The sequence below is a fragment of the Myripristis murdjan genome, chromosome 21 (genome assembly GCF_902150065.1).
Source record: "Myripristis murdjan chromosome 21, fMyrMur1.1, whole genome shotgun sequence".
Lineage (NCBI taxonomy): Eukaryota > Metazoa > Chordata > Actinopteri > Holocentriformes > Holocentridae > Myripristis > Myripristis murdjan.
In genome coordinates, this window is record NC_044000.1 from 19097104 (window position 1) to 19230715 (window position 133612).

Here is a 133612-nt window from a genome sequence, read left to right on the forward strand (position 1 = left end):
AGACCGGCCAAGTTACCACGCTTACTGGATTTCCTGTGCAACCCCTCTGTGGGACAGCCCCCCCTCCAGAAAAAATGCACACACACACATATGCACGGACACACATAGACACCAAAGAGATGGATCCATTTCATGTGCCTGACGTCAGAAGGCAGACAGCTGACAGGGAGTGGGGGTGTGAGTGTGATAAACGGGGTTACCGTTCATCTAGAGATGCCACAGATTTATAGAATTGTCTCTCAAAAAATTCATAGCCTGTGTGTTATTTATAATTGTTGCACTTGACATGAATAGCATTCTTTGCAAAAGTATGTGCATCATCTGTAGAGATGTGATGTTCATGGGAAAGAAGCCAATAAAGGGTACAGCGTGTTTTATTTAATAATAAGAATAAGAATAAGAATAAGAATAATGATAATAATAAAAAAATTTGACAGTTTGACAACTTGTTGTAATTTAGAAATAGAAAGCATGTCCATAGTTTTTTTCAGTGGTGGTATTTTTCTATAATTCAGTTATATGAAAAAGCTGAAAAATGATCCTAAGATGAAAGTGGAAGCTGAAATCCAAGACCATTCTTTTAAGTGAGCGCCGTGAGGTTCCCTATGTAACCTCAGAGCTCTATAGAAAACTTCCTTGTTTTGATGTTGGCATGCTGCCGCTAGCATGTGACCGCTGGCCTTGCAGGCTTTGTTTCCTTTCCTGGGCTATTATTGGACTCTGTATCAGTTGGTATGTATCAGCGTCAGGGTCAATGTCTGGGCTAGCCAGAACTTGCTTCTGCTGCATGTGTGTGCACGTGCAAGTATGTGTGCACGAGCATGCCTGTATGTGCTCTTTCTTTTCACCTGTTTGTATCCACAGGATATGAACTGGAGTGGAAGAGGTGGGATGAGCCTGTGTGGAGAGATGAGATTTAAATCTAAGGTATTGTGGAACAGGCGGCACTAGATTTTGTGTGTGCTGAGTAGGTGAGAGGAGTCACTGAATACCTGAATGTTGTGACGGTGGTTTCATGTGTAGGACAAGCTTGTGAAAAAGCTCAAGTGTGTGATGTGGTGAGTATGGTGATAGGAGTGGCAGAAGTGTTTGTTGGGAAAATAAAAGGCAGAAGGAGGGAAGGCGAGAGAGAGAGATAGTGCTCAGGGAGCAGCTGGTTCTCTTCCCCTTTGTGGAATGCTTGTGAGGGCAGGTGCATCATATGTAACTGCTTCACTGCTCTTGTCACTAGCACGACTCTTACACACACACACTCATACACACACACACACACACACACTGCTGCTTACACACAAACACTTGTCCACCCACCAGGTTCTTAATATGGGCTCTGGCCTGCATCTAAACAGTGAGTATTAGAGTGCTGAGTACAAGCTGGGCTGCAGAGCCCTGCTAATCATTTGAACAGGAGCAGTTAAGCATTCCCTTTAAAAACGCTGCTTTGATCTATCCAAGAAGCCGTGGGGGGAATTTATGCTGAGATGAAAGATAACGTCTGGCTGTGATGTTTTTGCGCATGATTTCAAACATGTCATCCCTCAAATTCGACCCTAATCAAATTAGGTCGATGCTTAATGGGGCATGATCCCCCCCCCACTCGACAATGTTATGATACGCTCCCACGTACTATCACGATGAACTCCCTGGTTCCCTGTAACACTGTTGTCTACAGCAGAGAGAATGAGAGAGAATGAGGGAGATGGAGAGGAGTGGGAGGCGGAAAAAGAGAGGGCGTGGGAGTTCGTGATGAGGATGTTTTTAAGAGAAGACTAATAGAAAGAGCAGATCGGTAATGGTAGAACATTGTGATGTGAGGGACGACGAGTGGGATGGTAGCGCGGGGGAAAAAAGAGGATGTGGATGAAGGGGTGATAAAGGGGCTGTCTATCATCTATTCTCCGCTCGCTTCTGTAAGAGCAGATAAGAGTTCTGAGGGGAGAGAAATTTCTAGGTGAAGCAACACCTCAGACTGTGGCGGGAATTGCTGCTGTTAGTTTTGGATAAGAGGTGCCCTGCTCTGTGTGCGATTTGAGCCACGTCCAGTAATTTCATGCCTCTAATGGACTCCTCTTTCAAGGTTAAATACCCATTCAGCCTTGAACTTCACTCACCTCTTCCCCTTCTCTCCTCTCTACTTTGTCTCCTCCCCCCGACTCCGTCCATCCCTCTTACGTTTGCCAACTGGCTTCCGACCGCCGCAGCGTGAATTAGCCTCTATTGCGGCTTAGATCGACTTCTACTCCCCGTGCTTAGATCATTGTAACACAGGCTGATATATTTTTGGAGCAGATAAGTGTGATAAGTGCAAGATTAGTGACCAGCCTGTGTGGACTCTTGGCATTACCAGAGTCTTAGTGAGTCTTCATGCGAAGGCACGGTCGGGGTGAAAGGAAGCTGTAAACCAGACTGCAATACTTGGAAAGTGAGCGATCACACATAATCTCTCACAGCCACATTGATTAATAGTGGCCAAGGGAAGATGGAAGGCTAGACAAGAGAGATCGCATGAAGAGACCAAGAGACAGAGAGAGATGTGGGGGAGTGTAGAGACGGATACAGACAGATGGAGGGATTTTCACGATAGAAGCACAGCAAGGGAGGCTAATTAAAAAGAAGACAGTGCAATGAGATGTGACAGACTGAGAGGAGATTCCTTTCTTTTCAGAGACCCCCCCACTCTTCCTCCAGTGTTTCTTTATTTAGCTGGTGGTGTCTTCCTTACCTCTCCCTACTCCCGCCCTCTCTTTTTCTCTGTCTGCTTATGCTTTGTCCCACTCCAGGCTATATCCTCCTCCTCCTCTATAATTGTCTGGCAAGTGTTTTGTTAGTACTCTCCTATCTTTGTCTCTCAGTCCATGTTTTCTATCTCTGCTCCTCATTTGATTGAGTACCCCTCATTGGAACCACTCAGGCCTAGAAGTGAAGGGCAGATTGAGGAAGGAGGGGAGATGAGCAAAAGGGGGAGGGAAGAGCATTGAAGAGTTGGCGTGTCATTTAAAATATGAAGACAGCAGGGTGGTGTGTGTGTGATAGGTGTGTGCAAAGGTAATGATGAACGTAGTAGAGCAGTTGAGGGTGGGGAAGGAGGCTGTGGGAGGTGGATGGGGGAAGGGGAGTGCAGCTCATAATTGAATGAAAGGGGAGGGTTCAGACAGGGTTGTGGTGTGTGCATGTATGTGTCTGAGTGTGTGTCTTTGTTTGATTTGTCTCTCAATAAGCTGTTTTCCCTCCCCTTTTTCCCAAGGTCAACATGGGGATTGTTAACTGGGAAGCGGAGTAGTAATGGTAGTGGTGCGCATTAACTATTCATTACCTTGACTGGACTGACCTGCTGTTACGCTGCAGGGGCCTCTGTATATACATGTGTGGGTGTTTTTGCTGGTTTAAGTACTTTGCTGGACTTGCTTGCATGTATTCTTTCAAGTGTTTGTGCTGCTGACATCTGTTGTGTCTGGCTCGTCTGCCTGTTCTCTTTGTTTGCCATCCTGTCTTGATGAACTGTCTCAATTAAAGTATGCCTGTTTGACCACAAACTTTCCAGTGTTTGTGTGTTACTTTAGATGAACTGAAGCGCTTTCCCTTTCTTCATTCCTTGCCCTCATTCTTGGTTTTACACCAGCTCCAGGACAGGACAGAAGTGTCAGGAAGAGGAAAGTGGGGGTGTAACTGTACCCCTCAAATAGAGTAAGTGGGCTGGGATATCTGGGGTCAGGAGAGGGGGGAGGGACGTAGAGAGAGAGAGAGAGACGGAGACAGAGAGAGAGGGATGCAAAGAACGACCCGCTCCAAGCGGCAGAGTTGCCATGGCTACGGGGAAACGGATGAATGAATGACATCACAGTGGCGGGGAGGTGAGAGAGTGTGAAATTGATTTGGTGGAAGAGCAGGGGGAGGCGGCGCTGGTTGGCTTTCGTCGCACAGACACGTTTCTCTCCCTGCTCTGTCCCCTGTTCCCCCCGTGGATGGGCTCGCACTGGTAAGGCTCTGCATTTTCAATCTTTCTACCTTCTTTTTTTTTAAGGTAAAGACTGCTTTGTAGCTTGGGGCAGGTATGGAGATGGTGATAGGTGTGAATTTCTCTGTCTCGAGTCTTTCCAGGTCTTTGACAACATGCGAGGTGAGCGAGAGCGCATAGGAGACAGGGCATTTGTGTTAAGTGTGTTAATGTGCATGGAAGTCGTGCTGCGCTCCCAGCCTGCCACAGGGAACGAAAGGGAAAGGCAGATGTGATGTGCAGTTGTCACGGGTCTAAATATACCATGAAATGCTTAGAGTAGAACGATACACGTCTGTGTGTGGCAGGGAACGTATAGTACAGCTGATTGTGCAAGAATTAATTCTAGTGCAAGGAATATTCACGCCTTGTAACATGAATTGTAAGTGTGTACTCAGTCACTCTTCACAGCTTCACTTTAACATGAGTGCACTCTGATTGCTTGGGTACGAGACAGAGGCACAGAGACTGGCAATCTAGTTGGCATGTTGTCTATTAGCAACTTGCTGTCGTGGTACTTTCAGTAACAATGTGATACTTTATTGATCCCCGCAGGGAAATTCTCTTTTTGTGAGATCTGAGCACAGAGTTAGCCTCTGAACTGGCAGACTTTAAAGTGCTGGTAAAGGCACTGTGTCTTGCTCAAGGACACTTCAGCTTCAGGGCGGATTCTTGCCAACACGAGAGCTTGAACCTTGGCTCTTCGATTGCAGGGTGGTCTTCACGCTCAGTGTGCCACCCTGCTGAGTTCACTGGCCGAGACTTTGCCATTCATTTGGTCATGTGATTAATGATAGGAGTGACCTGCATTGACCCCCGATGGCCAGACAGTCAGAGCTGGAGGGCAGGGGCTAGAGGTCATGGCAAAGCCAATCAAAACCCTTGGCTCAGTCTCTGCCCTCTGACCAGAATCTTGAATGGGGAAACGATTACGATAGGGATCAGCTGGATAAACATTTAGGCTAGATATGGAAAACATTACTAGTTACTATAATTTTCCATTCGTCTGCATACCTGTTTTGTCTGTTGGAATACATCATGATATCTTTGACAGTATATCTCAATGTTAACATTGTGACAATATAATCTAGGAGATCAATAACTCCTTTCATGAAATCTTTACACACATTTGAGACATATTTAGAGACATTTCTGATAAACAGTCATGATATGATGACCAAGCAGGTATTGAGCAGGTATAATGCAGCCTTTTTAAACCAGGAAATGGTAACACCTCAGCTAGATCCTTGATGATCCAGTCTGGTATTGTGATGCTGATAAAGCCATACCATGTTTCATTTGTGTGAAGCATTTTGGATGGTGCCACATTTCACTGGTGGCCAGCATTATCACCAACGTGGCTTTAAACAAGGCATTGAGGTCCTATCTGCTCCAAGGAAGCTGCACTGCAGGCAACCATGTGTTTTTTTTACCTCCAAAAACAGGCATACTGCATGTGAAGAGTGCTGCTTATTTGTGCCTAGGGAGGATATGCAGAGACACACATTTGCATTTAGCCATTTAGCTGATGTTCTTATCCAGAGTGAGCGTGCAACACAATTCTAACATTAAATGCCCAGATTGCAACCAAGTAAGGATCAGGGTCAGTGCCACTGTGCCTTGACAATACTTGTAAGACTTCTATTCCTGTGCACTTGGAATTGTTATGTGTGTTAAAGTGATAGAGCTGAGGAGAAGTGGCATAGGCCTATTCTTTTCATGTTCATAAGGCAAGAGCATGTTCATTTAATCTAAACAAGGGAGATATGTCTTCAGTTACCTTGTGCAAAATGGCCAGCATGGTACACTTAATATGCCTCTGCACTACTGTATGCTTTAGACTCCTTTATTCCCCAAGGTCGAACTGTGGTGTTATTGTGAGGTAGAGTGGTTAAAAGCAGCCTTGATGCTGTGAAGGTGTCTTTGGGAAGGAGCACGATGGCAGAGTCCAATCTGTCCAGCCTCAGCCCGGTCCCAAGGCTCAGGGCATCAATTATGAATAGGGAGAGCGATGTATATATATCTATTTCAAATGCTTTAATTTTTCTGTGTTTAATGTTTCTGTGCTCATACATCTGTGTGCATGAACTCACACAAGCAAACCTGTTTGTGCACTGCATGTGTTGTTAAAAACAATGAGGGTGAACTTTAAAGGGATCCAGTACCGGTGCAGAATTTGAACATTATAAAGCCATGCTCATGTGTCTTTAAGTCGGCTAGGAAATCTCAGCTGAGTGAATAACTGTAAGTCTGCCAGCTTATTACGTGGCATGGTTTGGGGCACAAATGGGTCAGTAGTGCTGTACTATGCCAGGTCCAATCTCTCTCTCTCTCTCTCTCTCTCTCTCTCTCTCTCTCTCTCTCTCTCTCGCTCTCTCTCTCGCGCGCGCGTTCTCTCTGCAGTCTCAGCTCTGCTCACTCTGAGAGCAGAACTGCCCTGTAGCTAGACACACAACTCGACCCAGTGGATTTTCAGTGGAGTCGCAAAGTTGTAAGTAAATTATTTGAAATTGAATCACAGCCATTTCACTCATGGGCCTCTCATCTCCTTGTAGCTTTTCACTCTTTTGACACCTACTTTCAGTTGTGTATTCTTGCTCATTTGCTCGCTATACAACATAATTAGGCTTCTTCTTCATCTCTTTTGGCTCTGTTCACTCTCTCCCTCTCTTGTCCTCCCTTCCAAGTCTGCTGGACAGGATGAGGCGTTTCAAAGGAGTTGCTTAGCAACATGATGAGTTGTGTTTACAACATGCTGAAGTCAGCTGGGAAGGGCTTTTGTATGTGTGTGAGTGTGTATGGTGATTTGTGTGTGTATGTGTGCAGCCTGTCTTCCTTCCTGGTGAAGTCAGCTGGCTGGTGAGGCTGTGGTCAGATGGGCAAACAACACACACACAGTTACAGACACATACCCACACGCGCATGCTGTGTGGACGGTCTACCTCAAAGGAGAAGTGGCATTGTATGATAATGGGAAAAAATAGGTCAGGTTTGATCTGTCACAAGCCCTTCTACTGTGACTTTACTGCCAGCCCTTTTATTGTGGCTTCATGTGTCTGTCTTTGTGTGCAGGGAGATGTGTTGAATTGAAGTGCAAAGCAGAGTAAAACTGTGTTTTGTAATGCTGTAAACCAACATGGTAGCTGTGGATCAACTGTGGCTGAGACAATCCTCTACTGATCTACAGGATCAACAGACTAGCGCTCTCACTCTGTCGCTTTTTCTCTGTTGTCTCGTAATCACTTTCACATACCTTTTCTGTTACTCTTGTTACTCTCTTAAACTCTCCATTCTTCCTTCATTCTTTGTTTCTTTTTCACTGTCCTAACTGCACCCTCTATCTCTCCCTCTATCCTCCCCCTGTTTCCTTAATTTTCATGCTGTTTAACTGGTTTTGCTGTTTTTAAGTTCAAGCTTGAGTTTATTTAGAGCCCAAAATCACTGTTTACATTCTTAGAGGGCTTTGCAGGCCCACAGGTTTACAGAAAACAAAACAGGATGTCACCCCCTGACTTAATCCACTTTACCTCTACAATCAATAATCATTCAGATAATGGCATTTCATTTCATTTCATGTGGAGTGCCTTCTGTATTTGAGCACAGGAATGTTTAGATAAGATTCAAACAATGCAGAAAACCTGTTTTCATCTGCGCACTCAGTCAACTCAAACATTTGTTTAATTTCACAATAGTCGAGTCTTTCTCCTCCTGCTCTCGTTCACACTCTTTTCTCTCCTCTTCCTCTTCACATCCCTCTCTACATCTGCCCTTTGCACCACTCCCTCCCTGTGCCTTGATGAGTTCAGTTTTCCAGGCCTTGCCCAGGGCATAACAGCTGAGAGTGTGTATATCTATGTGTTCATTGGTGTGTGTGTGTGTCTGCATACATCCTCACATAGACCAGGGTCAGGAGGCAGCGTAGGGAATTTCGGAACTTGAATGGGAGCAGCTGTCAGTGTGGCTTGATAGCATAAGCAGCGTGGTCTGCCTGCTTGTCTGTGTGTGCAAATATGAGACTTGAGCTAGTAGTTAGCTCCACCTGTGCACCAGTATTTTAGCATGCTTGAGTCACTGAGTGTGTGTGTACTTTCTGGCGTGTTTGTGTGTATGTGTCAGGCGGCAGTCATGGTTTTCAGTGCCAGCCTGTTGGGAACAGAGCAAGGTAAGAAGAAGTGGCTTCCTCTGTACTGAGTACTGCTTCACTGAGGGGGCTGTGTTGTGCTGGGGCTTTCGGGACTGCGCTGTTCTATTGTGTGTCTGGTTATTGATTGTCTGTGGCTGAAGCTTGCCAGCGTCCTTTATTTCCATTGTGCCAGCTGCTTGGAGCTGGGAGCTGAGCGAGAGTAGGAAAGTGAAGACAAAGCCGGCAAGAGATAGACTTGTTGATGGTCTGGGGATAGTGGACATGAGTGGAGACTGGAGAATGAAGACGGAGAGATTTTAGTAGGGAAAAAAAAAGCAGTAATTACTGGCAGAAAGTGCAGCAGAGGCAGACAGAGAGGGAACGTGTGAGAAGAGAGAGGCTGACTGGCTCATAAGTTATTAATTCTTATAGCACTCCTCTCTGCCTTTGTCACTTCCCAGTTTTCTCCATTTGTCTCTAAAATCCTCCTGACTCTGACTGAATGCTCACTTTACTCCCCCTGTCTCATCACTCCTGTCTCGCCCATGTCTCTCCCCCAACCTGTCTCTTTGTTTCCCCCCCCTGGCCAAAAGTGATAATGAGCTGAATCAGTCCCCCACCCTTCCATTTGCTGCAGTCTCCCCACTGGAAGATGCTACAGATGGTCTCTCCCACTCCCCCTCTCTCCCTTTCTCCATATCTTTCCTTCCTGCCGTAGACTGTTAAAAGGGCGACTGTGAAATTACAGGAATTTAAGTTTGACAGGCGCTATTGTATCCCAGCCACAATCTGGGAGAGATACAGTGCTGTACCTCAGGCTTACTGTCAGAGGATGCTTCTCCGTTATTACTAAAGATGTACCAATACTAGTAAATAATTTACACACATGCTGCATATCTTCCTTGAATCAGGCTGCCAAATAATGACTGACTCTCAGCTATTACTGTACTCACCTCCCCTCCTCCACTATCCTCTCTGGTAAACTGTCATCTACTTTTCTGTTTCTCCTACTCCTTCTATTTCTTTGAGGCTTGAAACATTCAGTGGCAGGCCAGCCTGTCTGTCTCCACTGGACCACTCATGCCCTGTCTTCCCTAACATGCACATCACGTCTAATTAGTTCCTCTGACATTCCTGTGAGGTGTGGGCATTCAGGGGAGAGGTGCAGTCCCTCCTGCAGCTCAGATTGAAAGTGTGTACGCGTTTGTTTTTGCCAAGCAGCGGACTTATTTGCCTCATACCAAGTGTTTGATGTTGCTGAGATTGCAATGCAAGTGCAACATAGCTGAATTTGAACCTCAAACTGAAAGAGATATGCTTCTTTCTGCAGCCATGCCTATTGAAGCCAACGCCTACAAGCTGTCAGAAGCACCACTTGTTTGTTAATATTGTGGGTTAAGTTTATGATTGAGTTAGACTGACAAGAGTAAAATATTTCCTCTGGGAGGACAGTATTGCTGCTTTTGCTGTGCCATTCTTGTTTTGATATCTGACCAATTGTTGTTTGTCATCTTTTTCTATTAGTGTGATATTGAGGCATTGGGCACTGATTAATCACTGCACACTTAAGTGCATACTGAAATTGTGCTGAAATGTCCTTCAAAACCCATGACAATCACATTGTACAGTGTTACAATTTGGGGATGGCATTACACTAGAGGTCAGTGAAGAGGTGGCCCAGCTGATTGATTGATTTGAACCTTGAACCAGATGGAAATACCTGTGCACGGACAGTGAATGAGAACCACTCTGCCTTTGCTTTAAGCAAAGTAAATTTATGCCACATTCACATCATATGGGAAAGTGGGTAGAGGAAGGAAAAATTCCCATCGCTATGTCTTGCAAGTGTTCACTTCAGTCGGAAAGTAAAGTAAGCTAACATTATAATTCTTCAAGACTATATAAAAAGAACAAAACTTTTAACAAAACATGCTAGGTTTTATGATAGGCCAAGTTGGTTTGTGGTTACAAAAGCATGCATAATAAAAGTACCATTAAAATTGTGAGTTATATACCTTTAATTGAAGGGTGCAAAGATTCCTAGTTGCAGTTACTAGCTGGATGTCAATGTGAATGTTACTTTAAAGTCAGAAGATGGTACTAACAGTAAATACCATATGAAGTGAACACAGGTCTTGGGGAATAGATCAGTGGCCATCAGAAGATGTCCTGCAATTGTTCAGGGCAGCTTCCAGGTGTGAATATCCGGATAAATTATGGCTGAAAAACTTTGGAACAAAAAGAAAACCTTCATATTAAGTTAAGTAGCAGCAGCCATGTTTCTTACCACTGCAGCATCATGAAGAGAAACATTTAATTCCTCTGCCTGCTGGCAAAGATCCTCCCTGATAATGTACCAGTACTCCAACATCGTCAGTAGACTATTAAATAGTATTATGAACATTATCTATTAATGCCCGCTGTTTGGTCTAGCTCCATACTGAGCTGGTGTTTTGCAGGAGAAGATGGTGGGATCACGGTATAATCCAGCCTACAGGGTGATACTCTGATTAAAACAGATTTCACACATAAACGGAGATCTGTGGACTTAAAGGAAAACCCTGTTTCATTTAGTGGTAAATTATTTCCCCATTTCTTAGACTCACCTTGACTGTTACATCAGAACAGCCACATAGCATTCCATTCGGATTACAGTCAATGATTTTTTTGTATTTGACAAACATCCTGGTTAATTCAAGTCCATCGTAGCTGTGTCCATTACCACGGTGCATCATTTTCATAGGTGGTGCTTATTTCTGTCACTTTTCTGCTGACCTATAATAAATGGGATCTGTTCCAGTTCATAACAGCAAAGCCATGCCATTGAGAAAAGCCTGTGAATACAGTTAAAAAAGGTGTGCAATGATGGAAATGAGCCAAAAAGTCAAGATCACTTTCAAGTGTGTGTGTGTGTATTTGTGTGAATGTCTGTGTCTGTGCCTGTGCCTGTGTGCATGCGTGGTTGTACATATGGAAGCTTGTGTTTGTGCATGTTGCCTTTGATTATCTTAATTCCTTCCTTAGTTGGTAGTGTTGCTGGTTTGTCCTCTGCTAGATTGCTGTCTGAGAGTGCAGCAAATGGAGGAGGCTGATGTGTGGATATATTTATTTTTTTATTTGATTTTATTTCATTTTTCTGCTGTGCTCTGGAGCGTTTCACTCTTTGATGGGAAAACTCACTCTCCCTCATCTCAGCCCAGGAGAAAATATCAATCCTTTAGTCGAGCCCCTATCCTCATACCCCAAGCAAAATACACAGCTAAGAGTGCCTAAACAGTGTTTTGTTTTTACAACAAACACATATGCACGTACGAACATGCACATAAACACACAAGTGCACGCATAATGCCATCTAGGAAGAGGCAGGGAAGCAACACTCAATCAAACTTCTAATCCTGTGCAACAAACAGGCGGGGAACAGCAGGGTGCCAGTGCAGAGTGACATCAGCACATCACTCCATATCCATGGCAGCTAAAGAAAATACACAGCATGCTTAGGCAGATTGGGGCGCACACCACCACTGAGACATACAGAGCCAGGATGCAGCAGAATCTAATACACCTTGAAAAATTTAACTGGACACACCTTTAGATAAACCAGCTTCTAAATCTTGTTGATCGTTGCATTGCCAAAGGATATTTGTTCTGTTTCATACATTTCACTCTGCCATTTCAGCTACATTTGATCATGAATATTTCATGTTCATCCTGTTGCATATTTTTTTCATTTGACACACACTCGCTAACCAGTCAGCAAATACTCATCAGAGTAAGTAGTGGTAGTGGTGAGGTTTAGGCTGTCTGTGTCTCAAAGCTCTTATTATCAGATGACTGCTCACAGTGAAACCTTGTAATTTACCATTGCTGACATCTGCCATAACTAATCACTTCAAGAATGATTGATGTCAAGAAGCAGAAAAACAAATGCTGACATTGCCTCCATATTTATATGTAAAGAACCTCAGTATTTGTAAGGCTGACAGTACTGACAGCCTGATGTTACAGATCAGCAGACAAATACATGCTGCTGGAAAATGGCTGTAGCAAGTTCAATTGACCTTCACCTTGGAGTTGCAGATAACATGTAATCCAGTGAATGAAACGGCACTGGATTAACGTGGGTACTGTGTGTGTGACCATGTGACTGTGTGTGTGTGTGTGAGTGTGTGTGTGTGTGCCCGCGTGCACTTAGAGTTTCTCATTAACAGGAGATCGCAATCAGACAGTCCACTGCTCCTTTGGGACATATGTGGGATTTTACTTGCTGGCATTTGTGGCCTAGGATTGCTTGCATACGAAACGTGCGTGGATGTGTGTGTGTGTGCTTGTGTGCATTTGCACGTGGATGTGTGTGTTTGTATCCAACGCACAAAGCTATGCAAAGCAGACTCTTCCACCATCATTTCCTGTGAAAACATAACTCTATGGGTTTACCAGCATATTGGAGGATCTTAAAGCCATCCAGTCCTCAGGGTCTTGATTTGCTCATCAACATGAAGTCATTCATAATATATGCTAATATTATACAAAATTTAAAATTTGGCTAGTAAAATAAATAAATATTTATTAGTGTAAATATATCACATAAGATGAATAATTAATCCATAGAGATCTCATCTCATATTTAATGCATTGGCCTCAAACTTTCCTACAGCCTTTGGCTTTGCAGTAATTGGGAACATTTCCTGCCTGAGACATCTTGCTGTATTCGGCATCAGTTAAACACATCACACTCAAGCATACACATGAACTCAATGGTGGTAACAGTGTCGCCTAATCGATTGACACCTAAGGGTGTCGATGGCAGAATGACAATTGTGTTGAGTAACATTTGTGACATCCTGTGGGACGTAAGCTGTTACAATGTCAGTTTGGCACTGCTGTGTAGAAGCAGGGAAGCTCACACTGCAAACACTCCAATATGCGCTGTGAGCCAAAATCCATTACATCTGTGCCCATACTATGCCCAAACATACACAAGCATACTCTTGCACATAACTGGATTTTGGAGCAAGTACTTACTATACAAAGTGAAATATGTTTCATTGGCATTTAAAATCCTTTGGTGCTTCTTTGCAAAATTGAAACTTTTTCCCTTCCTAGTATTTCATTAATACACTTATTTCATCAGTAATGCCGACATAGAGAGAGGAATGAGTACAGTAATTGTAGTATAACAGGCAACGGTTGATAATGATTAGAATTACAAGAACATCTTATATTAGCTGAGAATAATTCAGCCATGTTACTGTCTCTGTCCCTCAGGCGATGGCACACTGACACAAACTAAGCAGCTGGGCCAGCAGTGTTTCTTTCCCTGCGGAGGATTTGGATTTTCTCCTCCTCTCTTAAAAAGGAGAACAGATCTTTTTTGGTCACACTGAATATATGCATGCCTGTCGTTTTGGGCTGGGTGTTGGCACTTCGAATTCGATTTTATTCCAACTCACAAGGTCCCAGTGCAGTTCAGCATCAGTTTCTGTTTGATTCAATTCCATTTTGATTCAGTCAGGGCTATTTCAATTACAGTACCAGTTTTGAAGCTTAGGTATCAGTTTGCTTCTGTCCAGCTCTTCTTTGCCATCATGAGTTAAAATCCAGAATGCATCAAGACATCTGCCTTTGGGCTTGATGGTGTTGGCTTCGGGGGGCTCCAGGCTTTTGTTCAAAACATGTGAATTTCTGATGGCTAGTAGTTCAGCAGATGACATCAGCATGACAGGGGATGTCCTACAAATAATATTTAGCAAAAATCTTTAAAATAAATAAATAAAGAAAGAAAGAAAGAAAAAAAGATATGGCCTAATATGAAAAGATCAATTTTGGAATAAGAATCGCTATTGAATTTTTCAATGGGAGATCACAGTTAATTGGAAAATCAATATTTTTACACCGTCCTACTGTCACAGATCATGAAGTCTATCTCTGCTCTGCATCTGTTTCCTTCACTCTGTCTGCATCTCTCTTTGAACCTCACTGTTTGAGAGCTTGACCTAATTGCAGCGGTAGAGAGCTAGACGTTATTAGCATGTGACTCAAAGTCATTATCCTGCAGCTATATCTGCGCAGCACCACAGATGAGTTGCAATGCTTGACCTGCCTTCTAGCAAGGTGCTTTAAATTGACACCTCATGCCACCATTCGTCCCAGTGCTCCACTGTGGTGCTTGTTGCCTGACATGGCTTGTTTTTTTTTGGCGATCGCTGCTGGGCACAGCGAGCAAGATTTTGCGGGAGCCGTTAATGTTTTGCGATGTTCCGATGGAAAAGCATGACATTTTTTTGTCAGATCTACTGCTCTGAGGTCTGTATGTGACTGGTAAACTGTTAATGTGGTAGTCGGCGTGTTATCCTTGACCTAAAAACAGTATTCAAACCGGCAGTGTGAGGGCAGCAGAAGTGTGTGTGTGTGTGTGTGTGTGTGTGTAACCACTTTGACAAATTTAAGCATTGTCAGGTGAGCTGGAGCAGGTATTAAGCCATGTGACTTCATTGGTATTGATTGGATCACCTTTGCAGGCACTATGCACATACACACACCTACACACACCAGATGACCCCTCCTGCACAGTGTTGATAAGCAAAAGCAAAGAGCATCCTGAGGAGTCTCTCTCACACACATACACACACACACATGCCTCAGATTATCCAGGTGGATGTTGGAAAAGACATTTCTGGCTGCGTTTTGAAGCAGAGGCAGAGGCTGTTTTTGTGACCTGATTTCCTATGACAGGATTTACTCAAGCATCCATCTCACACACGCATGCACATATCCATCACCCGCCCTCCGTCTCCTCGCTCTCTCGTTTTCTTTCAGGCTCTACTCTCCTACTCTTCTCCTTTCAGTGTCATCACAAAGTCATCTTCACTTGTCTGTTGCGTTCTTTTAACCCCCACACCCCTCCCCGCCACCAACCATCCAACCATCCGATCATCCCCCATGCCCATCCAGTGCTGCAGATATAGGTGAGTAGAAGTAAAACCACTGACAGTGAAAGATAGATATAAAAGCCCCAGTCCCCCATAGGAAAGGCATGCTGTGATTTTAACCTGCAGATGTGCGAGCACCATGGCACAGATTTGAATGTGTGTCAAACCCCTGCTTTAGTCACACACAGCACACCCTGTTAAACTGTTTCACACTCATCCACGATGTGTGTGTGTTTCTCTCTCTCTCTCTCTCTCTACCTCCCTCTCTCTCTCTCCTGTATATGCCGTTCTGTCTTTCTTTTTAGTCTTTTTAGTTTCCCTCTTTTTTGCCTCTCCCTCTCTCTCTCATGCACACACACACACACACACACCCTCTTACCCCCCTTCTGCAAAATGTCTTTTTAATTCCAGGCTGAGGTTTTCGTATATGCAAATCAGCCTTAAAGCACGAAGTCATAGGCAAGGCAGCGAGTGCCCTGCAGACATACTGACGCTACAAGCATATATACACACCACTGTAGGTGTCACTGTAGGAGCACATGTGTGTATATATGTGTGTGTCTAGCCTACCATTCCTGTGAATTTGAGGCCAGTTTAATTCTGTCGGTGAGCACTTAACCTGTCACTGCACAAGAGCCGCAGTGCAGCAGCTTAACTCTAACACTCTCTCTCTCTCTCTCTCTCTTTCTCTCTCTCTCTCTCTCTCTCTCTCTCTCTCTCTCTCTCTCTCTCTCTCTCTCTCTCTCTCTCTCTCTCTGACCGCCCTCCCTCTATCCAATTTTATGCTCCCCCCTCCCTCTCTGGTGCCATTGCCATTTCTTGCTTATTTTTCTTTCTCTTGCTCCCCCTGCTGTATCTGTGTTTCTTCCCATCCATTCTCTCTCTCTCTCTTTCTCTCTCTCTCTCCCCTCCCTTTCTCTCTTTCTCTTTCTCTCTCTCTCACTCTTTCTCTCCCCCTCCCTTTCTCTCTTTCTCTTTCTCTGTCTCTCCCTCTCTCTCTCTCTCTCTCTCTCTTTCATTTGGCGTATCTCCAGCATGAGGAGGCAGAATTAATTCCACCGCCTTTTTCTTCTTTCAGCTCTGGAGGAAGAGGGTGGCAGAAAGAAGTGTGAATCTGTGTTAGTGTATCTGTGTGTGTGACTGTAGAGAGAAGCAGAGAGGGAGGGAGGGAAGGGGGTGTGTAAGGAGGTGAGGAGCATTGCGTCAGTGGGGGTGTGTTGGGCAGGCGGGCGGGCCGGCCGGCTGTCAGTCAGTGACGTGTGCGGAGCACGTGCGTTGGTCATGGCTAGGAAGACGACGTGTGGTGGTTATCTGGCTGTGGGCGAGGAGAGCTAGAAAACAGCCACAGCTCTTCTTGCCGGCACCGTGTGTCTGTGTGCGTGTGTGTGTGTGTGTGTGTCTCTGTGCGTCTTGGTCCGTGTGTGTGTATGCGTGTTCAGATGCTGCATGGGCTGCAACCGGAGCTGCTGCCGCCGCTGCTGCTGCTGGTGAATAATGCAGACAGGGGAGCAGAGCGTGGATAGCGTGTGGGGAGCCAGATGAATAATGCATCTTGCCGGGTTTCTAGCTCCAGCACTGTGTTAGTTAGTTTTAACTGGAACCTGTAGCTGCTGCGTACTGTCTGCCTGCCTGACTTACTGACTCCCTGCCTGCCTACCTGTCTATCTGCCTGACTGGCTGACTGACTTACTCACACAGCCAGAAGATGTCTCACTACCATTTCATTAAATGCTGTAAGTAACCAATCACCACCTCTTTCTCTGTCTTTTCTGTAATGGCAGGTGTGAGTGTGCATGTGTGTGTGCATCATGTATTGGTGCATGCCTCAGCCATGGGTGTGTGCCTGTTGTATTAGCTCATGCATCTGCAGGATGTCATCTTCTGTGTGAGTTTTCATGCTCTCTCTAAACGTGTTTCACCAAATTCTGGACTAAGAATGCAAGGGAATGATAAACTTCCTCCTGACTGCAATCTGAACTTTACTGTAAATGCTGATCCTGATGGTAGCGCCTTTTGGTTTGAAATGGGAGGGTTTGTGTGTGGGTATAAGTGTTGCGTGTGTGTGTGTGGGTGTGTGTTTGAGTGTGTGTGTGTGTGTATGTCAGTGTGTGTGTGCAGGGAGTGGGTGTGTGAGCTTGCTGCAGAGAGCTGCTGCAGATGTGTGAAGTTGACCGGTGAATGCGGCAAGTAAAGGCAGAGAGAGCAAAGAGAAAGAGAAAGATGCAGCTCCTGTGAGAGTCTGGCATATTCATGACATGCTGACAGACTGATGCAGAGTCCTGTTAATTCAGAGAGAGAGAGAGAGAGAGGGACAGAGGGAGAGAGAGGAATTGAGGGGGATTTAGAGGAGAAAAGAGGGAAGGAATAAGTACGATTTGGGAATGGGAAAGAGATGAAGATCGGATGAGCATCGGCATCTGAAGAGAGAGAGAGGAGCGAGGAGTGATGGAAAGACGAGCCATCACAGGAGATGACTTGGAGTGACAGATGTTGCATGTCTTTGAAGTCAGGGAAAAGGAGGTAGAGAAAGATAGAAGGCAAATGGGAGATAGCTGTGATAAAGGTAGTAACACAAAAGATGTCTCTTTCTCTCTCTCTCTCCCTGCCTGTCTCTCTCTTTCTCTAGTTCCCTCTCCCTCTCTCTCTCTCTCTCTGTTTCTCTGCCTGTCTCCCAGGGTCTTTGTCTCACTCACTCACTCCCTCACTCACTCACTCACTCACTCACTCACTCACTCACTCACTCACCCATTCTCACCATCTCACTTGTTCTTGCACTCTCAAGCAGTAACTACAGTATAAGCATGTTGCAGCAAGTGTGTGTTTGTGCATGTGTGTACATGAGTGCTTGTTTGCTATCCTCTAATTTATAAGCTGCTGCGGTGCTGCCAGTGTTATTAGCTGGATCCTGAATATTCCACATTCAATCAATACCTGACAGCCTGGAGATGGGAGGGCAGGATAAGACAGCTACTTCTGCCCATCCCTGTGTGTGTGTGTGTGTGTGTGTGTGTGTGTGTGTGTGTGTGTGCGTGCGTGCGTGTGTGTCTTCATCTCTCTCTCTCTGTCTGCTCCCCCCATCTCTCCTCAGACTCATTCAGCCCTGCTGCCCGTCACTCTCATTCTTACTATGCTTTCCCTCTGACATTCATTTTACATGAATCCATATATACAGCAAGTGATTACACTCCTCTAGCATCATCTGTTTAAATACCTTTTTAAGATAAATGAGCAAACATTTGGTTATTACATAAGTTTCCATCCATCAGCTAGTGTTGGGAAAATTGGCCATAAAATCATAATGGGCCAGTTATACAGATAAAAACAGCCACTTGTTGTGCAGCGAAACTGAACAGTTCATTGGGTTGTTTTTGTTGTTTTATGTATATATTCATATACAGTATACAGCATAATTCTCAAAATAATTCATAAATATGCAGCAGCCACCATGATAGACACCTTTACCGTCAGTCTACCTCATGGATGACACATGTCAGCATCAACATGCCACCATGTGTGTCGTCTGTCTGCTGCTGTAACACTCTGGGAGTTTATGGGTCTGAAGATGTGGCCATGGCCCTGACTGCTTGTTTAAGTGCTGATTTATTAGGCTCACAGAGTGTGTGTATGTGTGTGTGTGTGTGTGTGTGTGTGTGTGGGTAGGGTAATGAATGAGAAATCCGTTTTGTGCATCTTCCCCCTCATAAATCCGGTTATGAACATTTCCTGTATTGTTCATGAAGCAACTATAAAAACTGGTAAGAAGGAGAGGAGAGGAGAGGAGAGGAGAGGGGAGGAGAGGGGAGGAGAAGAGAAGATGAGGTATGCAGCTCAATGTGGGGCTGCAGTCTTGGACTGAAGAATCAAAGGCACACAGAGAGGGATGAATCCAGGGTGAAGTGATGGAGAGAGAGAGGGTTCTGGGTTCTGTGCGAGTTCACCACTGGTTCACCCATCCTTATTCTGTGTCGTGCTGTATAGACTCTAACACACATTGTATTCCCACAGTGTACGATATTTAATTCTTACCCAGCCGTCTGCCACTGCTTTCTTGTGTCTACGCTCTGAACACTGTCTGCCTTTACTGCCTGAAACAAATTCCTATACAGACACATACACTCTCAGCCACACTTGCCTGGAGGTGAAACTGACAGTGCTGGTGTGCTTTATCATCTGAGCCTTGTAGTACTACTCAAGAATCAAACAGCATTTGAATAAGAAACTATGGTCTGAACTGATTTTACGTGTTCACCCAAACCTGTCTCTCTTCCTCACTTTTGCAAGCACACTCTTACAACTTGTCATCATACTGTCAGTGGAGACAGATATGGCAAAAACAGAAGTTTGTGACATTACCTCATCTCTCTGCAGTCAGTCCCGCCTGTGCCAGTGGCAGCAGGCTCCTTGCAGCAAGGACTGTATTCTGGCAAAGGTGCTGTGGAGCTTTAAAGGTGCACTATGCAAAACGGAGGGTCGACAGAAGTGAGGACCCTTCAGGCTCAACTGACATCAAATGTGGAATAAACACATGAGTTATCTGTGAGTCAGGTCAGTGATTAAAACAATTTAGACTCAACCATCAAATGCCATGCCTATTCCACAGTTTTGTTGCTTGTTGAGTCTATGAGGGAGAGCCATGTAGATTCAGCCATCTAATTTTGTGCTTATTCCATGTGTGTCTAAATGATCACTTCAGTTGCCAGCGGGCAGTTTTACATAGTTTACCTTTAAAACACCTACCATGTAGGGCTGGGATATATGTACATAATTAAATATCACAATATCTTTGGCCGAATACAGTGGTCCCTCGTTAATCGCAGGAGTTACATTCTAAAAATAACCCGCAATAGGTGAAATCTGCGAAGTAGTCAGCTTTATTTTTTACAGTTATTATAGATGTTTTAAGGCTGTAAAACCCCTCACTACACACTTTAGGCAAGCTGAACGCATTCTGTACTATACAGGAGACACGGCACGGAGAAGACTGATTGACAATGGTCTACAGTCCCTTAGCCAATCAGGACGCAGAACACAATGTGCTGTAAAAAAAAAAAAAAAAAAAAGGATGCAAAATTGCACTAAAAAAAATCCGCGAAACTGTGAGGCCGCGAAAGGTGAACCACGTTATAGCGAGGGACAAATGTACCTAAATATCAGTATTGTGCCGATACGGACTGATAACATGAGATTTTAAATTAAGAAAAATCATGAGTCAAGAGGATATGATGACCAAGCAGGTAGAGTTGAATACATTCAGAAAATTGCATCCTCTTACTGTAATGCAGTCATCATAATGTTATGATATCCAAAATCCCAGACAATATCTGGCCTCATATCACAAAATATTAATATATCAGCCAGCCCCGATTGTACACATATATGTAGGGCTGGTTGAATCAGTATTACATTGATAATGCAATATAAGACTAGATATCATCTGGGTGTTATCTTGAAATGGCAAAGGTGTTGTCTTTTCCTGATCTTAAGGGCTGCATTACAGTAAAAAGGATGCAGTTTTCTCAACTTACTAGACTGTTGCAGTTGTGTGTTTTTTACCTCTACGTGATTGGTTATCAAATCCATATTACCAATTATTGTTTATCAAAAATATCTTTTAAAATATTTTATAGACATATTTCATGAAAGCACCAATGATCATCCCTACAGTATTGTCACTCTGTCGATATAGAGTTACTCTGTCCAAAAAAATTTTGTCCATATTGTTCAACCCTACATACATGTGATACTTGAGGAGTGATGAAACGATCTGTTTCTTGATGGAGTGTGTTATAGCCCTGCAGTGAGCAGCAGTCAGGCTGGGGGTCGGCACATTCACAGATCAGGGTGAGCCGCTGCACAATTTGGCCTCAGACTAATGGATTTCTTTGACTGGAGAGCAGAGCAGCTTAGTTCACTGCTCTTGCTCTGAAAGGTGTCTAATCCGGACTCAGACTTAGCACATATCTCAGCCACTGAGTCATACAGCAGAGAGGAGAGGGCCGAGGACGAGAAATATGCAACAGGAGCAAAAACGGGAATTGAAAAGGCAAGGGTGCTGAAGTACAGGGAGATGGAGTAGTTTAAGATTGGAAAAGGCAATGGGTTGAGGGTGTTTGTGTATGTGTGTATGTGTGTGTATGTGTTTGTTCAGCCCTGAAGCCAAGTTCCCAAACTGAAATACAGTTGAAGCAAACACCTGGCGTGAACAGTATAATAATGACCTGCCTTGTCTGGAAGCTGGGCACAAAAGAGCTGTTTTACATGTGCAACCCAAGCAGATGGCACTGAGGTATTGTTGTAGGAGGGGTGCGTGTGTGTGTGCGTAAGAAAGGGAGGTGTAGAGATGTGTGTGTCAGGGTGTGGGGAGGGGTTGAGTGACTGCATAGATGTCTATCTAACGTAAAATGCACGTAGAGACACCGCAGCTTCATTCATGCCTGCATGGCTTTGTTACTATCTGATAATCTAGTCAAAACAAACGCTGGCCTGTGCAAATGGGAAACGGCAATATTTAAAGTGGACACGCAACGCAGCACTGCCATGTCGGTTGGAAGGCATATGTGTGTTTTTGTGGTGCTGTTTTTTTCGTTTGTTTTTCTCCAGTTGTTGTGAGCACTGTTCAAAGAGTTTTGCATTTTACTCTCTGGATGTGCAGAGAGACTAAAAGGTGACACAGGGACACCACTGCTGGCATTTCTGTGTCTTCGTGACAAAAACAGAGCAAGTTACTCCTGGCCTTTTTGAGAAATTATTACAGGGAGGGAGGGAGAGAAAAAGAAGGGTGAGGGCGAAGCATGGGAAGAAGCTGTGGGACTTCAAAGGCATCCCACTGACAGCGATTTAAAGCAGACTAGCAGACTGATGTAACATGGTGCTGAGTCACCCGCAACACGCAGAGGGAGACAAGATAGGACACGTACATAGGGAGCCACTTGTAAGACAGAGACCGAGAAAGATGGAGAGCGTCCTTACGGAGAGATCAGTGGAGACACGGGGATGCTGAGGGGAGTGGAGACATAAAAGACAGGATGGTCAAAAGAGGACGCAAGGACATGGAAACAAGTGGAGAGCAGAGCTGAGTTTGATAGAAGAATGCGTGTGCGAAGGAGGCAGGCGGGGCAAGGAGGGGGAGGAGGGAATGAGTCAGAAAGAGAATCTTAAAAAAGAAAAACAGAAAAAAAAGACATTGTCACTAATTTATCTGCTAAAGTGTCCTCTCCTGCCCTCCTTTTCCCTCTCCTGTGGGCTAGCTGTGACCTGAATTAGTCAAACAATCAGCGCTGTCTTACGCTGCTCACTCATTGTTGAACATGCTCACGCACACACATTCTGGTTCTGATGAAAGACCATCCAAAGCTTTTATTGTGTTATAAATCAGAGGCTTTCAAAGTGGCATTCTTGAATGGCTTCCAGGGGATCTTCGGCAAAATAAGAAAGATTTTAATTTCACTGTAATTTAAGCTACTAGATGTTGTGAGTTAAATTGTGGATACAAAAATATATGCATGAATGCTACGTTTCTTAACACTTTGAATCAGTTTGTTAGTGTTCAGCTTTGACATCTACACAAATTAATGCCAACACAAACCAAAATATGTGTTCATTTTAGAGTTCATAGGACAAAATCACTTGAAAGGGGCTGTGTGATTTAATGAAAGACAGCGACTAGAACTATTTGTCACATCTTGTCAAGTTCAAGTCATTTCATTTAGATGTAGAGTAGCTACTGTTAAATTGACTAAAACTCTGATTGCACTAGTCCGCTTAATATCATTAATTTAGTCATTATTCAGTCATTCTATGTATGGGCCTTTTACTTTATTGCTTGCTTGTATTACATGATACTTACAGAACTCTACCCTTTAACATCCATAAATTTGCAAACAGGTGAGCCCATATATGGCACAAGAATTTAAGGAAATATCCCAATGTAGCATACAAAATTCATCCACTGCAAGTGCAGTTGGCCAGTAAAAGGGTTACATTTTATGCTGCATAGCAATTTATTGATTGTGTGTGAACACATGACTATGAATGGACTGAGATACCAGAGAAAGAGCGAGAAAAATATGCTGGATTCAGAGACTTACTGTATGTTTTTGTTTTGTTACAAAAACATGCAGTAACCTTCACTACAAGAAATTAGGCTGATTTTTGTTTCAAGGTTTTTGAGTCAGACTTATTCATTATTATTTGCTTGGAAAAAAGGGGTGACTAAATTAACACTGGTGTTAATTTATGTTTATTGCTGGTGTGTCTCCCCTGCTTTTTACTGCTTTTTACTCAGTGAGTTTCAGCCTGGGCTCACCACTGCAGAAATAGTCGCTAACCAGCCCAGTAGACCATAATAATGTTGGAAGCTGCCTGGCGATGAAATCTGTTTGGCTGAGTTCCACTGAGAGGCAGGGAGATTATGCAGAGTCAGGAGAATCAGTGCACACTGTTGGGACGGGGAGGCAACACACTAAACACACCGGCGCTTCTCTGAACCTGCCTCAGGGTTAAACAGACACAGCAAATATATTGTACTGCAAATATGCCGAATGCTAAATGTTTAAACACACACATGCAATTGCATAAATATGCACGGACACACAAACATACAAGCACATTAAAAGAAGCACATACACACCTACATACCCATGCAGTCCTACCTGGAGTTAAAGCTGACAGCAATAGTGTGCTTTCTGTGATCCTTGTCTTGCCAGCTGAGTATCAAACAGGACTTGAACAAACACTGCAGTGGTCCACAGTGGTTGGAATCTGTCTCTTTCTTAGTCATAGCCCTACATCATCATTTAGACACCAGACTTTAATAGAAACAAATATATGACAAAAAGTATAACAAAACAAAAGTATACAGTATTTGTACAAATATCTGTGAACATACAGAATGTCAGTTTTACATCCTAAATGTTTAAATCCTCTCTCTGTTTCTCTCTGTCTCCAGGTTGTTTCCAGCTATGTAACGTCTTTCGTCAGAACATGGAGATAGACCAGTGTCTGCTGGAGTCTCTCCCCATCGGCCAGCGCCAGCGGCTGGTCAGGAGGATGCGCTGTGACCAAATCAGGGCGTACTATGAGAGAGAGAAGAGCCTGCAGCGCCAGCAGGGTGGTGTCAAGGCCCGATCTCTGCCCAGCCACCGCAAGAAGCATCGCATTCGCTTCAGCCTTTCTGATGTCATACAGGATGCCATTATTCGCCATGACGACAAAGAAGGTGAGTGTGGGTTTGCTAAGGGTGTGAGTCTTTGGCTTTGTTCATGACTCACTCAGTTTTTAAACCATGATTCAAGTCAATGATTTGATTCAATGTATTTCAACAAAATTTTATATCCATTGATAAATAGATTTAATAATATAAGACTATCACTTTTCCTCTGAAATGTGAAAAAATAGACAGTGGCATTACATTATTTACTCTGCCTGCATTTTTCATTGCCAAAAAAGTTGCAGTTTACATTATTCTTTTAGATCACCATTATGTTAGGTCTAGATACATGTCTAGATGCAATAGGACGTGTGTGTATGCACAGTAAAAGAGATGTTAAAGAAGAGAGGGATCAGATGAGGATGAGGACTAATGGCTAGGTCTGCAATATTGAAATATTGGCTCATTCTTGACCCTGATTGCAGATCAGTCAGGATGAATGCACATGCATACACACAGAAGTCAATGCTTCTATCTGTGGGAGTCAGGGTCCTGCTGCCAGCCCTCTGCTGTGTGGCTGCGGCTGAGGTGCCGAGTTGACTCAGATAAGGGCTGTTTGTGGTGTTGATGAGATGACAACGGCTGCGTCTCCCATCACAGTTGAGAAATCTGTGTGTGTGTGTGTGACTGTGTGCATGTGTCCATTCTGCCAGTCTATGTGTGAACATGTTTGTTCTCTTGTCTGCTGTCAGACTCCATTCCAAAAAGTGACTCTTTATTAGGGAATCTGCCTTCCAGGAGGAATAAGGCAGCTTTTCTCAGGCAGACAGTAAATCATATCCAGGCCTGGATTTAAGCAGTGCTACGGCCAGGCTCCAAATAAACACTTAGATTCAAACTGTGTTTTTATGAGATAAGATAGTCAGTGAGTTTGCAGCACATACAGGATTTCAAGCTTTACTCTGAAGGGGCATTGATTGATCCCAACCTTTTCTTTTCCCCTCTCACCTGTGCACTTGCCAGTTGTTTGCCCAGCTGTCCATGTGTATCTATTTCAGCCCTACCAGAAACCATTTCAGGTTACTGTGCTAATCTGTGCTCCCTGGTTGCCAGTGTGGTTCAGCTGGGGCCTTTGGGAGCATCTGGTGCCATTGCAACTGCCCAATTGAAACTGGGGTCTCTTGGCTGGGCATGAATCAGCTCTGCTGCCTCTACCTAATGCCCAGTTACCTCCCAGGCTCCACCATGGCTCCACACTGGCACCAGGCTACCACTGGCTTTTGCCATGTAGGAAGATGTCCTGAGCATTCAGCTGGAGAACAGCAGGAGATTAACTAAAGACAAATTCCCAGCTCACAGTCTCGTTGAATCAAGGTACTGTTCAGTCATCTATTAACCTTATGTTGCCTGTCTTTTTATTCTGACTGGTACGCAGTGCCTGCTCCTCATTGAGGGCTTGTGGGTCCATCTAAGGCACTTTGAAGCAATGCTATGTTGGATATATCACCATGGTTACTTGTTGGCAGTGCTTGTTTGAGCATCCCTTAGTCGTACTCGAGTGCTGAGTGATTACTAGGACTGCCCCCTGAAAGTATGTCAGAAACCCCTCAGTCAACTTGAGATTCCTCAAGTTTTTTTTTTTTTTTTTTCTTTTTTTTCAGTAGTTACTGGGCATTACAATGACACTCACACAAGACACACTGGGTACAGCCCTAGATATTACGGTACAGTCCCCACTTATATGGAGTGAAAATATTTGACACAGGCTTCTATCCTCCCAAGAGTACTGTGGGGACATTTCTCGATTTTTTTTCCCACACCACAGAATCATTATAAGCACTGAGGAAATGTGTAAACGTGCTTGATGGAGTGAAGGCCTGGGGATTAATCTGGTGGAGAGGGTTAATGGAGTAATTGGGGGGAAGGGATTTGGATTTGTGGTTGCCTTGTTGGCTTTGACAAGCTAACCAAATCTCTTGCTTGGAAAACTGGCCTCAACGGAAATCCTGAAAACAGTGGAGGATGTTTGAGTGCTCATTCATCTCCCCGGGGATCCCTGCTGTGTAATGAATAATGCAATCAGCCTCTCTATATCAGATATGATGAGCAGAAAAACTCAGCTTGATGAATTGTTGATTATTTTCTGCTCTCAGTTGTCTCGTTAAGCCTTTACCTCGTGGATCTCCCTTGAAGTGTGAAGCCATGAAATGAGAGTGATAGACTGTGTCCAAACAGCATATGGGACCAACAACGGTGAACGCCTAGCTGATAGGACACTGATATGTTTAAAATTGCCCTTATCTTGAATTAGCTGTATGCCCTCTTCTCATCTTGATCTTCAATTAATTAGTTTTCTTTTCAATTTTCAGCACCATGTCCCTCAGATTGAGATGATAACTGAAAAAAAAGATTGGAAAGACATTTTGTTCTGGTAATTCATTCTGGTTTTTATGTGCCTGTGTGTGATATGAGAGGGACAGAAACAGAAAAAGAGACAGATGGTGGGAGAGAAAGAATGCAATGGCAAGAGAGAGGAAAACTTTGTGTGTTTATGCGTGTGTGAAAGACAGAGAAGAGAGAGATGGGGTGAGCCTTTTTCAGTATGTCCTAATTAAACTCTTTTTTTTTTTTTTTTTGGAGGGGAGCTAGCTCAGGGATCCGATTAAGAGATAAAGTAGAAATTCAGTCTGCTGGTAAGGTAAAGGTAAGCCAAGGTAAGCCAGGTAATAAGATATCACACACACACACACACACACACAAACACGCAAGCACTTTCTCTCTTATCGGTTGTCGTGGGCAGGAAATCAGATGAATGAGAAGGAAATAAAGAGGAACAGGGTGGAGATAGAGGGGGGTGAGAGGTGGGAAAGATGAAATACCTGAAAGCTAAAGAAATTGGGAGGCATTGGGAAAGAAGCAGCAGGTCAGAAAGTACAATAACGGGTGAAGGTGGGGTAGCACCAACCCTGTAGAAAGAGAGAAGCGCACCATGCCTTATCCCACTTCTCCCTTCCTATCTGTCATATGCAAACATGTGGCTCAGTTGCCTTGTGACATTTGGTGAAATTGCTTCCTAAACTCATCTCTTAACTTCATCAAACTGAGACACACGTGGAACAGCAGCAGCTGTTGCCCTTGAGAGACAAAGAGCAATCAATTTCCATCTTGTCTTCCCTTACAAATGAATAATGATTGGAAATCTAGCATGTAGGGACCTGTGAAAATAATACATGTTGGTGGTTTGTGCAAACACTGAGTAGTAGTTCCATTCTGTCTATTTGAATTTCTATCATCTTGACTCAAATCATTGTCTCATGATAGCAACACGTATCTGCTTATCAATTGTTCAATTTTACTTAATGCTCTGAGGTGAAGTGTTATCATCACATCACCATGGGTGACATACCGCCTGAATGGTTTGAGAGTCCTCTTGTAACTCAAATGTTATTGGTCAGAAACCCATTCAGCAACTAATGTATCCAACCCTGCCCAAGCACCATTTAGCAAGACACTGAACCACTTGCTCCCGTGTTACCACTGGGTTGACGCTAAACTATGATCCAGCTTCGGCAATGCATGCATATTGATGCATTTCATATGCCTGATGTGTTTATTGCTGTTACGTTTGATAAACAATTTGAATCTGCAATAATCAAAATTGCTGAGGGTTGATTTAAGTGAGGACTGTTTAGACTGAACTGACAAATGTGTGAATAAGCACATTATTTACAGTAACGGTCGGGTCTACGTGGCTCTCAGCCTGAGTCAATAATAAATTATGTGCTTATTCCGCCTTTTTTTGTAAAGGTGTTTTTTTTTTTCACAAACCACTTTAAATTTCAATGCTAGTCTAGCTTTAGCAATGAGCATACATATTTATCCATCACACTAATCCTATCAGGAGATTAAGACTCCCTGACACCTTAGAAGTGTAGTTCCATGTGGGCCTGGTGGAAATGTCAGTCCCTATCTGTATAGGAGAGACAACACCTTTACCCACACACACACAGTCCCACATCCACCCACCCTTATTGATCAGCATGTATAGATCCAGCCTCAAGGCACACCACAAGGACTAAGAGACTCTAATCAGTTCTAATCAGTGGTGAAGGGAGATAAAGTCATACTAATAGCCTCCACTCTCATGCATTTTTCTGGAGCAGTGCCTTGGATATAATTGAGTGAAGAGATTGTGGAAAATTTAATCATATTGTGGTTCAGATACTACATGCTAAATTGTTGCTCCCTCATGAATTGTGTGACGTATGTTTTTCTGAGGTAGTGGTATCCCGAGCATGCATCGATATGGCTCATCAGAGGATACCTGTTGTGGTTGTAAAGGACCTGTGAGACAAAGACCTCCCTGAGCTGTGCATTCGGTGTTTGTTGGCCATTACTCTACGACTACAGAGCGGTAGTGATGTCTTGTGGTTGTGGACCCTCCAGACATTTAGCTGCCTTTCATTTATCAGTGAGGGCCAGAGCTGGCCATCTCTGCTCCACATCGATCCTGCCACTAGGGATGTTTTGCAGTGAGGAAAACATGTCACACTGTGACACCTGGCCAAATCCCCCAAAAATGATAAAACACAAACCACAGAGAGAAAGAACAGAGAAGGAGAAATAGGGTGATAGTGAGAAGAAGACACTGATCTTTCACTGCAGTAGAGCATGCTGGCATTAAGGCATGTCAAACACCTGTTGTGTTTTTGACAGAACAAGGCCTCGACCCAGGCAGGTGGTCCAGAAAAATGTCAAGAAAGCCTCCCACTGGACTCCCAACTTAAAACCTTACAACTATCATTCTGATAGTAGGAGTCTCTTTAATGTTGACTGCATCATCATGCAGATGTTGAAAATCATTTTCACTGGCAGTGTGGACTTTTATGGCTTATCTAGCTTTAATGTTTCTGCATTAAAACCTTCTTGGTTTGAAATAATTAATGATTCATTGTACTTCCTCAAGACTTTTGGCTTTATGGGTTAATATGAGCGGGAACAGAAGATATATGAGAGTAATAAAAGAATAAAAGTGCACTTGTGAACTCATTTTCTTTCAGAGGTCTACAGTGCACTTGTGAACTCATTTTCTTTCAGGGGTCTACAGTGCTCAATTTTAAGTTTAAATTCAATTTAGCTGTTTTCCTTGTATGTTTGAGTTTTCCAATTAAGATTAAGAGACACGGGGGAATTTTAAAGAGAAGTGTGTAATGATGCAGATTCCCAAAATCTGGGCAGCCCAGAAAGTGGATTAAAACACATCGACTTGTCCACGGTCCTTGGAGTCTTTTCCGACTACCGCTCACAAATGAGCAATTATGTCGTGTTACTTGGCCCTTGGGCTGTATTTCCCAGGGAGACTGCACAAGTGGCCATCAGCAAAATGTAACAATAAGGAGTGCAAGAGATTCATTCCCAAAATAAGACATCTATTTTCTTATGTAATTATTGCTGACATAAAAGTAAAACACAATCTGGGATACTAATTATGCTATGATTCATCATAATACCTTTTGCTTTAAAAAATAGTTCTGTTGTGGAGTGTAGAATCATCTTCAGTTTTAAAACATTTACAGCTTTTTCAAAACGCCTTCATTTTCTTTTTAATAAGTCATTGTCGTGACTAGAATGAAAAGTGTTGAGTGCACTTTTATGGTGGGAAATCAGTGGTTAGTGCTGGTTCTTTAAATAGCATGGTTAATTATGTCTGTGACATTATACAGTCCAAATGGCCAACCAGTGCATGACCACTAAAGTGTTTTACTGTGAATGCATGAGAGGCTGTTATATCTTAAATACACCAGATCCCTTTTTATTTATACAGTATCTTTCAAAACACAGTTACAAAGTGCTTTGCAATGAAAACATAACATATTAAAACACCTACAAATTTAAAAAGGTGAAAACAAACTAAAAAACAAACACTGAATACATTACGAAACACTAAGAGAGAAAAGGGAACTAAAATGCCATTGGATAAAATTAATTCACCGAAAAGCAGTTTTAAAGAAGTAGATTTTTGAAAGTGATTTAAAAGACGAGACAGAGTTTGCAGCCCTGATTTCCTCAGGCAGGTCGTTCCAAAGGGACACGAGAGGAGCCTGTTCCATCTTACTGAAGCACACAATCATCTGCATTCAGGGTTTAGTATTATTGGAGAACAGTGCGGGAGCTTTTGTTCTTCAAGGGTAGAGATGAAGGAGAAATTTCAAAGCTCATTTCAGAAACATGGGGCAGTGAGGTGAGACGATATCTCTTGTGACTATGAATGTGTGATAAGGACCCAAGAGACAGGCATTTACAAGGGTTAGGGATTTGAACAGAATCTGATATTGGGCTGCCAGGGAGTTATGGTTTACATGGCGGAAAATGTGGCTGGTAGCTGGATGAAGAAAATGACAATACTGTGGTAAGTGGCATGCAGTGGAAAATGCATTACAGGGATTTGATCAAATGTGAGGAATATCATGATATAAAAAGATGGAGAGGTAGACCTGTTGAAAAGGGAGACTAGCCACAGAATGTGCCCATTCAGCGTGTGCATTACAGTATATCTACTCTGTTCCAGTTGGAGTTCAACAACCTCAGTGTAACAGTGAATGCAAATGCAGTACTTTAGATGTAAAATGAAGCAGGAAAAAAGGGCAGACGATAATGAAAAAACAATGCCCTATGTGGTTTGCTGTGAAGGATAATTAGATCAGATTTCAGTGTAGTACAGATGTATTTCTGTTTCTTTGTTCGGTGCTGGAGTAGTGCTAATGTTTTAGGATTATCTGTCAAGAGCACTCCTTATGCAAGAGAACCTGAAGTGCCTTTTTCTTAACTCTCTTAACTCTTAACTCTCCATGTCTGAATCAAAGCCTCAGTTTGGAGGCCAACAGTTGAGTCATCAGGTGTCTGAGAGTTTGGTAATAGACTTTGTTTTCTAACAAGGTTTTAGGAGTTTCTCTCTGGCTTCAGTTTAGCTGTGGGTAATGATACATAGTCATTTTTTTGGCAAGCTGTAATGTGATTGGAAAGGAATGATGTCATCATTCACACAACAAGGAGACTGGAATCTTTTTGTGTAGTGTTGGGGAGGGGGGCATCCTGCAAAAATCTGGCCATGTGGTCCAAGTGGACATCTAGTTAGGAAGTCATTGATTCCTGATGAAGTCCATTCTATCAGTCTCCGCTTCTTTATCACTCTCTCTCCTACTCTCTCTCTCTTCCTCTCTCCTACTCTCTCTCTTCCTCTCTCCACTCTCTCTCCTCACTCACTCTCTCTCTACCATTTTACCAGCTCCTATCTGGTTGCCATAGAAACTCCACATATGTCTCTGACAGCTGTTTCACAATTTTCTGCAAAATGACAGCCGACTGTGCTTCTCGCCCACTCTCTGTTAACAGCAACCTCCTGATGAAGAACTAATGGAACGCACACACACACACACACACACACACACACACACACACACACACACAATTACAAGACCAAAGATTTAGATCAACATATAATTAAACACCATGACAGTGTACATTTGTGCCATAGTTAGAAAAAAAAAGATGTTAGTGCTGACACAAGCCTATAGCCATCCTACCTGAGTAAGTTCTTCTCTGAATGTAAATCACTAAGATGCTTCCTCAGCAATAAAATTCTGCTGTTAGTTACAAGGAGAGAAACAAATCTCTTTAAAATGAGACTTGCTCAAGTTAACTCAGAATATAATGCAAGTGTAGGATGCAATGACAAACCTTTCACTTTGGATTTTAGTCTAAATTATAACAAACTTTCAATTTTCAATCCTTCAGAAGTCTACTTTTGATCAGAAATCATAAAACTAGTTGCAAATCAAATACTTCGCCATCAGGTTCTCCTGTGTAAATGAGATCTAAAATTTTGCCAACTCTTTTCCAGAGAAAGCCACCTCACTCAAAAACTCCCTAGAAGTTAACAGATAATACAACGCTCTACTTTGCATATCAGTATACAGTGTTTATTACAGTCCATGTTCCTAGTGCAGTCAGAGGGACTACACTGTGTATAAGACGTGCTGTGAACATCAGATCAATTTGGATTCCATAAGTAAACAGCACAAATTGACATCAGACATACATGCACTGGGAGTCAACACATTTAATTTGTTCCCCATGGTTGGAAGTTGCTAGATTCATTATTAGCCACTTTGAGAAATAAGGTCGCCCAACAGGAGTGGTGTTTTATTTTAAGGAGTGTTAACAAGGCTGACATAACACTGTCATTACCATGTCATTACAGCTGTCATGAACATTAATGAGTATTTATGACTGCTGTCTTAAAGTGTCATTTGGTGAATTATGTCACTTTCTCTGCAAATTTCCAGGGATGCCTCCATGATGACAATGTGACACTAAGTTATCTTTGTCATGACAACTTGACATTAACCAAGGCACAATCTATTCCAAGACCAGCACTCAGGTACTACAGACATTACCAAATATCTGTAAATATGCCAGATGTGTCATGTTTATGACATATTTATAACAGGCTAATCTTAAGTTGTCATTACCATGATATGCCAAACATCAACCTTTCATTGAAAGTGACATAAGAGACAATTTATGACAATTCTCATGACAACTTGGCATTAGTTAAGTTGTCATGACAAAGACAAGTCTCACATTGTCTTGACAGAGATATCCCAGGAAATGTCAGCTTTGCAGGGAAAGTGACATAATTGACCAAATGACACTTTATGACAACCTTCATAAATATCCATTAATGTTCATGACATCTCTCATGACATGGTAATGACAGTGTTGTGTGAGTCTTGTGAATGCCCATTAAAATAAAGTGCTACCTCGAATGTACCCTTAATCTACCATAACATACTTAGCAGGGCCTCCTCCTCTAACTCTGTATTCTCCACAAAGGATTAATCCCACTTACAATGAGGGAGTCTGACAAACAAAATACAAAACCTGAATCAGTGTAATGTAAAATTACATGACTTTCTGTACATTATCAGGAAACCAGGGAACTTGAATTAAATCTTCTGCTAGCTAGCAAAATGCTTCTATAAGCAATTTCAGTTGTAGAGAAATGTGAAATGGAAAACATTCTTTATTGTAGCTGCACTGAAAAATAGCCACAGCAGGAGAAGTGACATACGGGCCATCAGATGGCCAATAAAGGTTATTACCACAGGCAATGCAGTTCAACAACCACTTAATAAAAATACTACTGTTCCTCAGCGATATCAGCACATGCTCTGCTCACCCTTCTGGCAAGCATAAAAAGAGAATACAAAGAACCAAGAGGAAACATGTTTAATAACATTCAGAGCTTCAGTTAGTTTCCTAAATTGTAGTTGTAAACACTACAACAGTTATTGAAAGCTTAACAGGAAACATAATTGAAAATATTTTTCCATAGAGTGTCAATTCCAGCAGCTATTTGAATTGGGTTGTACCTAAACACGATGGCTTGCATTTGGTTTCATTCTTTGGTTGAAATCCCTTTCAGTCACACACTAATTGGAATTAATGCTATGAATTAATGCTAATTTACAAGGAAGTAGTTGAGAGTAGTCTGTCTCCTCACTATTGGGTGCTAACAGATGGGAAGCATTACAGAACGGAGAGTGTCCTAAGTCGTGACTGCCTGTCGCCTGCAAGGATTTAAGACTCACCTAAACTGTAAATCCTGACTGTCGTTTATACAGTTTAGTGTTCACTGAAGTTTCACTTACCAGCAAATCATGATGGTATTTAATATGATTATACTTGCCTCCTTAAAAAGTGCTGATTCACATTTGCTAATTGAGTAGTATGATATACTGTGTGGTAGACAGGAAAATGAGTACATTATCTATTCCCTGGTAACTAGTTTAGCTCCAGATGAGCCCTAATTGCTGGTTTGCAGTCCTGAGTTTCTACTTATACATGAGGAGTAGGGAGATAATTGTGTTGATTGACTCCAAGGTTGGCCAGTTTGTTTCTACTCAACCATTTAAAGGCCATTAAGTCCTGAGGGCCATTAAAAGAATGGGAAAGTATTTGTATAGTGTTGTTTTGGTGTGTGTGCATTTATAGTATGTGTGTGCATTTGACATCATTATGCGAAATGTGTCCATTGTGAGTGCATACCTATATGTACATACATACACACTCTATGCTCAGGCTTATGTACTCATGAATGATTAAAGAGTTGTGGGATCCGGTAATAGGAGAGAGTTTGATATTTGACCTGTAGAGAAATGAATGACTCAGTCTAACAGCTGCTGTAGCTTGTTAAAGATGTTTAACCTGCAGCTTCACAGTGCTTATGCTTACGCTGCAGAACATGCTGGTGGATAGTACAACACTTCCTCGCTTAAGAAAAGTGATATTCAGCCAAATTGATTGTTAATATAAGTGTCAGTATGGACAGACAAGCGCAGCACTATTTAAGTATGCCTAGACTTGCAGCTGTAGTTTTAAATCAGACTGGTTTGCCTTAGAATGATGGATTTGCTGACTCCAGCTGCCCTGTTTTTTTTTTTTTTTTTCTTTTTTTCTTGTGTGTGTGTGTGTGTGTGTGTGTGTGTGTTAGGTGAGGTCATTAAACAAGACTATCTAGATAATGACCACTTAAGCCAAATGACCCCATGGGGGTCATCAACAAGGTTCATGAGATGGAATTATCACCATGGTAATTGTCATGCTTACTGCCTTTAGAGCTGTTGGCTTTACTGTAAGACTTCATTGTGTGTGTGTGTGTGTGTGTGTGTGTGTGTGTGTGTGTGTGTGTGTGTGTGTGTGTGTGTGTGTGTGTGTGTGTATCTTGGGATTGTGTGACAGCGGTGGCTGCTTTGCTGGCATAAGGTCTTCCAGGGTTTATTCACTATCTGTCGAGTGCTGTCAGTAGCAGGGAGATCACATGTATATCCAAACCGCTCGTCCTCCCTCGTCTGTCCATCTCGCTCTATTTATCTCTCTCCATCACCTTCTGTCACACACTCCAGTGCCCTCTCTCTCCTTCTCTCTCCCTCACTATCTCTTTCCTGGTATGCATTTTCAATTTTTTGTCAAATACATTACAGGTTTTAAAATAAATGATTTCACTGGTGTAATAAAATCCTTGTATATATCTGAAAAGAACAGTGACATTGTGTAGCCTGCAGCCATCGGTGCTCATCTGTATAAGACTGACGGCGTAAAACCCTCTCTCTCTCTAATGTTTTATGTTTTCTTCAGCAGATCTGTGTCAGTGTGTGAGTGGGCTGTGCGACTGACTGGGGCTGATGTGATGTGAACTGAGGGGAACATTTGTAACCCACAGGCTTTCAGACCTGCTGCTGCAACATGGAGCTATCAAACATGCATGCACTCACACTCACACACACACTCTTACACTGATCGACACTGACTCATCAAGGACACTCAGAGGACACACACCACACAGTGGGTGTAATATTGAGTGGCAGAGATCAAAGGTTGTGTGTGTGCCTTCTGTACATCCCCTGAGCACCCTGTCTGTCCTCACATACAGCAGGTGTTAACATATGGATACTGGTAAATTACAACCACGTGGACTTGTCTTGTGTTGCAGTGTTGCGCCTCCTGAAAGAGGGAGCGGACCCCAACACGCCCATTTCCTCTGGAGGGTCCTTGCTACACCTGGTAAGACTCTCTCTCTCACACATACACACACACACACACTCACATACATATGTACACATGCACAAGCGATGAAAATACCTCTATCCTACACTGACAACATAAGAGACTATAGAATTATTCTTCCCTAACAAAAAACAAAGAAAACGCCTGCTTTCTCTGCAGTGCAGTGTAGTGTGTTTAAGATGTATTATGAAAGGATTTTTCTCATACATTCATTTATTATGCCATGCTCACTGAACCACACATCAACACTGTTTGTAGTTAGCAGGGCCTGTGGGGGAAAAGGAAATTGTGTGAAAATAATAATAAAACAGTAATAAACAGCAATAAAATGACTAGCTCAGAAAAAACTACAGTGCTGTGTCTGCGTCCCACAGTGCGCTCGCCATGACAACGTGTTCGCGGCAGAGCTTCTGATTGAGCGAGGCCTGAATGTCAACCTGCAGGACGAGGACCTGTGGACAGCGCTGCACATAGCGTGCGTGTGTGACCATGCAGATGTGGTGCTTCTGCTGCTGCTGGTGAGAAACACAAGTGTCATTGTGCACACACACACATACAGTGCACAGACATGCTCTGACACACATATTGAGTGCAGTCGCTGGAATTTCCTTGTTTATCCCTGCAATTCCGAGCATGTCAGCTACAAATTAGATTAGCACCGCGTGTTTTGGAATGGGTTCCCATGCAAGCTTCATGTTTTGAATTAGCTTTTAACCGGGGACTGTATTCACTTTAGTCATCCAAAAATTTCACTAAGTGGAATGTCCTCCATTCACAGGGGTTTTGGATTACCAGGGGTCTGATGCACACTATTCATCCACATCACACGCCTCTACATACTCTAGCAAACCCAGTTGAATCATTGAAAATGAGAACATCCAGAAACTCGGCATTAGCATGATATCAAAGAGTGAGTCTGTTCTGGGGAGAGTGCTTCCAGCTCTTGTCAGGTCTGTTTGCAGTGCACTGAGTGACTCCTGTGGTTGTGCTGATTAGGTCCAGAATGAGAGCGGAGCCAGCTGCAGGGGAGGGCGCGCACATCCAGCCCTTTGACTCACTGGGCTGTGGGCTGGGCCGGCTGGAGGTCTGCTCTGGTTCTGTTGATTAGACCCACGGAGGCTTGACAGGAGTCTGGAGCTTGTGAGAGTCCTGTCTGGGCCGGTCCCGCTGATTGGGTCCTGAGTGATTGCTGGCTGCCTGTCTGTGGGGCGGGCAATAGATGTTCCAGAGAGAAATGGAGATACGTTTGAAGAGCTGCCAGGGAAAGAGCGTGCATGTTTGTGTGTCTTTTCGTCAGCTGGTGTGACTGTGTATGTATGAGTGTGTGAGTGTACGTGGGTTTGTGTATTTGTGTGCATTTAATTTCCCCCGAAGCAGAGATCCATGCAGGCTGCCTAGTCAGTACAGCAGACTGTGATATAGATATGCCAAACACAATTTATACAGCAAGTTCTGCCTGCATGGTAGGCAATATACTGCAGAGAGTGAGAGAGAGAGGGAGAGAGAGGGAGAGAGAGAGAGAGAAAGAGATTTAATACTACTCCCTGTGAGGCAGTAACTAAATGTCTCCCATTCACTGCCAAGACAGACCCAGTTTCTAGCTAATGAGGTCACATTTACACAGACAGACCTCAGCCCTGTTGGAAGGTGGAGGGTAGGAATTGAGAGGGTGAAGAGTATGATTCAACAGTGTGAAAAGTTCAAACATTTTTCCAGCTTACTCCAACAACATGAAAAAAACATATTTTTCAGTTTCCCTCTGGTAAAATGCAAAAGAGGACAGCTCGAATGTTTTTTGATGCTAAGAGCTTATCTATACATTTGCTTGTGTGTGCGTGCTCTTGTGCGTGCCTCTGTAAGTGTGACAGCATGTGGTTGTGAGGAGACTTACTAAGTAAGCTAGCAGAGTTAAAATAACATGTTTTCCAAAGTAGGGCTCGTCTGCATATTGCACATTTTTCTTTAGGGCAACATATACATACATGAGCTGCTTTTCCTGCCATTATCAGCAGGGAGGATGGGTTTCTGAAAGGGGAACTGAACGCACTGCCTGCCTGCTTGCCTGCCTGCCAGGGTAAAAATAGCTTCAGTGAAGCCATATTTCCGATAGAGACGCAATACCCCTTTTCTTCTATTTATTCATTTTGACACCCATCTCCTCCACCACAGAGCCTGCCAATGCCCAGTCACTCTGTTCTGCTCTAAAGCTGCTCCCTTATCGGGGCTGTAAATGGGAGATTTTCCCTCAGAATATGCTGGGTTTACATTTTAATGAGAAGTTGAGCAGGACGTCTCACCAGAGGAGCTTGACTGACAGTCTTATCTTTGATTGGCACAGGAAGGAATGTTGCTGCTAATATGCACTAATCTATTGTTTCCTCCTCCCCTGCCTCTTCCTCTTTCCATTCTCCTCCCCTTGTCCTCTACATCTCTGTCCTTGACGTGCCTGTCCCCAGTCCTCACACAGAGGACTGGAGTGGTTTTTGCTGACAGAGATGTTACCAAGCTTGTCTTGTGAGGAAAGAAGGGGGTTGATGAGGGACTGGGTGCATTGTTGCTCTGTGCCCAGGCTAGCAGTAATGCTAATTCTCTTATCTCCTGCCTGCAAACAGCAGGAGAGGGAGTAAGCCCTCTCTAAACACTCCCATTCCCATCCCCATTTCCAGCTCCACTCCTAAACCTATTCCTAGCTCCAGCTCTGGTTAATGTTCCTCATCATGCCCCTGGCAGGATTAGCTGGATATAAGTGGTAGACTCCAGTAAGTGACACAGTGGACTTTCATTTAGCCAATGAAAACACAATATAATTTGTAGTCTTTTCATGAAAGCTTCCAGAAAAAAAGCACATCTCAAATAAAACACTGGTGAAAATGGTTTGATTATCCACAGAACATCAAACAGAAACAGGAACAGGAACAGAAATCCCTCAGCGATGAAACCTTTTCATATTGATTTCAGCATAATATGACCAAACCCAAAAACCATAATCGACAGTTATAATTAGCCCTGGCTAATACATGCATAAGAATGCCTCACCAGATGTTCTTGATAACCATAATCTCCGTGTGTAACATTTTAGCTGACTTCCTATTCAAAGCCACAGCCCACTAGACACTTATCACATCTGATTTCTTCTAAGCAGGCCAATTATATCTTTTTATTGGCCTTTCTTGTGAAACCCAGGGAAAGATGTGGTAAGTGATTACAGTTAATTGCAGATTTGCCCTATTTCAGTTCCATTGTTTCCCAGAGACAGCTTCTTTGTCTGTTTTCTGTTTGCCTGAGACGCTGTTTAATGTGGGGATTGTAAGAATGTAAAGAAGAGTCAGGCTGTCTTAAATTATGTACCCACCAACTGAACTCTGTTTAAGAAATTAATAAAAAAAAAATAAATAAATAAATAAATAAAAAATGATGGAGACCTAAAATTTTGTGTGCACTGCAGTATATGTGTTTGATGCTCTGTCACATTGCAGCTCCCACTCAAATATCAACCCTTAATCACTAAACTCTGGCTGTGGAAGATGTGGGGTCGTGATAACCTGATCCTCAGGAGACAAGCTCTGTTCCAAAATTTTATTTCCCATCTTACAGTTAACAACCCATCGGGGTTACGATTGTTCACTGACCCAATTTTAGTGCTTGTAAATGATGAACTTGAAACTCGCGAACTCCAAGTCCTTTGAAGTCAAATGATTAACAGCAAGCCCTGGGCTGCACTCGACACCACTTCACTCTAGTTGAATTTTTGATCTAGCTGCTCATACTACAACCACCCCCCTTCCTTCATACAAAACAATGGTTCAACAGCAAAATGTTGCACACTCCTATACAGTGGAGTTGGGGCTCTTAGGCCAGACAAAAAAAAAAAAATTCTGGGTTCTGTAAATGGGACCGAGTGTCCCATTTACCCCCCGAGTCAGGTTATTTTATTGGCCTCTGTGTAAAAATAAAATAAAAAAATAAAATAAAGGCACTATGCGACTGAGTGTGACCTTGTTGGCATTGGTCAAAAGTTAAGCAGGGCTTTTATTTTGATCTGTGTTGCACTCGCCTTATTTGTGATGTTCTCGCCTAACTTCGGAAAATAACTTCATGGAATCACGCGCCACCGACAGCACTGGCTGGAAAGAATGGACTTCCTCACGGTGTGTGTGATTTGTCCTCGCAAACCACCAGCGAAAATAATCCGACTACAAGAGAAAACCTTTGCAGATGTAGTGAAAGAGGTGAAACAGTGCCATTGTAGATTTGCAAGTGCAGCAGGCAAACATGACAGCGGGGATCCGTCATGTTTGCCTGCTGCCCCCACCATGGAGCCTGGCTCTATGGCAGTGGGCGTGATGGGTGTGTTAGACTTCAGGTACCTAGCGCTGTGATGCGAGCCAGAGACACCTCCCTCTGCTAGTAATAACGCTGCTCCGTCCGTTAAAAAGGTGGTAACTAATGCAAAAATCGAATTCATTATATTTAAAAAGCAACCCATGCATCGTTTCCGAAAATAAAAAAAAAGAATAAAATAAAATAAAATCCCTACCTACCCAATCCTTCCCATGAATAAATAAAATAAAATAAATCTCCCCTACCCATCCTTAAAATGCTAAATAAAATAAAAAATAAAATAAAATAAATTCCCTACCTACTCATGCCCTTAAATGACAAGGAACCGGAACCCAAGGTATTATTTTGTTTGGCCTTACACAGGGCAGCAATGTTTAATGGTGCATGAAAAATGTGTTTGACCACTTCTTGAAAGTTTGGGAATTCTACTTAAGTAAATAACTAACAAAATTGCAAAATATTGTCCCACCACTCTAAAAAAAAAATCCACTGTGTCTGAGCAGAGCAGAATGTGAGATGGAAAGTATAAGCACAAGCAGTGGCATAATGTCAGGGTAAAACTAATAGACAGATAGATAGATAGAGAGATAGAGAGTGAGAGATAGATAGAGAGAGAGCAATTTATTAATCCCCGGTTTGTCTGCAAATGCAACTTTTACTACGAAAACAAGTTTAAACTAATGACTAGTCAGTTACAGTTGAGAATGGACAGCTTTCAGTCAACTAAAAGAATGTTTAGGTGGGAACAAACCATTTTTAATTAATGTATTGTGCTAATTGTTGTGATGAAGAATTATCTTCAGTTATATAATGATGTATATTACATTAATATTGCTCTGCCAGTATCATATTATATCATGTTGACTCACACAGGCACACTACAGGTATGGCTTTATTGTTTTACATTTACCTAAACCGTTAAGGTCTAGGAAACATACAATATGGCAGTGGAACAGTACCACAGTGGTCAAACTAGAGAGACAGCACAGCTCTAATTCTATGTTTTATTGTGTTAATGTTGTCTTTTTGGTATACTGTTTTAATGTGAAACCTGGCTGCAAAACAAATTTCCCTTTGTGGGACAATAAAGATAATCTTGAATTTTGAACCTTTAGCCTTCAGAGATGAGGGACCTAAAAATGTCTGATCACAAGAGTATGGATTTTTCAAATGGAAAATGTGTGGGAACCCTGTGCTAAGCTCATTTATTCAGCTTTTGGAAGGTATCCACTCCGCTGTGACAGGTTTCCCCTCCAGAGCGCTCCAGTCCACCCTGGGGAAAACCTTCCTCTCACGTCTCCTCCTTTTTTGTTGTTGTTATTGATTCCTCAGAGCTAACTGCGCCCAGCAGCACCTATTATGAACTGCGCACAGGACGGTCTTAACAGATTGCCGTCGCCCGGACCACCGAGGCAGATTCATCATAATGTGGTGGCGAGTGTGTCGGGGTCAGAGGTCGGCTTGTTAACCCTTCGCAGCGTGCGTGGCCGCCAGCCAGCATCAACTCATTTATGTCAGCGTTTATCATGTGCAGTCAGACACATGATTAATGTCTCTGCATCAGTGGCCCATGTTAACACAGTACGCTTCCCTGGGACATAATCTGGGTCTCTGGGTCTTTGAGCTCTGCACTGGAACAGCAGCATTCATAGACTATACAGAAGACTTTTAAATGTGATCCATTTAAGGTAGTTAATAATTGTCAGATTGTATAAGACAGGGCTTCTGTGCAAGTATAGCATTTTTATCTTTTCTGAACTTTTTTTTTTTTTTTTTTTATTGTTTTATGTAGTTTACTATGTGCTTGTTTGTACGGCAACAATTGAATTCACTTTTCGGTAAATAACCTACATACAGTACCTACCACTACAGTATCTATTTCATTCTGTAGAACCTAAAGGGGCATTTAGCAGAACTGAGAGTCAAGTGAGGTAAGGACCATGTAGACTTAAGGCTGAATTATGCTTCCGCGTAGGAAGAGCGTACGGAGGTTGTGCGGAGCTTACGGGGGTTGTGCGACCGCCGCAGAGCCTTGCCGCGCGCCTCCCAAAAATTGTAACTACGCGGACCCTCCGCAGCCCCACAAGAGCTGTGATTGGTCCGCCGAAGTACACTATTTCCGGCATTTCGTTGCAACCGGCATCACATTCCTGTTGTTGTGCCGTCAGCGCCGTTTTTTTTTTTTTTTTTTTTTTTTTTTTTTTAAACTGTTGTGTCTCGACTCGTCGGTTGTGTTTGAAAACTTTGGAGAGTGCCCGCACCTATACGACTCGTCCACTCGCCACAGAAGAGCAGTGACCATACGTCACAGGGTCTACGTTGGTGGGAGGAGAATTGCTCTGTGTGTTTGCAGAGGTATGTTGGACACACACGCGCTGCGTAGGAAATGCGTGCTTCGCACAACCCCCGTACGCTCTTCCAACGCTGAAGCATAATTCAGCCTTTAACCTACAACTAATTTGGAATAGACATGTAACTAGCATAGGACCACATAGACATCTTTTTTTTTCTTGCTTCTTAGCAGTTTTACATTGTGCACCTTTAAAATGTAACTTGTGTGTTTCCCATTATTTCAGTACAGTTTTACAAGTCGTAAGCACTCGTGTTTGACTCTCCATTTCAAGATCTTTTGACAGACTCTTATTGGCTTTTACTGGGCCTCCATGCAACTTAACACAGCCTCTTACTACCCACCATGCAGTACACATGCACACACTCACACACACACACACACACACACAAATATTAAAAAACGCACTGAGAGTAGCTGTCAGATTTACAGGAGGGTTGATTACTGTCTGGGGGCCATTCTCAGCGCTAAGGTACGAAGAGGGACCATTACATTTGACAGTTTTAATTTAAGCGGCTAAGGGTGGAAAGAAGCTCTATCTCTGTCTGTCTGTGAGTCACCCATCATTGTTTGGTGTATCTCTTGGTCTTCCAGCTCTCCTTGGTGTTACGATAAGGATTTTATTTCGTTTGTTTTCTCGCGAATAGTCGCAGAGCAGCAGCTGATAGTTAAAATTAATTAATCCCCTTTATTAACCCCTAACTAACCCTGATAAGTGAGTGACAGCAGCTCCCAATAGACAACCCAGATGGGTGCACACTAAACCCCACAGTACAATATCTGACCAAAACTGCAAGCCTCACCAGAACAGCCTCTCTGATAATTGGGAATGGCAGTATTGTATCACTGTGACTGTCTTTATCACAGTTTAATTGCCTGCCAGTGATGGATGAAAGATATTTTTCCTCTAAATATCTGCAGAGCATTTTGCTGAAATGAAAAACTACAGATGTTTAATTTATACAATAACAATGAAGCTCAAGTTTTTGTTTTTTTTTTTTTGTAGAAATTGCACATTGTTTTTGTCCTTGTGGTAATGCTGATTAGTTTACAGAGCACTTATGTTCATGCTGCTTTGTCAGCTGGCTGCCTTTTGCAGTTTCAGCCTTCGTCCTCCCATTTCTGGCTCTCCCCGCCCCTCTTCTCTTTCTGTCTGCCTAAGGACGAGGCCATAAATCTCCTTGGCGCAGCGCAACTGGGTCGTTAGAATTCTATTAGCTGTAAATATTCAATAAGGATCCTCACTTAAAGTCCCCTGTCCCTGTTATCAGACCTGGTCCAGCTACAATCGTTACAGCGGCTTGTCTTTTATGGTTTAGTCAAACAACAGGCGGCAATATATGGCTGGAAGCTGACAATTGCCACTTGAAAGGATGTTTGTTACTTTTAGTGCCTAACCCTAAAGAGCAGCCGCTGAAATAAAAGGGTCAGAGAAAAGGAAGAATACACATATAGGTAAATGAGCTATATTTCCCAGAGCTTGGATAGCTTTCTGCTCTGCTGGTGAAGCATTGCAGGGCTTTTACAAATACTGAATGCAGTAGAGTTCCTGCAAAGGGAAGCAATCAATCATAACCGTATTGTGACCAGCTACTGTGCTGTCGTCAGAGTAACAGTCGTTAAAGGAGCCTCAGGGAAGGTCTCCCATGTTATCTCACAGCAAAAGAAAAGACTCTGGCAGGGTCGTTGGTGAGTAAACACACATTAATCTTGTCATACACATACACACACACTGATCCCAGGTCACATTAACCGATGCCCCCATTCCACAGTGCCCCTTCTCCAGGCCGTTATTTAATGAGTTCTTTAATTCAGTCTATTGTCTGCTAATGTCTCCATGGTTCTGCTCAGGTATACGCAGCTGGGAGGCCTTGATAATTGAGCCCACTTTATCATTGATTCCAGTCTGATGAATGGTCCTGGCTAAAACTCAATTTGTTTGTGTCTCCTCTGCTTTCTTCGCCGTGCATCTGCAAGGCCGGGGTTAACGTTCTGCTGCAGGACGTCAATGGGAACATTCCTCTGGACTACGCCACCGAGGGAACCGAGACCAGCTACATCCTCCGAAAACACTTGGAGGAGAATGGTAAACGTTAATCCATCACTCATTTGTGTTTTCTTTGGCCGTGTCATGTTGTGTTGTATTGTGTTGTGTTTCATTGTGCTGTGTTGCGTCATACCATGTGGGGCTAGGTTGGATCCGGCCATGTAGGTCTGGTCTGGGCTGGATTAGGATGGGATACTGTGTCAAGTTGAGATGGGTCGTTGGTTGGGTTGAGTTGTTATATTGTTTGAAGTATTATGGTATAAAGAGCTAACAGAGAATTTGCCTCGCAGAGAGAAAGAGTAAGAGAGAGACCTGAGTTTGACATTTGACATTCTATTCTCCATAAACTCAATTAATCGTGTGCTTTACTGAAATATGGTGCTCATTTGCATATTATCAAAGCCCACCCAGAGGCAGAAAAATGAAGCTAAATGAGGGAAAGTACATTTTCTGTTTCCCCCATTTAGCAGATATTGCAATAATATGAGAATATGACAGGGAATGGTTAATAAGTCATGTCCACATGTAGTTACAACACGGGGTGGGGGAATACGGGGGGCATAAGTGTTGGAAATTGTGCAATGGACAGTTAAAATTTCTGGTGGAAGGAAAATGTCTTATTTAAAAGGTCCTCCTGTGCAGACTAGGCCATGGCAAATTTACTCGATCAAGTATGGTTTGACTCAATCTACAGCATTCCAGCCCAGTCTCTCCCTATCTAAAGTTGCCCAGGCCAGTCCAGTCCAAACCAGTCCAGGATGTCTTGTACATAAGTCACTGTGAACCTGCAATCATATCACAAAAGTTACATTATCCCATGCTGTTTTGATTTCAATATGTTCATGTTCACATTACCAGGTTGGTAAATTTTCACTGTGCTATGAGATGCTCCCCTATCTTTATATAGTTTACCACCATAGAGTGACGATGTGCAGAAAGTTACAGAATTCAGCTTTAAACAAAATTGCTCATATGACATGCCTACATGTAATAAACAAGATTACTCATGTAATTGTTGATTAATTGTTGATTCTATTACCTAATCATTCTGACACAGTTTCATATCCAAAGCAACAGTGATCATTGCTTGTTCACGACAGGCATCTGTGTGAGTGTGTGTGTGTGGGTGTGTGGGTGTGTGTGTGTGAAGGTGAAGTACAGCTGCAGGCAGAATGATGGTGCACTGGATTGGGGCAATTCACTCACTCCTGCAGAGCAAGGAGAAGGTCAGAGCAGAATCATGGAGTGAAAGACCAAAAAAAAAAAGAAAGGAGAGTAGAGAAAAAGAGAGAAAGAAGATAGAGATACAAAGAAAGTGACAGAGTGTGACAGAGGGGGAGACAACAAGAGTGTGAGAGCAATACGGAGGAAGAGGAAGGGGGATGGTGCTGACGAAGCCAGACAGAGACAGATACAGACAATGATGGAGGGCTTTCCCTTATCCATCTGTCACTGGCCACACATGAGCCTACACAGGATCACATGACAGATGCGAATGTCTGACTACAGACAGCCAGCTCATCACAACTCAGACCACCCTATAACACACACATACACACATGCACACACCACTGCAGCCCACTGGCCATTGAATCTTTGAGTCTTTTCTTTGCTTGCCTCTGCCAGCCCCTTAAGGTGATCTCTCCCCTCCTGTCTTTCTCCAGTTCCTCTGATACCCCCATCATACTGAGCTGTGCCACCATGAAACACACTCTTTACTCACACAGTCTCACTGGATCTCTGTTGCTATAGCAACATGGCTACATGCTCTCTATCCCCCTCAAGTCTGTGTGGTTGTGTGGAAAAGACAGACTGGCCATGGTGTCTCTACATCGCTCTCTTTCTGGAGAGAGAGAACGAAAACCTTGAGCTTCTGTAGAAATTAAGATTTTCCCTTGTGGTTCTTTGCCACCCCAGTTATAGAGGCTAACTCCTCTAGTTAGCTAAGTCAGATCACATAATGCACAACTCTTGCTGGTTTTGGCAAAACAGACACCACAGAAAAATTGTTTTCTGCCAATATATACAGACATGTCTGACATAGCTACAAACCCCGAGGCTCTCATTTGTTTGCAAATACAAACTCATTGATTAGCTGATCCAACCAATCTATTCGGAAAAGTCCCATTAGTTAATGCCCTACAGCTAATCAGTGTGAAATATAGATTGATCTATAATCAATCCATGTCGTTACAGCAGGCAAAACTCATGTGCACTGTTTGTATGTGTGGAACGGAGCATTGATCTTCATAGCGTAGGATGGACTGCCCTTGTAGATGTCTGCCAATGTGTGTTGGCCCGGGAGACAAACTAGGATATCCTTGGATTGTTTAAGTCAGAGACAGGGGTGCTGTGTGTATATTGAATGACTCTCTGAATTTGTATAGAGACATGGCTGGTGGCCATGTATTTGATCTTCTAGATGAGGGCGTCCTGTGTGTTATTATGTGGCTTTTTTGAGTTTTCATTGGGAGTGCTGTACACATAGTCAGTGTCCTGCTGAAATCTCATGCTCTGAATTTTCTGTAATTCAGCACGAAAACTGTGCGCTGAGTGATACAGCCTAGTCATGTTTCCCAGTCACTATCAGCACTCACCATATTGAATATTGCACCAACCAAATCCAGTCAAGACATAAATTTAGGTCTGGAAAATATGGAATTTTAGTAGGTTTGCAAAACCCTGTACTTGGTTATTCCACATATCTATTGTTTCACCACCATACCCATAGTCATATTGTGCAGTGCCCTATTCAGTTGCTGTAATTAGTATATTACCCTGTTTGTCTCAATTCCTGAGCAGTTTAATTAGAAATGCAAGGTTTCAGCAGGATTGTATTTGCATTTTGAGCTATATATTTTGTTGTAGTGGTAAAAACCCGATAAATATGTTGGAAAAAATGAAATACAAGGTTTTCAACATGACATGACATGACAAATACACAATATGAGTGCGGGTCAGCTGTTGTACATGCAGAACAGTAACAGTGCACCTGTGCGCGTGTTTTGCAGGTGTGGATGTGTCGTCCATGCACGCCATGAGGACTCAGAGGCCCAGCACCATGCTGTCTGATGTCAAACAGCTGGTAGCCACTGGAGGAAACCTCAACCAGCCCAACGACGATGGGGTCACTCTGGTAGGGAAAGCGCAGAATCTTTATTATCATCCTACTGTGCGGGTGTAACACTCTGCCTCCTTCTCCTAGTCTTCTTCTGGGAACTCTCTCTTCATGTAATAACAACATTGTCTTTTTTGGCACACCCTCCATCCCTTCCTCTCTTTCTCTCTTTCTGTCTCACCAGCTCCACATAGCCTGTGCCAGTGGTTACAGAGAGGTGGTGTGTGTGTTACTAGAGAGTGGTGCAGACCCCCAGCCCTTTGACAGCAACTTTTGGACCCCTCTCCATTTGGCCGCCAAATACGGACAGGTAACTTGTGCCACACAACTGCAGAGTCAAACCGTTGACATTAATTAAGTAGTCCACTAATTCCAACCCATCTAGCTGCATTGATCCAATGTGACTGCAGCTGTTAATGAAAGTTGTTGAAATAATGTGGAAACTATTAATAGGGGGATTGTTACCCAGAGGGACTGGCCTCCAGCTGCCCTCACCACCCTCTGACTGTGCCTGATCAATAGGCCCAAAAAGGGCAGTTTATCAAAGTGCTGGCATTGAGCAGCACTGCATATGCATTTGTTACTGCATTTTAGATTAGCAGTTTAATGGTCTCTCTTAGAGGAGCGGAGAGGAGATTGATTTCCAGATGGGGCTGAGGTAGGGTGGGGTGGGGAGCGGCAGGGTCTGGTATAGTGGGAGGAGTCTGGCTATGAAGAAAGGGGAAGTGATCACGTTAAAATCTTGCTGACCCAACCAGATATTTAATTACATTTCTGGGGCTGGATGCTTGACTGCTGACAAAGAATATTCCCAATGCCTCTCTATTTCTTGGACTCATCCTCCTTGAGGGCATGCCTTTTCCCCATAACAATGTGGCTTTAAAAAAAAAAAAAAAAAAAAAAAAAAAAAATCTTCTCCTCTTTGTTACCCTGCAACCTCTTGGTTTCATGTGCTAAGTGCTGTTTTTTTTTTTTTTGTCTTTCTCCAGACAAATGTAATCTATATACTTACAAGGGACATCCTCATCTACTTATTTTGTCTCAGATCTGAGTCATTTAGTACAGTAGTTGTATGTGCCAGTACCAAGTTCTGATCTTTTTCTTTTTTTAAACAAACAACTGTGCTCTAAATGTATCACTCTGACTCACTACAAACAAATCAAGGAAGGCAAGATAAACTTAATAGTCAAACAACTATTTTAAGCCAACAGAATTGCTGTAGTCTTTGGCATGGTTGATAATCCTTGTCACTATGTTCAGAAACGTCATCCTGTTCCAATGCTTAGTACCGCCTTGGAACACTCTTGTCCATACGCACAGACACAGCATCCTTACATACACACACACCTGCATTGGTCTAAATGTAAAAATCCACAGAACAGGAATCTTCTAAATGAAATGTCAGGCTGCTGTTATGTCTCCCCTTCTTTCTCTGTGTTTCAGCCTAAGTATGGCCTATATATATGCATTTGTGGGTGTATGTGTGTGTGTGTGTATTGTATGCATAAGTGTACCTGACTTAAGAGTGGCAAAGAAGAGGAATGGAGAATCGATTAAATTTCCTCTGCAGTGCTAAATCACCTCAGCCCTCAACACTTTACTCCCTGCTTACTTCAGAGGTGCCAGTGCTTTGCTCTCTGCATACCAACTAGACTCTGAGCTTCCTCTCACCACACCCTCACAGCCAGCCTGACAGTCACATGTCGGCAACATTATGCATCATGGACTTAAGCTGTGTATCTCTAACTTGCCATGTAAATCACTGGTCCCAGTATTAAGGCAGGCACTCACTGTTGCCTGGAAACACTGCCTGGATGACTGAAACACTAGCTGGTACGTTAAACCCAAAGACCCCTTTAAGAGTTTTAGAGCAAGGCTAGTGTTTCACAGGAATATGTAGTAGACTGACCCTTTAAGAACATGTATGACCCTATTACTGTAGCTAATTAAGCTTCCATTTCTCAATCCTCTGACGAGTTAGACCCTGCCCCATGGCTCCCTTTGGTCTAAGCTGGTGCTTTTCAAATTTGGCTCTCTTGTGGGATGAATTTTTCATATTTGTGTGTACCCCTTTTCTAAGAAAAACGACAGGGTCAAATGGCTCAGCTTAATTCAGTCTGTTTTCAAGTTAAATTGGAGGTTCTTGTGAAGGCTGTGGCAGCACAGAAAGAGGTAGCCTCGTATAAAGTATACATTTTCCCAATAAAAACTTTCATGTTAGTCTGCAGGATAATTTGCCGGCCCATTAAGTATTATTATGGTGACCAACATTTGGGTTCTTTCCACACTGGGAAATTAAAAATGTTTTATGTTACAGCAGTAGAAGAGGGGATGAAATATACCTGACCCAACACAAAGAGGTTTCTGTCTTCTTGCTGATTCCCATATACTTGTGACCTTTCCCTGGTCCTCATATGAACTTTGACACATCTACAGGTTCAGCGCTTGTAGCACTAGTGACATGTTGTTGGTATTTATAGGGTGCTGGGTGCATGGCCGGCGGGCATGCTTTCGCCTCATAGCCCAACAGCTGTTGGCGCTGGACAGACCCAGCCAGCTAAATGTGCTGTGTCACACTCTTCTGCACTGGAGAAGATGCCCTCATTACTCTTCTGCGAACAAGCTATGCTAACACATAGCACAGCTTGTGTATAACATTCCTTCAGAGCCGTTTGATCTGTTTGAGCTCAGACTCAGCCTTTTTGTTTTAATTTTTGTTTACCCAAAGAGTCTGGTTAGCCAAAATATGTTGTTTTCTCAAGACAAATTAGGGAAAAAGTGGCACTGCAACAATCATGCAAAAAGTCACTTCATCTTTTTTATAATTTCATGGTCATTTTCTTCTCAGCCACAAGCGACAAACATGCTGAGCCTTTCTCAGAGCATGTGTGACGTCAGTCAGTTCTCTGCTTTTAAAGGCTCATCATACAGTCAACAATAGAACATTCACCTGTGAGAACAGGCAGCCAAACACATTCAAGATCAACTAGTTTACAGGATGTATTTAAAGTCAAGAGTTCAGTCCATGGAGTTATTTGCACACTATGAGGCATGTACATTGGTTTCTTGACACAGATTTATAAGGCTACACTGCACACAATTATACATAATGTGACAACACATTTTGCAAAGAATAAATTGTGAGGAAACAGTGTGAGCTGACAGGTTTAGTAACTTTCCAAGGGTGGTTTGTGGTAGTTTGATAGGTTGTTGTGCATAAATCTTTGTTTAGGCCTTCTAAAAAGCTTGACTTCATATTTATCAAGCAAAGACAGTCAGTCATGCCATCTCACCAAGTAGCATGAAAGATCCCTTGTCTGTCATCAGCAAATGGAGTCATACTTCAGATATGCATTACTTCAGATGCTTCAACACATCACATACGTTGATCATTACACACATCAGTCTTCACAGATCACAGAGTGCTTCACTCTCGTGAGATCAGATGCGACACAGACAGTGCTCCTTTAAGGAGACAAAGAGAGAGGTGGGAAATGGGGTGAACAAGAAGAAGAGAGTAGAAGATGAAGGGACAACAAGAGACAGAGATCTTGTCAGAAAATTCAGAGAATGAGAGCTGGTGGGAAGGTAGATCAAAGGTAAAAACCTACGCTGAATTCATTTATGGTACAGTATACATAGATGACAGCCATGACATGACATTGTGTGCTATAATGAGGACAGACGTCTATGGGGGCTTTCATTGTGACATGTGATGGAGGGTGACTACAGTCGGTTGGTCATTAAAGGACCTCTTCTGTCAGGGATAAAACCTATCACATGTCACATACAATGCATGTACCTGCTGCTTGTAGCTTGAAGTCTGGGTCTGTGTCACCATACATCTTATCCACATCTGCACCGTAGCAGTAAATTTGCGAATAGCCATCTCCTCTGACCTATATCCGAGGATGCTGAAAAAAAAAATTGGGAATCTGCACTGAAAGGCTTTTTCCCCCTTCACTGATAGGGAAAAAGGGTCGTTGTTTGAATTGATGATTCGAGAATCTTAAGAGTGGCTTATAGCGCTGCTTTAGATTGACCTAAATATGTTTGGATTTTTGTAGAATCTAATGAAAATGGCTTTGGGTGGTTCTCCTCTCTCTTCTTACAGACAAGCATCGTTAGCCAGCTCCTGAGGCACAGAGCGAACCCTACTTTGCTGAACTGCAACCAAGACAAGCCTTCAGGTAACACATTTAGGCTTTCACACATGAACACATGGATGAGCACACACAGGCACACACACACACAATTGCACATGCCAGGCCTGTGGTAATGAAGTAGAGAAATGGATTTTGGCTTGCTTAGTTGAGCTTTTTCAACTGTATCAATAATTGCTGTGATAATGTGATGTGCGTATGCACACACAAACACAAACTGGTCTCCTCACATTTGTGTGTGTGTGTGTGTGTGTGTGTGTGTGTGAGAGAGCTTTGGCCTCCTGAGAGAAAGCTCATTCATTAATGAAAGACAATACTAATACCGTACACAGTGCTAGTAACACACATACATGCACGTGTACAGATTAAATTTGAGGTGTTAGCAATTATCATAAGGGGCTGATGTGATTAATTTCCTAATGAGCATCGAGGTAGAATATCATTAGCCAAGAGCATTATTGTTTCTCCATTTCAGGAAGAATATAAGACCACTAGAGCATGTCTGAAAAAAACGCGATGGCAATGCACCCCTGATTTAATATGGGTGGTGGCGGTGGTGGGCGGGTGATGGGTGCTTGCAAAACAGTATTTCTCCTCTGTATTTTTGGAACATGAATATTTTGGAACATTTTGGAGCATACTGGGAAAAAGGATCCTCAAATAGCCGTTATTTTAGGAACACATTTCGACAACCTCTACAAAGCCTCCACTGAAACCAGTGTAGTGTGGGAGACTCCTTTTGAATGCTAAATAAGCACCGCATAATCACTGCAAATCTCTGAGTTGTTGTCTGATATTGATGAAGAAGGGCTTCTTGGCTGCTCCCTCCAACTCCACTGTGGTGCTGGATGTGGTGGCTGCCAAGCATTTGCTCCCATGGCTTGATCACACCTCTGATGGCCTCATTTGAGCCTTAATCAATAGCCCATTCTACAATGCAGGCTTAACGGAGGGAAGAAAGAGACACCACCTATAGACTGGGACCCCCCCCACCCCTTTTCACTTAGAACCCCCACCCCCTCAGTCTTTCAACAGACACATGAGGAAAGGCGCACAATAGTGATATAGGAGTCAAGGGGGTTGTCAGTCACATCAAAATAAAAGACAGGATAAAGCTATTCTCCTCCCCTGTGCTCTGTTAGACCTCATTACAGACAGGGGCGATCTTAACTCCCCCTGTCTCTAAAGCACAGCTGGATCGATCCACAGCGGGGTTCACGTTCTGCCGCGGTGCCGCCTCATCCATACGGATTTTGAGGGAGGCTGACAGGGGCAGCAGCAGGGAGAACAGAGGGATGTACCTGGCTGTATTTTAGAGCTCAGAGGCTTAGGGTATTATTCTCTGTAGCTAAAAACACTTTTGGCCCACCACTCTTTTTGAAATCAATACTTTTATATCGCTAAAAACATAAAGGTGGGAATCTGTAGAAGCTACCAGTTTTACGAACATTAATGCTCATCAAATCCCCTGAATGCATCGGTCCCTGACATGCTTTTTAGACCTTGCCTGATACCTCTAGGCTCTAAAAATGATTTCACTCATGTATAGTATATTTTTCTGTGACACTGATATACATCACAGTGAGCTGGTAAAGACTGTCACTAAAGTGAGAATAAACTAAATTTAGATGAAGAAACGGTGACAGTCATTTGCTTAAAGAACTCCTGATTTCAATGCTCAGATGACAAGTGTATCAAGAGATTACAGATGGACTTTTGTCCCTCAAATGTTGCCTGAGAGAAAGTGCCAAATGAAATGTGTTGGAACTCAGTAGCTGCGTTACCAAGCCTATTTTTGCCTCATGGTTTTTGCTTTGAAGTGCACATATAAACTAGTAATAGCAATTTTAAAAGAAATGTATAATATATATTTCTTGGTTTTGTGCATTACACTGTGCATTACACTGTCCTATTTCATTGACTGTAGCACATTTGGAACCTTTTTTTTTTTTTTTTTTCTTGTCTTTTCATGTGAGTTCCTCAAATGCTAATAGAATGCATGATTGGTGAATCAATTTTAGCTTCAACAATTGATTTTAAATTGAGAAATATATATCTTTTTGACATTTTGGTCTTTATAACATTCCACTTAAGCTCTATGAATTTCATTTGTCTGATTAGCCACATCTTATATGTCATGTCCTCAGACATTGCTGCATCGGAGCCCATCGTTGACATGTTGCTGAAGGCAGAGGAAAGCTGGCTCCAGAGACTGAAGGATCCCTCCGCTCCTCTGCCCTCCACTGACCAACGCTACGATGGGGGATCACATGACCTGAACACCCCTGTCAAGAATTTGTACGTTTAGAGTTTCACAACTGTTGTCATATAGTTTCTCGGCTGAGAGCTTGTCAATCATATTAGTTTTTCACCTTTCCTTCTCTGTTCACCTCACTCCTACCCATTTCTTTGCCACTGCACCCACTGTGCAACATAGGAATCCCCTGGGTCTCCCCATTTCTAAGCGAGACAGTCTTTTGGAGAAGTGTGCCATGTTCAGAGAGGCAGGTGGGGCACTGAGCCGACAGCCATCCCAGGACAATGGCTTGGATGGCCCCTTCACCTCTGGAGCCAGCAAACTGGAACAGGTAACTCCCCTGTCTACAAAACGCCACAAAGAATATGTTAAACAGATATGCAGATGAGGCACTCAAAGACAGATTTGACAAAGTAGTAACAATCAAGTGTGTACTTGATAGCAGAAAAATGCACACAATCACTGGTCTCCAATTATGTGCCACTGAGTTCCAAGAGTGTCTGGAAATTACCTGGTGAAGTGTTTACTTGGAGTGAAAACCTGCTGACTTCTGGCTGATTGGACACCACTGTTCCTGGCTATAATTCTAAATTTAACTCTCTCCTAACATAAGCATCCCCTTTTGTTATGTAAAATACTCACAGAGCCACAGTTCCATGTTGGAAACCTTTTGCGGGAGTGGTCATTATTCTGCGCTCTAACTCTCATCCTGTGTTTATCCCCAGGTGAAGCTGATGCCCCCGGCACCCAACGATGACCTGGCGTCCCTCAGTGAGCTGACTGACAGCAGCCTGCTCTACGAGATGCAGAAACGCTTCGGCAACGACCAAATCTATGTAGGACTCTCTTATCCCCAGACTGCTTCTATACACAACCAGGCTGAACACAAAGAGTCTCTCTCAACATCGAACATGCTTTAAAACACACACCGAAAAATACAAACACAAACACATATTCTCAAGGGCATATCTGGGTCACTCTAGTTATTTACTTGTAGTGGAGTGTTGTTAGTGGTCTGGGAATTGGGGTGTGATGTTATGATCACATCACACATTCTTTATACCCATGAGACATGATTGAGCTCAGCAGCACAAATCTCCTCCAACATGCTCTCTCACTCATCACACACAGTGCGACACATACTGCGCCTTCACCTCTGTGGACTAATGTGAATATTATATATCTGTGATTTCTGTTATTGTTTCAGCCAACAGTTGGTGGTGAATACTTCTGTTTTGTTCAAGTACTTAAGCCTCTTACTCTCAGGAGTTTTGGTTGTTGCCTGGCCCATTGACTGTTGTAGTTGTGGTACCTCATCTTAAGGGATAGGTTTGGTATTTTCAAACAAGGCTGTATTAGGGATGGCGAAAATGGAAAATTTTCTTGGTCGACCACCGGGCCTCATTAATCGGTTTATTTCGGTTAACCGAGAATATTATTTTACTGTCTGTAAACCATAAAAGAATAACCGCAACAAATAGAAGCTAGCAGCGCTAGCACCGGCGCCATTGTCTTGCCCCGGACGCATACCACTACGTCCGCGACAACCATAAGCTTGGCTCGTTTCTCCCGTAGATATCTATAATATCTATAATATAATTATAATATGCTATAATATAATTATTATCGATATCTATGGTTTCTCCGGTCTGTCTCTACCGAGCTGAGCTCTGTGCGTAATGACGTCATCGAAACCCGGCAGAGCGTCCCGTCGCCATGTTTACTGTATTAAACCGTATGTAAGCGCAAGAGCAACTTCTCCGCCTTCAGGAACAGTTGGAATTTTTCGATCGATAAAATCTTACGGTAGTTACGGTATTTACAATCTGACATGCGCATTTGTGTCGGCGACGACACATTCGGACTAGAGTGCCTGTAGAGAGAGAGTGGCGACAACTCCGTTCACTCCAACGGTTCCGTTTTTTCACAGCAATGGTGGCGTAAGGAGACCCTCTCTCTACAGGCACTCTAGTTCGGGCTTAAAGGGTTTTTAACCGACAAGATTATTCAGTTAAAGTTCAAACGGTCAACAACCGGTCAAACGGCCACCGGTTAGCATCCCTAGGCTGTATTAGAATGTTGTTCCCCATCATTTATGATTGAACATAGCACAATCTCACTGCTTGCTTCAGTGGTGAGAATTTTACCACTTACCACTTAATCTTACCACTAGCCTTCACCGCAGTCCTATAGGGCACCAATTTTTGGCCTCAAAAGCCATTATAAATGTCCTTTTTGAATATGCAAAACTCACAGTATAGTCAAGTACGTCTTCAAATTGACTTAAAAAAAAATCAAACAAACCTTTGTAGCAGGCTTCATTTCGCATATATAATTATGCATTGTCCTGAATACATCCACACTGGTCTGCTACTTTCTCAGTTAAGTGTAGCTTACAACCTTCCAACCTTGTCTTTGTGCTCCTTTGCAAAAGGTTATGAATGTTTGTGAGTTACTGTGGTTGTCATAAAAAATAGTTCCAAACATAGCAATGAACAACAGTTGTTCGAAGAAAAAAAAAAAATCCAATAGATAGATGCAACTAAGCTTTCCATTTATAGTGGTTTTTATAGTGGTTTTTGAAAGGCTGAGAGTGATTGCCCTGCTGGACAATGTTGAAGGCTAATAAGAAGTGGCAGCAACATGATATGTTTCTCACCACTAAAGCTAGTAGTGAGGTTGTGCTATCTATGCTTATAAAAAAAAATTATTAATTTTTAATACAGCCGGTTTTGAAAAATATAAACTTATCCTCTAGGGTCATTTCCCCCCTCTTGGTGCTTTGTTCTGGGCCAGAAGCTGCAATATAAAGTCAGTATCAGTGCAGGAGACTGACTGCCACTGATAGAGGCCACGTTGGAAAGGGGAGCGAATGCACCCACCTACACACCCAGCACCGGTTGCAGTTTCTCTAAGTTGCTAAATCAATACCATTTTGATCGATGGAAAAAGAAAAATCCATAACTATATTCAGGAGCAGAATACCTTCATCTCCAACGATTGGTCCATTTTAAAAACCTTTCATTTTCTCCTTTCCTCTAAATCTGTAGCCTGGTCTATACCTCTCCGTGGGGACTGAGCTCTATAAAGACTGGAACCAGATCAATGTGGAGCTACCGGGCGCATTCTCTTCTCTGTAGAGAGGCTCTAATAGTCTATTATTATGGAAACCCAGATGGGCGACAGGCAGTACAGTTAGCCACAGCAGGGGACGGAGATGAGGGAGGGTGGAGGGATGACAAGAAGGAGAAGTGGATTGGTGGATGAAAAAAGAGATACTATCGAAACCCATAATAATGAGGGCTGGATGCCGAGGAAGGTACAGTCCAGATGGAGAGAGGGAATGGTTACAATGGCAAGAAGTAGAGGCAGCAAAGTAAGTAAGGTGATTGAGGGACCCCAGGAGGAGGCTTGATCTGATTTCACTGGGTTGGATTCGGTGTAAGGACATAGCCATACAATGTGGTGCATTTTGTTTATAACAATGAAATGCATAAAGACAGAAAGAAAGAAAGAAAGAAAGAAAGAGAATTTTGAAAAGCGAACAACATACGCTGGCATTTCGCCTCAGCTTTTTAAGCTTTCCTACAACCTAATTTGACCTTTGTGATCATCCAACTGAAAGAAATTACAGCAAACTTTTAAGAACACCAAATGAAAGAGCATAAAATCAGTTTCCTTTTCAGTATCTCACAGCAAAAAGATTCTGTCCTCTTGTGGTACACCACTGAACCAGTGTGTTTTTATAGCTAATGATCAGTGGTGGAAAACGTCCTATCTTTCACTGCAGTATAAACACCGCAATGGAAAAATATTCCATTAAAAGTAAAATTTGTGCATTCAATTTTTATATAAGTATAGAAGTAGCAGCATGAAAAGTGGATGAAAGAAAAATAAAAGTAGTCATTGAGAAGAATTTTTCATTTCACAGTGTTAAATTATTAATGCATTAATCCTAGACTGCTATATATTGGCTAGTTTCAACACAACAGCTTATTCCGCAGAATAATTAGTGACTATGGACATCAGATAAATGCAGTGGAGGGAGAAGTGTAATATTTCCCTCTGAAAGATTGTGGACTGGAGGAATAAAGTCTCACAAAATGGAGAAAAGTTCCAGTACCTCCAAACTGTACTGTACAAATGTATTTTTCCCCTCTGCTAATGATAATATGACCTATTGGAAAGAATTTAGGACAATATGAAAGAGGAAAGATGCAAGATGTGGAGACAGAGAAGGGACAGTATTAGGGGGAGGACAAAGGCATTGAATGGTCCATATGTTCCCAGCAGGGTGGTCAGATACAGGGCTTTGATGAGTGGTCTGCTACCTTCTGCCAGGATAGAAGGACCACTGCACCGCCAAAACCCAGAGGAGAGCAGCAAGGAATTGGGGAAGGATTCATGGGGCATTAATGATGGTAGGACAATTGGCAATCATATCAGAGGATAAAACAACGGAGTTAGTGGTGAAATGGCTCGCAGGTTTAAGATGGTTTTACCCAGGTAAAACACACAAAACATTAGCACAATAATGTGAAACTGAATTTCACTCAGCATCCACAGGCAATGGGAAGTTGTTCAAGTCATTAACCTTGAGCCTGGTCTCGAGGACGGAGCAGCATGTTAGAGAATGTTAGCACTGCCAGCTCTCTCTCAAGGGACACGGTGTTTAGCTGTTAGCTTTCAAACAGCCTCCGGGACTCTGTGTGAGAAACAGAGGGTTAGCAGTATAGCTGAAAGGGTCAGACATCGGTGCATAGTATCTAAATGGCCTCAGGGCCTGTGTGTACACTATGTGGGAGGACAGATTTGTTGTTTTTATTGGAAAAAGGTTATTAGTCAGGTTATCACCAGAGGTCCTCCCGTGACCTTTCTTGGCCATTAGATTAGCATAACCTCAAGATATCGCACTTTAATGAATATTGATGTCAAGGAAAGAGTGGGGAATGACTGCTGTTTTCAGGTCAACACTTGTCCTTGGTCTTCTTCTCTGGAGAAATTAGACATAGTGCTTGCCCTTGGCAATCAGTAGTTAATTATGACCCAGCCCTCCTCAGTCCTCCCTGTGTACTTTCATGCCCAAAAGAAAAACCCTTAACAGTATTTATCTTGGTGGCAAAGCTAAACGAATTTTGAGTTCAAGGTATAATTGATTCAGTTGTGTTGTTTTTCCCTCTTTTGTAGACATATATTGGACACATCCTTCTGCTTGTCAATCCAAACAAAGAGCTGCCCATCTACTCCACTTTGGTAAGCATTCACCGTAACTATCTTTATCACACTGAGGGTCGTAGGATGCAGTCTGGCCACCGGTTTGACTCATTTAATGTTGATGTTGAAGCTTCCACGTCTTTGTATACTATAAAACATGACTTAAAGTGTGTCTTGGCTATGTATTTTTCTGGCTATGTATTGTACATGCGGATTTATATTTTAAGAGGCAGATTGGCTGTATAATTAGCAAAGCATGAATGGATGAAATGGACCTTGATGTGGTTGATAAATAATGCAGTCTTCCTGTCAGTGATACACAGCGTACGGCTGACTATGCACCAATCATGGAAGAGAGGGATCCAGTTTACAGTAGCTAGGCCCAAATACACACACACACACACACACACACACACACGTGCGCGTGTGCACGCGTGTGTGTGCAGACACAGACACAGATGCATAGTTTTATACAAATAGTATCTACTTCCCCTCTCTTCTGTATATGATGAATTCATTTCCAAAATAAAGTACAAAGACAAAAATTCTTTACCTCAAGTTTACTGGTGTACGTCCCTAAAATTTTGAGGAACAGTATCTTCAGAAGTGTTTGCATTTTGTCTTAGAGCTATCTGTTACCCTTCAAAAAGACATCATCATTTTTCTGTTTCTCATATCCATCATGCAGTAAGTGTAGGTGTCATTTTTGTTTTAAAATGGTGGATATGTAATTTTGAACCAAAACACTCATTCATGTCCTCAGTCCCTATTACAGTTGAGCTGAAAGGAGCTAAATCATCCCATGTGCACTGTGTAAAGAAATAGGAGATGACAGTGTGTCCATCACACAGTCCAGTGTGTAATGCCAGCTGAAGGTTTGCCCATGTGGACCTAGGAGGGGTTGGATGGCCAGGAGGAGACGTTTCCTGCTGCTGCCATGACAGAGAGAAGCCAAGCCCCCTCTGGCCATCCCATTCCTGCCCGTGGCTGGAGTCACTCCAGCCAACAATACCCATCTGAGAGGGTGTGTGGAGCAACAGGGAGGAGCCAGAATGAGAAGGACATATGTCACAACATGTGTGATCTGCTGGCCGTCTGTCACCCCCTCTGGTCTGGGCGTCCACTCCCACCCTCCCACCCTCCTCTTCCCCTCTTCCATATCCACAACCGTCACACTGGCACACATCTGCTGGACTAGTGGCAAGGGATGAGGCAGCTTGTGACTTTTTATGTTAAAATGGCGCTAAAGGCACAGCACTAAGTCATAGTGAATGGGCTGGTTTGTTGCCCCCCTCAACTGAAGATCAGGAAAGGGCTTATGGATTGGGTTTGGTCCGTCCTTTTGTCATGCATGTTTACTCAGCCTCTGCTGGCCTGTTTTGGGTGAAACTGGGTGGAATAATGGATTTTGACACGGGGGGCGAGCATTTTGAAAATAAACCTGACTGGCCCACCACAGCCCCACCAACCAGGCCATCAGGGCCCTAAGCTCCTGCCAAATATCTCACACATTGTTGGATCTGAGATATTGGGACTGCACCGCACATCACCCAAACAAAACAAAAAATGTCATGGTCATTATGTACTTGTTATTGGAAAGTAGAGCTTTCTTTTGGATTTTTTTTTAGCATTTCTGCTTTATTTGGCAGTCACAGTAGGGAGAGACAGAGAAGGCAGGGGAGAGAGAAGGAGTGACACGCAGCAAAGGGCCTGAGGTCGGATTTGAACCCAGGACGCTGCAATCAGGACTCAGCCTTAACACACAGCATGCTCTTATCCGGTGAGCTACCGGGGCGCCCTGAAAGTAAAGCTTTCTTTTAACATAAGTGTGTGTTTAAACAGTGGGACACTAAGCTTGACAGGTCCCAATTAACACCTAATCGATCTGTTTGTCACTCTGGGTAGGATTACTTGGTCATAGTGAGTGGTAAACCACACCTTGCTAGTGAGCTGGATGCACCGTATGCAAAAGTACACTTCGCATGGTTTCACTGTGTAGCTGAAACTCCATCCTTTCCCCTACTCGTCTCAGGTGTGTATCTATGTTACATAAGGTTGAAATCCAATGCTGTTAACTGGGACTCTGTGTATCTCTCTCTTAGGTTAGCCAGTTGTACTTGAGCTCTACAGGTCGCCTGTGCTCCTCTCTGCCCCCCCACATCTTCTCCTCAGCAGAGAGAGCTTATCACATGATGCTGCAGGAGAGACGCCCACAGTGTTTCATCCTCAGGTACACTTCTCCACGACACACACACACATACATGCACACACATGCACGTATTATGGGACAGAACATCAACAGAGCAGAGCGATTCTGTAAACGTGAATGATGAAGTTGGGCCAGCCACCTGGTTTGTCCACGCCCTCCTCCCACACGCCTGCTAAACACTCCCTGAGAGATTAATAGCTCTCAGCCTGAGCTGGACTCCAGACCTGTTCAACACTCACAGAGAGATGGATGTGTTCTGGGAGCATTGCAGCGTCCTGCTCTTTGTCCTCGGCTGGACGGAGGCAGCTCCCTGATTGCAATTAAATCTCGTTCCGGCTTTCCAGCAACATTCCCGCTGAGTTGCAACCAAAATGGCAGAGAGTTAATGCACCCTGGCTGCAGGCTATCCATCACACGCACACACACACACACACACATAAACAAGCATGCGTACAGCCTCAGCATTACATACCATGCCTCTGTGCTCTACTGGGCTGGAGGTAGCCAAACTGTTCAGCACCCTCAAGGACATTTTACATTCTCACACAGATTGTCTCGTTTTCTATCATTCTTTCAAACTCTAACACTTTTTCTTCTCGTCTTTTTCTCAGTCTTTGTTTTTCTTTTCTCTTTCTCTCTGTCTTGTTCTTAATCACACCCTCTCTTCTCTTGGTTTCTCATTCTTTCACTGTTCTCTTTCTCTCTCATCATTTCCTCTCTTTCAGTCTTTTTTCTTTCACTCAATCTCTCTCTCTGACTCTTCTCTCACTGACACAACCATGCACACTGGAGCACGACCATGTACACACCCTGCACTTTTACAGGCAATCAGTGGCCATGATAGCTTGAGGCAACTGCACTAACAAAATGCCCTTGAAATCTAATAAAAACTGGTAAATGAAAAGAGAGGGGAAAGGCCTCTGGACTTCACACACGACAGAGCTGTTAGCAGGAAATATAAAACACACCCACACACAAACAGCAACAGCACACCGCCACGGTACACTGCGGTCATTAGTAAGGGCTTATGACCTTCTGAAGCCATCTGCTTGGTGTTACTATGCTGGTCTCAACTCGCTGCATGTCATTGTGTGTCAGGGCATGTACTGTAGAGGTACCTTATGTCAAGTCCCATATCCACTAGATGCCAAATTAGAAACAAGCGTCTGATGCCAGATAAGTTGTGGCACTAACTGTGCATTTGAAGTGGTGGTGGATGGGGAACTGTTATTGTTACTAGACAGGGGGAATAGATGGCGAGTTTAAAGGGAGGAGGTGCATGAAGGGGTGATGTCAGGTGGGTGGAGACGTGTGACCGAGGTGACAGATGTAAGAAACACCCCAGTGACTCACGCCTCACGCCCATTCATCTGAGACACGAGGAAGGTAACATGCGCGTGCAGGCACACAAACATTTCATTTTTGCACCATTACCCGTTGCCTTTTTTCTCTTGGGGTCAGCTACACCCAATAGCAAACTTTCTATTGTATCTCCTTTAGCACTCTCCCTTTTCTCTTGCGTCTCCTATCTCTCTCTTAGTTCATTTGATATGTTATGCTAAAGGCTAGATTAAAAAAATACAAGCAAGCAAAGGAAGTTAAAAAATAAATATAAAACAGTTAAAATGGTAATATTACAATTGAAAATGATTGAGAACAATAGCAGCATTAAAAAAATTAACCAAACTCTGCACTACCAGTTTTAATAGCCACTTATTACTCAGTGATGCACACTATGGACAAAATCAAATATCACAATATCTTTGAGTGAATACAATATTGTGACAATATTGTAGGGATGACTATTGATATTGATATTGACACGCAAGAGATTTTTGATAAACATTAATAATGCGGATATGATGACTAAGTAGCTTTAGGCAAATAATAGAACAGTATAATAAGTTCAGAAAATTGCATCCCTTTACTGTAATGCAGCTGTTAAAACCAGGAATCATGATGTTACATTATGCAAAATCCCAGACAATAGCTAGTCTCATATCACAATATCGATGAACAGCAATGTCAATATATCACTCAGCCCTAGGTAATATTATGGCTAATATTATGGCATTTTTTACAGTGTATCTTTGTCGCTTTTGTGTCTCTTTCTCCAGTGGTGAGAGTGGCTCTGGGAAAACAGAAGCCTGTAAGCACATACTGAGACATCTGACCGCCCGCTCCAGCCCTAAAGGCTTTGCTCTGGAACCCAGAATGAAACATGTAAGTCTGGACATATCCCCTCAACATAACAGACAGGACAGTCACAAAGGATAATTTATGATTCAAGAGGTCATCTGCTGGGCGTTCCCGGCGGCTCAGATGACTAAAGCGAATGCATGTATCAGCTATGTTCTGGGCGAAAATCTGACCGGGGACTTGCACGTCATCGTCTTGTTTTTCCCAAATCCTCTGTCTTTCAACACTGAATGATGTAATGAAGGCAAAAATGTCCCCCCAAAAACATAAAAAACAAACAAACAGAAGAGAACTAATTTACTATGTTGTTTGATTTAAACTCCATGCTTACTACCATCAAAGTCCCTATCAGCAAGCTTGTGAATGTTCTGTTTGTTCTCCAAGGGAAGGCGCTGACAGCAGCTTACTTCCTCTCTTCCCTCTGCTCGTGTTTTTTTGTTCCTTCCCCCTGTAGTCGCTGTGATCAAATAAATCCAATAGCAGACGGTGTAGACAAGCCGAGTTCTTAGCTCAGTGAATGTCTCCTACTGTTCTTCTGTTGCTACAGTGGGGGAGAGAATAGATATACTGTATGGATTAGTTCACCACAGTATGGGGCCTCTTGCCAGCACAGGCTAGTAGTCTTTTCTTCAGGAGTTGATAGCTATGCATTTGCCTGACGCATCATTTGACCAAACATGTGATTGCATCGCTTTACTCTCCAGATTGGTGACAAAACCATTTTGCAAAGAAATTGTTTGGGTATTATCCTGTGAGAGGAGTGCATTCTCTCTTTGCTATGCAGCCCGGTGAGAGAGCATTGATTTCAGTTCGATAGAAGAGCACAAAAGAGTGAGGAATATCCATAACCCTTCCATGGCTCATTTAGCGATGAATGAGGAATCACTTCAAACATGAAACATTTTGAGAGAATAGGCAACGGCCAACCGTCACTGAAAGGAACCACGTCATCTTTTTATGAAAGAATAATGATTTCAGCAAGAAATTGTGGCCTCTTTTGTATCCTATTCAGGGGGTAAAAAAAAAACAAAAACGCTGTCATCTAGGTTAACACTGAACTCATTGATCCTGGTCTTGTTTTACAGTATTCCCTGTTGCAGTGGTGTGGGATATGAATGGGTTTGCAGGGCTTGACAGACAATTTGCTGGCTCTCTACCCATCCTTCCAGTTGGGTAACAGAGCAGTGTGCAACCTGGGAGTACAAGTGCTGTGTTCTGATGAAGTCATCGTTATGTAGTCAATATCTGGGTCAGCTCAGTCTCTGATCACCCTGGGACAGGACTGATGTGGAGCACCCGTATAATGGAGACATATTGACATCTAGTGGTAAAAAGTGGAATGATAGCATTGCATTCCGTTTGCTGAGTATACTAATGGATTTATTTTGCTGCTAATTTTTATCTGAGGCTTTGTTGAAGTAAGACTTTTGGACATGACAACTCTGATCTAGTGTAAATAACTTTCAGTCTTTTTGATGTATTTTGTAGTCGTCATTGTTTTGGAAAAGCAAACTATAGCTGGTTGAAAATTAATTCCAAAAAGGCTTGAGGAAGCACCGGTAACACTTATACACTTTTTTTGTGAAATGCAGGTGAACTGTATTCTGGAGGCCTTCGGTCATGCCAAAACCCCAAGGAACAACAACTCCAGTCGCTTCATCAAGCTGCTCACCATGCAGTACTGTGACAAGAGGAGGACGCTGCTCCGAGGTAACCTACATCTCTCTCATTATAGCACTGGACCTGGACTGTCACTAAAGATTTTTAATTTATTGAGTTTTATGAGTTCATTAGTTGTTTTTTTGTCGTTTATTTGTTTAGATAATGAGCTGCTGATTCATGTTTTTTTTTTTATTTCCACAAAAATAGATATGGGTTTTGAAAATGTGAATTGGAGTATAGAAAGACAGGTATAACAAAATCAAAATAAAATGCATGCTGGAAAATAGTCCATATCCTTGCCTTGATTTTATGATATTTGAGATAAGATTTCTCTACAGAGCTTTCTATCCCACATATGATTACCTGTGCATATATGAATATGGTTAATATTGGTGCATTTAAGGTGTCTAATTCAGGTTTTCTTGTCATTAGGAAAACTCTGTTGCAAGTTTAACATGATGACACATGAGCCATTGAAGGCTGAAAGTTGAATTTGCTTATTAATAGGATGTTGTTTACATTATCACCAGCAGGGGGCAGTAGAACTCCATTTGAGTATCACCAGGGTTCTTCTGCTTGTGCTCCATTTTAACAGCTGTCCTTACATTCACCTCATTTTACCCCAAATGAATTAGGCTCTCAGTGAACAGTGACTAAAACTTGACAGCTATTGCCAGTTTGGTCAGGCTTTTATTTATGTCACTGACAGTGAAACACTTTATGCGTTTGTGCTTAAGCTCGTGTGAACACCTACATGCTGGAGAAGTCCCGCCTAGTCCACCTGCTTCAACACCAACACAGCTTCAACATCTTCTATCTTATGGCCGAGGGTCTTTCATCTGAAGATAAGAGTGCACTTTACCTCAACAATGTCCTGGCTCATAGGTAGGTGGCTCACAGGTGTAGTGTGCAAATTAATGGTTCACTAAATCACTGGTGAGCTATTCACTATGGGTGGTGGTGGGTCACTTGGCACATAGAAGCTGTATGGGTTGCAGTGGAGAATTTGAGAGTCAAATGGCCTAATATAATTTCTGAGGATTTTCCACCACACAAATTTAAAAAACTCTGGAAGAAACACTGGCTCACATACAGTACAAGCACAGTTTAGACCTCAAATAACCTAACTAGTGTGCAAAAATTTGTTCAATCATGGATTTGGTTCGCATTCATTTATTTGCACATATCTGATATCCTCATTTGCTTCAACCTCATAATTGTTAAGTGGTGCAGACCTCAAGCAATAAACACAACTCCTTTTCTGCTAACACAGTGAGCCTGTGTTTGTCTGGCTAATGTAGGAAATAAGCTAAGTAGGCCACCACTGGAGAATAGAGTGGTTTATTTAAGTCCCTCACCCCAAGTAACCTCCCTTTTTTCTACCCAAATATAGACTAGTTTTCAAATATTCACAAAGATACATCGCATCACACTCAAGCCAATCGAAATCCCACACAATTAGCATGAGAAGCTTTAGTTGCTACACCTGAACAAGGTCAGATTTGTTTGTATGTTGTATATCTGTGCTTGTATCTGTATGTGTGTGTGTGTGTGTGTGTGTCGTACTTGTGCGTGCTATTATTTGTAAAATGACAGTGTGAGTGGATGTTACTGCTACAGCTACAATCCTTTGTATTCAATTGGAAAAACCTCTCACCCGAATTAGTCCATTTTGGAGCCTTGAAACACGCTAGCCACTCTGGCATCACACCATGCCATCGTCCCCCGCAGTCTCACTGCATGTTGTGTGCGATCCAGTTCCCCTTATTTAAACCCTGTACTCCCTTTCCCCTCTCCTTCAAAATCCTCTCTCACCCCCTCCTTATCACGATTTCATTTTCATTTCTATGGATGAATGTGACTGTGGCTGTATGTCACTTTGCATAAAAGTACCTCATAAATCTTAGAGGTTTGTGTGTCTCTCTTCCATGGAAATTCCCATAAATCCCCACTGAGCACATGGCTACATATTGTGAGCAGGTGCCCCAGTCTACTTACTCAGATGATAGGGTCAGGCTTACCCCAGTGCTGTATGTTAATTTTATGTGTTTGTGTATTTTCTGAAGCACTGTTTATATTTGCAGAATAGTATCATGAGCTGCTCCTTCTCTCGGTATTTCCTGCAGGTACCTGAGTGGAAGACTTCCAGGAGAAAATCCCCCAGTGGCTACGGCCTCGACCCAGAGCAGGGAGCGCCTCGCTGCCCTCAAACAGGCCCTGCGAGCTTTAGGCTTCAACAAGCAGGTACTGAATGGTACTGCTTACAGTTTCTGCTGAACCTGTTTATTCCAATCTGCTTTAAAACACCAGTGTTTGTTGACATCCCCACATGGACACTGGCTGCACACCCCCATGTGATACAGTTTTGTCTCAGGACTCCCCGTGTGGGAAGATTTTTTATTTTTTTCTTTTATTTTTTTGTTGTACATTCTCTAATTTGGACGATTCCTAATGAAATATGGTTAAATCTGCAATAATTGAAATTGCGTAAATGAGAACATTGTAGACTCAACTGACAAAAAAAGTAAAGTAAGTACATAATTAATGAGTGCATCAGGCCAAATCTCATGCTACTACTATTATCTACTATCTATATACTATTTTTGTCTGTTGAGTTGAAATATGTCTCTCTTAAACCAGTCCTCTGTAATTTTGATCATTGAATCTTTCAGTTAAACCATTCCAAGCTTTCCAGATTTTTTCCACCAAGAAATGTTGCCCTGCTGCTTCCATTTTTCCTTTTCTTTTAGCACGAATGTCCCACGCAGCAAACAAACCCCTATACGTGACAGTGTACTGTTAATACTACACTGTACCTGTTACACTATACACATAACAGTTACACCCCCCCCAGAGACACTTGCACTTTACACCTAAACTGTAACAGTTTCTGGGTGATTGAATTATGCATTTAACGGCGCACTGAGCCACATGTGAAATGTGAGCAAATGTGAAGGACATGGGGTTGATTTAGGGCACATGGTGTCGCGTTCACACCGCCTGTCACAGTACATCCCTTCCTGGACTGCTGCTTCGCGTGTACAGTGTGAGCGTGTCCCCTGCACATTATCAGTTTCTATTCTTAGATTCCCAGTCAGCATCTGTCAGCAGTGAATGACCACCAGCTCACCTTTTAATCCAACCGCAGTCAATACACACACAGGCAAGGAATGGGAGGGGGGAGGGGGGGGGGCGATAGGCCAATATATAGAAGTGTTATCGGAGGGCAGTAGTGTCCACTGGACAAGAGCGGGAAGAACAGAGCGAAAGACGAGGAGGAGGTGGGGTGGGGGGGGTGGGGGGGGGGGGGGGGGGTGATAGACCACCCACTGGTCTCTGTCTAAGCTCTCATCAGGCGACGACTCCCAGTCCAGACCCAAAGGTCAATCGTCATTAACGCTCCCTATCGCTCCTTTTCTCTCCCTCGCTCCCTTTCTCCTCCTCCCTGAGCAAGGCGACTCTCTCTATGTATAGAGTGTCAGACAGAGACTAATGCATGTGTTTATCTCCCAGATATCAGCTCCAATATCCTGCCCTCAGAGTGTGCACACGCATACACACATAGACACACAGACACACACATACACACACACACACACACACACACACACATACTCAAACATCCCCCTCCCAGAGATTCAGCAGGTCTGTGTAATGGGTAATGGGGGATTCCATTAAGCGTCCTCTACTCAAGGACAGAGAGGAAAGGAAGAGGAGGAGGAAGGGAGAGTGTGAGAGAGGGAGGGAGATGTGTGGTGACGGAGAGAATAGAGAGAACAGGGTTGAGTTAATGGTGAGAGTTGAAAAGAGGAAAGGGTGAGGAATATTTGTGTGACATTTGCCACAAAAAAAAAAAAAAAAAAACCTCCAAATCTCCAAAGAACTTCTTACAATTTGCGAAAAAAAAAAAACAAAAAAGCATGGATTTTCTAAAATGACGTCCATGCATTTTTGATGTTGTGCAGTGTGTTATCAGTGGTTTGGCTAGGCTCCACAAACATTAAACATTTCCCTTCCATGGAATGTAATCAACTGAGAAATAAATGGAAATCCAGGTTTTTGATTACATCGAGATTTTTATCATCTCCAAACACTGTCATCTTCTTTTTCTCACTCTCTCTCTCTCTCTCTCTCCTAGGAGGTGGACTCTATGTTTACGCTGCTGTCGGCCGTGCTCCATGTTGGGGACCTGCGTTTCACCGCGTTGACAGACGCTGACACAGCCTTCCCTTCTGACCTGCAGCTCCTGGAGAGAGGTCAGCACCCCGGTGACATGACCAGGGACGCTTCCTCAACTTTTACGGGGGGTAGCAAGAGAGTGAGGGGGGATTCGCGTCACTCCCCATCCTCATGTTTACCTCATCCCGGCGTGTGTGCTTTCCGTTTCCATGTTCTCTCTCTCTTGGACTTGTGTTTGGCAGCTTGCCAGTCTTAGCTAAAGGCCAGGCAGTCACCTGTTTGGTAAGTCTCATTTCTGGCCAGAGCGTAACCACTGGGAGGAACGGTCCCTGCCATTCTCCACACACTCACCCACATACACTTTGTCTGTATTGAGGTCAGTGTTTCGTCTCGCTCTCGATGTCCCTCCCTCTGTGTCTCTCTCCCCTGCTTTCCCATTATGCAACCACACATGTGCTCCTCTGACCCCTGACCCTAGTGAGATGGTAAACAAATGACATCAGTGCCTTACCAGGACAGAGCTGCGTGTTGTCAGGGAGACGTGATGTCATAGCTAGTGATGTCAGCTGTGGGATTCTGGGTTTCTGTCACCTACGTCTGCCGCTTGTTTATGGATTCTGCCCAGAAATCCAGAGATGACTAACTGCTGCCAGAACCACTGATCAATTAAGCAGTAACGAGCTGTAGCAGAGCTCAGGGCATCGTGCTGGCAGCGTGATATCATCGCCAGGCAGAGTGAATCAGACTGGGGATCTAGGATGTTATCAACACTTGTTTTCTCGGACTTGCATTGCCAGTGATAACATTCTGTTGTGTCATGTTGTTTTCTCCTCACTTGTCACCCTTTCTGTGTCTCTGCACCTCCGTTGCTCCTCTCTCTTAGTTCAATTCAGTTCAATTCAAAGGGGCCTTATTGGCATGAAATACATACTATTTATTGCCAAAGTGCATAGACAATGCAAATACAAGTGAAAAGATAGTGACAACACAAATGAAATGGGATAATCGAAAGGATACAGGATAACCCCCCCTTCTCTCTCTCTCTCTCTCTCTCTCTCTCTCTCTCTCTCTCTCTCTCTCTCTCTCTCTCTCCCCCCCCCCCCCCCCCCCCCCTCCCTCTTCTCAGTTGCTGGAATGTTGCAGGTGTGTTCAGATGACCTAAGCTCCGCCCTCACCTCTGATATTCAGTACTTCAAAGGTAACCTCTCTCCGGCCCTTTCCTGCACTCAGCTTTCCTGCGTTCACTTTGCCGCACATAGGCATATTTACTATGTCACAACGTTAATCAGCTGGTCAAACTTGACGGCACAAGGAAAATCCCCAGTGTTGTTATCTAATAATAATAATTCTCTTGACCTGCTGGTGACTGTAAGCTTGAAACTGGCAACCTCTGTTCTCACTGAGGCTGCAAAACAAATGAGAAAAATCTACCTTGTATCATAAACTTGAAGTGTCAAGTGTCCAAACTTGCCGTATGTTCTTTGTGCCAGGTGATGTGATCACTCGGCGCCACACAGTGGAGATGTCAGAGCAGTGCAGGGACCAGCTGGCTAAGGCCCTGTATGGACGCCTCTTCAGCTATCTGGTCAACAGCATCAACGACTACCTACATGGACAGGATGACAGCATTGGGTATGGCTATCTGTGTGTGTGTGTGTGTGTGTGTGTGTGTGTGTGTGTGTGTGTGTGTGTGTGTGCGCGTGCTTGTGTATACAAGTGTTTTCAATATAAACTGACTGAAAAAAATTCTTTGGAAGCCCGCAGCACTGATGACTGACCACAAACACCACCACTGTAATCTATCTGTCATCTCAGATGGGTGACAGCAGGTTTAGTGCCCCAGGAGCAACAACATTGATACTATCAGCCACAACACATAGTTTAAAGTGGAAGTTTGGAATAGTTTACATTGCATGACATGCACAAATAAACACGTGAAGTGAAGATTAATATGGAAAGTGCATCTGGGTTGAGACTGAGGACATGTACACATACAAGGTTAATATGGAGGTCACGTACACATAAGCAAACACACACACGTACGCATAGCTGGGTTGACGTGGAGGACACACACACATACACCAAGTTGGAGGCCAGGGGGTCCTTGGTCTTGTTGATGCTGTTGTGTCTTATCATGTTAAGACAGATAGTCAGAGCCCTATCTTCAGGAATGTGTTTGTTTTACCCTGTGCACGCATCAGCCGCAGAATGCAATAAATGCCCCAACAAACACATTCCCTCTATCATTCATGCCACACCCCCCTTCAAACATATGTTATTGCAGACACACACACACACACACACTGCACACAAACATGATGATTCTTGTCAGTGATGCAAGCAAGCAAACAAGTTCTCACATAAACCTGATCCTGGAGTAAGTGCGTGGTAATAAGATACATATGGCACCCAATATACAGCATGATGAGTGTGTTTTCAGTGTGTGTGCATGCCTGCGCAGCACTCTGACCCCTTCACCTCCTGTCTGTTGATCTCTTTCAGTGACCCCGCCCTAGAGATTGGGATCCTGGACATCTTCGGATTTGAAGAGTTTCAGAGGAACGGATTTGAGCAGGTGTGACAGCGTGGAGGCTTTTATTACATTGTTGGCAGTCGATGGATCATCAGCTGTCACACTGCGTCACAACGAGCACATGAGGTTGTTTTTCCTCTTGCCTTCAGTCTGGCTGCTTCTAGCATTTTTCTGATCATAGACAAAGGTATTTGTAGCAGTCAATGACAAAAAGGCCATGCCAGGCCACTGAAATATTTGTGGACTGCGGGTGGGTATGCAATCTGGTTTTAAACAAAGCTTGATCAGATTGTTGAAATTTTGGGAGTTGTTTGTCTATGTTGGCCTTAACATTCTTGTGTGTAATTGTAATGAATGAGGTGAGGTGTGTAACAAGCAGCTCACTGTGGCGTGATGTCCGGCTGTCCCCAGCTGAACTGACTGTTGACACAATGACTGCTTGTGTGCCAGCAGCTAGAGTGTGTGGGTGTGGGTGCATGTGTGTGTGAGTGTGTGTGTGTGTGTGTTTTTATACATTGTTTGAAATCATCATAGAGCAGAGAGAATAGCATACACAGCTCCATGCCCCCCACTGTAAATCTGCCATGCACTGATCAAGCCTGCATTGTTGATAGGCATCAGTGAGACAAGTCTGTATATCACTCTGTGTGCGCGTGTGTGTGTGTGTGTGTGTGTGTGCGTGCTCACCCCCTTGCATTTCATGTGTATGCAGGGCTAAGATGTCAACGGCTTTGCCCTTCCCTGGGATGTTCTCTAATCTGAGTAGAAGAGAGGGATCGAGTGACCTTTCCTCCAAAGGTCACGGAGAGAGCAAGAGCAAGCATCAGTTGAGAAGGAGGGGGGGGTTAACTAACTGGAGAAAAAGAGAGAGAGCCGAAGTGATTAAAAATGTCCCTTAATACCACTACTTTCCTCTCCTCCCTCCTCCCCCCGTCTACCATGTCTTCTCCGTCGCTGGGTGCCGAGTTGAGAGATGCTTGTTAATGACAACCTGCCCTAATCACTAAATCACACGCATTACACACTGGAGAGGAGAGGAGGGGTGGGGCAAGTGCTGGATAAACAAACATGATGATCACTTATAGTAGACGTGGCACAACGGTGACAAACAAGCTCTCACACTCTGATGCGTTTGTACACACAAGTGCACACACACACACACACTCACACATACACACAGATGGATGCACACGAGCTCACTTCACTTGCGCAGCGTGATCAGGGTCATTACAGCAGCCCAGTATTGTTAATTAGAGCTGTGTTTGTTAGGGGTGTGTTGTACCTGCTCAGCACTTTGCTAATGAGCTAACTCAATCAACCACCTGCTGGGACTAAGCTTTTAATGGACTAGACTACCTACAAGACAAAGAATAGACAGACACTGATGGAAGAAAAATAGCACGGCGGCTGTCTGCACCACAGAGCAGCACACCTCTGGATCAGCATTTCTCAAGCAGTGGGCTGCGAGCCAAAACTGGGTCATGGAGCTCCTCTGACAGGATCGCAGGACAGTGTTTAAAGAGAAAAACTCCTAGAGGGGTTTAATGTGTAATAGACAGCAGCACCTAACCGTGTTTATTTGTGATTTCCGGACACGCAGCATATGAACATTCAGTCTTTTCAGTCATAAGGTCGCTGAGGTCATTGGAGAGCTTGTCACCAACCTTGCCACTATGCCAAAGGCCACATCAACAGTATGGACGTATTTTGAAGGCTAGAATACAGCCTGACTATTGTCACTGTCAATTTCAGTTTTCGAGCCGTAGCTACAAAACATCTGCCCAAATCTGTATGATTTATTTTCACAATACAAGGCAGTTTTGTTAATACAGAACCCTCCCTCTGATGCTCACATCCATACAATATACCCACAAATTGTGAATCCATACCCTCCTTTGTAAAACGCACTCTCGGATTTACAAATCCCTCAAACAGAAGTCTGAGAATATACACATAGTGATATTTATCAAGGGTTAGGTTAAAAAAAATAGCATTATAAGCATCAGTATTACATATATGCTTAATCTAGAGAAATTTACCTGGCTGATGTTATTGTCTTTGAATTGTACCATGCCTGTATGGAAAATTTTCTCTGTAGAAAAAAGTAATTAAAGTGTTATCTTAGGGTACAGTTTCAGAATTTGTATGTATGGATTTGTATAGTGGAGGGCCACTGCCCTTGATGCTGAGAGGTACATCCTAAACCACAGCATATGTTCTTTCTCCCCCTCAAGGTCTTGCCATAAAAAGCTTTTGTTAGAAAGATTGTGTCCTGCTGCGTGACGTTTTTTTGCTGTTTAGTTACAGTGCATTGGGTTGTTTGAGTGGGTTTAGGCTAAACTCAAGCCTGACTGCTGCTGTGGTTTGCAGCCCTGGGTTTACTGTGTTGTTCCATTTCATGTTTGGCTGTTCCTATTCATTACATCAATGTGACAAGGCTCATATTAGACCACCTACAGCTGTACATACACATCAAACCAGGGCACTCAATTGGACAATGGACTCCTCCCTGTGTTGTGATTGGTTGACAGCTGGGTGAAGAGCAGGTCATGTATCTCAGCAGGAGCACAGTGACCATATTGTAGTGGAATAGTAGAAGGGTCTGGGCTGGGAGAGGAACCTTCATTACTGTGTTCACTATGCCTGGATTGTCCCAGTTAGTTCTCATAATGTCAGGGTCAAGTGTATTACGTGAGTGCTCCGTTCAGTTATGGGCCATTTGCCTCACTGTTGGTGTCACAGCTGTTGGCAGGTGGTTTCTGCCTGAGTTTGTATTTGTGTATGAGCAAACAAACATTTAGTGGCATGTCTCCCAGGCACTTTGCAATGTGCATTGAAGCGTGTGTTTATACACTGGTGTGTGAGTTAAAGCGTGTGTGTTGTGTGTGTGTGTTCCAGCTGTGTGTGAACATGACCAACGAGCGGCTCAGGCAGTACGTCTCGGAGGTGCTGTTCCAGCAGGAGCAGGCCGAGTGTCTACAGGAGGGCGTCGCCATGGAGACGCTGCGCTCCCCCAGCAACCAGCCGGCTGTTTTGGACTTCTTTCTCCAGGTACAGTGCTGGTTCAGACCGGTCCAGTCCAGTCTGGGGAGACCTCTTTATGTAATAAAGCATGGCTAGCCCGCACACAGGAAAAAAAGCTTAGAAATGGAGAGGGTTCAGTGCACAATGACAATTTAGTCATTTCAGAAGGCAGAAAATTCAAATGCCGTTAAGCGTTTTAGCATTATTACTGCTTTGGGCAATTGGAGAGTTGTTTCTATTTGGAAGGTTCCTGAAAAGTTTTAATCAAAAATGAAATATCTGCCATTTGAACCCCTGAAAATACAGTATGACTGATGTTATGTCCTATCTGAAGACTTTTGCATGCAGGCTAGTAATATGGCAAAAAATGTGACCATTTGATCAAAGTGATTCAAAGGAAGCGTTTACTTTTCTGGAATAATAATATACCAATGAAATACCAATTGATTTAACTGAAGGTAAATTGAACCCAGCCTGTATTCCAGTGATCCAGTTCAGTCTAAATTTGTGAACACAAAGAAGCCTCTGTCGAAGCAGGACGTAACAGACCCAAGGCTCTAATGTGTGATGTCATTCAGAGATATATTTTGGAGCTGCTCCATTGTCAATGAATGGGAGAAAGACTTTGTGAGCTAATAGATTTATTATGCTTGCTTTTATATCCAAATTAATTTAATTTCCTGATGATGCTGTTCTGAACAGTTCTGAACCAGAGGACATATCAATATTCGTGGAAAGTCACAGAGGGGGTTTTCACAGTGTCAATAAAACTCAAGAGATCAAATGGTTTAACTGTATAAACTTATGTTAACTTTGTTTTGGATGTATTGTTGTAATTAAATTTTGAGGCTACAGCACATTATTTGGACAGCAGGCCTGCCCAGTGAGTAGTAATTGTAAAACTGAGGCTCAGGCACTTGTGACAGCATGCATCCGTCTTGCTGAAGGGTCCTTGAGCAAGATGCTGAATATCTACCAGCTTCAAGGGTGCCTGTTGTGTGGCTGAGCTTGTGCACTGGCCTTCCTGTGGAATGGGCAAACTAAAAGAGAATTTCTCCTTTGCACATCAACCAAGTATCATAAAAAATATTATGTCTCTATTATTTTTCAAGGACTTTCAACCACTGAAGCACCGTAACATGTTAGTGTCTAACGTCTCATCCTGCAGAAGCCTCAGGGACTGCTGTGTGTGGTAGATGAAGAGAGCCAGAGCCTACGGCCGGCAGAGCAGACCCTGTACAAGAGGCTGTCGGCCCAACTGGACTCTATCCCGACTCACAGCCTCTCCCTTACCACGAAGGATGGCAATGGAAATCCCCCACCCAAAGACCAGGGCCCAGCCTTCACTGTTTGCCACTATGCCCAACAGGTCTGTCTATACCAGCAATCCCCAACCTTATGTGTTCATTCCAGCCAAACACAGCACCTGCTTTCACTAATTAATGCACCTTAAATCATAGAGGAGAAATGAATTAGTAAAATATGAGATGGCGTGGTGTTGTTTCGAATGAAAACCTGTATACACCTGGGTCTCAGTGGTACATGATTGAAAATCACTGGTGTGTATCACACAAATATGTAGAAATACTCACATAGTTACTTATTTATTTACTTTCTCATTTATTTATTTATTTATTTATTCATTCAAGATAGTCACTGTTGGGCACGTGAACCTTGTATTTGCTCCACACCTCAAAATAGCCTTTTGTCTGTCTCATGTCACCATTGAAGCTCAGTGGGATACTAGACTGATACTGGTATCTCAGTGAATGACAGATGCATGCCACTAGCATGGTTAGAAAGGACATTACAATTCTCGTGCTCACTCTTGCTTTTGTGTCTGTTCAGGTGCTGCGCAAATTGCAGATTGAGCTTGTAAGAATAGACTAAGAATAGAAGAATAAGCGTAGCTAGAGTGCATGAGTCTCTGAGCTGCTGTGCTTTGCCATGGCAGAGATTTTATTTCACTATACGTTCCAGTGGCAGTTAAGTTAAATACTGAGTTTTCTCATTTCCATAATAACATAATGCATTACCATATATGTACCAAAGAAGATGACTGTGATAGTACCCCTCTATCCATTACTATAGGGCATACATAGGTCAGTGTGAATAGATGGGTATTCATGAATATTTCAAGTTACATACCGTACCATAATGTACAACTATAAGTGAATGTACATGTCTTGTTTGTTTCCCACTAGATTTCATATGACCTTACAGGATCACTTACAAGAAACAAAGACTCCCTCCCTCAGAATCTCTTGTTTACTATGAAATGTAAGTATTGTTCCAATGTATAACACATGTATATGCATCAGGGCATACAAACACACAGACAAGCTCGTGTCTAAACTAACTAGCATGTGTGCATTTTCAGCCCATTGGCAACAGACAGCACCATCAGTGTGTGTATTGTCTATAGAAGGTGCCAGATGTGGGGTGTTGTGCTTAGCAGGACACAGGCAGTCGTTGTGCAAGTGCCAGGCTAGCCTTGCGTCCAGCAACCTAATTGCCATAATTTCCATGATGAGGCTAATCTTCTAAAGGCTAGCCCTTCACTCACACTTGGCTGCTGTCCCTCTGTCTGACTGACTCGATGCCTCACTCCCTTTCATCAGCACGCGTGCCAAGGCATCGTTCAGTTACCCCAAGCATATGTGTGCATTAATACAGACACAAGCATACAAGGGTAAAAACAAAAATATTTCACATACTCAGTAGTCAATGGGTAATCAGAACAGATGGAATGTGGTTTCTCCATGTGGATATGACTCCTTCTCTCTAGGTTAAAGGTTGCCTGGCTAGAAGAGGTCATTTGAGGAAAGCAGAGGGATCTATGTAGGGATGTAGTCAGGTGGAGGCAATGATTGCTTTAAATGAAAAGACAATTACCCCTGGAGCCGTGAGTAATTAAGCCTTAAAATGAGTCTAGGTCTCATGTTTGTTTTTCCTTGCTCAGTCTGCCTACCTGCCTTCTTCCTCTTGCTCTCTCGCTCCCTCTCTCTCTCTCTCAGCATGTCAGAGGAGAGCCTGCATCCACCCACACACCCACATTCACACACATGTTGTTTGGCTCTCTGAATGAGCTCATTGTTGTTGTGGGCCGCTCCACGTGTTGTCGAGTGGTGCGCTCTGCCCACTCCTGTGGACTGACTGATTGTTTACATGCAGCCCAGTCCCCCCCACACACTCACCCAGCGCTTCTTTCCATCCCTCCCCATCCTTCTCTCTGTTATTCTCTCCTTTCTTTCTTTCTTTCGTTCTCTCTTTCTTTCTTGCTTTCTATCCCGGCTCCCTTTATCGTCCTCCACCCCCTTGTTTCCACCAATGCTGTTCCTCCTTTTCACTCTTATTTTCCTCCCTCTATGTGTGTATGCGCATTATCCCCGGCAGCCAGTGAGAGTGTACTCCTGCAGCAGCTCTTCCAGTCCAAGCTGACTCAGACCGGTTCTTTGGTGCCAGCAGCCCAGGGCCGCCTCGGGCTGAGGGGGCCTAAAGCTGCCTTGCTGCTCCACAGGATGCCTTCAGCCTCCACTGGCACAGCTAATGCTGCCCTTCGCCAGCAGCGGAGGTACCACGATCTCAGCAAGGTACAGTATGGTGGCCACAGTCCGGTGGTAAAACATGCAGTACTTTACCCTAGCCACACATGATCACGATCATATTGTGCATAGCAAAGCATTTAGCTATGTCCAACTATGTATTGCGCCCCAAAACCCATCCAAATCATTTAATATTGAAATCCATGCTAGTTTTCCAGTTGTGGATTATGTTTCAGTCATAAAAGAGTGTTGAAGATTAATGGCCATACGTTTTATTCTAAGACAGAAACCACTGAAGAGTCCAAACAATGGTGGTAGGGTAAAGAAGGTGTAAAGGTGGGGTGGACTTCACTATTAACTGTGCAGCCTAATTCTTGTAGTTAGATCTCCTTCTGACTTTAAATTCTGTCAGCAGCTTGTTGATTGTTTCATAATATGGATGGACTGGTTAAAAGTGAACTAGCAGAAGAGGCAAATGACTGCAGGGGGCAGAATGTGTGGAAACAGCATGGGAAGATGTATTTATATATCTCAAACTAGAGAGAGCATGTAAGTCGTCTTTTTGATTGAATTTTCACTTTAGATTTGTTTTCATTGTTTGGTCATCCAGCTTAGAGTTAGACATTTGTGATATAGGCTACCAGTACAATGGTTTACTCAAATGCACTGCTCAAACAAAGTGGAAGATTATGAAATCCAGATTTGAACTGTGGGAAATGGGGAGTGGCAAGAAAAATGTCGGGTTTTGTGACATAGAAGCTTGGTGTTCCAATTGGAAAACTGCCTGCTGTGCTGATCAATGGAAAAACAGGGAGAGTATATTTGTAAAAACAACAGTCCAATTTGGGCTACTTCCCACCACAGTGCTATATATAAACCTCTGGGAATTTGATTTGTTTGTCCGGCCTTGCCAATAGATATAAACCCCATACATGTGCATGTGCACACACACACACACACACACACACAAACAGCCATGTCATGACGGTAATTATACAGTTTTCTCATGACATTTGATCATAAATACACAAACCACACACCTCGTGATGAAAACATTGTGTTCCACAATGGAGAAATTTCATAACTTTCACTGGTTCCTCCCTATTTCTCTTTACCCTGCTTGTATTCAGCATTCAGTCTCTCTCTCTCTCTCCCCTTCCCTTGCTATCTCTTTCTCTCTCACGGTCTCCCTCTCTCTCTCCACTCTACCTGATGTATGTTTTGAAAATGCAATGTATTGGTGTGTATGTGTGTGTGTGTGTGTGTGTATATGTGTATATGTGTATGTGTGGTGCTGGTGCTGGTTGTGTAAGCTCCTGGGGGGTGCTGCCCCCTGTCTCTGTGGCTCATTAGCCATCTAGAGCAGAAGCTTACATAAGATCCCCTCCACCTCCCTTCATTTGTTCCAGCAGCCTTATAACGTAACGTGAGGCAACATTACAGAATATTACAGGAGACAGGAAATAGCACGAGCAGAGTTGGGCCATTCAGCACAGTAATTGTGACTGATACAGAAATGGCCTAATGGGACTGTTGAGTGCATATCACAAATGTCCTACACCACAGCAAAGACAAAAGGATTTTTAATTATCACATTTTGATCACCAGTCAAAGCCACATAGCCTCGTTTGATGCTAATTTGTGATGATTATGTTATAATGATTCCATATTCCATTCTGCCCATTTGCAATATGCTAGATGTGCTGATTTCTATTGTTCCCTCATTTTTCTCTTTCCCTCGTCAGATCCTGAAGAAGAAGGGAGTGAGCTCCTTCCTGCAGCGGCTGGAGAGGTGTGGTCCCATCACATTGGCTGTCCAGCTGAGGGTGAGAACTGCTGCCCACTGCTCTCAGCACTTCTCTACATCTTGCAAGACTGGGTCCAGTCTCAACTTGTGCTGCAGTCTCTCGTCCTACAGAAGCAGCCTGAGTCATGTGTCACTTTTTTCATAATTAGTGTATCAGTGATTAATTTTGTATAGACTGTTATTGTACATGCTTTGGTTAAAGCCTAGTCTCTGTATCGTCTCACTAATGCTTCCAGCTTAAAAAAAAAAAAAAAAAAAAAAAAAAAACAAGTGATACTTTGCTTTCAAGTATAATAGAGAAGAAACTGGTGTGGAAACCAAAGCCTTAAATACTTTTTAGAGTGCTGATTTAAGTGAATGTCTTCTGCATCTGCATTGCAGGTAAGAGTAACAGATGTATCCAGCTTTGCCAGATGTAGCATCTTGCAAAAGGCTGTAATTAGCAGCATTAAAGATGGACAAAATTAAACATTCTGTTCATTTTGCCAGTGTCATTTTGATGGATAGTTAGTGACTCTCTTTTCCTGTAAAATTCCTGTAAAAATGTCAAAGTCAATGTCATGGGGAATTCTTAGAGAAGCCCCAGGTAATGTGTTAATTCATTAAAATTGTTGGCTAATGCTGATGACATGAGATTCCAGCTCAGGCCGTCAGTGTAGTTCACAGAATCCCCCCCCTCGCCCCGAATATAAGCTTCGTAAAACTGAACACTGTCCTCATTCAGCCAGCCTTGACAACAATGCTGCCCCGAGACCTTTTGAGAATAGACCGTGGTGAATTCATAACTATACAAAGTAACAATAATATTCATTTATAGAAGATTTCCTCTCGCAGCAAATGTGCAAAGGCACTCAGGAACATGCGCCAGCAGCCTCACCGCAGAGTGGTTTGATGTGTGCTAGTGACGTAAGGAGGCTGAAGTGCAGCTCAGAGCAGTGGTGGCATTGGTTTGAATGAAGCCAGTGTGTTGCAGCATCAGAGCTGTGGGCCTGTGGTCGATGGGTCCCTCAGGGAATGGCAGGGAAGGAGAGCGAGTGGGCTGAAGAATGATGCTGTACCAATCCAAGCATAAAGCTCTCCACATGAATGAATGAACAATGAACAACAGCCACTGTGTGCCATGCGCATGTGCCAGTGTGTGCATCTGTGCGCGCGCGTATGTGTGTGTGGAGGGGCTGAATGTTAGGTAGTGTAAACAGCTGAGGTTAGGAGGCAAGGTGTTGAGCATTGTACTTACGGGAATGCAAAGCATAGAGTGACGTCAATTTAAGGAGTGGTGAGAAACACAGATGGAAATGTTGCAAGTGTGTTTATACTTACAAAGTTTCTGTGAATGTAATGTTTCTGCAAAGAAAAGCATGCTCACACTCACACACCCTTCCAGGGAGTAAAGAGCTCTTTGTGTTTTTTGCTCCCTCCATAGGCAACACACACCCCGAAAAATCAGACCACTTTGTCAAACATACGACGTGGTCTCACTCTGGTCACGGTGGCTTGACGACAATATCAATAGGAAGGCACTGTACCTGTTGCCTTGCTTTCTTCCTACTGTACAGCACAAGGCCTTTGCATGCACAGTAGCAAAACTAAATGGCCCATGTCCAACCCTAACGCTAACAATGGCTCTAGATCTCAGTATTGTTTATCTGAACTGTGTATGTGCTAGTAAAAAACTGTGTGTGCTAGTAATACCTTTGACGCTCTCTCCTCTCCCTCTTTCCTTCCCTGCAGAACTCTCTGTCAGAGGTCATCAGTAAGCTGCAGGGCTGCACTCCCCACTTTGTGGAGTGTGTGCGCCCCAACACCGCTGGTCAGCCAGACAGCTTTGACAGCTTCCATGTGTCGACCCAGCTGCAGTACATCGGGGTGCTGGAGATGGTGCGCATGATCCGCTACGGCTATCCTGTCCGCCTGCCCTTCCCCGGCTTCCTCAGCAGGTTAGTGCTGCTCAGACCATATTACGTGAGAAAGAATGCCACAACTGTAGTAATTCATCCATATGTGCTGCCTCACCCTGGACTAGAGATGGGACAATATGAAAATTCAAAATAACAATTATCTCGACCAAACCCACTGGGTGCTAGAAGTCAAAATGTTGCATCTATGCTTTAGCTTTATAGCTGTGGTTCTTTCTGGCTATGTACAGCCCAGTTTTAGACCAAGAAATAAACAAACTGCTACATTTATAAGTAATGCATAAACAGTTGTTAACATCAAGCACATAGATGAGAGAAGTTCATATGTGCACATAATTCTGTGTGCTTTTTGTAATATATCTCAGAAATATAGACTTCTAACCCTTACCCTAACATTTTAGCTCATCTATAACTAGAACTCTTTTAAACATTTAGCAAAAGTAAAATTTTTCAGTAGATTCTGTTAAAATGTGCTATAAAAAAAGTGAAATAATTACTCATTCTCACTAAAGTCATTTCAGCATGTTTTGTGTTGAAAATCACGACTTAATGCACAATTTGTGCTGACTGGGGTCAATGGTTGAGTATACACAATCTGCACTGCATGGCACGCATCCATGCAGACTGTGTCGACTGAAGCGTCACACAAATTGTTTGCATTAAAATAACACAACGGATGCCATTTGTAAACATATGAAAAACACAAGTGTACATTTTACATAGTTAGAGATGGATTCTCACGAAAACCGAAAACAATAGTGTTTCACCAACTGGAACATGTTTACAATAATGTCGACGGCAGCTTTAAAGGCAGGAAATGATGTCTATTTGGTGGTTGAGTAAAAATATAGCTAACAAGCTCATGTGTCATCTGAAATGTGCAAGCAGAGCCTGCAAGCATATAGTGCATAAGAATGAGATAAAGAATAGGCAGTGTTAACTGAAAACCTTCTTTAATATTAAGCTATTAACAAATTAACAAAGGAGAATAAGAGTAACTGCAATAAGAGACTTCAGTTAATGTCAGATAAAATGTATTGCTAAAATGGTGACTAAACTGTCAGATATTTTATCACGATTTGCAGTAAAACCAGTTATCGTTCTACCCCTACTCTAGACTCAGTCATTCACTACCCACACTCCTGGCTTCTTCTTTAAAGGAGAGCTCTTAAAGATGATTGATGGCCCAGTCTCTCTCCCTCTATCAGTTCAGGTACAGTCAGCCCTCAGCAGGTCACTGTGATCCATGCTGGTTTTTACATGACAAAGCGACCAGGTCACAATAAACTGAGAGCATGACTGCATATGCAGTCTCTGCAACTGCATATGTTTGTAAGGGCATATACACACTCACACACGAATGGGCACACAAACAATGACAGGTCACACTGACCCTAAATGTTGTAAAGCACAAAGTGAGCTTGAAGTGCTCAAGAGTGTGATGGGGGTCCATTCTACCTGATGAATGCTGCTATCACATTTCACATGTCAGCCTGACACACACACACACACACACACACACACACACACACACACACACTCACACCATTTGAGTCTTTTGCATGGATGGACTCCATGTCCCACACTTTAATGTTCATCATTATCCCTCCCTGTCACCTCTGTGCCCCTCTCGTACTCTTACTGTGTTCCCAGCTTTTCTCCAGACATTTAGATCCCTGTTCCCTTTCATCTCTTCTTGACTCACTCTCACAGCTCCAGCCTCTTTTTGCTCTAAGACAAACTTGTTTTTCCCAATTTTCTTTGGAAAACGGGGGAATGATGTGTTCCTGTCATACCTCTTGCAGTTCTCACTCCCTCTTTCCCTCTCTCTCTCTCTCTCTCTCTCTCTCTGTCTATCTTTCTGTATTTCTCTGATTCTGAGAATCATAATACTGAGAGGATTTAGCTCTCTCTCCTTCTCTCTCCCTCTCTCTCTCTCTCTCTCTCCCCCTCTCTCTCTGTCTCTCTCTCTCTCTCTCCCTCCCTCTTTCAGAGGATAAAGGGATTAACATGAACATTCCTACCAGATAATGAGAGAGGACACAACTGGTCACATGACCTCCCAAAAGTTTCCACTACCCTGCTGTAAACATCACCATGTTTTTAGAGCTCCCTCCAAATCAAGGCACTCTCTCTCTCCCTCTCTCTCTCTTTCTAGTTCTCTCTCTCTAACACGCACTCACACACACACACTCCTCACATCAAGTTTTGCATGTTTGACATTCACCATATCAATTCCAGTCCTTAGAAAAAAGAGTCAATAGGACTGATCAATCAAGTGTCTATCAACCTAAGTGTCTGTAACCTAAGTTACATTCTCTCATCCCATGATCACCTATGCTAGGTTTCATATGTATAGTTATCAACTTGCTGGAATCAAATCAGAGGCAATGAGGCATCGTAGTGCAAACAAAAACAATGACTCTGCTCCGCTCTCTTGGTTAGAATTCACGTCCTGAATTCCTCAACACTTCACAAGCGACAGAGATTTAAAATGAAGAAATATCACTGTCACAGTAGCTGATGTCAGAAAGCAACTGAGTGTGATGTATTTATTGTAGCAAACATCTAAAACTCACAGTCTTCAAGCCGAGACATGAGCTATGAGTAAAACAGTCACTCACAAAATAGATTTGCATGAGGGATGTTATAAACCTCAGCAGGGAATTGAATCTGGAGGACCAGGAGCATGTCGAATGATGAAGTGAATCCAATATAGATTGTAGTGTTAGAGAGTCTGTAAGCTGCTGCCAGCTCCTTTGTGTTTCTGATAGATGTACCTTGTAGAGCCAGCACTCTCATTGTCCAGGCTGTAATTGAAAGATTCCTGGTGGGGGTTTCGCCACTGCTGTTTGTTAAGCCAGTGTGCAGGCTATGTGAAAGTTTGTGTGCGTGTGCATGCGCGCACGTGTGTGTGTGTCTGTGTCTGTGTCTGTGTCTGTGTACGTGTCTGTCCTTGTATGCATCTGTATGTGCACGTGTATCACTTAGTTTTAGACATACGTGTTTTTTGTGTTGGCCAGATCAGTTAGCATCACAATGGGTGGCTGTTCACCAAGGAAGGGTGACTTGAATGTTGCTGGGCTTAGTATAAACCGTAGAGTGTAGGGGTGAAGGAGCATGTGTGCGCGCGTGTTTTTGTGAGCGTGTGTGTGTTTATGTATAGCTCAGGGAATTGGTCGGACATGGGTTGAGGTGATTGTGATGGTAATACCACCCCCTGGCAGCTTGGGATCCCAGGCCTATTTGCATGACTTTTGTTGTACATCCCCATAGTAAAGTTAATGTTATTCATCGCCCTGGACGGCTCAGGTAGAGAGGGAGAGCGAGAGAGAGCTGTAGTTATGTGATAAGAAGTCCATTACCATACGCCGTCATATCACTCATTGACACTCAAAATTAACATGTTCTTGTCACTGGAACTTATTCAAAGGAAAAGAACCATAATCTGGACCTTCTTCTATCTGCCCACATAGCCACATCGTGCCTCATGCGCAAAATGCAGATACTACCACTAGTTTGTATGGTAAATTTTGTGTTTGTGCATGTTGTGTGTTTTGCGCGCATGCACAAGGACCTTTTGTGTGTGTTTTTGTCTGACGTGTGCGTATGTGCGTGTATGCATGTGTATGTGTGTGTGTGTGTGTGTGTGTGTATGCTCCGCTGTTTACACGTCAAGCCCATGTTTATTTTAACATCGACAGAGAGGAGGTTACCAGTCACAAAGAGTTCATTCAGCCCAACCCAAGTGCCATTCATATCTCTCCCTCTGCTCCTCTGGTCTCAACACAGACCGAGGTCAGTGAATGAACACAGCCTTGGCCATGCAGGGGGGGAAGCGGTAGCAGAGTGGGGGGTGGGCTACAATGCCGTCTTCACAGAGCTTGTTCTCCTTTGCTTCCTCTCTCATTCTTTCGCCTGCCTCCTCACTCCTCTGCAGCACAGTTTTTCCGCTGTCCATCCTCTCACACACTCCCACCTCTTCTTTATTCCTCATCATTACATTGTCACTCTTTATCTCGCTGTCTCTCTGAGTCTCTTCATTTCTCTTTCCTCCTCTCTTTTCCCCTTCCTCTCACTCTCCCTCTGTCTCTCCTGCATTATCTCAATCTTGTTCTCTGTTTCATTTTCCCCTTTCCATCTCTATTTCTAACTCTTTCAAAAAAAGGCCCCGGCCCTTGACTAATCAAAATGACAGGCCTATAAATCAACACTTAATCTTGAGGTTGCTATATCATCATATACTCAAACACAGCGAGGCATACACACGCACACACACACAGACACACACACACACACAAAGCTCTCTCTCTCTCTCTCTCTCTCTCTCTCTCTCTCTCTCTCTCTCTCTCCCTCTCCCTTTCTTTCTCTCTCTCTCTCCCTCTCCCTCCACAGCCATGTAAGCCACTACCCTAAGTCATAGTGACTGCCTGAAGCCAATTACATTAGTGTGCCCTAGTCACCAGAGTGATTTATGAGGAAATCTATTTTATAGTTGCTTTTATTTGTCTTTTATGATACAGTATGTGTTTTGTGGCCAGGTTTATTTTCGACCAATGTGTAAGGTCAAATAATACCACTTGAACCTTCATTTTGTGAATCCGATCCCTGAATGGGCTTTGATCCTCCAATTTCTGGTAGAAACTTGATTAGGAGTCAGCAGAAGGATTAATTTAGCACATAACAAAAACTAGCTCACCGATCATAATGTATAATACTCGCAATTCCAAGTTTGTCCGTTTATTCCCACTGATGGTTCAACACACTGATTGGTGAAACTTCATGGCTGAATAAAGCGAGTGAGCTACCAAGATGATAATCGAAGGGTTGTCCAATGTGTGAGAGGAGCTATCAGGAGCTTTGGAGAGGAAGAAAGTGATTTGAATTCAAGCTGCGTTGCCTTTATTGCCTTTGTGATCCTTGGTGATAGTGGTCACTGATGGCCCTTTGGTCACATAGAACCACGTTAGCGCTCATAGTCTCCCATTGCTGTCCATTTAAACTCTTATCAGAGGGGCTATTTCACCTCTTCGACTCTACATGGAGTCCCCCATGGGTCTTGTAAAAGCAGGGACCATCTATAGTTTTCATATCCTCATAGGAGAGGTCATGGGTTTACAGAGTTCCTTTGTGTTTTATGGGCCCAGGGGGACGGCATGTGCTGTCTGCCGGACTGGCATTACCATACAGAGAGAGAGTTAGGCAGAGTTCAGCCAGGGTCCACTCCTGTAAATCAAACTCATCCCTCATACGGATACACACAGGCACACACAGACTCACTATCAATGGCACAAGTTACGCTTCCAGCCATCTGCTTGTTATATTTGCCTCAGTTATCAGAGATATGACATCATCACCTGGCTCTGCCTCCTGCTGATAACAGACCAGAGCACTGACTGGCAGAATGTACCAGCCAAATAATATAGAGTATTTTTATGAGTTAGTTTTAAGTCAGGTCACATATACTTTTATTGTCGTTCCACATATGCAAATATCATTCATACAGGAGAACAGCATTGCGTTTCACAGGGACCACAGTGCCAGACGGAACAATATGCACGATAAATATTAAAATAACACACAATAGAAATTAAGATAACTCACAATACATATTATGGCATGGCATGCACCATTTTCAGAGAGGGTGGTTAAGGTCAGTTTGGAGTGGTATTTTTGTTTAAAGTGACACTGCAGTTTAGTGTGCAAAAGTTCAAAGTCATTGTGTGGATGGTGTGAGTGTGGACAGATGAAAGGGTAGTTGCTATGATCTTTCCAGCTGTGTTCACTATCCATTGTAGAGATCTGAATTCAGAGCCCATGAAGTTCCCATGCCAGGCAGGATGGTTAGGGCGGTATGGTGGGTGCTGGTCTTTGAAGCCGATGAGGACCGGTTCAGTTTTTCCTGTTTAGGGAGATGTTGATTTTGCAACGTGTCGCCAGTTGGTCCACCCCCACTCTGTATGGTGACTCATCAGTATTGCTGATGAGGCCTACTATTGTAGTGTCATCAGCAAACTTGATGATGAGGTTGGAGGTGGGTGCAGTGGTGATGCTGCCAAATTGGACTGACTGTGGCCTATCAATGAGGAAGTCCAAGACCCAGTTGCAGAGGGAGGCGTTGAGGCCCAGCTGACTCAGCTTTTCAGTCAAGTGTTGAGGTTGAATGGCATCCTCACATAGCTGTTCTTTCTCTCCAGGTGGGACAGAGCTGGGTGGAGGGCAGAGGTTATTACATCATCAGTTGAATGGTTAGTGTGGCATGCAAACTGGGGGGGTCCAGAGTGGTGGGAAGGCTGGACTTGATGTGTTACATGTCCAGCTTCTCAAAGCACATCATGTGGCAGTCACCGCATTGGGTGGCAGTCTGGGGACTTCTTTGGCACTGATTTGATGGCAGTAGAATTGAAACACATGGGAGTGAGCATTGGACACTGACATGTTGAAGATGTCAGCAAGGACTCTGTGTGTGATTCTGTGTGGTCCCAGCTTTGTGTGGGTTGACTCCTCTTCATGTTGATCTGATGAATGACCAAGTCTGCGGTCACCTGCAGGACTTGGTCATCCATTAGTGGGGTAGTCCTCACTGCAGGGTCGTCATTCAGTCTCTCAAACAGTGAGTAGAGGTCATTCAATGCATCTGTAACAAACAAGGTTTGCTGATATTAACACTGAAGTCACATTTCTTATCACTGATTTGTCTGCTGATAGCACATATGCATATTATGAATAATAGGGCTGGGTGATATTTTCATATCATACCATTATTGTGATAATAATCTAGATATCATCTTGGATTTTGGCTATTGTAATGTCATGTTAAGTTATTAGTACTGTCATAACCTGGTTTTAAATGCAGCTTTATACTGAAGATATGCAGTTATCTGAACTTATTAAACAGTCATAGTTGTTATATCATTTGCACCTACATGCTGGGTCATCATTTCCACATTTCTAATGATTTTTTATCAAAATGTCTTTGTGAATAGCCTATGAAAGCACTAATACTTATAGGTCAAAAAAACACAATGGTGTGCACATACAACCAAAGTTGGGTACAGGTGCAGGACGCAATCACAGGTAAATAAAAAAAAAATTAAAACTCCCACAATATTTATATTATACTGATATTTGTGCTCTGTGGGAACTTTAATTTTCAATTTGCATACATTTTCTTCTTTTTCAGTAGCAACACATATCGCTACAGTATTATAATAGTGGTATTGAGGTATCAAAGATATTCTGAATTTGATTTAGTCTGTATTGCCCTATGAAGTAATAAAATTTCCTTATATTGTTTACATTGCCAAAACTAACTTGTACAACCATTGTTTAATTATACAGAGCTCTAATGGCTGATTCCAAAAGTTTTTTGAGAAGTGGTTTTCCCTATCCACATTTTTCCATCCAGTTAATCGATGTAATGTGGTGAGCTTTCATAACCTTGCTACTTAAAACTTCTGAGTGGTATATTACCACTGCCCAAACTTCCTTTACTTTATATCAAATAATTATTGCTCTAAGAATTTATTATAATATTACAAACACCAAATATGTAAGTAGATGTTTTCCACTATCATTACTCTGTAAAAAAAAATGCTGGAAAGTATTAGTCTGTCTGACCCAAACTGCCTTAAAATTTTTAGCATCTCACAGCACTAATAGACCACAGTATATTTGAAGTTGTGGATCAATACCAGTAACTCAACAATTATTTCACCACTTGTTGAGATTTCTTGCTTTCCAGCTCTCACTTTACTAATCCATACTCTCTGTTTTCATTCCTATATTTCCACCGTTCACAACAAATATCTACCATCGACATTTATGTGCATATAAAAAGCTGCATGTGTATCCCTCCATGAAGTCTGCGTCAGATATTCTGTCTCTTTCTCTTGCTTGTTCTCCCTCTCCTTCCCATACACAGTCAAAACAAACCACTTTGTCCATCCAGCTGACCAGTCGTAGCAATGGTTGCCCAGGGCAACACCAATAGGAACAGATGCTGTTTGACTGGTCCGCCTTATGACCTCAGTGGCTTTTGAACCCATTGTTTCTAAAAGGGGGTGGAGGTGGGGGTACTAGATGTGTCTGAGTAACACATTTCAATGTTTGAATTCATTGTTTCACAATCTGTTCCTCCTGTGCTCAGATGTGTAAGTTTTTTTCTCTGTGTTTCTCTTAGATACAAAGACCTGGTGGACACCACTCTGGGAGACAAGAAGAAACTGTCACCAGAGGAGAAATGTCGCTCTGTTCTGCAGCAGTCCAAACTTCAGGGATGGCAGGTGTGTGTGTGTGTGTGGGTTACTGTGTGAATGTGCTTGTGTCAGTATAGGCTTCTCTCTAATCTCTGTCTCTTGCCTCTTTCTGTCTCCATCAATAACAAAAGATATGCCAAACGACTTAATCCCTGACCCTGTATCTTGAAGATCCCATGGAATCTTGGTCAACTCGTTCCAGCTGTCCCTCCTCATCATCATTCCTCTCACACATACTGATGCAGACACACACACACACACACACATAAGACATAAGCATGCACAGCAGCCTGGAGCCCTCCACCCCTTTCTATCCCGTCTACCAGACTGGTGTTTTGTCTGAGAGTGAGTGACCCCAGAGGTCACAGCAGCTCCCGCCTCACACACGCATGCACACTCCTTCACAATGCCCTGCAGACACTTTCTCACAGAGCCCAAGTCCCCCCACACACACAACTCTTACAAGTGGCGTGTATAGGAATGAATAGTGTCTGTCTGTGGCAGCATGTCAGCCTCATGTGCACCTGGGACATGGTGACCTCTGTCAGCCCCAGAATGCCCTCAGAGTAGGAAGTGAAAGCAGTGTCAACATGCAGAGCCACAGCCTGCACACACTCCACACCCGCCCATCATCATACATCATTGCTACATCACTGCTCTCACAACTCTCAACTAGTAAGTCACACTCTTCTGAGGTTTCTAGCAGGAAACAGCCTCATCAGGTCCGCTTGCTTCTCCCTGAAATTGATGGATGAGTATGTTGACAGTGGTGATGATGATAGGATGATAATGATGAGTGCCTTGACTTGAAAGAAGGGATGATGAAAAAGTTAATAGAATGAATACAGATATGAAAAGCAGAGGAAGATGTAAATATCTGTGCTTTTGTTTAAAACTTTGACCATCATTTGTGTCTTTGTATGTGTGTGTGTGTGTGTGTGTGTGTGTGTATGTAGATGGGTAGCAGTAAAGTGTTCCTGAGGTACTGGCAGGCTGACCAGTTGAACGACCGCTGCTACCAGCTGCATAAAAAGATCATCACCTGTCAGAAAGGTAATATCCAACATGAAATTATATGAAAGAACTTTTCTTTTCTTTTTTTGCATGGTGCTGTTTTTGATGCTATAATTATCATCATACTTTATGCAGCCTGTGGAAGACCACCAAACTTGAAACGCCTTGCAACATAGTATTTGCCTTACCAAAACTGCATTATGTGGTTTGTGACTGTACACATCACTGTTCTAATCCATTGGGAGCTATTTTTTTCCCACTGTCTTTTGAGAGGACCAGAGCAAAAAAGCATCCATTTCCCATAGAACTGGTATGTGCAAATGGGTGTGTTTGTGTGTCTGGGTTCATCCATCTCTCACTCAATGATACCTCTGATGTCTCTATATCCCCCTCTCTCTCCCGCCCTTCCCTCTCTCAGTGGTGCGTGGCTGGCTGGCCAGGCGGCGTGTTCATCACAGGCTGTCATTGCAGCTGACAGAGGAGTGCAGCGTGCAGCGTTTCCTGCAGGGGGCAGAGGACATGGGGCTGCGAACCTACGACCAGCTGGTCATCCAAAATGCGTCCGACATTGCCCGAGAGAGCGACCGCTTGCGTCGCCATGGCAACAGCCTCGGCACTAGCCCGCCGCTTGGTGAGAGGCCTGAACCAGTGGGCAAGGAGGAGGATCAGCCAGCCAGGAGGTGAGTGTCTGAGGATTTCCACACATCGTACATACAGATCTGAAGGCCATGATGTGTAGCTGGAATTTTCATGCAGTGTTTCATGAAGTGAAATCCTAAAAAGAGTACAAGAATTTCTTTCCAGAATGCTATATATCTATTTTGAAAAAATAAATATAAATACCTGAAGCCCAGTATATTGAAAGTACAGAGCATCCCTTATACAATATTTTCTTATTTTGTCAACCAACAACATGAGCTGCATACAATTCATATTGATTTAATGTTGTGATATCAATGATTTAATCAAAGGATGAGTCACTTTTTCAAATAGTAGATATCTTATTTTATCTTATGTTGGAATATACACTTTAATTCAGTTCAGTTTAATTCAAACATTAGCCAATTGTAAGTTCTCATTGTGCACTGTTATGTTATAGCCCTTAATGCAATACTCATTGATTCTCTCCCAGTGATCAACTGCATATACACAATTCTTGCTATTTGCTCCCATGCTTGCTAACAAATAATGTTAATTAACTTTAATTGCTCCATGTTAGGATGATGGACTACTGTTTCCTCTCTACCGCTGATAATGGCACATTAATGCATCCATCCCAGTTATAAGCCTGTATGAAAAAGGGGTTTTAAAACTCACAACATAATGACTAATTTTAAATGTAATGGTCTTCATCTGACTGCAGTGTTACTCTGAAACATAACATATATCAGCAGTTAGTGTCATTCACAGGATTTACCATTGCATGAAGGAATTATTGCCTTCATAAACATAAACAAACAGTATGTTTGTGTTTTTGTGTGTGGGTGCATGTCACTGTGCAACGTGTGATTTGTGATTAATGATGTCATTGTATCCACGTGGGCCAGAGGCTTTTAATCGCACTATCATGATGGTCAGATAATAAGCTGAGCTATCAGTTTGTATTGTATTGCACCTACGGAATGGTATCCTTATCTCATCTCCTCATTCCAGTGCAACACGATGCTTCAAGAAAATTGCCATAGACTACAGGACTGAGTTAGGACAGGTGTAAATAGTTTAGAACAGGCTTATTAGAGGACGTTTGGAATCAAGGACTTGACTTAAAAAAAAAGATACTTTTGCTAATGTTTGAAAAGGGAAGGCCTGGTTTATGGTGGGCATACAGCTAAAATGTTTTTAAGAACAGCACACTTGTACATTTCAGTGATAATGAAATTGCAAAAGCACAGATTCTGCCAGCATAAAAGATGCATTTTAATTTTTTATAGCATCCTTCTTACTCAATGTATGATATTGTGCCATTTGAGTTGGTTATTTCCATAGTAACAGTGACTCCTTTTTCAGGCCTGTAATGCTTGGTGACAGATTTGCTAAAGCCCCAGTGCCTTTTTTGGCCATAATAAGTTCATGTATGTTCACATCTTCTTCGTTTTATTTATGTATTTATTTATTTATTCACTCATTTATTTATTTATTTATATTTTATTTATTTATTTATTTATTTTAGACAAATACGCTTCCCAATTTAGCTTTCATGTTGTAACTGAAAATAATGTTTTTTTTTTTGTTTTTTTTTATAAGCATGTCAACTAAACCATACACATGGTGTCAGTGTCTGAAAAGTGAAAAATGACTTTGTTCCCATTAATCATTCCATAGAGTGTGCAGTTACAGATCAAAGTTTAAGTTGGAATTCACAATTCAGAATAAGAGACATCACACTGCATTCACTGCAAGAGCAGCAGTTGTAATTGTTTTATTTAAAAAATCCAGTTTAACAATGGAATGAAAGCACCACCTGCAAAAAAGATGAAAAGCAAAAACATGCAGACACACACGCACACCATTCCTGTATCCTCTATGTGTCCTTGTGTGACATATGCTGCTGGACAGGAGACAGGAGCACAGGGGAGCCTGAACAGGAGGAGGGGCATCAGTAGGTGGACTAAGAGAATCACAGTGGCTGTAATGTTAGAGGGGATTTTCAGGCACACGCACGCTTATATGCACACACACACACACACACACACACACACACACACACAGACACCTCATTTCTCACCAAGTAGTTAAAATACCTTCCCCCATCAACTACACATGCTCTGACACACTTGACCACCCCCCACCTGCACCAGTGGAACCAACAGATGGCCTGGCCAGATTAGGGAAGGAAATATCAAACTGGAGATATCATGTTATCAAATTACTGCAAGGAGATTAGACTACAATACTTAATGGCAGGCATAGCACTTAATGATCTTTATCCTCTGGTTGGCCTCTTAAGCAAATGTTTATAGCTTGACAGCAAATACGGACATGCATTGACATTAAGCATACTGATGATCCTAGTGACACAGTTAAATTAATCTGGATCATATCATTATTTGATGAAAATTGGTAAAGCCAATGGCTTTAGTTTGTATGCTCTTTTTGAAAAGCATAGCTGAAACCATGTGTACCAAGAAGATTTGTCAGAGAAAGAGAACAATAAAGGAAAAAGAGAGAAATAAAGGAATAAGAATATTGACAATGGAGGCAAACACAGTGAAAACAGGTACAGATTAGAGTCTAAATACTTCATTTTGCATTTTCACATCTAAGTATATGTTTATATGTCATTGTCCTATCCTCATTTCTAGGGTTGTGGAGAAAAGCGGAAAAGCCCATGAAAGCTCTGTCACTGGGGGAAGCCGAATTATTCGCCACTTTCGCTCTAGCTCGGTACCCATCCCCCTCGCTATGGAGAACATGGTCCATTCCTCTGCCAGTCCATCCATCAAACCAGCCTTGCCGCAGGCAGCCCATACTACAGAGGACGGGGCAGGCGGGGGAGGTCTCTCCTCTCCTCGGAAGCAGCCTCCTCCCAAACCAAAGAGGGACCCCAACACTCGTCTGAGTGCTTCATATGAAGCAGTCAGTGCAGGGCTGACCTTGGGACCCAAAGAGAGCCCCACACCAGAGGGCTATGGTTCCCCAGCTGGAAGCCCCCCCAAAACCCAGCTTTCCCCCACAGACCCTGCAGGTATGCAGCACTGCTGGCCTTAAGTTTTTAATTTCTTAACTGATGGTGATTTTTTGTATCTTAATATTGTTATGCCAGGGTCAGACTACACAAAGTCAGCATGATTTTGACACAATTTTCATGAGTAATGCCAGATGGCTTTAAAGTTGAGATTTGGCATCCTGGATGGCCCCACCCCAGTATTTGGCCTTTCATGACAACTCCTATGATGTATTTCTGAATGTTACTGTTAATTTATTGACCCTACTCCATGATCAGCTTTGGACTTTGAGCAAGTTCATGAAAGACAGCATGTGTTGTTTGGTCTGTAGCGTGGTTTCTTTCTTGTCCAAGACATAGCAACAATTTATGCCACCATGAAAGGCTAATCTGGCATGGTACACATCGTGACAGGCAGAAATTTTGTGTAGAATGATCCAAGCTTTATGTCAATACGTTCACATGCACACAAAAAATCAGATTGGGTAATGCATATAGATGCATCACAATAAGCCTATTACTCAAAACCTCCTAATACAATAATCTCCTCCAATAATCAGGTTTTGCCCCTTACCTCTGCTTGACAGCAGTGCTGCAGGAGAGCACCCATCAGCCAGCCTCTGATGGGGATTTCCCTGAGTTTTGCCACTCCACTGCAGTGGGTGGAAGCAGCCAGCAGCAAATGTGTTGTTTTTTTGGTTTCCTTGTATTTTCATCAGATAATGTTGCCATAAAAGTATTCTCAAGTTCTTTAATGACGATGTATAGTAGCAGTTCTCAGTGAGGCAGTACCAGAAATACCTCTCTTTACTTAAGCGTTTCTGTCAGCTTTCTATAGCTTCATACATCAGAGCATCATTTATAAAATTTCACCAACATGGCCTTAACAGTGTCAAAAATGAATGAAATGAAAATTCCTTGGTATTCCCCATGGAGGAAATGAAGAGTTTCTTCCACTTGAAAGCATTAATTTCTCCTGAGGTTACACTGTGAACACTGTGTTATCACCGTGGTTAGAAGTTTCCAAGAGTGATATTCCACTGTTGGACTCCCCGTGAAAGCAACTTAACATCTAACATCCAGACACACACTTTAGTGCTATTCTAAAACATGATGTTCGCCACCTTACAAGCTGAGTCACAGCAGCACCATCAACCGTGAGTTTACACCGCTGCAACTTTCCTCTGCAGTATTCTAAATCTGGCCTCTGGCACTTGGTCATGAATCTTTGCCCAGCATTACCAGGCTTTCTGAGAGAAGACCAGGCTCCTTCTTCTTGCTTTGCTAACAACATCTCATTGGGCAGGGATTCAGGTCCTCCACATGCAGTCCAAGTACCACAGTCGCATGGACTTGACAGCCTCAAGCACACTACAGCTGAAACTAACCTCTCTGCGTCCTGCAGTCAAGAAACTGGCAGAGAACTGCAGAGCGCGGCTCACTGTAATTTTCAAAGTAATTTAGCTTATTTCCTTTGAAAGTTAAGATAAATAGGCCTATAATATAGAATATCCTACATATCCTTCTGCTTTTTCCCCGAAGCCTCAGGCTCTTTCCTTTGTGGGCTGCTCTTGTTTTCTACTAGAAGAATTAAAAATTGTTCTTGTTTGGCTTTTCTGAGTGGCTGCTGTTTTTGATCAATAATAACTACTAAATAGGACTAAATTAAAGTTTGAATGTCAAATTTCTAATCGTTGCATTTGTGTAACATAATTTTCTCATAAATTTCTATTTATATTCATATGGCTTTTTTGCTTCCTGGATTAGGGTTGATGATAATGGTATTCCAACTGTCCACTTAAATCAAATCTGTTATTTGGCATTCAATGACATGCTTTTTTAAAGATACAGAATAATAATCAGCATTAATATTCAGGGACGATGATTTGCCTACATTTTATTTGATGGGGGAGGTAAAGGACCTGGATAATAGAGGGCGCTGGCCCAAAAAAGAGAGAACCACTGATGTGGAGCATGTGGTCTTTACTTTCCTGGGCATTGTACAGTGTGTATTTATTGTGTTTATCATGTCAGTTTCCTTATCCACTCTCTTCCTCTCTCACATGCACACATGGTCATTCAGAAATAATCATGGCAGAATAATCAAGATTCTCCAAGGAAGAATCTAGAAATCAGATAACTGCCGCAAAAAAAACGCAATTATTAAGGCACGCGTTGATTTCATTGTCTTTATCTAACTGTTGCCATTTGTCTTTTTCTTAGCCTTGTCTAAGCCCCGCCCCCACAGTGACGACTACACCACCATGAGGAAGGTGCCACCACCCAAACCTAAGCGCAGCCCCAACACCAAGCTGACAGGCTCGTATGAGGAGATCAATGCTGTAGCCCCCCACCTCCACCAGCTGCGCCCTGCTGATGTCAAGTTGGCGTTGTTGTCCCGGGCTGGTGGTTTGGGGGGGCTCGGAGGACTCATGCATAAAGCAGCCTCTGTTGACGCCTCACAGGGGGCAGCGCTGAGCCTGTACCAAGGCCAGGATGAGGAGGATGTGTACATAGAGATGCTGGGCTCCCAGCCTCGGGCTCGGAGCCTTCAAGAGCCCCCTGATAGTCCGGAGCAGGCGGACTCAGAGGCTGTCTATGAGGAGATGAAATACTTCCTCCCTGAGGATGGAGGGCCTCCTGCCATAGTGGCTACCAAGCCAACCAAACTGGAAGCTCTGGGGTTGGGCCTGGTAGGGCTGGTGGCATCAGCTCCGAGTGGAGAGACCAAATGGGTGGCAGCTGGGGTGACCGCTGCCATGGACATCCCCCACTCCCAGAATGCCACCTCTACAGGGGGTCCCAAAGCTCAACATGGGAAAGATGGAGGCTGCGACATCCCTGCTCCCTTCCCCAACCTGCTCCCCCACCGCCCCCCTCTCCTGGTGTTCCCTCCCTCCCCCGTCACCTGCTCCCCGGCCTCGGACGAGTCTCCCCTTACCCCCCTGGAGGTGAAGAAGCTGCCAGTGTTTGAGACCAACCTGAACTATGCTACAGGCCCAGACAGCCCCCTATCCCCACAGTACGCCCGCCAGAGAGCTGACTCCTCCCCTAGCCTTACCGTCCTCATGCCGGACAAGTCCACACCACCCCTCACCCCTCCGCCTCCTCCTCCTCCCCCCACGGCTCCACCTCCCCCCTACAGGCCGCCCTCCCACTTCCCCTTCCCTCCTGAGGCCAGCTTCCTGGCCCTGACGAGAGCGGCATCAGTAACTGGCGGCTCAGACTCCCCCAAACCCTCAGCCTCACATCGAGCCAGCGGAGAACCACTGGGGAAGCCCCCTCCTTACTCCCCAGTGAAGGCATCCCGTCCTGAGCCTCGGAGAGCCCACTCCTGCTCCTCCTCACCCCTGCTGTTCAACCCAGCCAATGGAAGACCTCTGACCAGCCCTCTGGATGAGCTCAACACTCTGTTCAGCTCAGGGCGCAGCCTGCTGAGGAAGTCCACCTCTGGTCGCAAGATGAGAGAAGGAGGTCAGTGTGACATGCTTGCAGACACACACACACACACACACCTAATGCTAGCTTGTGTGTATGTGGGTGGATGAATGTGGGGAGGGATGTAAGGATATGTGAACCCCATTACACGTTCTATCTACTGTGATGAGTTCATGATCAAAGCTCAGCCAGGTCTGTGCCAGATGATTTATTGGGGATTGGGTGATTACCTTCTATACGGCAGGAGCAGTATACGGGTACAGGTAAGTAATATCCCACTTCAGTGTGGGTGTGCATGTGGGTCTACACACATGATCTGAGTTTGAGTTGGGGGTTGGGGTAGATTCACAAGCACCCACCACCCTCTCCCATAAATCCCCATTCTTAACACCTGGAAACTTCTGTCATTAATATAGCTGTTGTAGCTAGCCACCCTCTTTGGCCCACTTGAGGCGGTCCATTCGTTACCGTCTCCTGTGTGGTGCCCTTTGGCTGCCGCGGCTGCCTCCTAACATGTTAGCTAATGAGCTAGCTGGTGTAGCCCACTTAACGTCACACTGCACTGTAAGTATGATCTAGCTGTGTTGGTGTGTATCCCCAGTGCGCTACATTCAGAGCACATACATACTCTGTGACTTTGATGCAGGGGTTGACCTTTACAAAAGAGGGCAAAGGTATTTATCAAGCATAGTGTATGAGTTGGGAGGATCCTAGGTCAAAGGTTTCCAGTGCACAGTGAGATTACTCCAAAGCATCGCAAGGCTCTCAGGAAAATATTTAATGTTCAAATGTGCCTCTGACAGTTAATTCGGCTTTAGCACGGGCACATCAGTTATAACAGGTAGAAATTGTGCTGTCCCACTGTGTTTTCCTTTGTCTAAGTCTCTGTTTCCTCGAAGTGTATTAGTAGTGGCTGAGTTAATAATACATGAGCAGTAGAATGATGAGGATGGGTATAAAATATTCAACAGCTCACTCATGTTCTACAGAAGACAATGTGATTGCTCAGTAAGAGCTCACCAGGCTACGCAGGACAATCATATAGGACACAATTTATACCACTTTTACACTGATCATGTAGGTTTTACATTTTTATGGTTTGTTTCTTTTGTTTACATCAGGGACTACTCCCCCTTCCCCCAAAGGAAAAAATAAAAATGGTGTAAAAAAATAGATGATGTCAGAATTTTTCAACCCAACTGAAACTGCGTTATTTCTTTGACATTCCCACTCCATCCATTCCTAAAGATGGTTATTTATTGGTGATTTGTCCTAAAGTTACACTGAGGGCAGGATTTCCTACCTAAAAATGTAAAGCATGTCGTGTCATTGCACCTTGACCTTGGTCGCATTTGACCCATTGATACATATGCTGGTAATAACCTGGGGCTGCTGTAGAGCTCAGATCAAGGCACTCAAATTCTGTTAATAGTGAGTTCAAGTTCCAGATGGATTTCATCTCACTGTAAAAGGGGTAGATCTAGGAAAAAAATATGAATAAGTGAATGTATTTGCTCTTTTGTCAACAATCAGTCATCTTCCTGCAGGCTCCAGTTAATGTGGGTCAGCCGGTTTGGAGTAGGGCACGGTTGTGTCATGCTGCAATAATAGTGACAAGGTCAAGGGGCAAGAGGCTGAGCTCCTTATAAGAGAGGGCTAGGAGGAAATGTGCACATGCTGATGCGTCTGCCTCATGTGACCTCTTGCGCTCGACTCTTCGTCAGCACCTGTACCTGTGCAGGAAAAGTGCTGGTGTCATGGAAACAGCGCGTGTGACAGGAGAACTCGGCACTGGGGTTAGCAACCTCACTGTTATTTTGAGTACGCAAAGCGAGGCGGTGCACAGAGATCAGAGTGCCGAGGGATACCGATGGGCTTTACAGGATGGTCTACTTCCGTTCCCCCTCAGCTATTAAATGACTGTGTGTGATACCTGATGCTGTAGGGGTGGCCAGGGGTTACAATTGCTATTCCCGACATCTCTGTGAAGAGCAGCTGCTGCTCTCTCTTCCTCCTCAGGGAACGGGAAAACCTCAGGAATGCCAGGGGAAGAGGCAGGTGGTCTTGGCAGGCTTTGAGAAATTTCAGTCACAAGACACCTTTAACATCAACATCAACAGGCAAATGCGCCGTCCAATTTCTCCCGATTGCAGTTTCCATTCAGTACATTTGAATACGCTCTACCACTCATGTCCTCTCAAGCATACAATCCTCGGATTGATGCTCTCCCTCTGCCAGAGCTTTTCTCTCTTACAATCACCCACCTACCCCACGGGACCTGTAGTAGAGGGTGGTATGGCTATATTTAGGTATCTTGTGACCGTGGGGGGCCAGGAGTCACACATTCTCGATGTGGGATGGCAGCTGATGAATTCCCATCCACACACCCACGCACACATGCACCCACAAGCGTTCGCACACATACACACACTCAGTGATCTTGTTTGAGAGCTACAATATGTGAGCCCTGAGGGGTAGCTGCAGGGAGAGAGGCAGGTCATGTGGAGTCATCTTCCTACCAAACAGGGCTGAATGAAATGTGCATAAAACCAGGCTAGAGGAGGTGGGGAATAAATACACAGAAAAAAACACTTCTACCTAAACATCTGTCATGTATCGTCTGTTCAGCAGTTTCTGCTTTAAAAGTGCAATTGAGCAACAATGGATTATTTCATAACATTAACAGGCATAGCTAGAGACTCAGTGGTAGCACTGTCAGTGAGTCAGCTGTACCCCTCAAGTACTTTGATGTCTGAGTCAGCGGGGAACTGTGAGTGTAATCAGACGGAGTGCGGAGTTTATATCCTGTTTACTGACTAGTGTATGATGTGTACTGTATGTGATATGGGCACTGATGAGTCATGCGTCTTCCTCCGTGTGTGTTCTCCGCAGGATTCAATTCCAATATCAACCTGCCTGGACGAGAAGACTGTGGCTCGGCCCCCACCTCCCCATCTCCCCAGCTACAGGACAAGAATGCCAACAACCACTCCCCCCACTCCCCAAGCCCTGCGCCCATAGAGAACGGCAACCAGATCTCCAACGGTAACAGAGCGTGTATGGTTCATTTAGAATCTATGGGCTTTTCTCATTTAACAAAGAAGCTTCCGATCACCATAGTATCTAATTAGGAACGTTCCTTAACAGGAAGCTGTTTTGGCGAAAAGGTTACATGAGTTTAGACAACCTGTAACGAAATATCATAGGACGAGTGTAGGATTCCATGCAGCGTGGTGTGACTGGTTTTCATGGTAATCAGCCCTCTTTTGAAACAAGTGATGCTAAGCAGGAGTAGAATAGTGTTTGAAGAAATGCATAATAATGTTATTAAAGCCTGTCAGTGTGGTGGAAATACACATAACATTACTTACCTTACAGCTAGATAGCTAACCCTCAACGTGTTTATTTCTGGTAGAATGAAAGCGGCTATGCTAGGCATATTGTGTTACAGTACAGACAGATTTTGCTTAAAATATGCGAGAATAGCTGTCAGGTATTTACATTGAATAGACTTTAATTCCAAACTTGCCTTGTAGTGACACCTCCATCCGCCAATAAAATAACAGTGGCTGTAGCCAAGTGGTTTTCACCCCCGCACAGTCTTATATGGGATGAGATATCATAGTAAGGAAAGGCACAACTTCTTACTATAATATGACGGTCCTAAGTCACCATATTTCCTAAAAAATGTTACCTAACTAAGAGGCCTCCATGCAATGAAACAGTCTCTAAATATGGTATTATAATTATTACAATTATATTATTACACTGAATTATTTTTAAACATACAGAATGTATGAATATACCAATCCTTATCTAGGTCTATGCTAAGCACATAGTCACATTCATGCTGGAAGTAGCCTGATCTAACAGCATGGCACAGACAGGGCCAGATAGGCACAGATGAAATGGAGCAGGGGTTACAGAGAGTGAGAGAGCATGAGATGATGGAGGGATCGAGAAAATAAAGAAAGGAGAGGAACACACCGCAGATATAAAAGCAGACCCTGAAGCTTTCAGCTGCAGCGAGAGAGTGATTACAGGGTTCCTGTAAAAGCTTGGAGAGACAGCCAGCCTGCTGTCGCTATCTCTCATTTATGTTTCCCTCTGCACGTGACAAATGATTTTTCAACTTCCCCTCTCCTCCCCGTGGCATTTGAGCGTATCATTCAGTCTATATGTCTTTTGTGTGGGAGAGATTCCAGTCAGATTTTTTTTGTGTGTGTGCGTGTGTGTGTGTGTGTGTGTGTGTGTTCAGGGTCATTGGAGGATGAGAGTCACAGCAAGTCAAACTCCTCCAGCTCCACCTCTCTGCACAGACACATGGACAGTCATCATACTCAGGTAAACAAATATATACAATGCTAACAGTCACATGCACATGCACACACACACACACACACACACACACACACATGTTAGTGCAGTAGTCATTTCAATAGAAGACTGAAGTGTTAAATGCACTGTACTGATGGCAGTACATGTCCTTTTCCTTTGTCTTTTGTTGCTTTGCTTTCTAACACCTTATGTAACTATGCCTCAGAGAGAGAGAGAAAGAAAGAGAGAGAGAGAAAGAGAGAGAGAGAGAGAGAGAGAGAGAGAGAGAGAGAGAGAGAGAGAAAGGGCAGGTAAACCTTCTCTATGGATCTACTGACATTTCAATGTTGTCCTTCTTTCTGAAAAGTGAAACTGACCTGTCAGTTCTTCAAAATCCTGTGTCTCACTGAAACACACACATACACACACACACACATACACACACATATATATACACACAATAAAAGCAGCATATATACATATAGAGAGCTTGTTTGGGCTTTGTTGACATTTTTGCGTCGGCTGGAAAGTGGCGTCCATTGAACAAAATGCATCACTCATGACACGTGAGCTTTCCCTGGCTCTAAAGACAGGTGTATCATTACAGGATTGAATTGAATGTCCTGCACACACTCGCAAACACACAAGCACTTCTTTTGCCCCATAATTAGATAGCATGTGATTGATAAAAGTCCGATGAGCACATGGAAACCATCTCGAGTGTTTTGACCGACAAAGAAAGCCCTTTTGAAAAATTAAGACACACACAGACACGCAAACAAATAAACACGTACACCTCTGTGTTAGCAAACGTAAATAATTTAAAGCTGATATTAATTATTCAGTGGGACAGAATCACCCCTTACTGTGAGAGATCATCTGAACACAAATAACACCTTGACAGCAAACTAGTCACAACTGCTCTGTCTCCACTAAGTGTTTGCAGCTGTAATTCTCTCTTTACACACACACATTTCAAAGGGAAACACCTCCATAGCCACACACACAAACTCAGTTGAATTAATATCTCCTTCTCAGTGTAGGCCCTGTCTCATGTAGCCAAGATCAAGTCTGCAGACGTGGCATTGAACTCATAAACTTTGACAACAGGAAATGACTGTTTAATAAGGGGTCACTGGTCATAACAAAGGCTGGTCTCCATCTGCAGATGTAGCTGACGTGTTTTTTTGTCCACTGCTGGTGTGCTGCTGCTTCACCCCGAAAATGGTTTCACCTGGTAATCATTCAGTAATAATGCAGGGCACAGTAGATGCATGGTAGGAGGACTTAGTGCAAAAGCTTTCTGCACTGTTTCCTTTCTCAATATTCAGCGTCAAGATATTGTAGGATTCAGCCAGTCCTATGGGCTCACTCACAGCACAAAGAAGACCTCACCACATGGGAACTTCAATTCAAATTCATCACTGATTGATTTGGTCTCACATTTTATAATGATTGAATGGCAGTGTTGAGGGGTACATATGACCAAGTACGCAGCGATCCAGTTTCAGAGCGGCTCAGTACACAGCATTCACGGGTATTCCCACAAGAGATGGAAGGCATGCTGCGTTCCCACTCCCCAGGTTTGCTAATGGAGTATCCCTGCTTTCACCATTACACACATACACAGAGAGAGAGGCAGATTTTTCTTGAAAATGCTTCCAGCACTATCAACTGAAAGCTCCTCTCTGTGCGGTGGGTAAGACTGATGTGCTAGCACACCCTGTTCGAGACCAGCCTGCGCTCTTTGACAATGTACACTGCACATTCCTAGTACTGACATAACAGCATAACAGGCTGGTCTTCCAAGGTTTTTCCCAGAAGAACCTCAGCTCTGTGGCCAGTCCTTTCCTCTCATTCATGTGTTACATGTTTTATTTGTCAGCACTTGTCTTTGCAAGGCATGAGGGGGTATGTCAAGCTATTCAAGCTCCCCTCTTTTATCTACATGAGTTCCTGTGCGCTCTCTCTCTGTCTCTCTCTCTCTCTCTTTCTCTCTCTCCCTCTCTCTCTCTGATTCTCCTGAGTTAGTTTATTGCTCTCCCTCCATGTCTTATCTTCCAGAGAGGTCATCTCAACTTCTCTCCATTTGGTGCGGGGGCTGCCCTCTAAAACAGCAGGGTGGGGGGTCGCTGGAAGCCCCCTGCACATGTAGGTATGCGGTGAGTGGGTCCAATACCTCGCTGCTCTCCACCCTCATCAGCAGTGTTTTTCAGTGGCACCCAATGACAGGTCATAGTAACATTGAGCCAGATCCATAGTTTTAAGCAGATGATGGTTTCTTAAAGTTAGAATTTTTGTACAAATCTTACTTATTTCTAGCCTGGCTGATGCCCACTGCATGGTGCAGCAAGGAGCTGTCACTAGTAGTCTTGATAGGTTCCATTTATTTGGCAGTATTCACCCAAACTCTGAGCGTTGGTTTTGATCAGTTCTCATATTTGAATTTGCAACAGCCTTCTTGTGACAATCAAGTGAATACTCATTGCCACTCAACTTTGTATGCCATCAGCTATGGCTGTGATCGTGATTCATTAGTTTCAAGTTGATGATATCCAACCAGCATCAGATGCCAGCCATTATTATCTCTGTAATAAGCTGACAAGATCAGAAGAGCCTTAGCCTCTAGAGAGAAATCTCCGCAGTCTGGTGTTAGCCAGGCTAGCTTGTGTCACCATCATAGACCGAAACCATTGCAAAGTCAAACAGTTTCAGTGAAATCGTTGTGTCTCGTAGATTAAACATCTGAACGTGAGCCACCACACTAGCCTGAAAAATCAGTTTTGATCCCAAGATGCAAATCTTGAGAATATGTGGGTCCCTGGAGAAAAGCTTGAAAACCACTGCTTTTGGAGCACATGTCTCACCTTTACCTGCTCTCCCTCCCATGTTCCCCATGCTTGTTTTCCATGGAACACTGGTCTGGAATCAGGTTAGATGTCCGTCATCACTCCCTGTTTTGTCAGCTTGATGGTAAAAGTCTGATCCTGGAATCAGTGACATTGGAAAACTTTCAACTTTTTTTTTTTTTGGCTCCCTCATTTCAGAAAGAAACTGCAGCTCTTGTTCAGCTTGACCGACATCTACATTACTGCACCTGCACAATCTAATACTGTTGATATTGGAGATATTCTGATTAAACTGCAACCCCTCCCCTCTAAGGGTATCAGAATCATTTGCTAGCCATTCACTTGTTTTCTTAAGTGCCAGTAGGTTTCAGTGGATCTCCACAGTTAGGTTATCTACATGCAGGGAAGTGGGTCCTAGTGCGATAAGAGTTGATCAGTGAGTGTTTGTGATCAAGCAGTGTGACCCAAGGTTAACCCCAGCATAAGAGGCTTAGTGGGAGTAGAAAGGGGGTGCCTAATCACAGGCTCCGAGGCAGGTATGTTTGGGCAATGTTAATCGCATGTTTGGGTGCACAGTGGACATCCTTATTTTCAGCCTTATTGTAACATGACCTTGGATACTGTCCTTGGATTAACACAGCTTAATGCCCAGGTACATGCATGCATATACCAAAATCTGACACACAGTAATGTTTGTGCGAAGGACGCTTCCGAACCCAACACCGTCAGACTCAGTAAGAGTGCTGGGAATAGGGATAAACCTTTTCAAAAATGAGAGCTGCAGTTTTTAATGCTGTTTATTCATCTGCTGGGATTTTATGTTGCCGAATCCATCACACAATCCCCCTTTTAAACCTTTCTCAGACCTCTTTTTTTGCCCGAATCTTTGTTGCTGTTGTCACTGTGTATGAAATGATTGTTCAACCATTAAAATAGTGATCTTAAAAACTTACCTTCTGCATCTGCTACTCTTAGCTCTTGTTATCTCTTTTCCACAGCTGGTTGTTGAAACTATGGGAGAGAAACTGGTGTCCTCTCTGTAGGCTCACTGTTTACCATTGAAACGAGGAGTGAGGGTTGCTTTCATTTCAGGTCCTTACCTCACTAATCTGGTGTGTTGTCTGGAACAGTTCCATTACCATGAGTTCATTGAAGAGATGGGAACAAATCTGCGACCCAGAATGCCATTCAATTAGCTGCATTCCAAACTGTGTTGATGTAGGATTAGCAGATCTAAAGGGATAGACGAAAAGGGAAGGATGAATGAAGAAGAGGGGGATGGCTAGCTCAGTTAGGAATGAATGGGCTGGCCTTGTTTTGGTATCTCTAGACATTAGTCAACAGCAGTCTAGACTAATCGTATGAAGAATAGATGGACTGTCTGTTTGCACTTTCCCACTGTTTGGTTTGATGGTGCAGCAATTATTTTTCATCCCTTTTGATAGAGTAGTTCAGGCGAGGCTGAGGGAATTGATGACTGTTTGGGTGGGGGAGGGACAGAGGACATTGCTACATGTATGTATTGGGAATAATTACAGCCAAGAAGAGTGTGTGTATGTGTGTGTTTGTGCACCTTAGTTTCCATGCATGAATTTCCCTTGTTCTCACTTTACAACACTTCACCAGGAAGCATATGTGGGAATGAGAGGATCGTGCTGGTTTCTCTGAAACCTTCCCATAACACTAAGATTTTCCTGTGAAATGGCCAGGGAAGCCACCAATCTAGGTCATCAATTGCCCCCCTGCCCTGCCTCGCTATCTTCCTTTCTCTTTCCCTTTCCAGCTCTGCTTATGTGACACATAAAGATTCTACACCGTGTTTGTCCACAATATGAAATAAATCACAACTTACAGTTTAGACTTCACCGAAACCTCTTTGAGGCTATGCCACTTCCTACCCTAACCAGGATGAGTAATCACCCCCCTTGACCCCTCATAAATGCAATTTTGAGTCTTTTGTGTTTCAACAGCTTTGAAGATGACCTAAGACAGTTATTGATTTTTGGCCAGTGTTGGTATTTGTGTAAATGGGATGGAGACGGTGCATCTTCTTTACCAGAGTGGGCTGCTTTTAAGTTATGTATACTGAGGTATGTAATGTACGTGTGCTGATGGAGAGGATCAGTCAGGAAGCCTTATATTTCACCCATATCAATATGTGTGCAGGTATGTACATGTCAGTGTGTGTGTGTAGTTTTTGGAGGTTGTGTGTGGAAGCTCAGAGGGCGTTGTCATACTGTATGGCCTCAGGTCACCCCTCGTCTCTGATTGACAGTTCGGAATGACCACTCATCATCTTAGATTATCATGGCATTACCATAACATTACCATTCCATTAACATATTGATTCTGATACTGGCTTCCCCCCAGGGAAGAGGCATTTAAGAATCCTCATTATTGCCTTTGTAGTGGCGCATTTGAGCGTGTGAGCACATATGTGTGTGCATGCGTGCACGCATCTGTTGTTGTTTTCAACCTTAGCATGCTCGTGTCACGTGTGTGTGTGTGTGTCTGTGTCTGTGTCAATTAAAGTGCTTGATGTTGCACATTTGAATTGCTAAGGAGAAAAGTCACTTTATATTCCATCCACAGTGTGGTGACTGAAGACAGGTGAAGGAGTAAATAAGTGACATCATCATAAGCCAGAGTTGGGATGTGAATGATGTCACTGTTGAGTGAGACAGACATTTATTGTGCCATACAGAGAGGCCTTAGTGTCTGTAAATCTCATCTCTTCATTTCAGTCTTTTTAAAGAGAGATTTTAATTGCCAAATATGGTGCCAATATTCTGCTGTTAATTTGAAGGTGAATATTCTGAATTATCTTTAACGGCTTTAGTTAAGGCCTCAAAATCTCTGTCTATGAGATGATTGAAAGAGCACTTAAAGTACAAAAGGCATTGAATTTCACATTTACTGGAGAATAAAGGGTATTATTTCAGCTTTATACTGATTTCAGGACAAAAGTATATCACAGTGTCAAATGGTGATACTCAGTAGAGTGCAAAACATGTAGAATCACAATGTTATGTTGTTGCCCAAGTACTGTACCCGTATTGTATCTCACACTCACTTCCTGTTGTTGTATTGTGTGTGTATGTGTGTCTAGGCATGTTTGAAGGACGGCAGTCGCACACTTGTAGCCGCTCGTAACTTTGGTAAATGTTCTCAAATTGTGGCTACGAGTGTGCAACCGTCTTTCACACTTATACTTTCATCGTGGTCAGTATCCCCTCCAACACTGGTGTGTGTTCGTTCCCTCTCTCCTATCCTGTGTGTAGGCATGCACATGCATACATTGCAGAAGGACACAGTGTTCCTGCATGTCTGCTGTTCCAGTAGCTGGTGTTCCTGGCTGGTGTCAGTGCAGAGAATAGCCTGGCAAGGAGGCGTAAATTATGGATTAGGTCGCTGAGCATTGTGTTTGTACAGGCAATCAGTCTCTGTGTCTGTGTGTGTGTGTTTGTTTGTGTGTGTGTGTGGAGGGGTGCATTCACTGTATGTGTGCATGTAAGACTTTGTGTATGTCTGCGTCAAAGTATGTGCAGGTATAGGAGAGTGTGTATGTGTGTGTGTGTTTGTGAAAGAGAGAGGAAGAGAGAGAGAGACTGTTAGCAGTGTGTATATTTGTCTGTGTTGCTGACCGTGTGTGTGTGTGTGTGTGTGTGTGTGTGTGTGTGTGTGTGTGTGTGTGTGTGTGCATGTGACTATGTGGCAGTGTCTGTGTGACTGTGTGGCCTGGATTCCTGGAATGCATCACTAAGTGTACTGTATGCTTGGCAATATGCAGGGAAAATGTTGCAGTATGAGTCCCGCTGGCTTTATTTAGCTCTGTGGTCCAACTCCAACAGAGATGGAAAACAGAGGAGGGAAACACCATCAGCTTGCAACCAGTACGTGTGTGGTGTGTGTGTGTGTGTGTGTGTGTGTGTGTGTGTGTGTGTGTGTGTGTGTGTGTGTGTGTGTGTGTGTGTGTGTGTGTGTGTGTGTGTGTGTGTGTGTGTGTGCGCGCACATGCGTGTGCGTGGGTGTGTGCCTCTGTGGGTGTGGGGATAGTTTGCCAGCATTTACATTGACATTTATGGTTGGAATCTATGAAGGTATTATTGGAAGAGAACAAATGAGCACTGTGACAGTGGAATTTGTAGTTGAAAATAGTCACACACGTGTATCAGTAAATTTGACATCACAGAGCAAAATGCTTTAGGAGTTGCAACTGTGAATTTCTCTTTCCCAGAACAGCTACACCTTCTCAAATGCAATGCATGCAATGAGAATTGCACAACTGTACAATATATTCTCTTTTCTAGCACATACACAAGTCAATAACAGCAACTGCTTAAATCTGCCTTTATGAGTCTCAAAATCTGTGTTTCCAATCCTTAATGACAAATTTCACGTGCTCTCACTTCTGCGCCACATATCTAAGTGAAATGTGGAACAAAAAAGATCTGTGTACCTGTAGAGCCAGTTATTTGCTGTTTTTTTGTGTGTTCATTGTTGTTCTTTAAGGTTGGCAGGTGTGATGATGTTAAAACCCATCTCAGAGCATGAGGGTAGCCATTCTGTCCTCTTTAGCAGCCCGTCGACCCCCAGCATTAAAACCTCCAGCGCCTAATCTGGTGTGGTTCACCAGGCTTCAGTGCTATCGCTGGCATTACTGACTGAGGAAGATTGGAATTCCTGTCTGATTGATTTGCCAGAGTATTGAGTGGCGGATGACTGATTACATCCCCTACACAGACTGATGTGCGTGTGCATTCGTGCTTGCGTACGTGCACACTCGAGTGTGTGTGTGTGTATCCACCCAAAGAGAGCAAGAGAGTCAGTTGGTAAGGTACTCCTCACATGGAAATGTTACAGTCGCTCCCTAATACATTTACCCTCACCTCTGCTGTCCTTTTTAGAGCTGATCTATGGAGTGTCCGGATACAGAATATGGAAATGAGGTGTCGTTAAAGCTGCCAGTCAGAGAAGGGATTTCCCTCACTGGCTCCCGCTGTCCCCAATGTCTCAGGGGACAGCTCAGCACTAGCCCCAGATTAATCTCCTCTCCGTCCATTTGAATGATGCGGGAGAGAAACTGGCCCGCCGAGAGGATAGAAACTCAGCCCAATGATTATTGCTTCTCTCAAGATGATGGATCAGGCAGAAATGTGGCCTATTTTTCTTGCAAAGCCGATGTCAAGCTCTAATACAGACAGATAATGATTGGAAAATGATATTTAAAATCTGCTCCTTCACAAATCTGCTCCAATTTGCTGTAGGTTGCTCGTGCAGAGCTATTGAGATCAGACTGATTTGTGAATTATTTTGATATTTTTACCATTTTTGTGCATAAAACCACTGCTTGTCAACCAAACACCCTTTTTGCCAATCACCTCCAATCATAACCCAGCCATTTCAGCTTTCTGTTGCCTATTTGTTGGTCTATCCAGGAGATAGTGATTACTGAGTGAACGTGAACACCCTGTAATTTTGCTTTTCAATTTTCTCTCCTCCTCTCCTGACATCCTTGACCCAGGTGATCCAGCGGCTGCGTGTGTGTGGCGGGGATGAGACTGCTGCCCTGGGGGAGCTGCTCCGGTGGCGGAGAGCGCAGTGTGAGGGGCGGGGTGACTGGAAGCACCGACCGCCTCAGTCGCCACCCCTCCCCCCTACGCTGCTCTGGACCAACAGGAAGGCCTCTCCATGACAGAGGACGGATGTGCCATCCAGTCATCTGCATTGGCTCTAAAATTCCTCCCTCTTTCCCCTTAACCACACTCACACACACTCTTTTGTTTTTTAACGGCATCAAAGTGGACCAAGTAACTTGAACGCCCAGGGTCTAGGCCCAAGCCTCAGTCCCCAGAGAATGAGCCTGGTCCCTTGGCTGAATGTCCTGCCTCTCCGCCTTCACCCTGGACTGTGAAGGACGTCCTCTACAAACGTATTCCAAACCCCAACCCATAGAGTAGGGGCTCACAGACATACCACCATGTGACACTGACAACCATTATCCATGAAGAATGAGTGGAAGATGGACAGAGTCGAGGCCCATGGGGAGCTGTTGTTGGTGGGTGGATTAATGAGTAGAGTTGTAGTCTTTTCCATGGTAGCCAGATATAAAGTGGCTTCCCTAGCATCTCTATATGCTAGCCTATCATGTTATATTACTGTGCACAAATGAGCTCCACCCAAAATCATGGTGCTGATTATATTTTGCTTGCTGTTCTGTGATGTTCCCATGAGTGCTTGTGTGCGCCCTGCGTCTCAGACCTCTCTGAAGTTTACAAGTTAACCAACGCCTTTTACATCTCATGTTTTTTTAGCATCAGTCTTCTGGCTTGGTCATGGGACCTTTTCAGGTATACAGCCCCCATTCGGCCTCTCATCGCTGGGCTCCAAGTGCTACTGTAGCCCTGGCAACCAGGGGCCAGGGGTCAGAGTAACCTCAGAAATATCCCAAGGTGCACTTCTCCTCCCCACTGCTTGCTACCACCAGCCTTTCAGTTCAACACAAAGACACAGCATGGACAAATCCCTCTGGGCAAATGCACAGTACTGCACTTACCTTTACCATGAGATGGGGATCCAGCCAAACCTGCTTCGGTTTATACTGTAAAGACAAAGCTTAAAATAGCTTTAGCCGACAGGTATGTAAACTCATGTTCTGAACATGAAACACTGTGCCAAAGTGACACAATGTCAGTAAGACACGGCTGAAGCTAACATGTATAGTTACCTGAGCTTATTGATGTATACAGTAGTTTCCATATATTCCCATATATATATTTAAATATATATATACAGACTGAGCAAATGATATAGATTACCAAATCATAGTTATCACTATGGTTGAACCCTTTCTAATAGATTTAACAAACCATCTTGTCAAAGAAGAAAAAGAAGTCTACACTTTAAGGATAACTACTTAATTCTCATTGTGTCTCATCGACACTTAAACAGTGTCATGTGTTCAGTGTTGTTTAGGAGACTGTGCAGAGCTCAGGAGGAACCAAACTCACGCACAGATGAACTCAATTACTGTACAGATTTCACCACCATGTGTATGTCCTCACATACACCCAATAGCTTCCATGTCTGCGTTCTCCTCCCCTGCTTAACTCCAGCACACCATGTCTTTCCCCTCACTTGCTCTTTGACCCTTTCCCTTTTTCCAATGGACAAGACCGGCTTTACGGGTGTTTCCATGGTAACCGCCCTGTAAATAGTGACCAGCGTTGTATGTTTTAACTTTTACTATGACAGAAAAGCACAGAGATTGAAGAATGAAGAAGAGCGTAGATAATATTGTCTATGATGGGTGAAGCAAAAGAAATTTACGAATGTCTTGGGTTAGATGCAATGATTAAGGCAAAGAGGTTTATTTTATAATGTGAATATCTTTTTTTTTTTTTTTTTTTTCAGAATGATTGTCTATGGATATGAAATTCTTTATAGTCTATTTAACATTATTTGTTTTTCCCCACTGGGCCCCGTATACAGGTCTGCTACTGTTCTGTTCCCATGATGCAAGGCAGATGTTTTCGTTGTATATGGAATGGTTTGTGGATGTTACATTGCACAATGTTGATATGTGGTGTGGTGCTGACTTTTGTAATGGACTGGGTGTGTCTCGACAAGCTGTTTGAGCTTTCAAGATTGGTCTGAATTGTAAGACCCACAAAGTATCAATAGCTTTGATTGATTTCTCATTCCCACTGATCACCCACTATGTGTCTCATTGATCCGGCCTTAGGAATTAGCAGCACCATCATAGCATCGACCTTGGTTGCTGATGGTGCCTGCAGGAGCTTAAAAATCAACAAGAATAAGAAGGGAGACCAGTGAAACAGACGGCAAATCAGCCGAGCTGCATATTGGACTGTCTGGCTGAATCACTGTGTGAATGTATAAATGAAAATGTCAGACATTACTTTAACTGCCTGTGCACATCAACAGAGACCCTGTGTAGCTTATTCCTGGAACATGCACCTGTATCTAAACAGTGTACCTGACTGCTTACTCCACTTATTGTCTGTAAAAGTTATGTATGCAGTCTATTGTTTTTGTCAGGCAAGCCAACGACAATGCCGCATTTCTCTGCCACAAGGTCGTGTTTCAGTCATTGAATCACACCTTACGCTGTGATTGGGGCTGCATGAGTAATGTTGCAATGCAGAGTTGCCTCAAACTGTTTCGTCATGGTTTGGCTCAGCTCATTCACACAAGGAGAAAACCCAGTTATCCAGCCATAGGATACGTTATGATCAAGCAAATACTAAGGAACCAACAATGAGCCACTCAACCTTCCCAGTGTAATGGAGTTTCTATCCTCTACTGGTCCTTCTGTAAAAACAGGGTTCTGGTTAGCCATGTGTGTTGCTATGGTTTGTGTATTTATCACATTTACTTAAATCATGAAAAGAGATTATGAGTTTTTATAGTGTTTTAAAAAGGATGTCAGTGCTTTCTACCCTGCATGACCATACGTCAGGTCTGGCCCTTTATAAACCACTCATGCTCAGAAGATATAAAAGGCCTTTTTAATGTGAAGAATTGCTTCCCACTGCACTGTGAATCACTGCACTATCCTGCACTGCCATCTCTCATCTAAATGCCTGTCATCCATCCACATCCACCTTTAACTGGACCGCCCATTGCACATTTGTGCACCAGCTCACTCATCCACACACCCTGATGATTTAGCCCCAATCTGTTATAAGAACATCAAACTCCGGCAAATGAATTACTGCCAGTCATCGTTGTTAGTCAGGAATCTATTAATCCTCTGTTCTGAGATCAGCTCTCTGGTGCTACAGCCAGTGCAAAATGGGCATTTTACTGTTCCCAGTCCATGTATAGTTGTTCAGTGAGACGCTGAATATTTTAGCGCCTAAAACATGGGTATCTCACTGCCTTTCATAGTTGTTGTTGTTTTTTATTGTATCCTTTCTTTTGTACATGACATACAGTATATTTTACCTGCATACATATGTGTTTGTGGAAAGAAAAAAGATTGTATGTGTTGTTTCAAATTATTATGTTCCCAATGTTTTATAAGTACCTGTACAGCAATAAAGCACAATTGTGTCAATGCCAGTGTTGAATGTCTGCGGTGTGTAGGAGTATGTGTATGTGTGTGTGTGTGTCTGAATTATATGTATACATGCTAATGCCAGGAATCTGGTGTAACAATAACACTGTAGCCTATGAATCTATATGACACTGTGTGTATGTTCATGCATGCAAGCATTCATGTGAGCCCTCTGGAATGTCAAGATGAGACTGCATTTGCATGCAAGGTCACATGTGAAACACCTTACTAAAGAGAACATTGTTATGAGCAGGATGGAGCTGATTGAGCGACCACAGGTCTGTCACATTATACAGACTCAACGACTTACAGGGAGATTAATGTGCTGGGACATGGCAGCAGAGGAGATATGTTTTTGTTTTTTTTTTCTTTATTTTTCTTTTTTGTGTGTTCTCTGGAGCTATGTCGTCAGAGGCACAGGCTGCCATCTCTCATCGGGTCAAATCAGGTAGCACTTTGTTGCTTCATGGGAAATTCTGCCTCTTTTTAACTCATTCAATGAGCATCAAAGGCCACACAAAACCACATGCCCACCATCTTATAGTGTGGATGACACTTCTGGTATGGGGTGGGTTGTGCGAGGTCACAGCAGCAAGGCCTATTTGTTAAGCCAAGTTAGAGAATGCCTTGAGGAAAAGAGTAAATATAAGAAGGCTACTGAAGAAGAAGCGAATGGGACAAACCATTAAATATCTGTGCAAGGATTTGTTTGCACTGGGTACCTATAGGCAATCGGGTGTGCATTCAATCGGGTGTGGTTGCTTCACACACACATCCATGATTGCTGCATTCTGTTACGGCTGGGAGGTCAGAGATTGGCAATGCATCATAACTGACTTGCCAGCATTCAATCTACACGGTGGGGAAAACAGATGCTCGCCAATGCTAACAAACTTTCTAATGTTAAAAACAAATGTTGAAAATATCTAGTAACAACTAACTTAACATTTTATTGGTTTAATGAACTACTATATTGGTATGTTTATTGATCTCAGAACACATAGTTCTGAAAATATACAATATGTAAAAGATCATCTGATCTGATCTAAAAAAAAAAAAAAAAAAAAAACTTGCCTGACTTCCCAACAAGGAACTCCAACTTGTTCAGTTTCATTAAGTCCAAAATTCTAAGATCTGACTTATAATTCAATGCAGCATTGGTTGCATATCCATGCAAATTCAATGCTGAGGTGTTGCATTATGGGCATAAAGCCTCACAGGCATTATGATGTGACATTTCTCAGGGAAACAGGGTGCCCTGCCAGGTATTTCACCTGCGGTGGTTTCTGTTCCACAATCAGGTCAAGGCATGTGAGAGGCACATGTTATGTTGGACCAATCACACCGTGTCTTCCCACATTAACAACACTTCTTCAGATCCTCCTCACAATGCAAAACAATAGCAAATGACAGGAATGTTTCTCTAATTCCCGGAGGCAGTACAGTCATTGGAGGCCTTCACCTCAGATTGTGGGAATCAGTGTTTGCAGTTTATAGTGTGTGTCACTGTAAACAGTTCCTCTAAAGGCTGCTGACTAACACATACCCAGGTGTTTAGCCCCAGGATCACAGACCTCGGAGATAAGACTCTGAAAGAAAGGGAGTTAAGTCATCAGGTTAAGAGATTTGTTTGGCAATTTCTTTGATACACGCCAGAGAGAGAAAAAGAGAGAAGGAGTGGAGGTAGAAGAACTGGGTGAATTATCTAGGAGCAATGGGCAAGAGTCAACAAACACGGCGTCCCTTGAAAAAAAAAAAAAAAATGCTCATTTCACTCTTCATCCTACTGTTAAGACAATACACATGTATTTGCAGGCACCCATATCCAAAAACAGCACTGCAGATCAACAGTGAATCACATGTCCAGTCACTTAGGCTACTCTATCCAGCTCGCTCAGTCAGTCAGCAGACACTGGCAATGGAGCAGAAAGGGCAAACCACAAACCCATATCCAGTAAAACACTCTGACTTACTTTGTTCCCTCACCTGTATTTGACCTGGTAATGCCATTCAACACAGCTGCATGACATTATACCACCAGCCAGGCAATGCCAAGACCACACAAATACAGTACATAGCCTACTGTATGCTGAAACAATCACAGAATGCACCCTCGTCAATCAGCCTATTTCGCTACAAAATCCCCTTTCTAAGGATATATACAGAGACCCCTGCCATTGTTGACCAATTCTCTAAACCCAAGCTACTACTATAGAGAGGTTACCACCATCAGAGGTGGCGGCGGGGCCATGCTGTCATTCAGTCAAGGTTGACAGGTCCACCATTTTGCAGAAATGGCTGGAAGGAGATGGGAGACGACCAGGGGGTAATTTGCCCCAAACTGCCCCATTGAAGCTGAGCCAATAAAGCCCGAATCACACATACACAACTTCTCCCTCTCATTCTCCCGTCTGGGCACTGAATGGTGGTCACCTTTGCCATATATCCTCCCTATCTCTTCGTTCTCTTCAGCCTTCATCACTCCCTCAGGGCTACTTTGGGGAAGCAGTTTGCACCAAGGCATGTGTCTATATATATTTGTGTGGGTGTTTTGAAAGAATGGTCCTGTGGCCTGTGAAACGGGGTTGAGGATGATGAAGGTGGTGGAGGTGGTGACAGGGCTGGTGACAATGACACCACTCAGTGGAACGGCAGGGAACAGGGAGGAACATTCCTTGAATCACTGGGTGTCACAACTGGGTCATGTTTTCTACTTACAGAGCACCACCTGCAGATGACGGTGAGCGACCTAACCTTGCTTGCCCTTACGCCGTTACTCTACTTGCACCAAGCTGTTTAAACACCTAAACTATATTCTCTAATGTATTTGCTCCTGCAGGGAAGTTTCCATGCATCATCACCATCATCGGCAGCAGCAGGTGTTGTTTGGGTGTACCTAATGGTCACCAGTTTGTCGAAGGGAACACAAAGTTCCCATTAGCTGCATTCTAGAGCCTCTGCCAAACCGGTAAACAAGGCAACCATGGGCATTCACACTATTTGCATAAAAGGTTAGTATGTTCTCACACTGGATCAAACCAGATTTGTGGTTACTTCTTGGGAGCATCGGATCGGAATGGAATGATTGCACAAGAGAGCGGGGGACTGGGAGAGAAAAGTATAGCCTATGGCATACACAATAAGAGGGAAGAGATAGAGGTGAGATATTGATCGTTATGTGCTTGTTTTGGTCAACAAACCACCTTTACTAGCTCACCAGAGACCAAATGACATACAGTATTGTTTGTCTATGTGTCTGCATGATTGTGTTTCTATGTGTATTCGAGAGGGAGGAGGAGGAGAGAGCTGCATGAGTCCCTCTGTGTGAGCGATTTCAAAGGCCATGAAACACAGGAGTAAACATGTTTCCCACCTCTATTGATTACTGGTGCACTGGTTGGAGGGTTTATGGGTTTATGTTGACTTATAAGCAGCCTGGGGACTGGTTTGGTCCAGTCTGATCGATGCTATGAAGAAAAGAGACAGGCAAGAAAGGATGTTCCCTCAGATGTGAGCAACCACTGCCTTTATGTCAGCCAAAGGTTTAGGGTTAGTTAATGTGTGTGAAGGTTGGCCGATAGCTCATACACACTGTCTTTCCCCCATCATCTTCTGTTGCAGAGGCACCATAATGTCCTCCTCTCAGCCCCTCTTTACTGCCTTGTCTGCTGCCTTGCCCCAACCTCATCAACCTCCTCCACTGTTCCTCCTCCCCCATCCTGCGCTCTCTGTCCTCCTCTGACCCCGCTCCTCTTCCCTCTCCTCTCATTTCCCGCAATGGCACCGGCTTCCATGCGTTGCTGGGGAGAGTGTGAAAATCAATAATATCATCTCAACACTGTCTCAATTTTCAATTAAAGACTTTGAGGTCTGTCTCTCCAGACAGATCCATCACATCACATCAGACTGCAAAACACACTTGGATACAAACTCACACAAGCAGAGACACATGCAGTCACACAGCAGCCACCACCACACACACTCACCCCCTCCACCCCCGCATCCCAAAGCCATGCAGACACTGCCACATCCTCCCCCTTGCCGAGGCATGTATCTTGCAATACTCCCTGTCAATACTTCGGCAAACACAAGCGTGCGCTCCAAACATACACCCTCATGGAAATACTTTCCCCCCCATCAGAGCAGGATAAACATCCAGTGAACTATCTGGTTATCCGCATAATCTTGATGTAGTGCCACATCGATGTAGTGTTCTTGTGCTTTTAGGAAAGGAAAACAAAGTGATAAATCATTGACAGCAGATGGGTAACAGATGATGAAGCTTCTCTGCTCCACCCTCCCTCCTCCAGGCTCAGACAGTAGCCACAGAAATAGTCCCTTTTCCCATTCCTCTTTCACCCGACAGTCAGCAGATCTGCAGACACAGAGGTTGTCTTTGATGATGAAGCTAATTAACACGGCAGTTAACAAGAGTCTGTACTGCTGACAAGTCAGACAGATGGAGACACACTTCCTTGCACATAGAAAGACGCACATGCACATGCAGTACACACATAAATATGTCTGTGTGTCAGGTAAGGAATCCAGCAGGGCTGATGGGGGAACTAGTAATTAGCTGTAATTGTGTCCGGTTACCGACACATAGACCTGTGAATTGCAGAGAAAATGCAAAAAAAGAGAATCTGAGAAATAGACCTCTATTCTCAGCTAAGACATTTACATTCAGCACCATATGTTATACTGCATGACAGAATATTGTGCTAGGTGCTTTTTCTGCCTTCTGCTCTTCCATGGAGGCATCAAGGAAATATGACAATATTATGCAAAACTAGGATCCCCAGGAACTCTCCGAAATGATGTCAATAACCTCTGTATTGTTTCCTTGGCAACGGGAGGCCTACTCTGTGCCTTGTAACCATTGTACTGCAGTGCTGCTGCTTTCCCTGGGGCGCTCCTCTCCAAGGACCTCTCTTTGCTGTATGTCATGTTTACATTAACAGCCCACACCGCTTCCACGAGCAAACATATGACACTCCATTCTGCGGCCCGTACACCTATAAAGACCAGTCCGGAAGGAAATTCTACAAGCTTTTCCAGCTTACGCTCAGTGTTGGGGGGGGGTGGTTTGGGAAAATAAGCGATTGACTCCGTTGGCCTGTATGTTTGGAAATATGATTAATCATGTATGCCGCGCATTTATCAGGATATTTGTTCAATAAAACCTCGGGAATATGGAAACGCTTGGCAAGCAAAACAGCCTGGTCAAGAGGGAAAATACTTAGATATTTCTCAGCTCCGTCCCCAGGGTCTCGGCTTTGCATGGTGGCCAAGCTTTTTTTTTTTTTTTTTTTTTTTTTCATTTGTCTCTGCTGTCTGCGGTGAAATGAAAGATTAGGGGAAAAAAGCCACTCTGTTTGTACACTTCACATTTGAGGGAGGCACAGTGGCAAATGCAAGGAGGAATACACCCTATCATTTACTTTGGATCTCACATGTATACGCAAACCTACAGTATCTCTTTGGTAAGATGGTTAGATCTTCCTTAGCTCGCTCCATGCCACAGCGAAAGGTCCTCCCCTCCCCCAAGCCTTCGCCAAGCACGTGTGACATTCAGCTCCACACAATGCCTTGACGCTTTTTTAATCAAGCATTGGTTAACTATTTAATCAAGCATTTGCTAACTAATTAAATCTTATAATTGCCCCAGTTAAGAGGTATAAGTGATTTAATTAGCATGACCGGGGTCCTCATAATTGGTGAAAGGCGAGCGGCTGAATGGTGCTACAAGGAGTCACATGGTCCCATCTAATCTACCTGAACTGCCCACAAGGCGACTGGTGTTCAACCCCTGTCAAGAAAATAGAGGGTTAAGACCCCACCAAGCACACACACACAAATAACTGTCTCTGTGTGTGTGTGTGTGTGTGTGTGTGTGTGTGTGTGAGAGAGAGAGAGAGAGAGAGGGAGCGAGAGAGAGATAATTATATGTATACATGTACAGTGACCAACACAACAGATGTAAAGAGGTAGAGCCCTTTTCTTGTCCATATGATAGCGTTAATTTTGACACACATTTTTGTATTTAGTTTCATTTTAACCGATGTTGGTGCTCATGAATAAAACTGTTCCGAGTTAGAGGTGATTTAGTTGCAGTTTTGTTGTTTCGAGGTGTTTTGGTCAGTCCTTGTCACTGTCATTGGCGGGGGATTTGATGAATATTTTCGTCACACTTTTTGTTGACTAAATTTGAACTAATTGAAGTTCACCGTGAAGGACATCAGCCACCGTAACACTGCAACTGCAGAGACACACACATGCACACACACATAAACACACCGCATACACACAGAGCAACAGTGGTAACTGATCATATGTAACATGTGATAGTGGGTAACATGAAGGACCTCTACACGGTTTTCAAACGGTGGCTGTAGCTTGGGAAAAAAATGCAGTAAAAAGTGTGTGTAGTATTGCAATACAGTATATAGTACTGGCTCCATCCATACAGCAATGAAAATAAATTCACAAATTCTAGTGGAGCAAAAACCTCTTTTAAAAATCATTTTTTTGGGCTGTGCTGTGACTTCTCAGCTGTTCAGTCAGACAGTCGTCTATCCCTTCACTGTGTGTGCATGTGTGTGTGTGTGTGTGTGTGTGTGTGTGTGTGTGTGTGTGTGTGTGCAGGATAGCTTTAATACCGCCTCTTCTTCCCTGTTTTCCCTCTCTGTTTGTGTGCGTGTCTGTGTATGTGTGTACATGCATGCCTGTAGTGTAGTGTGCAGTAGTAGTAGAGTGTCTGTAGTGGACACAGGGGATTGGTAGTGTCTGGGAAGCTACCATTCCTCCCAGTTGAGGGTGCTTATCTCCCCGAGCTATCACAATGGTTTGGTCCTAATCGGCACATCCCTACTAGATCTGTGCATTTGTATGCAGTAGGCGTAGCACAAGGCTCTTCTGTTACAAACAGGCAGGTGACGCACCGTCTGCTGGGCATACACACACACACACACACTCACACACACACATACACACGCACAGACTCTACTCCTCTGTCATCTCATTTTCGTCACATTCCGCTTCCTGCTCTTCAGGCTATTGCCGGGGGGGAAAAGACTCAGGGATTCAGTACTTGTGTTTGCTTTGCTGTACGCAGTATCTTCATGCAAGCATCATCATAAACCCCATCAGAGTTCAGGAGAGATCTTATACTGTGTGAGTGTGTTCAGCTGAAACCGTTGAAAATAAAAGCACTGGCTCGCAATGACTCTAGAGCAGAGAAGTCAGAGATACCGCCCGAGGGCCCAATCCAACCCATGGGCAGGGAAAAAAATAAACAAATCAATATTTTCAAATAAAAATAGTTTTTTAATGAAAATATTTGAATACAATTATTATTAACTGTGTGAAACAGGAAAAATAAGAGGTTTCTATGATAAAATGATAAATTAATGATTCAGGATAAATTATGATAAATTTATTAGACCTTGCATTAAAAATTATCCATCGGCTGGAAGTAGAATCAGCCAGAAGTTTAGGAAAACCCACCAGGTAGTTGCTGCATTTTTCTTTCCTGCTTTATGTAATTTTACATTTTGTGTTATTTTAATGAGCCAACATACAATTTCTCATTGATTGACAGGCTACTAATTGACTGATTTAAAACAATAAATCAGAATGTAGAGTAAAATACCTATGTGTCTCATTTGAATGAATGTGGCCCACTACCTAACATAAGTTTGGTACCCTGGCTCTAGAGGGTTGTAAGATTACAGATTTAAAAAAAAAAAAAAAAAAATACATGTTTTTGAAATATAAAGTTGTAATCATTTTGTGATCTTTCAGAGAATTGGTTTCTGCCACGTGAAGTACCAAAAAGTTGCAGCTTTTGTAGTCGTCTTCCAATAACAAATGGTGTGAAACAGCTTGAAAAGGCAAAATAAAATCATTGTTTAGCATCAGAGTGTGCAGTTCTTTTCATGCTCACTCGCCCTGGCAGCTCGTGCAAAAGTTTCTCTTTGTTAATCGGCAGAAAGTCTGACACGCACTGTTCTACAGTCGGCATGTTTGCATATTAACAAGCTCTCGGTGGATATATGCCGTGTTAACTGGGAGCCAGCAGGATCGAGAGCTATTCTGACTGGTCTACTTCTATGTTTTGCCTTGCCCGTCACCCCGGCAGTGTTGAGTGTTATGGAGAGTACTGTCATGTCAGTGGCGTAATGTTTACATGAAACACAAAAGGGAGGCATAACAATCCTGGCAGTGATGGTACCGAAGACGGACTTGTGCAAACAGGCAGGTGGTGACACTTTAAATGATTACGTTGTTCCTGCTCTCAACAAAGAGGCTCCTGTCCCATGTCCATTATGATTTACCATGCGTTGATAATGGAAGGGTTAGAAAAGGTCAGTTTGACAGACACAAAGCAAGCTGGTAATCACCAGGCTATATATGGGATTTTAATCTTAAAATAATACTACAGAGCCTCGTAAATGGATCACACACTTAATCAATGGAGCATTCTCTCTTTTGCCTTTGTGTACAGTTTCACAATGCAGATGGAAACCAGTAGTATGGGTATTGCTGTTTACACTGCATTTGTCTGTCAGTGAACTACATGAATGGGTAAATAAACCACTCCCCCTTTCAGAGTTGACAGCTTGAATGGCTTAAGAGAGAGAGAGAGAGAGAGAGAGAGAGAGAGAGAGAGAGAGAGAGATAGAGCAGGGTAGGAAGGGTAGTGCACTCTCCAAGTGTTTGCTGACTCCTGACTGACTCTAGTCGAGTGTGTAAACAGTGCAAACAGAGGTTGTCCTCACCCAGGAGAGCCCCACCGGTTCATGCAGCCCCACCGATTGCATAAGGAACTTCAGTGTGGCAAGACTGACCTCAACTCTGATGCACTCTCAAAACATTTCTAAAAAACATTTTTTGTGCGTCTGTGTGTGTCCGTACCTGTCAGCTTTCAAATACTCCATGTGTTTGCATGCAGTGCCCTTTCAGCCTCTCTGTATCTCTCTTTGTCTCCGTACATACCTCTAGCTCTCGCTCTGACAACATGAAATCAAGAAGTTCCTACCAGGGTGGCAAAAAAAAACAACAAGTTAAAAGTGAGGAAGTCTGTTAAAAGAGTGGAAGTCTCTTTAGCGAGTCCACTCCTCCTGTGGAAATTAGTGACATGAACAATGTTAGGTCACCTTGCTCTGCTTGGATTAGGTGTTGAAAAGCAGTCAAACTTATTTTTGCACTTCCCTGTCCTCAGACAAAGAATATGTTGGCAGTTGAGCGAGTGGGCTCATCGTTCCCTGCTTGGGAACAGAACGTTACGCAGCTGAAACTGGGTCTAATTTGGAGCGCTTTCTTTTCTCCGAGTCCTGCCTAGCACCCGGTGTTCCTCGGAGGTTGTTGTCAGCACCATGCAAAGAACACCCCTTCCCTTCTGTGTCGACTGAAGAGCACATAAGGAGGCATTCTTAGACACACACACACACACACACGCAGAGACAAATTAAAAGCACTGCAAGACAGAGTGCTCCTCCCTAAGAACAAATACATTATCATCCATGTGAGAAAAGTTCCTGCTGCCTCTGATATATATATAGATAGATATAGATATGTGTATGCATGTAGGCACACACACACACACATAGACTTGTTCTGGGGGTAGCTGTGTGTAATTCTATTTTTTATAAGTGTAATTGACAAGATTTGCATGAACGTCAGCATTTGTTTGAATAGTTCTCCTCTCATGCAGCCAGTGACGCTGCTTTTGATACATACGGGCATGCACAGGTACCTGTAATCACACATCAACATGCACAGACACACATACTTGAATGTACTGGCCCTGAATCATGTGCTTTTCCACAGCCCAGCATAGCGATAACGCCCAACGTTACCTGTAACCATGACAACACGTACAGGATACACTGTGACGCTTGTTCTGAATAGGAGCGACGCGTCGTCATGAATGGTGTTTAGATAGGAACAGGACCGATGCTGATAGCAGAACCCTCGATAATTCAGGAGATTACACATGAAATCCTTTGAGGTTTCGGTGGACGTTATGTTCCGATTTTGGTTTGCGGTGCTCACACTGACCTCAGCAAGTATGTACATTTGAGAGGAGAACAGGCCCGCATGACCAAATTGTGTTCTTTCTTTCTTTTCTTTTTTTTTGATACGCAGTGACGCTGCTGCTTGAAGCTTAGAGACTTTTTACCCTGTTGATTGCACTGCGGTAGGCCAATCAGTTTCATTTTGTAAAAAAACAGAACATAAAGCTGCATCATCTCCCCCAAGGTGCATCCAAATCAGGTCAACAGTGTTGAAGCTTAGGGATCTTTTGGCCTGCTGGGTCGCCAGTCAGTTTCAGTTTGCAGATATCAGTGTAAAAACGAAATCATTCACCTCTATCTTAACAAGTCATTTAGTCTTATATTCAGTGTTAAAAATTGTTCTTCTTCAAATGTGAAAATCTGTTGGTGTGATGAGATAATCCCTCTTGTTTCCGATGCTATTCAAATAGGTTGCAGGACATTTCTTGAATCAACTGATCGGCCTTATTTGACCTTTTTATAATTGTTCATACAAATATTCCTGAAACAAGTGAAACCGTATTGGATGCAAATGGAATTATCTCATCCCACTAGCCAATTTATTTATTTTTATACTTCTTTAAAGAAAAAGATTTTATGACTGAATATGAGGCTAAATGACTTAATAAGATAGTGTTTTCTCTCTCTTTTCCACAGTGTTTACATATGCCAGACCCCAAAGTAAAAGTCCATCCCTCCTGCAAAGCTAAGGCTTAGAAATCGCAGATGGAGGGACAGAACCCAAATCTATAGTGCCTCCCCCTATCTTCAGTCATTGGGGGGTACCGAAAGACGGCCCCCAGGCACCAGAAATATGTCACTGTGGACGTGCATGAACAATACTCAAAGAAATATGTCAGACCGTCCATGACATTCATGCTGATCTGCTGTCTAGACTGATAGAGGAAGTACGTGATGACCCTACTTTGAGAGGCTAGCTGACTGACGTGAATCAATAGTAGCCTTTATTCAACAAGCGGTGTTTGGACCCAAAACAGAGTGCTCTTTATATGAGTTAACCATAACAATAGGCGCACTGCAGACATGTTTGGCATCTGTCCAGGTATGGATTACAACACCACAACCACTACGGGGAAAACAAGAGTAAGAGCAGGGGGAGAGAGAGGGGGAGAGGCTGGAGGGAGAGACAGAAACAGCAAAAGAGAGGGAGAGCGTAAAATTGGCCAGAATTTATTTCCCTTTCCCTTTTTATTTGCCTGTTCCTATTCTCTCATCATCACCATTATTCACCTAAAAGTATTGTTTTTTTTTTGTTTTTTTTCACCATGGAGAGTGTCATTACCATTAAATAAATGCTATGATCACCTCTCACCACACCACCATGCCTTTATAGCCTGCCACTAAAGTTCAAGACAAGAGCAGCAGTGGTAAACAATCAATAGCTGAGTTGGAGCTGCATGACAGCGTTTAACCTAAGCTAGTGTGTGTGTGTGTGTGTGTGTGTGTGTGTGTATGTGTGTTTTTACCTAGCGGAAGGAAAGTGGATGCTAGAGCCGGCGGGTTGAGCAGAGATGGGTGGGGCTGGCGTTTTCTCCCCCCCTATTTTACGAGAGATGTCCAGGTCAAGAGGCAGGATAAGCCTCGTCATTAATGAGTGAAGTTATTGGTCCCCTAAGTCCTAACAGAGTGGTAGTTTGATAGCAGGCCATATAAAAGCAGGTTGTAAGAACTGCTGGTTTATTGGTGGGCTGTTAAACTTTGACCCTTTGATGTATCATGCGCGGAATAAATATGGGAGAACGGATGACCGGACCCAGGTAGCGGCGGCGTTCTTGGTGTCACAACAGCGGCGTGATTCGAAGCTGATTTCAGGCTTAAGTTATTAAGAAAAATGCTCCGCGCTGTTCAGTTTGTTTCACCAAAGAGAAGACGGTATTTGACAACCCAACTTCTTGAATTAAAAACAGAACGATAGATAGATAGATAGATAGATAGATAGATAGATAGATAGATAGATAGATAGATAGATAGATAGAACCTATGTATAGATATGGCATGTCAATTTAATTAAATGGTCTAAATTAGATGGCCTAATTTAGTGTGCTAGAGCTTGACAATACAACATTATATCTAAATGTAGGTCATTTATCCATAGGGCAAAAGTAGCACAATTACACACAATTACGCATGCGCTATATATTTGTTTTATGCAGGAAAATATGATGCTTGACACATATATTGCTGGTGGATTACGCTGAAATTGACCTCATGCTGTCCAGTAAAGGCCCGTCTCCTCTCCTCTCCTCTCATCTCCTCTCTCCTCTCCTCTCTCCTCTCCTCTCCTCTCCTCTCCCTCTAAGCAGCACTGATCACTGGACAGATGCCTCACCATACTAGCATAACACTCATCTACAGCCAGCACCTCACAGAGAGCCTTAATCGGTGTGGTTTGTGTAAGTGCAAGTGTGTTTGTGTAATTGCAAGTGTGTGCGTGTGCATACATAGTAACTTTTTTTTTTTTTTTTGTGCCAAATTTCCAGACAGAGTTACATAACTCCGGATAATTTCGTCCCTTTGCTCTAAGAGCTTGTGCAGACCAGTATTAGAGCAAAACAGAGGAGAGCACAGGGATTGTGTTAAACTCTGTTATTGTGTAATGCATTAAAATCTCTTTCCACTAAAGGGACATTGGGATGATAACTATAGTCCACCAAAAAAAAAAAAAAAAAAAAAAAAAGGCTGGGATATAACTCGGTGACTCAAACCCAGAGGGCTTTTCTCAGGGTGACTCTGTCAGTTTTAGCGTGCCTCATGCATCTGTGCACAACCACTGTTGCCGTGCAGCAAGCCGGTGCATGTAAACCGCATTTGCATGTTACTACGTCGTAACCAGGGCTTTTAACTGACAAAATAGCTGACTGACATTTAGTGACATTTAGCAGTAATGTGAGTGGTGTGTGTGGAGTCTCCCAGCCTGTCAGGCAGCAGCTTTGTTTGGGTGTCAGTACAGCGCTGGCCTAGTGTTGTGTGTATACCCTGTGGCTATATTTCCTCTCCACTCCCTCTGTCTACACTGATAATGATCAGCGGAAGTCTTTATGAGTTCCGTTATGGCTGAATAATCATTGCGCACGTCGCTCATGCGCGCACATATCACACACACAAACACACACACGGCCTCACACATGAGTTTCCTCTGGCCGGCACGTCCTGTGTCAGATACAGGAAGGAGATTATTAGCTTCCTGAGGAGCTGATGGGAGCAGAGGGGTGAGGGTGGGTGGAGGGGGGGGCGGGGTCAGCAGACACAGCGAGGACAGGATGAGGTCAGTAACGCTATGGATTGGCTCGTCGGAAGCTCTTAGTATCCGTTACCTCAGGACCTCGAGACAGCTAGAGATGGAGAGTTTTGGGGGTTCGGGGGAGACAGGGAGCGACGGAAGGGATGGATTCAAAGACGAAAATAGAATGAGGGATGGGAAACGTCAGCGCGGACACCTCTGCGCCGAAATCAGTCACAGGCGGCCTTAGACATGAGGAGAGCGATGGCGGCGGAGAGGCATGAGAGGGAAAGTGATATTGTTGCAAGCAGGATGTAGGGGTCAAGAGACTCTCTGACCAAGGATACTCCATGGCCAAAACACTCCATTAAAACTGCCCCGACCTTCAACTCGCCACCGCTGTCAGAGAGACTGTTGTTTGCATGGATAACGACCAAGGTTTTATAGTGTGGGAGCACGCGCACGGAAAGGCCGTCTCCACAACAAACACGAGTGCCGCTTCGGACAGCGTCAAAGTGCCCTGCAACTCCCCTTATCAGCTGTCCAGTGGTAATTATTGTGCGTGTGTAGCCAAATATGTGTGTCAGTGTGTGCGTGTGTATACGTGTGCGTGCCACTGACCAGTGTTTGAACAGCAGATACCTGAGAATGTTAGGTAGCCCTAACAAGGTCGCGGCGTACCTGGGGATTTTCCTCTGACCTATAACGCACAAGAGAATAACAAAAGGCGGAGGAGAGGAACAGGACAGATGGGAGCAGATATCAAGTGCCATTGTGCTGCCGTTGATGTGTGTTGATATGTCAGAATAAGTGTGGCCTCCTTTGTGCAGATTTGCATGTCACGTTATGTGGCTGGGTGGAGGTGGCGGCGGCGGCGGTGGTGGTGGGGAGGGGTTAGATCATCATACTCTTCCCACCACAGAGATAAACAGCAAACACATACACACACACGTACAAAAGTTCACATTCACATAAACACAAACACTCTCTCTCTCTCTCTTTTTCTCTGCCACACACACACATAGACACAAAAACACACACAAACACATTTGCCCAATCCACCCCTCAGAGCAGCTTTGTTCCAGCGAGCAAGTGGGTTTAAAAACAAATGACGTGCTTGGCCTTTTATTATGTTCCGGACACTGTTTTTCCTGGGGCTGGAATGCGGACAGGAATGTGTTGTTGCTCTGCGAGTGCTCAGAGGGAGAAAAACCTAAACCTATCATGCTATCACACTGGAGGAAAACCTAGAAAGGAGAGAGAGAGGGAGAGAGAGAGGGCGAGAGAGAAAGCGAGACAGCGAAGGAGGGAGTGACACGGGAAAAGAAGGGAAAGAGAGAGAAAGAACAAAGGCAACATAAAAAAAAAGTGAAGAAAGTGAGGATGGAGTGAAAAAAGTAGAAAAAACACAGAGTAGGCCGGGCCAAAAGCACTTGCGGGAAAACAATCCATTACTGTTAAGAGTAAACTGGGGGGTAGTGAATTCTCGCTGTGGTTGGAGCTGTGATGTGCCATTGGCTGCTGTTCACCGTCCGCGGCTCTCTCTCACTCTCTCCTTCTCTCCTTCTGTGTCTCTGTCTCTGGTTTTCATTACAGCTCTGTGCTCTGACTAGGCCTACTCTTGCATAACCGCCTGCCTGTTATTGGACTGGTAGTCTAAACCTTCCTCCCCCTAAGTCTCTCCCCCTTAGGGCTTGTGTTCTTCTCCTCCACCGGGCTTGGACGCCGGTCGCTGAAGCCAGCTGTAGTCCTGAAGCCGAGCGCTAACACACACTCCTCCCAATCCATTCCTCATATATGGGACTTAACAGTTTAGTGCTGGGCTACAACAATGCCCCCTTTCCACCAAAAAAGTCCCGGGGGCCAAAGTTCCTGGCTCTTGCACTTGGATGAGGGTCAAGGGGGCAAAGGCAATCCCATAAGCTCTTGGTTGTTTTGTGTTTCCACTTCACAGAGAACAACAAACATTATGTAAAAAAGAGAAGAAGTCGTTTTGTAAGCAACTGATAACAGTAAAACGGTAAAACAGTGGAAGATGTCAAAGTCATCATTATGTCTATGTGCTGATGGATTTGGAGCTGGAAAGGAGATGTGCAGAGATCGAAAATGAGATTGAGGATGGTAGGAAAGCCAAAACTGAAAGAGGAAACTGCTTTTACACAGTAGACATAACGGACAGAGAAAAGTTTTCGGTTTCGTTTTTACTTTGCGCAAAGGACAAAGCCTGAGAATGAGGTTAACATATAGCAATCAGCTGTGACATGGCATGCAATCGCAAGCAGAAACAGACAGTATATTTTCTCACTTACATGCTAAACGATCTCTTGATAGAGCAATCTTTTAATAATTTGGGTTTGCAGTTGGTAGTTCTTGTTTCTAAAAGCGACGAGGGTGATAACTTCATGCTATATGCATCATATGTTACACCACTCGGGAATGTTCAGCTTTAAGACTTGGAGAACACTGCCTGGGTTGCAAGGACCATTTTGGGCCCAGAAGTTCAATGAAAAGAGGGCCTGGTTCCTCCAGTGCAAACAGTGTGTGCTCTGGGGAAATGTTGTGTCACAGTCTTGGTGCTTTGCTCAGAGGAGGATGTACCTGCTGGGCTGATAGGAGCTGTGCACTGCCGGGTCTTAGTGGGTGAGATGGATGCTGTAGTCTGGAGAGATCTAACGACCATGAGGATGGGAGGACATATCTCACCACATCTCTGACAAATTGTTCTGTAATAGAGCCTATCCCATGTATAGGACAGACAACAGGAGCTCAGCTTGATGTATCTGAATGTGACAGTGTGTGTGTGTATGTGGGCGCATGTGGGTACCTATGGTGTGTGTGTGGCTGTGCTACGCTGAAGAGAGAAAGACAGAGCAAGACAGAGGGATTAGTTTAAAAAATAACAACAACAACTGGTTGTATGTGCACCAGGCCATCCCTCACCAGGGGTGCTCAGGGACCTATTTGTCCCGGCTGGGAGAGCCAGTTGAGGGATGAGGTCTGGAGACCCCGGGCCTGTGTCTGGAGCTCAGAACATAGCACGAACACCCAAGATGGATGGCAGAGGGGCTAAACAAGAAAAGGTGGATCAAGGAGCGGGAGAGAATAGGATTGGAGGAGAGGACAGTCGAGAGGGCGGGGGATGAGAGGGTGAGCTATGGGCAGACAGGCTTTCTTCTGATCCATCATTGAGTGACGCTCCATTCATGTGTTGACTGAGACCACCTGGGGGCCTCCGGGGAGGGTGTGCGTTTGTTTATCAGAGCTCTGGGGGGGAGGGGTATCAGTAGGCTATGGATGGCTGTCAGCCTCGCAGCCCTCCACATTAGGGTGATTGAAGGAAACTGATGGCCTACTTCCAGACAGTGTCAATGTCTTTGGAGCAGTAAACCCACTGTGTGATCTCAGTGATGGAAAACAGCTTTCATTACACTGATACAGGAGAAGCCAAACAAGGAATTCTTTTGTATTGTGCATCCCATTTCATTATTGCTGTCAATGAAATGAATAGTCGCGCTGGGAAAATGTTCTGTGCCTCTGTTTTCATCCAAGCCAAGAGCTTTTGCTCCACACTTGGCTGTTGCTCTGTTATTCTGACACTGTCTCAAAAAGAAGAAGCTTTGTGTAGCTCTTCTCTGTATTTGCGTAATTATTTATTTATTTCCCCTTCCCCCCTCAAGTCCCCATCAGTCATATAATGGAGTGGTAATTCCCAAATGAGGACCCCCATCCCCCTCTCCACCTTTCCTCCCAGTCTACAGAAGCTCCACTCCCAACTGCACCTACTTTGCTTGAGTCCCTCGGCTTGGATATCCTACTACTATAATTGGAGAGAGGTGTGTGTGTGTGTGTGTGTGTGTGAGTGTGTGTGTGTTCATGTGTACTGCCATTCCACCCCTTTCCTTTTGGGTTGTTGATCCCAAAGTTGGCTTCCAGGCGTTTTTGGGCCATGGTAAATAGTCAGAACCGGCCCATGGGCCAAAACCGGAACCCCTATTTTGAGATTTGGAGATTGTAGAGACATAAGAGCAAGACTGTCGTGTTCAGCGTCCCCAAACCCCCCCTGCCAAGCCTTGCTTTGGCTATGAGTTTCAGCTTTGGAGATTCTACTACTACAATGGTATTGGCAGTTTGTGGGTGTGTGTGTTTGTTTGTGTTCTCCACCGTTCCTCCAAACGGATAATTCTCCAGTCCTCTCCAAACCCCTCCAAACTAGCCACAAAACAGTTCACGGGGGGCCTTTGCATATGATATTTTTCATCATTTCATTTTTAATGTTAAATAAATACTCACCAGTTTTACTTGTTATATTTGAATCTGGAACCCCTGTCACTCAGGACTCCACCAACGGTTACCAACGGTCACCGTTACATAAAGCATCGAATCTGCTGGAAATAAGCAGAAGAGGATGAACTCTTGAAAAAAAAAAAATCAGGTGCTGCTTGCCATTGAGGAACATCTGTCACAATTTTCATATATGAAAAGACCCAAAATGAACATGCAAGCAGACTACTTGATCACAATAAGAAAATAATTGAAATAGAAACGATTCTGTCCCAGGCTTTTTGATCGATATAAGCCACTGTAGCTGTGATTATGATAATCGGTTACCAGTGTACAGCCATCTTGACTGATCATGTGGTGTGCGAAATGCATTGTGGGATTGTTTGGGAACAAACAATGGGACAGCAGTGCGATCGCTGCTGTATTGTGCCAAAATCGGATAGCCATCTGCAATAATCACAATTGTGGCCAAAAAAAGGGTAAATTATAATCTCTGTAATCACACAGCAGGTATTATCATGCAAATTCATGAGGATAATTGCAAAAGAAATCGTTTCATTAGTTATATATATAACCCATCTGTAAATCAAGTTAATTATAGTATAGTTTGATAGTATAATAAACACACACACACAAACTTACATACACACATATATAAATAAAAGGACCTCATGCTAAGGTCAACACTGTTCTGTCAGCAGTAAAATTCATTGCCACAATATAAAAAATAGACATTGCTGTAGCCCCTGTCCTCTCTTCTCTAAAATCACCCTCTCTCCAATCACTCTCTCTCTATCACACACTCACACACACACACAAGTGCACGTGTTTGTGCATGCAAACATTCATACAGAGCATGGAGTTACCCTGCAAGTGAGAATTTGAGGACATTGTCCCACTGCAGCAGAGAAATTGTGTGTCCTTGCCTGGCTATGTGCGTCACACGGAGAACAGCCAAGATAAGACACGAGCACTGGGAATGCAGAACATTATGAGAGATAAAGAAAATAGGAGATAGAGGCGA

The 133612-nt window shown here is 43.5% G+C and overlaps 1 protein-coding gene across 1 annotated transcript; it reads left to right on the forward strand.

The window, feature by feature from the left end:
• The first annotated feature begins 16751 nt into the window (after positions 1–16751).
• On the forward strand, positions 16752–115019 carry myo16 (myosin XVI). Its single transcript, XM_030081329.1, has 35 exons — positions 16752–16779; positions 23994–24263; positions 35749–35819; positions 36197–36340; positions 44491–44599; positions 47572–47696; positions 47863–47988; positions 51793–51868; positions 53989–54139; positions 54279–54429; positions 54824–54934; positions 59286–59351; positions 61415–61542; positions 63639–63744; positions 65313–65430; positions 66120–66267; positions 67509–67626; positions 69521–69638; positions 70688–70759; positions 71052–71193; positions 72064–72136; positions 74993–75145; positions 76287–76487; positions 77323–77398; positions 78515–78711; positions 80409–80489; positions 82202–82407; positions 90569–90671; positions 91601–91697; positions 92077–92338; positions 94961–95343; positions 97546–98796; positions 101653–101805; positions 103019–103104; positions 111451–115019. The coding sequence occupies exons 1-35, from the start codon at positions 16752–16754 to the stop codon at positions 111619–111621; spliced, it is 5871 nt and encodes a 1956-aa protein (XP_029937189.1). The 3' UTR covers positions 111622–115019.
• The last annotated feature ends 18593 nt before the right edge of the window (positions 115020–133612 follow it).

What these genes read in the sequence shown, in the direction of transcription:
- myo16 (XM_030081329.1), top strand. Translation starts at nt 16,752, where the DNA reads ATGTCTCACTACCATTTCATTAAATGCT. An exon ending in TCGGCAACGACCAAATCTAT is followed by an intron (nt 54,935 to 59,285) that starts GTAGGACTCTCT and finishes CCTCTTTTGTAG; the next exon opens with ACATATATTGGACACATCCT. An exon ending in CATTGGCTGTCCAGCTGAGG is followed by an intron (nt 80,490 to 82,201) that starts GTGAGAACTGCT and finishes CCTTCCCTGCAG; the next exon opens with AACTCTCTGTCAGAGGTCAT.